Source organism: Anguilla anguilla, chromosome 1, assembly GCF_013347855.1.
Source record: "Anguilla anguilla isolate fAngAng1 chromosome 1, fAngAng1.pri, whole genome shotgun sequence".
NCBI classification, from domain to species: domain Eukaryota; kingdom Metazoa; phylum Chordata; class Actinopteri; order Anguilliformes; family Anguillidae; genus Anguilla; species Anguilla anguilla.
In genome coordinates this window covers 81,748,513-81,892,691 of record NC_049201.1, presented here as the reverse complement: position 1 = coordinate 81,892,691, position 144,179 = coordinate 81,748,513, and the positions used below count along the sequence as shown (strand labels likewise).

General features: G+C 42.6%; 3 protein-coding genes and 2 long non-coding RNA genes across 10 annotated transcripts; all 5 read left to right on the top strand.

Moving 5' to 3' along the window:
• The first annotated feature begins 32,637 nt into the window (after positions 1-32,637).
• On the top strand, positions 32,638-75,661 carry LOC118222137. Of its 3 annotated transcripts, none has more exons than XM_035407487.1 (7): positions 32,638-32,840; positions 35,820-35,879; positions 36,178-36,453; positions 36,609-36,644; positions 57,523-57,798; positions 57,954-57,989; positions 75,427-75,661. In XM_035407487.1, the coding sequence occupies exons 1-7, from the start codon at positions 32,813-32,815 to the stop codon at positions 75,582-75,584; spliced, it is 870 nt and encodes a 289-aa protein (XP_035263378.1). In that variant the 5' UTR covers positions 32,638-32,812; the 3' UTR covers positions 75,585-75,661. The 3 variants fall into 3 exon arrangements, with proteins under 3 accessions (XP_035263378.1, XP_035263386.1, XP_035263371.1); XM_035407495.1 differs by lacking the exon at positions 75,427-75,661 and adding an exon at positions 59,141-59,451 and having other exon boundaries at positions 35,820-35,864; XM_035407480.1 differs by lacking the exon at positions 75,427-75,661 and adding an exon at positions 59,141-59,451.
• LOC118222159 lies at positions 47,827-48,382 on the top strand. Its single transcript, XR_004764240.1, has 3 exons — positions 47,827-47,878; positions 48,000-48,156; positions 48,252-48,382. It is a non-coding gene; the product is annotated as an uncharacterized LOC118222159 (long non-coding RNA).
• LOC118222156 lies at positions 61,381-66,702 on the top strand. Its single transcript, XR_004764239.1, has 4 exons — positions 61,381-61,840; positions 63,657-63,716; positions 65,598-65,712; positions 66,247-66,702. It is a non-coding gene; the product is annotated as an uncharacterized LOC118222156 (long non-coding RNA).
• A 10,591-nt stretch (positions 75,662-86,252) lies between the features above and the next one.
• On the top strand, positions 86,253-90,683 carry LOC118222128. Its single transcript, XM_035407468.1, has 2 exons — positions 86,253-87,450; positions 90,253-90,683. Exons 1-2 carry the CDS (start codon positions 86,422-86,424, stop codon positions 90,649-90,651), a joined length of 1,428 nt encoding a protein of 475 aa, XP_035263359.1. The 5' UTR covers positions 86,253-86,421; the 3' UTR covers positions 90,652-90,683.
• Positions 90,684-94,729: 4,046 nt separating this feature from the next.
• lsr (lipolysis stimulated lipoprotein receptor) lies at positions 94,730-138,302 on the top strand. Of its 4 annotated transcripts, XM_035407444.1 has the most exons (14): positions 94,730-94,805; positions 100,961-101,005; positions 120,059-120,334; positions 120,460-120,495; positions 124,833-125,162; positions 127,665-127,784; positions 128,687-128,743; positions 131,519-131,665; positions 133,765-133,971; positions 134,272-134,322; positions 134,731-134,859; positions 135,392-135,695; positions 136,098-136,542; positions 137,259-138,302. In XM_035407444.1, the coding sequence occupies exons 1-14, from the start codon at positions 94,766-94,768 to the stop codon at positions 137,292-137,294; spliced, it is 2,223 nt and encodes a 740-aa protein (XP_035263335.1). In that variant the 5' UTR covers positions 94,730-94,765; the 3' UTR covers positions 137,295-138,302. The 4 variants fall into 4 exon arrangements, with proteins under 4 accessions (XP_035263335.1, XP_035263336.1, XP_035263337.1 ...); XM_035407445.1 differs by lacking the exon at positions 128,687-128,743; XM_035407446.1 differs by lacking the exons at positions 94,730-94,805; positions 100,961-101,005 and adding an exon at positions 111,743-111,958.
• The last annotated feature ends 5,877 nt before the right edge of the window (positions 138,303-144,179 follow it).

Here is a 144,179-nt window from a genome sequence, read left to right as displayed (position 1 = left end):
TCAATGATGACAGCTCTGAGGGTGCCGTACTCAACCTGTGAAATCAAACGAGAGAGATGAGGGTGGGGTAAGTCCCAGTGCTAAGCGTGAGCTGCCGGGACAAGCAGTACACGGTCAGAGTAAAGTGCTCCGGATAAGAGCGTCTACCGAATAACGTAAATGAATAAAACATCTTTAAGTTAAACTTTAAAGAGTTAATTGTACAGTGCTACATAGGGTTATTCATCTGTGGTTCATGTAATGTTCATACCTGCAAGCAAATAACTACAAAATGAGGATTTAGCATTTTTTTAATTTCAATTTATATTAAATTTAAATAAAAAAATAAAAAAACAGAAATACAGGTTTGTTTTTGTTCATCGTGAAACAAATTATTCAATTTTTATATAAGAAATTATTTTCCACCGCACTTTCGCCCCGTACTACCAAAACTTAATCTGGATTGGTTTGTAATTTCCTCCAAGTGAATCTACCCCTGAGAGTGCTGTATTTTACATTTTCTGGTAGGGAGTCAATAAGTCTGAATTCTGGGTCCCCCTCACCATGATATTGTCAGGTTTGAGGTCCTGGTGTACGATGTCCTTCTTATGCAGGTAGTGCAGTCCTTCAGACATTCCTGTGATGATGGTTGCTTTGGTTGATAAAGACCGCTAGAGAAAGACAGTTGGGAAAGATCTTTTTCAAAAATGGGCCAAACACCCATGCTACCTGACGTACATACCAAGTCTCCACTTGAAACATGTAGGTGGGATTCAATCAACATTTTCCTTAATTTTGACACGGTTGAGAGATGTTTTGGCATAAAAATATTTATCGGCTAACCGGGGTAGCTGGTTGGCTGATCAGGCGGCAGTGTAGCACAGTGGGTAAGGAACTGGGCTTGTAACGAAAGGTCATGGGTCCAGTTCCTGGGTAGGGCACTGCCGTCATACCCTTGAGCAAGGTACTTAACCTGCATTGCTTCAGTATAAATCCAGCCGTATACGTGGATTCACTGTAAAATGCTGTGTAAAAGTCGCTCTGGATAAGAGCGTCTGCTTAATGCCCGTATTGTAATGATCAGGCATGGATCAATACCACGTCACCAAACAGTTGCAGAAGATTTTCAAATTACAAAACTACGCAATACTCTTTCTATTCTATCAATGAAAGCCACCCAATGAATTTGTTTGAAAATTCTGCGCACCGTTATATTTGATTTTCCTCGCTCAAAGATGAACGTCTCCACTGTTTCTCCGTTGATGAACTCCAAAGGAAAGCACCAGTAGTAAGACTCCTCCAGCCACGGCATTCCCAAGATCTTCACCACATTTTTATGATTGAGATTTCTGTGAAATAAACAGAGGAATTCAAATGAGGGAGAAGGGGTGGCTCATAACGATGAGAAGTCAATGGAAATGAGGAAGGGGAGAACAGTGTGGAAACGGGAATTAGTAAAGGGAGTATGGATCAAACACGGGTAGATTTTTTTTTTTTTTTTTTTTTTTTTTTAGAACGGAAGATATGCAGACCAGGCTGGTACTTCCGCCTTGGTCAGAAGTTCCTACAAACTTGATTGGCACTGTTCGCGGGTGGGAAGCCAGTGAGGGTACGAGTCCTGATCAGCGACTCCTACTGGTTTGTCGGGGTGCCCGTTCAGCAGGGAGGGGATCTGGGGGAGATAGTGTGAACCTCCGCACGCGCTAAGCTCTCCCAGTGAAACTCCTCGCTCTCAGGTGAAAAGAAGCGGCTGGCGACTCCACATGTATCAGAGGAGGCATGTGGTAGTCTACACCCTCCCCAGACCGACTGAGGATAGCGCATCGACCAGGACAATGGCAAAAAAAAATTTTTTATTAAAGAATGGAAAATATTGAGTTTCTGAATAAATATTAACATTGTATTCCTTGCCGTTTAACTCACTGGCATATGCTCCACTCTCTGTCAAGATGTCTCTCGGAGATGTAATTCTTCGGTACTCTCTTGATTGCGGCCAGTTGGTCTTTGTAGTACCTCTTGCGCACACTGCCAAAGGCACCCTCACCGAGCCGCGAGGTGCATGCCATCTGAACAGCAACCGAGACAGGGTTAGTCAACTCAATAACTCATTATGACGGATTAAGATATCAGCAATTATCAGATATCAGATAGCAATTAGTCATTAGAGAGAACCCCCCCCAGCCCCCCCCCCCCCCCCCCCCCCCCCGTACATCTGGCTCCACTCGTCCTCGGGGAAGTCGAAGCTGCCGGTTATGATCTTCTTGCGCATGCCTGACATTGGGTTTTGTCCGTCTTCGACACCGTCATTCTTTATCACACCATATTCCATATCTGTTAGAACAGCGGTAGCCAACCCTGTTCCTGGAGATCTACCATCGCGCAGGTTTTCATTTCATCCCTAATTTGGCACTCAACTAATTAACGGCTGAACAAAAAAAAGATCTGAACCTGTTGAGTGAGGCGTGCTATGTTCGGTAAGAGGGGGAAACCCGCAGGACGGCAGATCTCCAGAAAGAGGGCGTGGTCACCACGTGACCGTGGTGGCGCCTTTGTTCAGGCGTTCGTATGGCATGAAGGTGGGAAGAAACGATAAGCGAACAATGAGAAATATTCCAACCATCCCAGTTCATCCTGATGAACCAATTGGATCGTGTCTGACTGGTTTTTCCTTGCGTGAAAAATAATTGTTTTGAAAATAAAAAAAACAAACTCCTTGCATATGAAGAGTAATGACTGCTGTTTTCCTTTCCCCACTTTTAGAAAACATGTTCTGTAATAATGACAAATTTAACCAGTAATTACTTTTTTTTTTTTTTTTTAATGGATGATAACTAGTTTTCCCTGAACCCTTTTCGGATAAGGCAGAGGTATCCATTCTTTTCCAAAAAGGGCCAGAGCAGCCACAGCTTTTTGTTTTAGCCCCGCACTACCACATCCGATTCAATCAGTTAACGAATCACGATCTTCATCCAAGACTTTGATTAGTTGAATCAAGTGTCAAACATTTTTCTCATTTTCCATTTCTGCTGTACTTGTCTTTTCCTAGCAGTGCGTGAGGGTTGCGCATGTACATGTATCACAGTTAATCAGATACTGAGTTAACCTTCATATTTATAATATTAAATATAAGATCACAAATATGTGATTATAATATTCTTAACTGAAAATTATAATGTTAATGTAAATTCACTACTGGTAACTGGAACCACTGGACTTTAAAAGAAAAGAAAAGAAAAGAAAAGAAAACAAACAAAAATAAATCCAAAAAACCTATTCTTCAAAGGGTTCATTTCTTCCTACTGCAGGGCTTCCCAGCCCTGCTCCTGGAGATTGACCGTCCTGTAGATTTTCAGTCCAGACCTAACAAAGTGCACCCCATTCAACAGTCAGAGGTCTCGCAGAGCCAATACTTAATAGAATATGGTGCGCCAAATTAGGATTTAAATGAACACTTCTCCAGGAACAGTGTTGGGGTAGCCCTGGTCCAATGGTTTTCTGTCCTTATAAATTACCATCTGATCTCCTTACGTCTGCATCACGTATACATGTACAGGTACATGTACATGTAGCTAGTTAGTAGAGTAGTCATATGTGGCAAGTTCACAACAGTGCAAAAAATACCAACTAACAAAGAAATGGGGGAGAAAACATCCAAGCTAACATCTTGTCTCTATTGATAAGTTTGGCAGCCTGCTATTTGTGCTGAATCTAGCCATACTTATGTACATTTTTTGACCCACTCTATTGTAAATTTATGGCGGTTCATAGCATATATTCTGTTTATATGTGGGGGGTTATTACCTTCTCCTTATCTATAAAATCAAATGGATTTCTACTCACCTTTTCTGCACAGCTGTCAGTTGTTTTCTGGATGTGACACTTCTGCCAAAGTTTCTCAGAGACTGGTCTGTGTCAGTGCCAAAGTGAGCGTTTATAATGTGGAATTCATACACCCCCCAGCCCAGCCCCTGAAACAGTCAGCTTATGAATTATTCATATTCAAAACTGAAAGTGAAGGAAAGAGAATAGCTGTCCTTCTCGCTCTTTTTACCTCTGAAACCCTCTTTAGCTCTATAACTCCAATTACCCATCACTCTGCTAACTGTTCTCCATCTCTGAGGACTTTATTCCTCTCATCTCCCTCCTTGGCAACTGTTTTATCCACTGGCATAGTCTCAGCTGCTCTTAAGATGGCTGTGCTCACCTACAGTCAAGGGCGCCTGGGGTTGGAGATTGGTGGGGAGCGAAAGCGGGGGCGGGGGCGGTGGTGGGGGCAGGGGTGAGGTTGGTGCTGAGGGCGGTGGCGGGGGTGGGGTTGGTGGCGGGGGCGGGGGCGAGGGTGGGGTTGGTGGCGGGGGAGGGGGTGGGGTTGGTGGCGGGGGCGGGGGCGGTGGCGGGGTTGGGGTTGGTGGTGGGGGTGGTGGCGGGGGAGGGGGTGAGGGTGATGACAGGAGGTTTAGATGCTATCTATTTAGAAATACAACATTTTATTTATAACACTTTATATAACAATTATCAGTGATAAACCGAGGGACTTGCTGACACTAAAAGAAAAAAAGAGGGAGTCAGAAGACCCAACTTTGTGGTGTCCCTGGCTGCCCTACAATATTCCTCAGCAGATAGGGCACAGCGAGCCAAGCTGTTACAAACACAAACATTGAAAATGAACGTTCACCAGACAGGTTAAACTAGCTCTTGGCCAATCAAAGAACACTAAACCCCGGACGCACATGAATGCAGACTACACTGCAGGTGTTTTTTTTTCATAATCCGGTATTATAAACATACTTTTTCCCGGTAGCCAGGCCCATTAATACCTTCCCTTAAATGTGAATCAACCCTCAAGCATGACAAATACTGCAACTATCCAATGAACTGTGCAACTGAAGTGTAATGTAGTAGAATTAGAATTAGAATTAGAATTTCTTTATTGTCAAAGTACTGGTGCATACAACGAAATTCAGGCACATTGCCTGAGCGGGGCTCAAATATACAAGATAAAAATACAAGGTAATAAAAATATAGAAGATAAAAAAAGGAATAATAAAAACTCTTCATGCAGCTCACATGGGTGCCCTCACGTGCACACACTCTGACACACACGCGCACAAATTCACACACGCGATCCTTTGTGCTGCGAAAAGAACCAGCGCGCCATGGACTCCTCGGTTTCCATGGAAATCTGTTGCCTGGCGCCGCTCACATACACAGTGAAGTGGGGCCTGTCGGACCACCTTGACAGCTGACACATACCGATGGGAAAACATACAAACAATATGCAAAAATGAAACAGATTATTAACGACCAATGAAATATTTAGCACTAGATCGGGGCAAAATCTGTAATTCAATAGGCTGTGATGTTGTCGGGCAGAGCTGCTACTGTATAATGACAGCCCAAGGATTTTGGTCATTTACTTAGCACATTTTACTTCACGCAGATTTGACTTGTCAGTACCATTATGTTCATAACTTATTCGAGTCTGACGCAATTTAAACAAAGGAAAAGCAGTCCAATGTTACATTCATACGACCTAGTCGGCATAATTGTAACAGAGGGGGGAATATTTGTAACAATTTATACAGACAGTGGACGTCATGTTTTTTTTGGTCGCCAGGCAAACAATTCCCGCTAAAAACAAATAAACAAACAAACCCTCAAAATCAACTGGTCAACAATATTGGGGGGGGGGGGGGGCTGTCAGCAAAACTATTTTGGAACCTCAGCCAACCTCAGGTAATCACATGGCAAAAAGGCAAAGATCCTTGAGGAACTTTTAGGGGTTCTTCAAATTGAAACCATGAAGGAACCCCCCCGAAAAAGGTTCTTAAAATGTTCTTCTATACAGGGTTACTCGAGGAACCTACAGTAGAGGTTTCTCAAGAGGTTCATTCTATAAATTTCAACAATAACAGAAATAAATACATTTTAAAACAACTGATTTGGTGGTCGCGACTTTGAGCAAAAAACATTCTATTTACAAATCATTTAAATGAACATGCGTCGGAAAATCACTACATGATTAGTACCGTACAAAACAAAACACAATATTGCACGAGTGATTCTTTTCCTTTGTGTGTGTGTGTGTGTGATAATGTGCAAAAATTAGCCATTTTCATAATTATACTGTAAGATTTTTAAAAATAATCTACGGCAGAGATACTTAAAAAAATGCCCCTCGGATCCAAATCCGGCCCTGGTTTACTTTCTTCCTGGGTAATTAACTGAACAATCTTCACACCGGACTCCCAGGCAAAGGGAGGGCATTGCACTACATTCCATTTATTTGGCAGATGCTTTTATCCAAAGCGACGTACAATAAGTGCATGCCGAAGGTCACTGGAACAACTACACAACACAGGTCCGATAAGGTACAATACTCATTTCGTAACAGTAATTCATAACCATGAACACATTAAGTCCAGTTCACACAGTAAACATTACTCAAGCTAGGAGGCATGACAAGCTATAGCATCAAGACAATGATACAAAGTACAATAAGTGCTGCATGGAGGTACACGTAACATGAGTGGCACAGGAGGTACATGTGTAGCATGAAAGAGGGGGGATTTAAGTGATAAAAATGATCCCAGATTGGGCGTGCCCCGCAGAGTGGTGATAGTTTGTTAGTCTAGCTACAGTCTGAAGAGGTGAGCCTTCAGACCACGACGGAAGATGGGCAATGACCGAGTGGTTCATAGAGGAACATGAAGTTCATCCCACCACTGAGAAGCTTGGGTGGACCGGCAGTTCTCAGCCTCTGAAGACGGATTTGAGGTACAGGGATCTATGGTACTCTGCCTTCAGTCTCATGCCTGTGACTGCATCACAGTAGTGCCAGAATCTCCCAGTATAGCATTCCCTCTCATGTATTTTTTAAATTAAAAAAAAAAACATTTTTTATGCACTTGTCTGTTGAATGTGTTTTATGTGTGTTTTTACATGTACAAGCAGGTCTCTCTTGAAAAAGATCTCGATCTCAATGAGACTACCTGTTTAAATAAAGGAAAATGAATGTATTATTATGCAGGTGTCTCACTCATACAGTGTCAATGACACAGCCCACAGGCCCTCTGGATCCTCCTTGAACAGCCAGTGGAGCAGAGGTATTGCAGCGATGACTTTGAGGCCTAAGGGAAATGCTAAGTTTAGGATAAAAAAATTTTTTTTAAAGCAATATTAAACATTAAGTACACTCAGACAAATTTTAAAATGTTGCGAATAAAATATTAAGCACCTTCGTGTACTTCCTCGTCTTCTTCGTTTAGAGATTCTTTGCGCTGGAGAGGCGCATCCTCGCCCTGGCACCCTTTCTCAGCCTCAGGATCCAACCAGCAACCTCTTGTCAATATCAACGCTGTAGACGCGCTGCGCTTCTGAGAAAATCAAAAAGATTATTCACACACATTGTGTATTCGTATCGCGTTCGATCGGACGACTGTCTTATTTAAATGCTCACTTGCATCCACGATTCAACTGACAATGCTGACACGCTGCACGGCGGGGAATTCAGTCAGTCTGTCACTGGTGGGACGGTTTTTGAACGAAGCGCTCTCTGTCTGCCGATGTCCTCTTCATTTTTTTTTCTTTCAAGATTTCCATGCTGGGCTTGCTTTAAAAAAATTTTTTTTTTTTTTTTGCACACCTCTTGCATTCTTGCAGCGTGCCACTGGGCACCGAAGCGGTCCTCATTTCCCTACGGAGTAATAGCGCATGTTTACCGAGCCAATGAAAAAAAGAGGCCGGCGTGTTTTGTTTGCTCCCTGTTCAACGGGCATGACCTGCCGGAGGCAAAGGCCTTGACTTGTCTGCGCAGTTTGAGTGCTTTAGAGACGCTGGCGAAACAGGATAGATAATGAAACTTGCTTCTCAAGCTACAGGAAATCAGCCCTGTCAAATTTTCGAGTTTGGGTCGATTGGCAGTGACGCACAAGATCCTGTGAGCTGCTAGTTGGGCTGGTAATTACCTCGGCTGTGATTGGTTCCGTGCCACGGCCGGGAACGGGCACCGTCCCACACCAGTGATCACCTGAATGGACCGTCACAGAAACTCAGTCAGCCGGTCAAAGGTTGCCCTGTGGTTGCAGATGTACAAAAGCAGAGGACCTTTCACTTGTTTGTGAACCAGGCCAAGCTCACTTTTACTATCTTGTCCACTAAAAAGTGTGCTGTATCCCCATCAGCTGAGCACTGTGACATCATCACTGTAACGTTTCGCCGCCGTGTTTTGCTCTCCAGGGCTCCACCTCAGGGTTTATAAGAGGTTGTTGCTATTTTTTTTAAATTTGTTTTTGATTGATTCCCAGCCAAGACTCCCGTAAAAGCAATATGGAGAGACAAATCAAAGAGCTAACACATTTCTCATCAATTGTGTCGTGCTGTTCATATGGCCCAAAGCTTCATTTCACTGCAATGCTGTGTTCCCTCAAACTAATCAAATCATCCCATTCATTTGCAAGTATCTGTAAGCCAGGGCAAGTGCTTGATTTAATTATGTCTTTCTGCAGCCTGGAGCTGCTTGTATTAATTTGATGTAATTGATCATCGGACTGATTCGGAAACCAGCTGGTTCTTTAATTAGCTCGATTTAGCCTATTGTTCTTAGCGTGACATCTTTCAGTGGATAAAAAGTCAAGGTTGCCAGTGGAGCCAAGCACCGGTCTGGTGGAGAGGTTATAGCGTGGTAGTTAGGTCCCACCGCTGTTTGTGTGTCCTACAGTGTTATTGGCACCGAGTCACTTATTTGACAAGATAAAAGAAAGAAAGAAAGAAAAAACTTATTTGACACGATTTCGCTGTGTTTCAGATGGGGCGCACGCGTACTGGGAAGTAAAATCCACTTGAGGACAGCAGGCCTCGCTAATATACCTCCCACAGAGTCGGTCTTCGGCTTGCTCGTTGGCTCCACCTATTGGACATTTTAATAAACGCAGTCGGGAAGTCCTTGAATTGTTTTCTTACGGAAAACGAAACGTTTGTATAATTGTATACATCCAACCATCTGTTTAAATAAAATAAAAATTATATATATTTTATTTCCCCCACCCCCATTCAAGCATTTTATCATATATATATATATACAAGGTCAATTATTCTGTTGGGTTGAGTAAAAAAAAAAAAAGTGAATATGTTTGAATGAAACACATTTCAATAAATATAAATAATTTTAGTTCAAGACGTTGCGTTGGTGTCAATTCATTTCCTAAGGCAGTATATATATATATATATATATATATATATATATATATATATAAAATATATAGAATTATATATATATAATTCCCTATTATTATATATATATTTTTCGTCCCTCCCCCTCCCATGCAAAAGCATGCGAAAGTTTAAATTTATTCGCTCAAGTGAGAAATTAAAATAATCGCAGTAAAATGCTCGTTACTCTGCTGCCGCTATTTTACTGTAAATTGAAATAAATACAAAATTCATTTAATTATAATAGTAATATACTGTACATTTATTTAACAGTATGAACAATGTGGAATTACAGTAGGCCTATATTTCTTATGGCTCTGCTGCCACTATTTTACTGTTATCTGAGAGGATTTATTTTATTTTATTACAGTGAAGCAATTCATTTTTTTAAAGTACTGCAACTGTACCAGGTCTCCCCTATTATTTTTTTGTTTAAAAACGCCAAATAAACGAAGGACCGTCCTGATATAAATGTTTGTTTCCTAGCATGTATGTTATATTTGAAAATGTATGCTGTGCCGTATTAAATTTAAAGATTTTTATTTTTCTTCACTATACGGAAAGTAATCTTCAGGTAGGCTATTGAAAGTGCATCCCGTCGCTCATAGGGAGACGTGATATTATTACCCTTCGGTCAGACAATTAAAAACGAAATCTTGAAAATATACCAACACAGCGATAGGTTAACCCACACACGTCATTTCGTGTATTTTCAATTTTTCATTGACTAAATCTTGCTACACAGACAGAAACGCGTGCGCCTACTTGCATAGCAACATAGGCTACATGCTGTATGAAAACAAATAACAAGAACACTTGGCAAATTACAAATAAAAATAAATGGTCTAAACATAAATAAAGTGGCCCGTGTGTGTGTGTGTGTCTGTGTGTGTGCATACTCATTTACCGGTGGTAAACCAATCGAATCAATCGAATCAAATATTTTACATTTAAAATGTAAAATATTTATTTCATACTTTATATAAATTATAAATTTAGTCTAGAAAAAAGAGCTTATTTAGAATATTTTCCTCTGTTCGTAAAATTGTTTTAAATTGAATAGATACGTGGTAAGCCTATACCTTTATTATGACAAAGTTACTTAGGCCTCATCACGCCAAGTGGTGCATAAGGCCTCCACAAGGTCCCTCCACCTCTAACGACGCCACCCTGGAAAATCCAAATTGTTACAGAAACCTTCATTATGACAAACGGAAGAGTGTATTTTGCATTTGAAGGGGGAGCCAAGATGGCGGCGTAACCTGCAGAACGCGACAGAATCCTCTCCTAAATCTATTTTTACTATAGCAACTTAGACCTGATTAATATCAAATAACTTGTTCGAAACAAGTAAGACATTAGTAACTGGCATTGATTTCATTCCAAAGATCAATCTTGCATTGACATTTCAGGATTAGTATTAGTACAGACACGGACTTTTCCCAACTAGCTAGCTAGCTAACTTTTTGTGATCCGGATCTCGTGGAGTGTAGCTCATGGCTAACAACGGGAACAAACGTAAGTCTCCAAACGCTGGTGCACCTCATCACATCCAGACTCTCCACTGAAAACCCCAACTACCAAAAACAGGAAAATATTCGAAGATGATGATGTTGCTCAAAGCATCATTACAAAACTAACAGTGGCGATAAATGAGAGAGCAGCTGGCTTGCAGGCAGGTATTGAAAACTTGAAAGAATCAGTCGGATTTGTCTTCGCTGGAGTAAAAGATCTAAAAAGAAAGATGGAGAATACGGTCATCAGAGTTGGTAAAACCGAACGAAAATTGGCTGAGATGGAAAACAAGGTGTTAGAACTCTCACGGTATAAAAGACGCTGGAACTTGCGCCTGTCAAGAGGAAGAGGAAGGGGGGGACGTTCGGAAAAAAGTGATCTCCATTTGTCAGAAAACTGCTCCAGACCTCAAGGACGAACTCCCTGATGTGACTGACAGCGTTCACCGGCTTGGAAAAGCTCACCAGGACAAGCAAGAGGTGTTATTCTACAGTTTTCAATGAGGCACACTGGAAAGCTGCGAAACAGTCAACAAATCTCCAAGAGAATAAACTGCGTTTCCAGGAAGACTTCTCCCCAGATGACAGGGCAAGACGTAACCTGCTGTGGCGGTTAGTGGAGAAGGCTAGAAAAGAAGGCAAGATAGCCTATTTCGTCGGAGTAAGAGCCTTCATCGAGAAGAAGGAGATTCATCCCCCAACAGACTGTGCAAACTGTTGATCACTCAATTCAGGTTTGATAACATACCCAATTTTGTAACGTGACAATATAAATTCCCATTGTTGTTGGGTTATGTAATGTTAAGTACAACAAGTTAAATTTTAAAAAAAAATTTATAAGTCACAGGTGAACCTTTTTTTCTAACCTAACCTACACAAGTTAATTTCCTTGCATTTATGTCGTTCTCGGTCTTGAACAATGGAACATGTGGGACCTAATTAATAGAAACTTTCTTACTGAAGTTGCTATGATATTATGTTTTAAAAAGGAGAGCGTTCTGTTCTAGAGAGAATACTACTCTTCAGTTCTCAGGGTATTAAGCCACTTAGCTACACTATAGCTTACTCCAGCTCGTTGTTTTTTCCATTTTCATTATTTCATCTTTAACAGTTGTTTCGTTCAACGCTCGGGGACTAAGGGACAAGGTAAAACGAAATATTTTTCTTTATGCCAAAAGTTTTAATGCAGATTTTTGTTTTATACAGGAAACTCATTCAGAGGCAAATGACTTAAAATTTTGGAAATCGCAATGGGGTAAAGAAATTCGGCTCTCCCATGGCTCAAATCATTCGGTAGGTGTCTTAACACTAAAACGTAGATTCAGTGGTAAAATCCTCTTCTCCCTCTCTGATCAACTGGGTCACTTTCTCTTCTTGGTTATTTCACTTAATGAGGATTTGTTTTTGCTTGGCAACATATATGCGTATAGTAACAAAAAAGAAAACATAGATTTAATAGAAATATTGAATATTAAAATAGAACATATATTGGGGAAATATACAAATATGAAAATAATTTTGGATGGAGACTTTAATTTAACTATAAACGATACCATCGACAGATGGCCTGCAAAATCTAGTGCCAATTCGAATGCCATCCTGACAGACTTCATGTATAAGCTAAACCTTACACATATATGAAGATTAAAGAACCCAAATATGGTCGATTTTACGTGGGGAAACAAAACTGCTTCTCTTAAGTCCCGAATAGATCTATGGATAATTTCAGATACTATGGTGGACTCTACACTTAGAGCTGTAATCTTACCGGCCCCCTTGTCTGATCATAAGGTTATCTTATTGGAAGTAGTTATGTCTGCCGGTCATCATTCAACAAAGAACACTGGTTACTGGAAGCTTAACAACTCTTTATTAACACACAAATCCTTAGAAAAGGATATCTTAGAGAAAATAAATCAGTACTGGCAATTAGGTCTTACTCAAAATGCATTTAGCATAAATTGGGAACTCCTCAAATTTGAACTCCGGAAATTGCTGATGAAAACAGGAGCGGAATTAGTGAAAAACAGAAGAAAAGTAGAAACCCAACTAATTGCAGATATTATAACACTTAATGTGGCGCCTGGTAACATGTCTGAGGAAAATAAAGTAAAATTAGCAGAATTTCAACTTAAATTAGACAACATTTACATTTATAAAGCTAAAGGAGCTTTTATACGTTCTAGGAAAAAATGGCTCGAAGAAGGGGAACGAAATTCAACATATTTTTTTAAACTAGAAAAGCACCATCAGGAGAATAATCGTCTAATAAAATAGAAAATTGATGATTCGATTATAGAAGACCCCCTGGAAATCTCTAAGCACTGTGAAAATTTCTATAAAAAAACTGTATAACTCAAGTTCCTCAATTTTTGACATACAAAATTATCTCCAAAATTTAAAAGATGTAAAAACATTAAGTAAAGAAAATACAAGCATATGTGACTTGCCTATCACTGTAAATGATATTAAAGACTCTATAAATAAACTCAAACCTAATAAGTCTCCAGGTACTGATGGGCTAACGGCCGAGTTCTATAAAAAATTATCAGTTGAATTATCACCCTTCCTGCATAAGGTATTCATGGGAAGTTTCGATCATGGACACCTTCCCCCTACCATGACTCAAGGTCTAATTAATCTGATTCCAAACCTCTTCCCATTAAAACATGTGATGATGAAAGGTTACATAACATACCAGTAAAAAAACACAGTTAAATATATTGGAATAATTATGAAGAAAGACCAGGGCTGCGTTTCCCAGAGTCTCCTTAGCGCTACGTGCGTCGTAAGTTATCCCTTAAGCTCTTCCTTTAGCTCTCGAGCTGTTTCCCAGCGTCTCCTTAACTAAGGTATACCTTTAAAAGGGGGGTCTGGGGCACTCGTAAGCTGTCCCTTAACGCTGCGCTCCGCGGTTTCAGCCTTATTACGCCAACATTTTGCTTTTCAAATCGACAGTTGTACTACAGTGCGCATCTAGTAGCACATCTGCATGCGAAAATTACATTGATAGTTTAATATTAACTTTTTACGAAAATTAATTTTCCAATCAACGTTTCTGTGCATAGCACGTCGTGAGAATGTTGTCGTTTTACCTGTCTATCCCCATCATGATGGTAATTAAGTATAGGGCCTATCCATGACACTAATCCAATTTGTGAAAAACTTTTAAATGTATACGTATTGGCGCTAACCCTGTAGAAATTAGTTAGTTTGTGTGTGAGTCAATGATCACACTGACTTGGAACAAACCGCCGGTTTATTAAGAATATAAAACCTGTGTGTGCAAAAACAACGTTGACTGACGCCGGGCACCCACCGCACGCAGCAGGGCGAAGCAACACGGCGCGACGCGTAGGGTGTCTCCACTGGTTCCGTTTGTGTCGCGCAAAGGCTTGCTTAAAGCTCTATATTCCTAGTAGCTCTCGCAGTCTGCAGTGGGCTTACATCGTGTATTTCACGTTTGTTCAATACTTTTGATTATGGGTTAAGTGAATACTTGGTGAGAGACCTTTTTCATTCTGTTAATTTGGTAATATTTTTTTAACACATGTAAATATGTGAGAAAGTAAACGCTTTCAACAATTACCATAAACTTAAATCGCAACGTAGCCTGCATAATAATCAATCTCAAACTCTATTAATTTATTTGCTTGGTTAACAAGCGTGCCAATTTCATGAAGAATATGTAATGATCATAATAATAATAAATAATCCGTAATCAACCATTGGGAATTCCCGTGTTGTCTTGTCATTCACGTGAAAACATTTATAGGATCAGATTTAGTAAAATCAGCTAATCATCAAAAAGATAACGTAACAGTTTAATCTTGAAGGGATATGAACACCACAACGCCATGAACACCGGAAGCTTTGAAGTACAAGTGCAATAAAGGCTTGCTTGCAACTTCATTTATAAAATAGGTGCATTTTCATCGGCAAGACCACTAGATAATCAGATTTTTTTTTAAAGCTCTGTGGATTATCTGATTTTTATTAACAAACCCTTTTTGAAAGCACGGCGAACGAAGACATTGGATAAGTCAAATAGGCTGAGCAATGGTTGGTTAAAAACTACCTTCCAACACTCGAGCTAACAAACCGCTGCTCGGTGCTTTCACTTCTACGTCATTCAATAGGCTACGTCTTTCTCTGGTGTATTTTCAAATTTACCCCGCCCCCTCCGCAAAATAAGATAGCGAAACTAAGTTTGCCTTTTCCCCAGGTTCCAGTTTTTTATTTATTTATTTTTATTTTTTCTGCAAGGACAATACAAAAACTAAAAGGCTTGTATTTTTTTTAGCTGCTTATAAAATATCTGGGAGGTAACTAGGGACACACCCCCAGTAATATAAGGATGAAATATAAATCAGAGCATGTATACTTAGCATTTTAGAGCATATTTCTGTGTATAAACAGGCTATCGTGACGCGCGACAAGCCGAAAAAATAGAACAGAAGCGAAAAACTACGCTTCAGTTCGCTTGTGTCGCGCGAGCTTCGCAGCCGGTACGCGACGTGTTCGCATCTGGTGGAGACGACGTCGCCCGCTGCCGTTGTAATAACAGTACTTCAACTACGCTTCAGTTACGCGCGTAGTGCGCTCGCGGTCGATACGCGTGCGGTGGGTGCCCGGCTTGAGTCTACTTGCATTACCGAACTAGAACACGTTGATTGGCCTAGCCATGAACACACATACAGGTACAGTGGCTCATAATGGACAAACATAGCCAAATGATCTACATCCCCTTCCTTTAGCTCACACCTCCTATATAAAACAAAATAGCACAGGGTAAATATCAACATTACAGAACATTTTTCTTACCATGTTGTTTTACGATTTTCGGTAAACAACCCAATAATGATATTCTTGGTTAAACTTAAGATTATCCAACAGCAAATTAACGTGGATGAACAAATCACTTTAACAGGTAGACCTATTCATAAGGCAGAATTCATCGTGGTCAATTTCCACAGACGCGCTTTTGCCTTTCATCTACGATCATTTTTGCATTGCAGAGAAAATTGCGCGGGAATCCGTGCAGTGCAGTGATATGCTGCTACAGTTGCCTATATATTGCGTGACAGAAACAAATTAACATTAGACCTTTGTTTCAATAAGAACAAAATAATTCACCCATATGTAGCCTATGTCCTTTCCCCTGGGCTTCCACGAAGTCCCAGACTATGGCTTATATGTCCCGATTGATGCTTTTTTTATTTTATCCTTTGTAGCCTATATGTACGTATTTATTGAAACTATCACAAGGTCTCGTCTTAACGGACTCTTAAAGAGATTAGCAGATGATCTCTAGTAGGCATAGCTTCCTCTTCTGCAATATTAGATTGATGTAAAATGATTATGACCACACTTGTTATATAAAACGTCACTCACAAGCCTTTACAAGTGAGACAATCGATTCGCTTGGCATCGATTGATAAACTTTTCAGCACCACAGTGAAGGCCAGCTCCAACTTACGATGTACCTTAACAGTTATACCTTAAGAGTTGCCTTAAGGTATAGTCTGGGAAACACTCGTAAAAAAACGGGTTCCCTTAAGAAGGTATACCTTAAGAACCTTCGTAAAACGCTAAGGTACATCGAAACTCGGAAACGCAGCCCAGAACTCCAGAGCACTGGAAAATTTTAGTCCTTTGATCAAAACAATTGAACAGAAATTCAACCTCTGGCTTCAAAGGGACATATCGATTTTTGGAAGATTGCTGTACTAAAATAGACAAATCTTATTTCATTTTATTTTAAAAAAGAATCCTCACCTAATTAAAAAGAATGTATTAATGAATAAGCCATGCTTGGGTGGTATTAGTGCTCTAGATTTCTCCACTTTAAACATAACCTTTAAGATAAACTGAATCAAAGCTTTTCTCAAGAATCCCTCAATCAGGGTTCGTACGGTCATGAAAAACCTGGAAAAGTCATTGAAATTTAAAATGCAATTTCCAGGCCCTGGAAAAGTTATGGAAAATAATATTTTTTGAAAAGTTTTGGAAAAGTAATGGAAATATAGCTAAAGTTGCATCAAATATAATTACTAATTAATCCAATCATAAAAATAGTATGTATAGTAATAAAATGTAAATTGGCACGTAACCTTCGCGGTATTTTGGTGGTGTGAGAAGTTAATTCGGTCCGGCTCAGTCTGTTTACAGGCACGCCTCTGCTGATGTAGCAGTTAGTAAACGTAGGCCCTACTGTGCCGACAATATGCCAGGTGTGCAGCTTCAGTAATATATCAGGGCTCGAAATTAACTTTTTTACTTGGTAGCACTGGTGCTCCCAACTTCAAAAACTTAGGAACACCCACCGAAATGTAAGGAGCACCAACAATATATGCAATAGATTTTTTATTAATAAAAACGACAATATAACAGTACGGTTTACAAGGAACAGTTAAACTGTCACGCATAAAATGTGTCGACTCTTCAAGGAATTGCGTGTTATCCATTCAAACGACAAAGCGCTTCTCGTCACATTAATTCGGCTAATTAAATCAGTAAACTGCATCGGAGAAATTAGCTGTTCCAACCGGGTCGCTACACAAAACGTCCGCTTCAACTTTTCAGCTTTCGATAACGCTAATAAATTGAACATAAACTTTTGTCTTCAGGTAACATTAGTTACGCGTCGCGTGACAGTGGAGTGCAGGGAAAGGGAGTGATTGAAGGCTAATATTAACCTATTTAAAATCAGCATTAAAGGTAAGAATGTCAAGCTCGCGATTGGTTAGAAGGGTCACCGTCAGCTCACAAGGGACATGCTGAGCGTATTAGCGAATGTACAGAGAAAGAGACGTTCGACTGGAAAAAAAAAAAAAAAAGGTCGCACCAGAACAATTATTTGCACTCGCACAAATGCTCCCAATTATATTTCGAGGTCGCACAGATTCAATTTCGGGAGCATATGCGACCAAAATGGTCGCAATTTCGAGCCCTGTTTGAGACATTGACAAAAATGTTAAACTATTCGAATTAAAATATAAGAGAATGTATCTAAGTGTGTCTGTCTGGTGTTTGTTTGTTTTAGAGAGGCACCATATGTTTCAGATGCAGACCTAATTTTACTTAGTGTTATTTATTTATTTATTGACCTTTCAGCATTATTACAGGTTCATAAAGACAGTTGTCATTAAAAACACTGAATTATTTTGCTGTTGCAATAAAACATCAATACCAAGTAGACAAAAATTTTTAAATATTGCAATTATCTAAACTGAGATCTAATCTCGTATCCCAAATTTAAATTTAAAATCCGCTGTCATTTAGGAGTCTGCACATATAGGGGATTGGTGATCTCCTGTATCTCTCAGTTCGACATCTTGGGATGGCCAGTTGGTTTGAATTCCTTGCCTGACGACCTGTGAGCTCCTCCCTGAGGGGGGGTAGCCAGTCACTGAAGTTGGACTTGAGCAGCTTTCTGGCAAAGCCAAGACACAGTTGAGTGCGTCTCTTTGATAGAGTGCATAATCCGAGAGTGCAGAGAGCCTGTGGGTACCCTAAGTACCTCTGGCCAAGTATGATTTTACAAGCCCGTTTCTGCGTGCTTTCCAGCCTTTTAGCCTGGTCTGTAGTGAGGGAACTGTGCCAGACGGGGACTGCATACTCCAGCACCGGGCGTACGTAGCCTATGTAGATGGAAACCAGTTCTGGGTCTCGGACACCAAATTTCTTCAGGCGACGCAGAGCAAAAAGCTTCCTGTTCGCTGAGGTCAGCATGTGGTCCACCTGACTGTCCCAATGCAAATTACTCTGGATGGTGACCCCCAGGACCTTGACAGTGTCACAGACTTCCACGATGTTCTGGTCAATGGAGAGAGTCGGCAGGGCGGGTGGATGCCTCATGTGGGTGACTTTACATTTCTTTGGGTTGAGTTTCATTTTGTGCTCCTCTACCCAGATATCAAGACCATTCAGGGTCTGTTGGAGGGTACAGGGTAGTTGGAGCTGTTACAATAAATAATTTTAAATCGTCCCACTGAGATAAAGTCATTTGTTTTGGTCATGGAAATTCAGTTAAAGGTTGTGGAGAAGTCATGGAAAAGTCATTGAAAATCATTGGTGAAAAAGTGTATGAACCCTGCTCAATTTGGAATGTTATACCTTCTGTTATTTTTAATTCTGTTGGTGGCTTACCTTTTTTGTTAAGGTGCAACTTCAGTATTTCCAAGATTCCACTAAAACTTTCAGCTTTTCATAAACAAATGCTCTTAAGCTGGTCACAACTGGACACAACTATTCCCCACATAAATATTTTATATGGAACAATGTTGACATACGATTTAAGAATAAGACTCTATTCAATAGGAGATGGTTTGACAGAAACATATTTTTAGTTAGTCAGCTGTTCAGCTCTGCAGGCCATATACTCATGTATGAACAATTCCTTAATTTATATAATTTTCCAGTCAATCCAAAGGATTTTGCTATTGTGTTCGATGCAATTCCCACTGGTGCCAAAATACTACTGGCATCTGCGCCCAAAGGAGAAGACAGAGTGATTCCTTCCTTAGACCCTGGTAACATTTATATTGATGCTGAATATCATTTAATGAGTGTCAAAGCTACTAACCAATGCATAAGGAATATACTCCTCAGGGATAGTGTTACTACCTCCCCTGCAGTATTTTTCTGGAACAACATATTTAACAACATCCAGTGGAAATGATCATGGTTACTGTCAAGAAAATATTTATTAACTAACAAGGTTAAGGAAGTGTCATTAAAATAATGCACCGATGCTACCCTGTTAAGACCTACCTCTCTAGATATAAGATTGATATTGAAGCTAGCTGTAGTTTTTGTAGAAACAAGGATGAAACCTTAATTCATCTTTTTTGGGAATGTGCATACAGTAGTATCTTCTGGACTGATATAAATAACTTAATACACTGGGAAATCACCAATTTCAATGTGAAAAAAGAGCACGTCTTTTTTGGAGTTACTAAAAATGACCTTAATGATGTCTATTCTTTGCAGATTATCAATCTAATGTTATTATTCGGTAAATATCATATACACACCAGCAAATTACCTGCCCAAAGACCCAACTTCTTTGTATTCAGAGCCACTTTTAACCAATATATAGAAACTCTTAAACTGAGTAAACATTGTAACGCCATTAAAACTCATGACCATATTATGCTAAGCCCCCGAGTTACTGTACTTTTATTTATTTATTTTTCTTTTTGTGTGTACTTTGCTTCGCTTGTATCCTGTTGTCTGTATAATTGTATCATTATATTGTGGCGATCTTGCCTGTGTGTAACTAAATAATTGTTAGCTTGTTAGCGGTTAACTTGTCCCGCTCCGCGATCGTGTAAATACTTGTTTATTTTGAATGTGTGTAGCCTGCTAGGAATCGCTTCCGTAGCGCTAGCAGCCCTCGGGTTTATTCTTTGCACCGTCATGTTTCTGTCATTAGTCAATTAGCCAATCCTGTTGTTGTATTCCCTGCCTGTCTCTGTTTTGCGTGTCTCGTGCTGCTGTTTCCCGCTGTATGTAAATTATCCGACCTTTGTGTGATGTGACGTTAAGGCTGTGTGATTGGTTCGTCCCGTTGCGCCGGGGCAGCCAATCACGGCGAACGGGGTTTGACAAAAGCAGGCTTCGCCCAGCTATGATGGTCAGTCTACGAATTACCGTTTGAGGAGATGTCACAAATAAAGCGAAGCTCCCCGGGAGCGATTCGAAAACAGCCAAGCCAGTCTCCGTCTCTGCTTCCTCGCGAAATCGCCACATTGGTGTCCGGAAGTGGGATTCAGCTAGCTGAAGTGGAGAAGGCGATCCGAGAGCTGGAAGACAGACTGGGGGTACCGAGGCGGCGGAAGACCGAGGCAGCAGAGACGGCGACGGGCGCCGATCTGCAGAGCTCGGTGGCGCAACGACAGAGGGCCCCCAGACAACCAGACGGAGCCAGTGCTGTTCGACCAACGCACCCGAGGGAAGCTAACGTTAGCACGCCAGCCAGCGCCAGCATGACAACCACCACGGCAGCTAGCACACAGCCGAAGCTAGCCCGGTTCAGTGGAGCAGCACAGTGGGAGACGTACCTAGCCCAGCTGCAGCTGGCTGCCCGTCACTGCGGCTGGAGCGAGAGCCAGACGGCGACGCATCTAGCACTCGCCCTGGAGGGTCCAGCGCTGCAGGTCCTGCTAGACCTCGATGCTGCCGAACAGGGCGATCTGAAGGCACTGACGACGGCCTTGGCAAGGCGTTTCGGCCAGAGGCGGTCAATGCAGAGCAGTCGGGAGAAGCTCAACAGCCGCCGCCGCGAAGGAAAAGAGAGCTGGGGGACCGTGGCTGCAGACGTGCGGCTCCACGCTCGGCAGGGCTACCCGTCCCTCGACTCGGCAGGGCAGGACGAGCTCGCGTTGCACGCCTTCCTCCAGACTCTCTCCCCGGAACGGTTGCGCCAGCACGTCATCCTGACCACGCCCTGCTCCCTAGACGACGCTCTGAAGGAAGTAGAGAGGGCGGAAGACGTTCTCTGCTTGGTTCCAGGGCAGACAACCCGGCCCCGCGTCCGCGAAATCGACTGCTACGAGGAGGAGGAGGAAGTCCGTTGGGCACGCTCACCCCCACAACAGCGGCGACAGCGCCCACCACCAGCACGACGCGGTCGCTGCTATCGCTGCGACGAGCCAGGGCACCTGGCCCGCGACTGCCCAGCACCAGCGCCCAAGCCCCGATCGCCACGGCCGGCGGGAAACGACGCGGGGGGCGGCGCTGTGAGGAAACCGCTGCCCCAAGATCCCATCCTCAACCAGGAGCAGCCTGCTGCGCCTGAAACCAGTTCGGTCCCACTCGCAGAAGCAAATGTTTCATCTGCCTTTGTGAAGGCGGGAACTGAGCAAAGTCGTTCTATTATAAGAGCTGAAAGCAAATTCCAGCCCGCCCTTTTCAGGGCAGGAGAGCAGCCTGCCCTTTTGAGGGCGGAAGAGCAATCCATCCAACAGCGAGTGGGCCGACTGGGAGAGGCGGGCGGGCTATACCTGCATTGTAGGCTGGATGGGCAAGCCTGCTGGGCACTGGTCGACACGGGGGCCACCATCTCCCTGGTGCGACCGGGAACGCTCCCCAACACTGCCTGGTCCTCAACAACCACTCAGCTGCAGTCAGTGACGGGACAGAGGCTCGCCATGCGGGGCAAGAAGATGGTGAGCGTGGAGGTCGGAAACAGAGAGGTGGTGACGCACGAGTTCTGGCTGGCCGACATCAGCGACACGTGCATAATCGGCCTGGATCTGCTGGTCCACTGGGGTGCTACGGTGGACATCGCCAACGCCAGGCTCTCCATCGGTGCCACCACCCTCGCCCTCCACGCCACCCCCAAGAGGAAACGCAGGTCCAGGAGGACCCGTCGCCGAGCAGCCTCAGCCCACCCTCACCAGCCGCCGCCAGCCTCAGCCCACCCTCACCAGCCGCCGCCCCAGCTAACCAACACAGAGCGTGGCTCGCCTGCCCCACTGTCACAACCTGCGCCCCCCTCTGTCGAGACGGTGAGTGCTGTCCGCGAGCTGTGGCGACGCAGCTGCAGCGGCCTCAACCCTCACCAATGCCAACAGCTTGAACGCTTGCTGAAGGACAATGCAGACCTCTTCGCTGCCCGCGATGAGGAATGCACGCAGACCGAGCTAGTGCAGCACGCCATTGACACTGGTGACGCTGCACCGGTTCGTCTGCGCCCTCACCGGTTGTCACTAGCAAAGCGGCTGGGGGCAGAGGAGAAGGTTAGAGAGATGGCCGCTGCAGGCGTCATTGAGCCCTCCAACAGCCCGTGGGCGGCCCCTGCTGTCCTAGTGCGGAAGAAGAACGGAGAGTGGCGTTTTTGCGTGGACTATCGGCGCCTCAACGCCGTAACGCGCAAAGATGCCTACCCTCTCCCCCGCATCGACGAGGCGCTAGACCACATCGCGGGGTCCAGTTGGTTCTGCTCGCTGGACCTCCGGAGTGGCTACTGGCAGGTCAAAATGGCGGAGGATGCGAAGCCTAAGACCGCCTTCACCATCGGGCAAGGGTTGTGGCAGTTCCGCGTGATGCCGTTTGGACTGTGCAATGCCCCTGCCACGTTCGAGCGGCTGATGGAAAGGGTGCTGTCGGCCGTCCCCCGAAGCTGCTGCGTAGTGTACCTGGACGACCTCCTAGTACATGCCAGTAGCTTCGAGCACGCCCTCGCTAACCTCCACAACGTGCTCGCGGCGATTCGCCGGGCTGGGCTACGGTTGAATCCCCGGAAGTGCCAGCTGCTCCGGAGGGAGACGGCCTTCCTGGGGCACGTTGTGAGTGAGCGAGGGGTAGCCACCGACCCAGCTAAGGTGACTGCTGTGCGGGATTGGCCGACCCCAGCAAATGTAGGCGAGCTGCGCAGCTTCCTGGGGTTGGCGAGCTACTATCGGCGGTTCGTGCGGGGTTTCGCCTCCATTGCCAGTCCCCTCCATCGCCTCACCGACAAGTACCAGCCGTTCATCTGGACCACTGCATGCGCAGAAGCCTTTGCCCGGCTCAGAACGGCTCTCACGGAGGCCCCCGTACTGGCGTATCCCGATGTGCACCGCCCATTCATTGTCGACACCGACGCCAGTAACGTGGGGGTGGGAGCCGTCCTCTCTCAGGAGGACAGCGACGGAGAGAGAGCTGTCGCCTACTACAGCGGTGCCCTGAGCCGGGCAGAGCGGAACTACTGCGTGACCCGCCGAGAGCTGCTGGCCGTAGTCAAGGCACTGAGGCACTTCCGACCCTATCTCCAAGGTAGCCACTTCCGCCTCCGCACTGACCACGCTTCGCTCACCTGGCTCCTAAACTTCAAGCACCCGGAGGGCCAAGTCGCACGGTGGTTAGAAGAGCTACAAGAGTGCGATTTCCAGATCGAGCACAGGGCGGGGCGGCACCACACCAACGCCGACGCTTTGTCCCGCCGTCCCTGTGCTGAGCTGGATTGTCAACACTGCCAGCGACAGGAAGATAAGAGCCAGGTGGAGCTAGCGGTGGCTACCGCTAACATCAGCGAGGCGGGGTGGCTGCCAGTGTCGCAGGAGCAGCTGCGGGAAGGCCAGGAGGCTGACAGCACGCTAAGAAAGGTGAGGGGCTGGCTGGAGGCAGAAACACCGCCGCAGTGGGCTGAGGTCTCGGCTGAGGGGCCCGAGCTCAAGACCTACTACGGGCAAAGGAGGAGCCTTGAGCTGCGGGACGGGCTGCTGTATCGGCGGTGGCAGGCACCCGGGCTTGGAAGCGACCTCCTCCAACTCCTCGTTCCCCGAGCGCTCCGGCCCCAAGTCCTCGGGTTGGTGCATGGCTCGGTGGGGGCGGGCCATTTCGGGAACAGCAAGACCCTGCGACGATTGAGGGGGCGCTTCTACTGGCCTGGGTGCCGCCGGGACGTGGAGCTGCACGTCCACTGCTGCGACTCCTGTACGGCATGCAAGGGGCCTACCAGGCGCTCCCGCGCCCCTCTACAACGCTACGTGGTGGGGGCCCCGATGGAGCGAGTGGGGGTGGACGTCCTCGGCCCCTTCCCTGTCACTGAGGCCGGTAACCGCTATGTGCTTGTGGCTATGGACTACTTTACGAAGTGGCCCGAGGCGTACGCGGTGCCGGACCAAAGTGCTGCAACAACAGCGGGGAAGCTAGTCGAGGAGATGTTTGCCCGTTTCGGGGTCCCCGCCCAACTCCACAGCGACCAGGGGCGAAATTTTGAATCGCGGGTGCTGGCTGAGGTCTGCAGTCGGCTCGGGGTAGCGAAGACCCGCACAACTCCACTCCATCCCCAGAGCGACGGACTGGTTGAACGGTTCAACAAGACCCTGACTGCACAACTCGCTATCCTCGCCAGCCAGCACCAACGAGACTGGGACCGCCACCTGCCCCTGGTCCTGTGGTCCTACCGAACTGCCGTACAGGAGTCCAGCCTCTGCACGCCCGCCGCCCTGATGTTCGGACGGGAGCTCCGGACGCCCGTGGATTTGGTGTTCGGGGCCCCGCCTGAAAGCAGGGAACCAGCCCGTACAGAGGCCTGCTACTTCCGCCAGCTGCTGGAACGACTGCGGGTGGCACACGACTTCTCTCGCCAGGCCCAGGACACTGCGGGACTGCGGCAGAAGCGCGCCTACGATCAGCACTGCAAGGGGCAGGCCTTCAAGCCAGGTGATAAAGTGTGGGTCCACTGCCCAGTGCGCAAGAAGGGCCTGTCTCCTAAGCTGCAGTCACATTGGCGTGGGCCTGGCGAGATCTTGGAGCGGCTGAGTGAGGTGACGTATCGCCTGCGCATGCCAAATCGAGGGCGCCTGGTGGTGCTCCACCAAGACCGACTCGCACCTTACCAACCACTCGCCACCGAAAACGCAGCTGGCGGACAAGGTAGCAGCCCTGTCCCCTCTACACCACCGGCAGCAGAGGAAATGGCACAGCCCACCGCGGGCCGACCTACTCGGAAGCGACGGCTACCGAATTATTTAATCGACTACGAGGTAAATCGCCTAGAAATTGTGGGTCGTCGGGGACTAGCGACCCTTTAGGTGGGGGCTGTGTGGCGATCTTGCCTGTGTGTAACTAAATAATTGTTAGCTTGTTAGCGGTTAACTTGTCCCGCTCCGCGATCGTGTAAATACTTGTTTATTTTGAATGTGTGTAGCCTGCTAGGAATCGCTTCCGTAGCGCTAGCAGCCCTCGGGTTTATTCTTTGCACCGTCATGTTTCTGTCATTAGTCAATTAGCCAATCCTGTTGTTGTATTCCCTGCCTGTCTCTGTTTTGCGTGTCTCGTGCTGCTGTTTCCCGCTGTATGTAAATTATCCGACCTTTGTGTGATGTGACGTTAAGGCTGTGTGATTGGTTCGTCCCGTTGCGCCGGGGCAGCCAATCACGGCGAACGGGGTTTGACAAAAGCAGGCTTCGCCCAGCTATGATGGTCAGTCTACGAATTACCGTTTGAGGAGATGTCACAAATAAAGCGAAGCTCCCCGGGAGCGATTCGAAAACAGCCAAGCCAGTCTCCGTCTCTGCTTCCTCGCGAAATCGCCACAATATAAATGTAGTTGCAATCGCAATGTTCTGATCTTTGATCAAAAAAATAAATAAAAAAATAAAATAAAATTGCGGCGACAGGATAGGCTACACTGCAATAAAGTAAGAATAAAGGCTCTGGGGGGAAAAAAATGCATTTGAAGGCCGGCTCAATAATACGCTAAAATACACATGTACGCCTACTGATTTCACTAATGACAGACATCTTTTATATAGGCTACTTTTTTTTTTTTTATTCTCAAACGACGCAATTCATTACATGATAAAAATATAATTGTTTATTTCCCAGTAGAAATATAAGAAAAAGCGTATATTTGTTAGGTGAAAATGAAACGTGATCGCATTAGCTGAACATTTGCAAATGTAAATTTTGTCCTTCGCAACTTACAAATTAGACATTTATTATGACGTCGCCAGACTGAATAAAAGCGAACGATCGCAGATAACCGAGTGAAAGAACAAATTTAGACTGAATTAAGACAAACGTATTTTGAATGAACAGTTTCGTCTATATTAAAATTAATGGGAAATTGCACAAATACATGCGGCAATTGATTCATCTCAGCAAGTTATTTACAATTAAATTGTTAATATTGCATGGACCTATTAATAATCTGTAAACACTGGATACATTGTTAATTAGACCAAATCGTATGGTATTTTGAAACAGCAAAACTTCAAAATGATGATGAAATAATGCATAATGACAGTATTGATTAAGATGATAAATGAACTGTACTACAAAGAGGAGGAAACTGAGTTTTTTTTTTTTTTTTTTTTTTAGAGAGGAATATAAAATAGAACAACTTTGTACTTGTTGAGCTGCGGTTTCTTGTTTCTTGACGGTTTCCAAATAAGAAGTCGAATACAAGTCTGTAGATTCCAATGCAGATTCCCAGCACTCAGTCGAAATTCTGAAGCCTCAAGCTGAAATTATTCTCATGAAGAGGGCAATATTTTTTTTTAGATATACATCATACATCATTTTCAAACTGCCATGGGTGGCGCTGCCATTGGTAGCACCCGTAGTTAAACAGTTAAACTTGTCCCCGCCCAATAATTGTAGGCTATTATTACATTACATTACATTACATTACATTACAGGCATTTGGCAGACGCTCTTATCCAGAGCGACGTACAACAAAGTGTATAACCATAACCAGGAACAAGTATGACGAAACCTCTAGAGAGAAGTACCGGTCCAAGTACAGGGAACAACCGCATAGTTCAACTTGGACCCTGGTGGTTAAACTGATTAACACTAACAACGAGAACGGCAACAACGCAATCTATGGAAAAATAAAAATAAATAAAAATACAAGTAGTCGTTAAGACAGGCGCATCAACTAAGTCACCTATGAAACAGCTGCCTAGTTACAACCCTAAGTTTAGTCATTTACAGGGGGGAAGGGAGGGATGGGGAGAGGTGCAGCCTGAAGAGGTAGGTCTTCAGTCGTCGTTTGAAATGGGTCACAGTCTCAGCTGTTCTGACCTCCACAGGGAGGTCATTCCACCATCGTGGGGCCAGAACAGACAGGAGACGTGTTCTGGAAGTGCAGGTGCGAAGAGGGGGAGGTGCTAGGCGTCCTGAGGTAGCAGAACGGAGGGATCTGGCTGGCATGTAGGGTTTGAATATCTTGTGAAGGTATGCTGGGGCTGATCCCTTGACTGCCTGGTATGCTAGGACCAATGTTTTGAATTTGATGCGAGCTATAACAGGCAGCCAGTGGAGGGTAGTGAGCAGAGGAGTTACGTGGGAGTGTCTGGGGAGGTTGAAGACCAGACGAGCCTCAGCATTCTGAATGAGCTGCAGGGGTCTGGTGGCAGATGCCGGTAGTCCAGCCAGAAGAGAGTTGCAGTAGTCCAGGCGGGATAGGACCATTGCTTGGACCATGAGCTGGGTTGAGTAGGTGGTGAGAAAGGGGCGGATTCTGCGGATGTTGTATAGGAAAAATCTGCATGCCCGGGTTACTGCTGCAATGTTGTTGGAGAGGGACAGCCTGTTGTCCATCATCACTCCGAGATTCTTGGCGCAGGGTGATGATGTCACTACGGTGTCCCCTAAGGAAATGGAAAAGTCGAGGAGGGGAGAGGATAGAGCAGGAATAAAGATTAGCTCCGTCTTTCCCGGGTTGAGCTTCAGGTGGTGATTGTCCATCCAGCTCTGTATGTCCCTCAGGCAAGCGGAGATGCGGGCAGGGACCTGTGTGTCCGATGGGGAGAAGGAGAGAAAGAGTTGCGTGTCGTCGGCATAGGAATGATAGGACAAGCCATGGGCAGATATTACAGGGCCAAGGGATCTGGTGTACATGGAGAAGAGAAGGGGACCAAGGACTGAGCCCTGGGGAACTCCGGTGGTGAGGGGACGGGGTGGTGATACCTTACCCGCCCAGGCAACCTGGAAGGAGCGATCAGAGAGGTAGGACTCAATCCAGTCAAGGACTGTGCCGCGGATCCCTGTTGCTGCCAGGGAGGACAGGAGGGTAGAGTGGTCCACAGTGTCAAATGCAGCGGAGAGGTCTAGAAGAATCAGGACAGAGGAGAGGGAGGCTGCTCGTGCGGCATGGAGTGACTCACTGACCGAGAGGAGTGCAGTCTCAGTCGAGTGGCCGGGCCTGAAGCCAGACTGGTGGGGATCAAGCAGGTTGTTCTCAGAGAAGAAAGCAGAGAGCTGGTTAGATGCAGCACGTTCAAGTGTTTTGGATAATTTTGCATATTATCTGCAAAGAACACTAAATTTCCTTTTTCTCCTCTCCAAACTTAGTTATCACTGTAGCAGAAGTTGGAAAGCAATGTTAATCGAAAAGGTTTTTAGTCTAAATGCAAAATAATAACAGGGCGAGCCCAATGTGGACGTCGCACGCAGACGCATTTAGACTCAAAACCTTTTCGATCTGCACTGCAGACTGTTTTTCAGGTCAGTATTTAGAGAGTCGTTGGCGTCATAATCACGTGGTGTGGCAATATCACGTGGTACAACAGCCTTGTATCATAACGGGGACTTGATCACCGGGGACTTGGTCTTTATCACTGTCCTCCGCCTACTGAAAACCCTTGCTTCATTGTTATACGTCGTTCGTTCTTATTATTATCCCTATTTTGGAGCGGTACTTTGGTGGCATAAAGGTGGAAACAGTATTTGAATGTATAATGTCTGTCTTCTGAATGTATAAAATGAAAACACAATTTCCAAGTGTACAGTGTGCACTTGCCACATTATTGGTGTTGCTGATGTTTAAGATGACTCAATTTATTATGAAAAATATATGTTAATTTCTATATTAGATTCGATTTTGTACACCATGCTTAGCTTTAGATGACAATAAATATGGGCGATCATGATGCTTAAGGCAATATTTTATAAATACAAAATATGAATAGATACATAAACAAATAATTAGGTAGGCAACGTTTCCACTGGTAGGCTAAGGTTTTGCCGTGGCGTGGCGCCACGGCAAAATCCTTGCCGCCACACCATAATTAAAAAATAATAAAATAAAAAATATATATTGTATATAGCCTATATTAAATTCATAAATTTAAAATGTTCAACTTTCTAAATATTTCTGCCTAAATGCGCTTTCAAATCCATAGTGCGCGTCCACATATTTATTTTCAAAAAGAGCCTAGGCCGCGCGCTCCGTGCTTGTTCCTTTCTGAGGTGGTCGGAAGACTTGCAGCGCGCGAATGTCGCACGGTCTGTCAAAGCGTCACTTTTTTTTTCTTCAGCCACCGAAAGACAAGGAAAAGGTAGGTAGCGACGCTTCAAATATTACAAAAATACCATAGTGTTAACCAATGTTTTAATTGGACCAAAATAAGTGCCGGTACCTACTCCTCAAAATACATACTGTTTAAAATAAATTAATGTTGGTAATCAAAAGAAGAGTCGGTACTCATATACAAGTCCCGACAGCTCCTGCCCACCTGAAGCACTGGCGTTAACTATCATTCGGTGATGGCAACTGGCGGATCCTAACTCTGTTCGAGCAAGTGGAATGCCTCATGCAGTTGTCTGATCGGACAAGTAAAAGATAAATATGATAAATATGTAACGTTATCTGAAAATAAACAGTGTTTGTTTGAGCCGAAGCTGAACCTGTTCCAGTTGAGCTACGTAGGCTACGTGCCTACCTTTTTTTTTTTTTTTTAATCTAGAGCTACTGTTATAATGGTACAATACATCTGATTAAAATGGTGACCTGGAGAAGCCCGTCCGATGTCGTGGCCGCAAATTGTTGGCAAATCGCCAAAAAAAGCGCGAATAAATATTTATATACTTTAGGGCATTTCAAATGTTTGAGTGATTCAACTACTTCCATTTCCATGAAAGGGAAACGAAAGGGAAAGTGTTTATTTTTAAGGTTTTGTGAATGTAGTGAGCTAGAAAAACAGAGTTAGGCTACAGTTGCTACAGCTGACAAAGAGGGCTGCATTCTAATGACGATTATGATTATAACGAGAGGAGCAGTCTCACAAGCTGCTGCATTGTCCAGAAATGAATACAGATAAAACTAGCGAATAAAAAATATATTAATCAAGCATCTAAGTTAGTTAGGGAATTTTTGTATCATGTGTCTCAGTAGAATTATAATGTAACAGAACAGAATCTTTAAAGCCATTTTTCTCACTTTTTCCTTTTTTTTTTGCATGGACAATGCATGTAAACTCTGTCATTGAGTGTGAGAGAGACAGAGAGAGAGGGCTTTGAATGTGGACCCAGCTCAAATTATATTGTTAAATAAAAAGATAAAACATTCCAAGTACTATTTTGTCATGGTAATTGAGTTAATTTGGCAGAAGTGTCCCTTTTAAAGTGCAATATGTAACTTTTCTTGAGTATCAATTTTGGTTATATAGTCCTCTATTCTTGAAGATAGAACTTCTAGATGGACAATGTGCTCTTAATTGTTCTCACCCCACCATAACTCAAAATACAGGCCTATTTTGCTTCAATATTTACAAACAATACAAGGGTTAACAAACCTTTTATGGTTTTAAAGTACATCTAAAACTACTTTTTAGCTCTTGCAAACTGTTATTCCTTGTATCAAGAGCTCGTCAGAGGTATAAGATAGATTTAGATATTAAAAAAAAAAAGTCTCAAGAGGCTATGTTCCCCCACCCCCCCCCCCCCCTTTCCGGACACCCACCACCACACCAAGAGATCAATTCCACAGGAAACACCTAAGGTAGGTATTGTTATTGTTTACTGGTGTTAATATGAGAAATGAGAATGCAAAGTTATTTACAGAAACTGTGTATAACTGTGAAAATGTAGAATTTGAAAATACTTTACTGTTGATGCTTAACTGCATTTTTCTCAGAGTGCAATCTAATATAGCCTATATTTTACATGAATGCGCATATATGGTGCTTTGCTGTGTACAGTACAATTATGTTTTGCCTGATCTGCAATGTGGGCATTTCTATCAGCATAAGAGTAGTAACAGATAGTAGTAGTTTATACTTTGGCAAACTTTCTTTACCAAAGCAGTTCATAATACATGCTGTTAACACATATGACTACAAACATGACTAACTGCCAACTATGGGGAAGTTAGTCAATATTATAGAATTAAAAAATATGTGATATGCGAACTCAGTTATGCTCTCAATTTACACGAAGGCCTGTGTGTATGGATAATGAATATGGACACCCGCAACATTTCTAAAATGGACTTTCGCAATGCTGGAAATATCCGACAAATATGTTCAAACATGAATTTATTACCAAACTAAATGACTATTGTCAACAAAAATATATTTTAAATGTTCATAAGTAAGATCCCCCGATTGAAAGGTGTAGTTTCTCGCACCTTTCAATCGGGGTTTTTTTTCCCACCCAGTCTCCGATAATGGCTCCAAGCAGCAGCACTGACACTGCCACCGCAAGCACGTATACGGCCGTCAGCAACAGACTATTGCCCGACATTACACATCCGGTCTCCCCGAAAAAGTACACCAAATGTCAAACCGCAAATATGAAGACGAATGACACGCCTAACCTAGGCTACTCCAACTTCTTCAGTGCGCAGGTGGCCGGCCGTTCCTATATTCAGCCTTTTGCACGCAGCATTCAAATGGTACATGTCAATACAAATAATGTAAAACAGTGAATCGAGATTTAATAACAAGAAAGCATGACACACTATTGATGATAACCTGCAAAAAGGAAATAGTTTACTTTTAGCGGCTAGACCACATCTTCCGTAGAAAAACGCCGCACATGAAGTAACCTCTTGTCAGTGAAAGTAGACATTTTTAATTACCAGCTGTCATAAAGAAGATCCGCGTAATTTTGGCAAATATCTTCTGCTGCAAATGTAATCTGAATTTCTCGGGTAGCATTGCAGTCAAGCAAATTTGTTTGTAAAAGTATTTAATAAATTCATCTGATTCTCTGGGTCCGTGCATGCACACATAGTGACGCCTGTCAACAGAAAATAGTCATAGATAAACTGTTAGATGTGTCCAGTGTAAGTGTGTACTGTTGTAATTTTGATGCATCTCTGATATGTTTCGCAATATTTATCGCTGCATAGTTTTACTTACCCACGTCAACGACAACAGCGCATGTCCAAGGTAAAATAGAAACTTCACAGATGGTAATAAATTGTTCACAGATTCTGCAAGAATTTGCATGATATCAATTACGGTGTATTGGGCATATATATTAAACACGTTCAAGTATTGTTACATGAATTCACCAACTGCAAGGAAAATTAAACGTCGGCTACTCAAAGAATGTATTATCATGATCAGACAAGCAAGCAATATGCCGAAAAACACCCCTTTTAAATCGTGCACCGCGAGATTTTGCGAGGAAGTTTGTGTCGTAGCCTATGGGAGGAAGGTGGCGTGAATACATATTGCGTAACCGAAACCAAGGACCGGTCAGCGTCTCCCGGACTACACTGTGCGTAGTAGGCTCCCGCCCCTTTTACATATAAAAATCATGCGGCAGCGCAGCGTCGCGCAGCCTGTCCAGGACGCACGGAGTGACAAATTAGATAAGGACACCCCGTTAGATATTCTCAGGACACGAACACGGCAAACAGGACACGGCAAACTATGACAGGGCCGTTCCTTGTCTATACTGGTAAGTGTTACTCCCTGTATCATTTGAAACGTAGCCTATAAAGTGTTACGTCCCTCCGCCTCAGGTGGGGTTGCTGGTCGTTTGGACACACGTTTTTGTCTCGTTACAGGTAATTGAGAGCACCTGTGGTTAGGATTTTTTTCCTATTCCGTTAGATAGGATCGGGGAAGCCCACAATGGAGTTAAATGGTAGCGCCACTGATTGGTTTAATCACTCTGGATTTGTATCACCTGTTTCGTCCAGTTGGGCCGATTGAGTTGGGGAAAGGAGGGCCATATAAATCGTTTGATTTATATGGCTTCTTTTTTGATAGCGCTGTTCAGTTTGATAACTGGGAGTAACATGGACGCCTAAACATTTATGTAAAGTTTTGGTTAGTCTCTCGTTATCGGTGCTTCATGATAATCGTCTAGCTGTCAGCTAATTCTCCTGCACAGTGTTTTGCTTACAGCGTTCGGCCACGTTAGACTGGTTTGGCCCAGACGGCCTTTCGATTTCCGAACTTCGCGTCTATTGCTTTCTCGTTCCTTATTGTGCAGTATACTATCGTGCATTTGTCAGTTTCCGAACGTCAAGTCTCTGACCTTGTCTGTTTCGTGTTAGCCTGGTAGCGCTTCAGCCCTAGACTATTTTATTGCGGAACCCTCCGATAAACTGCTTGAACCTCGAGATGTAACGTTGAGTTTGCTCGAGTGTCTGTGTAGCTACTTGCACATGGTGTAGACTAATAGTCCTTTGAGCTTTCACTGAACATCCTTTCACTACGTTCACTGCTACCTTGCACCCAGGCAGATTCTCTCACAGTACGCGCGCACACAGCCTTCACACGAGCGCGCGCTAACGTTAGCTAGTCATTGATGCCCGTAATGTTCAGGAAATTGTTAATTTACCGACAATCAAAGCTTGGCATTCAACTAAATGTTCGTATGTTGTTCGCCTTTTGCTTATAGCCTTGTTTTTGTTACAAAGTGTCTACTGACTGACAGCAGCCTCGCTGTTCGGTTAGCTAACTGTTAAGAAGCGCTAACGCTAGCTCACGTTCAGATTTTCAGATTAACGTTAGCAAAATAGTGAAAAGATCAGGAGGGAGGCTAGTTTTCATTTGATTGTTACTCTAGAGTAGACTGGTTATTTTTTTGGCTGACGATTTCTTGGTTTGATATGTTCGCCCCCCTAGACAACATGGACCTAAGGAGTTTTTTTTTATTTTTCTTCTCAAAGAAGAGGAAAGTAGGCTAAATCATCACTGGTAGTAGGCTAATCTGTTAATTTAAGATAACTAACAGCAGAGTCCCTTGTAATGGCCAGGGGCTCCCCCAGAGCTCGAGTTTAAGGACCTCCCGTCGTCACAGGGCCGATAAAGATAGGATCGGGGAGGATTAATTTTGGGAGTTGAAGGGAAAAAAAAAACCCTGCTAACGTTACAATGAACGGCGATGAAAATGAAACTGACTGCACGTTTTGTGTAGCGCGCACAGTTCTTATGAGGCTAAACCTCCTTGACAACATACACGAACGAAATTAGGAATCACCCTTCCCCAGTAAATAGTTGTCAACTCCTGAGTATTCAGTGCACCGTTAACTGGATGTTAAGTAAGGGATAATGTACAGCGAGCCGGTCATTTACGAAATAATCCCCGACGGGGTGATGCATGACCACAACGCGAAGCGCAATAATGACCGGCTCGCTATACATACTCATAAAAAAACACGTTTTCAACGTACAAAAATGCCAAGTTACTCACACATAGAAGACATACACCGTCTATAACTCATGCATTCAGACTGCCAAAATGCAGGTCTGCCATTAAAAGTATTTATAACAAAATAACGCCAAGTTACGGTACTACAAACAATAGGCTATAGGCTATCTTGCCTCACCGAAATTAAATTAGATGTATTCCAAAGCAATGCTACCCAATATTTCCTCAGTTCTCCTCAAGTCACTTGACCCTGTGTGTAGGCTATAAGCATACAGTACATGGACAGGCCAAACATATGTGTGGATGGCTTTCTCACAGTCAAGATTGATATAGGCGTCTATTTGTCCAATTTGTATTGGTGTGCATGTATTTCGGTGCCCAGCCTTTCTGTTGCGTGAACGATTGTATGTTTCTTGGTATAAATGTCTGTTCGTAAATGTGAATGTAACATGCTGCGAGGGAAATGTCCCCATGGGGATAAAGAAGTTGTCTATGTATGTATGTACAATATGTATTTTACATGCAGTATTTATTGTACGTAGATACAATCACTTGTACATGTACTCAAATTCAGTTCAGAAGCAGGTATAAACATATGTTTTCTGGAGAAATATGCTTCCTGTAGTTACTCACCAGCAGTTTTCTACATGAATTTCAATGTGTTCCATGAGGCAATTCGAAATATTTGACACTTTGATCTGACACAAAGTTTGCATGACGTTGTAAAATGGTAAGATTACAAAACACAGGGCCAAGTGACTTGAAAGAACTGAGTAAATATTGGGTAGCATTGCTTTGGAATACATCTTATTTAATTTCGGTGAGGCAAGATAGCCTATATAGTTTGTAGTACCGTAACTTGGGGTCATTTTGATGTCAGTAGTTTTAATCGGAGGCCTGGATTTTGGCAGTCTGAACGAGTGAGTTATAGACGGGGTATGTGTGAGTAACTTGGCATTTTTGTACGTTGAAAACGTGTTTTTTATGAGATTACTTTTAGTGTGAACACAGCCGAAGTCGTTTCGTAGCCTATTCATTTGTCGTACATGCTACCACAAAGAAATTCGTTGTTTTACTTAAAAACCGAATATAATAACATTACCTTATAGGCAGTTTTAAGTCAAATAATTTCTACTGTTTTTTTTTATTTTGTTTTTAATATATGCGATCTGTTTAATGGCGATCTGTTTGTATGTTTTTGTTCATTTAAGCGCTTGTATTACAAAGTTTGATAATCACTTGCATGAGAATAACATTGCTGCTGTTTTCTTGCAGTGCTCCTGTTGTTGGACTCTGTGAATGCTGCAATTTCATCGCACGGTAGGTCCTTAGGAAGTGAGTTTTCAGCTCGTTATAGCTTTTCATACTGTAAACATACAAAAATAATTGTTCTAATTAAGACACTGGCTAAGACAAAACGTTAAGTGATGGGATATTTGTTACATCATATAAATTTATTTTCTGATTTTAATATAGCCCTGGGCTGGCATTTAGAGGGAGTTTCGATCCGTGTATTCAGTTCAACAAGAACTTATAGTTTAATTATAACCACATAACAGACATAGCAACAACTGGAAAAATATTATGACCTAGCAGGCGTCTCTCAGTTCCTGTTTGTTTCTCTTTGTTTCAGCGATAAGTTGTGTGAAATGCTTGGACGACGGCTGCCTAAATGCAACCAAAGTCTGGCGTTCACAAAACGGGACGGACGACAACGTGTGGCCCCAAAACGGCTCGGGGAATTCCATTCCAGTGTGCGGATTTTACTCACCCCCGTCTGAAACATGGTACCATGTTTGCCAGAAAAACCACACCGTCTTCATGGTAACCAACGATTCAGAGGCAAGTGTATCTTTCACACTTGAAGCATCTGGAAAGGACTTGAAATCTGAGAGAAAGACTGGAAACGGTGAGCAAGAATGCCGCACGCCACATACATGACACACACACTGTACTTATCACAGGGGGGATATCAGGCGACATATTTGGACTGCAATATCTGTTATGTTTAAACATGACATGCAAGTGTATGAAATGTTCAAAGCACATGTAATTTGATTTCAGAATGCCCCACGTTGGAGCCAGAGCCACCGACAACAGGTAATGTTGTACCACACTTAAGGAACGTGTGTGTTTGTGTGTGTGTTTGTGTGTCTGTGTGTCTGTGGGAGAGAGAGAGGGATCTTCAGGGTATCTTGAGAAAGACAAGAGAATAGGATTAGGGAAGGGAAACTAAACAGGGACACAGGCAGCTTGCCCACACCAGACCAACATGGCTGGTTTGTCCATATTACCCTGCATATAACATGCAGTAAGTGGATGGACGCAGTGGATTAAACCAAACAAACTAGTTAAAAGGCACTCAAACATGAGAAAAAATGTTTCTAATTGGAAACAAACAAGACAAAAGTTCACTGAGCTACGATACAATGGCATCACACTGCAGCTCTAATATGTGCGCTGCTAGTGAATCTCTGAATTGTCCTTAGGGTGAAAAGACTGGTCTTTAAATTTCATTGGGCAAACCGATGGCGTCATGTAATGGGGTGGTTGTGAATTGAATGTCTCCAGCCCTTGTGCAGCATTTCTGTCCAGATCTCTGTGCCGTGACAGGCCAGCACACTTGAGTGACGAGTGTGTGGGTATGCCATGTGGTGTGTGATGTTCTGCCTCTCTTCCAGGCCCCGCCCTGGAGTGTTGCAGTGCTGGGCGTGACGCGACGCCCTGTGCGACAGTCCCCTGTAGCCACGCCCCCGGCCTCCCCTGGCTGTCCCCGGTCTGCCTCACCTGTTTGATCATCCTGATCTGCACATCATGTTACTGCGGATTCTCCTGACTCTGCATTTTATTCCTTATTATTCACAAGATTTTAGATCAACTTCCATGTTTTTTCCCCCATAATTGAATTCTAAGAAATCTCCTTTGAAATGAAATGGGACAATATTTTGGTAAATAAAATATTCAGGCAGGACTAGGAATGCACTGAAAAATGATCGTTCCATTTTAATTTCTTTTGTCGCACTGCGAAGATAATGCTTAATAATGCTCTGCAGGCCCATTGTACGTCGCGTTGGATACATTTATTCTGCCAAATAAATGTAATGTGATGTAATACTCTACACTAAAATTTTTAAATAAACTTTTTAATGAACCAATGAACGGCTTTTATTAGTTTTAAGCTGCGACCGGCAGCTCTATAGCTCTGTCCGTCGGTCGGTTGGTCCACAAAAGTGTCCCACCCCGTAGGGGCCACAGTTTTCGCCCCAGGAGGCTGAAATTTGCCATGGACGTAGGTCATAACCGAAGGTAGAGCTGAGTAACTTTCAGGCCGATTGACCAAGAGGTGATGTGGCGACGGGCGTGGCCTATCACAAAAAGGCGCATAACTCCCGAATGGATTCACAGATTCACAGACATGTGCGTGGATGCATGCGCGTGTGCGGTCGCAGCTACTGCGGATTCGCGCTTGTTTTTGTCTTTCTGATAAGAAGTGTAGGCACTAACGCAGTCTTACAATAAAAAGAACAGATAAATCTATTCAGTAGTGTAAATCATATTCTTTAGTACAAGTGGTAGGCTATTCATTTAACAAAACAATTGCAAGTTCTCAGCGTGGTAAAGTTAGGGAGAGCGGGGCCAAAACCAACCAAACACGGGGTAAAATGTAACACAGACTTTTTAGGTAGATGCATTGAGCTTGGACAACGTATTTCAAGTTAAAAAGGCAGAATTACCATCTCTGTCCCCGACGAACGGCGGGAGAATTCAATAAATATTAAGATTAAGGGAAGATATTGTCAAAAGTCTGTTTTGGCTGTAGTCAGCTCCTTTTTATTTTAATTTTATTTTTTTTAAGATTATCTGTCTGGACCATAAATAACTTTTCTGATTGTGTACTGTTATATATAATATCGGCATCGTATCGAAAATAACGGTAAATGAATATTGGTAGCCAAAGTGCCTTCGGGGGTTTCCAGGAGGAAGGCGCACAGAACTTGTGGCAAATATTGAATGATACGCACTGAGAAGATTGTGTCCCGGGCACAGGAATGCGACTTGGTGGACTTGGTCGTAGCTTAGCCTACACAAATTATTTTTTCCCAGAATTTTCACAACGTAGACTGTGTACACATATATATATATATGTATATAATTTTAGTTACCCCAAATAATAATAATAATAATAATTATTATTATTATTATTATAATATTATTTTAAAAAAAATAATAATGGGGGGCCCCTAATAAATGGTCTAAACCGAATAAAGTGGCCCGTGTGTGTGTGCATACTCATTTACTGACGATAAACCAATCAGTCAGTAAAATCAATTTGAAATGTAAAATATTTATTTCATACTTTAGCCTATGTAAATTCTATTCCATTTAGTCTATAAAAAAGAGCCGTTTTGGAATATTTTCCTGTTCGTAAATTGTTTTAAATTGCATAGACACGCGGTAAGCCTACCTTTATCATGGCAAATGGAAGAGTGTATTTTGCATTTGAAGGTTTTTTTTTTTTCCCGAGAGGCCGGCTCAATAATACGCTAAAATACACAGGTACGCCTACTAATTTCATTAATGACAGTCATCTTTATTATACATAAGTATAAAACGGGTAGCTCAAATAAAGCAATCTGATTGGTTCATAGCGTATGACGTCTAGTTCCTTTGCACAATTCAGTATCACTCCGCGTTTGAGAGAAAAAACACGTTTTGTGCAGTGGTTAATAGGAGTGTGTCTATGGCAAGCCGTTTTAACATTTAATAGCTAGACTGGATATGTATTGCAGATATCCGTAATTCAATTCTTCCCATTCAAAATGAACATTTCAGATATCCACAATGACATTCTTCCTATCCACAATTGTCATTTCAGATATCCACAACGTCATTCTTGACATACAGAATGAACATTCTGGGTATCTGCAATAGAATTCTTACTATGAAAAATTCCGATTTCAGATATCTTATGCATTCGAACGACAATGCGTTATCGTCACATTAATACCGCTAATTAAATCAACCGGCAATAAAATGCATCGGATAAAATAGCTGCCACTTTCGGCGGCTGCGGCTGCGGCTGCATTTTCAAACTAGCCCAACCTGGCAACTCTGGCTGGCAGCGAGCATTTTAAAAAATGCCACGGCATTGTTAAAAAACAACCGGGAAATGACACGGCTGCCAAGGCCGTCCTCCCTTGAGGCCGTCTATGCAAAAGAATACGCTCAAGGAAGCTCGCTCCGCTCCGGCTCGCTGGACTCGATTCAAACTAAAGTTTTCTGGAATATATTTTTGTTGACAGTTTAGGTGGGAAAAGAGAAAGTTAATCAACGATACGTCATATTGTGCAGTTTTGATGTGGAACCAAAACCAAAGACCGCCCAGCGTCTCTCCGCCTACGTTACTTGCATAGTAGGCTACAGCCCATTGAAGAGCCCTCTCGATGCATGTTATTCCGCGAGAACCGGCTACGGCAACCGAGCAGCGCCCAGACTGTCCGCGACAAGTGGCAAATTCGATAACAACACCCCGTTAGATATTCTCAGGACACGAAGCCCAGCTCACAGAGTCATTGTCAGAACAGATCATTCAGAAAACATACACACCAACGCTAAACGGCACACTATGACAGGGCCGTTCCTTGTCTATACTGGTGAGTGTTGCCTATACTCCCTGTATTATATTCCGAGTTCACTGAAAATGGACATGCATTAGAATCATAGACATGGAATCACCACGTGGCATACTACGCTGTATGGTTAAAACGGTGTTCTTCCGAAGCAGAAACGGACGGGGGAAATACTACTGGCCAAAAGGTGTGGCAATCTAGGTTGAGAGATGTTTTGCCATAAACGGACTACGTTAGCTCAGGTTAGCTCCAATATAGCTCAGGTTTTACCCTGATCTGTCTGCGTCTTAGTCGTTTCCCTTCTCAGATATTACTTACTAAAGACAATGAAACAAATATATTGAAACTTGGTCTCCAGCAGCTATGGGGGGAGGGGCTTTATAAACTGGTAGGCTACAGATGTGTTTGGTTTTTATATTTCCCCCACACGATTTTAATAATAAATTTAAGATGTTTTTCGTTCCTGTGGAGGATGCCCCCGGACCCCCCAAACAGGGGTTAAACATTTGATCTTAAACAATGCTACAAGTGTCCCTGATGCACATTCCTTTTAGTATGAACACGGCCGAAGTCGTTTCGTAGCCTCTTCATTTGTCGTTCATGCTACCACAAAGAAATTCGTTTTTTTTAATTAATATTTTTTTAAAACCTAATATAATAACATTATTACGGAGCCCCCCTGGCGTCATCTGAGAAAAAAAGACCCATGTGTAAATCTGTACTCTCGGTTTAGAAATCTGTGCCCTCGAATTAGGAATCCATGCCCACGGATTTGTAAAACGTGCCCTCGAATTAGGAATCCATGCACACGGATTTGTAAAACGTACCCTCGAATTAAGAATCCATACAAATGGATTTGTAAAACGTGCCCTCGAATTACGAATCAATGACCCCTAGTTTGTAAAACGTGCCCTCAAATTACAAATCCATGCACGCGGATTTGTAAAACGTGCCCTCGAATTAGGAATCCATGTACTCGGATTTGTAAAACGCGCCCTCGAATTACGAATCACTCAATGATAACAGGACATATACTCACATTACACATACAAAGTATTTACAGTAGATAGAAGGCAGGTAAGTTACACTTTAGCCCCCTTGGTTTTATTCCTTTTCTTACTCAGAATAGGTTGGTTTCGGTTTAGATTTCAAGTTAGCTTTGACAACTAAATATTGTTCCATTAATTTAAGACCGGTCTGTTTTTTTCCTAGGTTAACAGCCTTAATTTGGCAGGTTAAACCTATGTATTTTAGCTATTTTCCCTTTCGATTTAACCATTTTTTTGGTTTCAGGTGAACAGGTAAGTATCCTTTAATATTCCCTTTTGTTAGATTAATTGACCTTTTAAATTTAACCTTTGCAGGAGAAACACAATCGAAATTCACCGTTCAACTCAAACATCAATACAGTACAACACTGGCGGTTTAACTCAACACCAATACAGTATAGCATTGGCAATTTAAACGTTAAAGGAGAGGTCAAGCTCAATTAAAGGGGATTGTCAGATTTTTTTTCTATTAAAACTCGCATGAAGCCAACAGCGTTTTTTAACGCAGCAAGATTTTAACGTGTTTTAAGGAAGATTATTAGCATGAATTAATAGTTTATTTATTGTTATTTAGTTTACTTTTAAACGATTTGTTGCTCTATTTGATACTTGGGTTACAATAGCCTAGGCTATGCGATCTGTTTGATGATCTGTTTGATATAGCCTATGCGATCTGTTTGTATGTTTTTGTTCATTTATGTATTATAAAGTTTGATGATCACTTGCATGAGAATAACACTGCTTCTGTTTGCTTGCAGTGCTCCTGTTGTTAGGCTCTGTGGAAACCGGTATTTCATCGCACGGTATACCCTTAGGAGGTGAGTTTTCAGCTCGTTGCAGCTTTTCATACTGTAAACATACAAAAATCATTTTTTTATGAAGACACTGGCGAAAACAAAACGTTAAGTGATGGGATATTTGCTACATCATATTAATTTCTTTTCTGATTTTAATATAGCCCTGGGTTGGCAACTTGATCAGCAGGCTGGAATTTAAATTTAATCGTAGACCGGGGGTTAGAGGGGATTGCGATTCGTGTATTCAGTTCAACAAGAACTTTTATTAATTTAATTGACAAAAATATACATAGTTTTCCTCCTGAAAGACATTCAGCTGATAACCACATAGCCTAACAGGCATATAGGGCCTACAACTGGGAAAATATTAGGACCGAGCAGGTAAAACGTGTTTTGGCGATTTTTCTGAAAACATATTTTGACAGTTTATTTTTCATGCCTAATGTCATAAATGCCGCAGTATAACCAAATAACAACATATACATCACTAACTTGCCAGAATATAACGGTTGTTTGCTATAATACGATTTAAAACATTAGCCACTTCCCTTTGCATGCTGTCACTGTCGTTGGAAGGAAACACATCATCACCTGTGCGACAGGTTATCTTTTTTCCTTCAACAACATGAGCTAATAATTAATGGTATTCGTACAGTAAAACTAGCAAAGCTAACATAGGCTACTGTACGCATTTAGGCTACTAGTATGAATTGTTTTGGGATGCGTCATTTAATGAAAAGTGCAGACTAGGCTACTCTCAAAACGCATTACGTGCCAAAATGTCTGTTTCAAACGTAGCGGCCTGGGTGTGTCTTCAAAATTTAATTGCAGTTGAGGACTGCAATCAACCAGGCTCGTCCCCCTTTTCACCCTAAAATAAAAATAAAAAATAAAAAAACCAAAACAAAACCTATTTGTAGGCTATAACTAAATCCTTTAGGCTATACCATACTGTATACACAATCTTGGAGAAAAAAAATGATGTAAGAATCTTATTCAAACGAGTTTTCCCGGTGACATAGCCACCAGAAAGCATGTAGGCTACACTTGCAGCAGGTTATTAAAGCAATAGCCTAAGCCACAAGAGGCCGTGGTTTACAGTGATTTTAGAACAGCTAAGCGGCGTTGTTCTGCGGAGTGCCAAAACCCCCCTTAGCTGTTCTAAAATCACTGTAAACCACGGCCTCTCGTGGCTTATTGCTTCTATAAAACGGTTACTACATATATCTGGCAAGGTTTCATAAAATAAACACACAGCAGCAAAACATACAAGAATTTATTGATAACAAATAATCATTCTTCCGCCAAGCAATGTAGTTCTTCAGCGACATTTAGCAGAATGGTTGCCATGCAACACTCGGTCGTGAAAACAGGGAACGGACCACATAGTCTCGGCACGGTTCTTGACTTTTCCAGCTCCTCAATTTCTCTCTCATTTATTTCAGCGTGTCTCCTTTCTCCTTTATCTTCCTCCTCTATCCTGTCCATCTCTTTCCACCACCCATCCACGCTTAGCCCACCCAGTAGCCTAAACCAAAATTGACAATGTAAATCTGACATTATGAAACAATTTGTAGCCTATAGGCGACCAATTGGCACAGTAGGCTAATACTGAAATTGTAATGCGGTCACAGGTGTGTGTTTATAGAGTATTTTACAACGGCTTCGAACGCTGTTCAGCCAATCATAATAATAATTATTTTATTTTATTGTGCTTCCCTATAGGCTACACACCCATACCTTACTGGCCCTACCCACCCCCAGTGCTCCAATAATGACTTATTTTAACAGACGGTCTGATAAAGAGACATGAAACAATAAACGTTTCAAGATCCTACATTTCTCCTGTCATGGTTTTGGCTGATACCACCATTTCTTTTCCTCTCTGCGCCTTTTCTTTAGTTATTACGGCCATTGTTTTTTTTTTAAATGCGCCTTTTCTTCAGTGATTACGGCCATTGAGTTGATTGAATTATACACGTGGATACATTGTCTGCAGGGTCAAAGGTCATGCGTGTGAAGACACTGTAAACACTGGATACATTGTTAATTAGGCCAAATCGTATGGTATTTTGAAACAGCAAAACTTCAAAATGATGATGAAATAATGCATAATGACAATATTGATGAAGATGATAACTGAACTGTACTACAAAGAGGAGGAAACTGAGTTAAAAACATTTTTTTTTAGAAAGGAATATAAAATAGAACAACTTTGTACTTGTTGAGCTGCGGTTTCTTGTTTCTTGACGGTTTCCAAATAAGAAGTCGAATACAAGTCTGTAGATTCCAATGCAGATTCCCAGCACTCAATCGAGATTCTGAAGCCTCAAGCTGAAATTATTTTCATGAAGAGGGCAATGTTTTTTTTAGAAATACATCATACATCATTTTCAAACTGCCATGGGTGGCACTGCCATTGGTAGCACCCGACATCGTTACAGTTAAACTTGTCCCCGCCCAATAATTGTAGGCTATTATCTGCAAAGAATACTAAATTTCATTTTTCACCTCTCCAAACTTAGCTATCACTGTAGCAGAAGTTGGAAAGCAATGTTAATCGAAAAGGTTTTTAGTCTAAATGCAAAATGATAACAGGGCGAGCCCAATGTGGACGTCGCACGCAGACGGATTTGTTATTATTTTGCATTTACTCAAAACCTTTTCGATCTGCACTGCCGACTGTTTATTTCAGGTCAGTATTTAGAGAGTCTTTTGCGTCATAATCATGTGGTGTGGCAAAATCACGTGGTACAACAGCCTTGTATCATAACGGGGTCTTGATCTGCTTTATCACTGTCCTCCGCCTACTGAAAACCCTTGCTTCATTGTTCTACGTCGTTCGTTCTTATTATTATCCCTATTTTGGAGCGGTACTTTGGTGGCATAAAGGTGGAAACAGTATTTGAATGTATAAAGGTGGAAACAGTATTTGAATGTATAATGTCTGTCTTCTGAATGTATAAAATGAAAACACCATTTCCAAGTGTACAGTGTGCACTTGCCACATTATTGGTGTTGCTGATGTTTAAGATGACTCAATTTATTATGAAAAATATATGTTAATTTCTATATTAGATTCGATTTTGTACACCATGCTTAGCTTTAGGTGACAATAAACATGGGCGATCATGATGCTTAAGGCAATATTTTATCTTTTATAAATACAAAATATGAATAGATACATAAACAAATAATTAGGTAGGCAACGTTTCCACTGGTAAGGTTTTGCCGTGGCGTGGCGCCACAGCAAAATCCTTGCCGCCACACCATAATAATTAAAAAATAAAAAATAAATAAAATAATAAAAAAATATACATAGCCTATATATTAAATTCATAAATTTAAATTGTTAAACTTTCTAAATATTTCTGCCTAAATGCACTTTCAAATCCATACTGTCGCATCCACATATTAATCTCCAGTTCTATCAAGTAATTCTTATTTTAACAAGATTATTTAACAACGTGCTTGTCCTCATAAGCTTTGTCTGCCATTGGCAAAATGTACAGCCGAAAACCTGGAGTCATAGGAAACCTTGTGTCATAGCCATCTCAATTTGGATTGCTGAAGGCTTAGGCTACTTACGGTACCCTCTTCCACGTAACCGTTGCTACCTTTCACGTTTCTGTCATCTGAAGCTAGTTCGATTTTTGCCAGTAGTAACATTAGCAATGGTGTTCACTTGTAGCATGTGTGGTTTTAAAAGCATCTCGGTAATTTCATTATGTTAAACATTGTAGGCTACATAGGAATATCAATACGGCCAGTTTTCCCTGTGGTTTCCCTACGTGTGGTAAAAGATTTTCATCTTATAATGCTTTTAACTTGCATGTCACTAGGGATCACCACAAAACAAGGATACAGGCACGTTATAACCGCTATATTTCTGTGCGTTTGAAGTGTGCTTTGGATTGTTGCAGCAAACAATGTCAAAATGTTACAGAGCTTGTTTCCCACCTGAATTCTCATATGAATGAGGGTCTTGAAATACCATGTCCCTATGATGGCTGTTCAAAATATTTCAAATTAAGAACATCCTTTTCCTCCCATATTTCTAGATACCACAAAAACTGGGACCTAACCCATTTAAAATTTGTCCACTTACATGTGTGTGACCTGAACCTAATTCCAAATGGGCCTACTGGATTAGACAGTTCATCAGCACAGGAAGAGGTGAGTATTGTAGAAGGTACGAGCAGTGTACAGGAGGATGTAAATAATAACTTGAAAGACAAAATACACTGAAAACCTAGCACCTTTTTTTGGGGGACTTTCAAGTGAAGTATTTAGTTCCTGCATTGAGGACCTCAGCCTGGTATCTGCAGATGATCTGGAAGGATCTACGACCTATACAATGTAGAAGATTGATTCAGGCATTTAGTACAGGTATTTTGAAATCATCTTTGTCCATGTATAGTGAACACTCCTGCTTATAGGTTATGCTTGTCGTATTGTAATGTAATTGAAGACCAGAATGAAAATGTGAGACATGCTTATAATATAATTTGTTTTAGCCAAGTGCATAGGTCTCCAGTCCTGTGTGTTTGTGTGTAAAGACCATTTAAAAGTAAAAGTAGCGTTTCTGCGTCTCTTTAAAATAGGAAGTCACAGCTTGGAAAAGATTGTGCAAAAAGTAAGGAAGACTTCTGTGGAAATCTCTAGATGTTAAATTGTGTAACTTTTAAAATTTTTTTTATTTATTTCGTAGGACCATCAAATAGCGTACAGTTTTCCCCAACAACAGCAGCACAGAGGGCATGTGGAACCGCAGAACCGTCAGCCAGCAATGTTGGCCCTACGTCATCACAATCACCAAGAACCACTGGGAATTTTCAAATTCCATGGGACAGATTTCATCCAGAACTTACAAAAGCCATCTCGGAGAAAACGCGCCCACGTCCAGCATTAAGACAAGAAATGGTTTGTATTGTTTTTAATTAGTTGCTTTCCACAGACAAAAACAGACCAGGACGAGACATTCTCCGAAAAATTGCCCGAGAAATTGTTCCGAAATACCCAAAGACTTTTTTTTCTGATGAATGTGGTGATGACATTGTTGGCACAGGATATGACTCTTTAATGCTTTAAATGGAGAACAGAGTGGAAAACTGTAACCGGCAGATAACTGTGAAATCAAAGAGGCAAGCCAAGGGTGATGCCATTCCCAAAAAACCAAAGCTGTGTCATCGATATGGCTGTGTACAGTGGCAACCAGATCTCCCGGCCAATGAAGATGAGACAAGTCAGAATGACAAGAAGACAGAGCTGCAAAATGCATATGCAGGTAGCCTACTCCCAGAGACGTGTGTCAAGAAGCTAATGGCTGAAACCTTTCACAGCCAACGCATCTCAATTAACAGTGACAACAAAAGAGTTACTGAGTTGAAAAATGAGTGGCCCTACTTGTTCGAAGCTACTCATTTCTTTGATCACGCTGAAAGACTACTTGGTATCCCTGTTCAAAAAAGCTGGCAGAGGAACTGTCAACGAAGGGAAAAACAATAGTGAACTTTTTTTTACAAACAAAACCAATTCAGTTTTCATGAATGCAGGAAAAACTCAAAGACCCCTTGGAGCTGGTCTCCAGCATCTGCAAATATCTTGGTGACAACACACAGAGGTGAGTATTTTTATTTTTTTACCTTTAATGTGATAAATATGTTTGCAGTATGTTAGATAGTATATTAATAATGAGAATTAACTTTATTTTCAAGAGAATAATGTGTTTGTCAAAAGCAAATACATACACTTGCTGCCACTTCAGTGTCTGTTTTATTTTGTCTTATTTTATGTTTTGAAGGGCCTCAGCCTTACCACACTGACTTTGCCAAGCACTCCATGTGTCATCATCCTTGGTAAGCAAATTGTGATGTGCATTACTTAAGAATAGCACTGATTTGACAAAAAAATGTTTTTTCTCAATCTCAAAGTTGTGGGCAGCTAAACTGGAGAGCTCTCGGATTATGTGTGTTTCAGGTGATAAACGGTATCACATGGCTGTTGACCAGACGATTGTGAACAACCATGTCCACAGCCCATTGACTGCATTGAGCTATTTATTTAGTACTATCTACTATGTGCTCAATATACAATATCCAAAGGATGCAGCTTTATCACTGGAGTTTATGCAAAGGTTGGTATCCTACAAGGGCTGTTTCGACAAGAAATATATTACTGAATTTACGCTACCAAGTTTATATTTGTCTGTTGTCTGATTCTGTGCAACAGAAGTCTCCTGGGATCAATCCTGGACGAGGGTCCAAAGCAGAGCAGAAAGGGAAAAAGGCGCACAAGATTCATCCTAAATTGTTAAAGTTCCTCTCTGAACTAAGTGACTACCAAAATGCACGGAGAATCTAATTGAGGTGAGTTGGAATATATCTAAATTAAGTGAGCAAACCTCATGTCAACAAAAACTCAAAATGTGCCTTATAAGAACGAGGCAACTCCTGAGTTTGTTCATCAAAAAACATGATCCTGTCAAAAACTAGGCATGAATTTAGAACAACTTACTTAGCTTACTGTGTATGTGTGTGTTGCAGTTCATGCAGGAGTCTCCAGGTGTGTTTATCTCACTACTGCAGTGCACCACAGTGGCCAAGGAGAGATGACAAACTCCACGCTGTTCTACTGGAGCCAGTGCCACCATGTGTGTGTGAGGTTAAGCAGTGTGTTTGTGTGCGAGAGGCTCGTAAAATGTTGTTTACTATAACATTGTTAGCCTGTTTGTATCGGTTTACATGTCAGTTTATTCAGTTTTTTTATGCTACAATGTTTTCTTCACTTTGATTTTTCTCATCATGCCATGGCTGTGTGAGTGCTTGTGTGAATGTGAGTGTGTGTGAGTTTGAGTGCTTGTGTGAAGGTGAGTGTGTGTGAGTTTGAGTGCTTGTGTGAATGTGAGTGTGTGTGAGTTTGAGTGCTTGTGTGAATGTGAGTGTGTGTGAGTTTGAGTGCTTGTGTGAATGTGAGTGTGTGTGAGTTTGAGTGCTTGTGTGAAGGTGAGTGTGTGTGAGTTTGAGTGCTTGTGTGAATGTGAGTGTGTGTGAGTTTGAGTGCTTGTGTGAATGTGAGTGTGTGTGAGTTTGAGTGCTTGTGTGAATGTGAGTGTGTGTGAGTTTGAGTGCTTGTGTGAATGTGAGTGTGTGTGAGTTTGAGTGCTTGTGTGAGTGTGAGTGTGTGTGAGTTTGAGTGCTTGTATGCGTGCGTGTGTTATGTCCAGGCGATGAAACGACTGAATCACAAGGTTCCCAATTCCGATCTGTTCATAAACTGAAATAAGTGCTACACTTTTTTTTCCCCCCCCCCATATATAGTTACAACAACATATAGTTTGTGGTACCATTTATTTTTTACTTTGATTTCACTTTATTCAATTAGTTGGTGCTACTGTGTAGTACAGTTTCTTGTTGTGCAAGAGTTATGATAAGCATGTTATGCAATAAACCTTTTAAAAGTTGAATTTTGTGGTGCAGATTGTATTTTATGCATGGAGAAAAAATTTAAATTTAAACATTTTATTACAAATGCAATGTGAATGTAGATTATATCATAAAATGAAAAAGTTGTGTATTATTCGTGTTTTATGGGAGATTTGTCAAATTTACAGAATGTGCCGTTTAATGGTAAATGGACTGCATTTATATAGCGCTTTTATCTAATTCTAATGTAGAATTAAAAGAAACAAGATAATTTAATAGAAAATTTATGGTATATTTACAGAGTGTTTTGTAAATGACTTCGTTCATTAATGGTACAACACTGTTATTTAAAAAATATAATCTGTAAATTCACAGAAAAGGTAATCACTTTTGTGTGTGTAAATTAATGGGTCAATGATGTAATTTTACAGAAAAAATCAGTAAAAACTAGAAAGGAAATGTCCCCTCAAAAAACGGAAAAGTACTGGACATGATTCTGCCAGTACCTTTTCCGTTTTTTTACGGAGTTTTTTTTAACAGTGTAGGTATTGTTATTGTTTACTGGTGTTAATATGAGAAATGAGAATGCAAAGTTATTTACAGAAACTGTGTATAACTGTGAAAATGTAGAATTTGAAAATACTTTACTGTTGATGCTTAACTGCATTTTTCTCAGAGTGCAATCTAATATAGCCTATAGCATGTCCAAGGTATATAAGGAATTTCGCAGATGCTCACATAGTGACGCCTGTCAACAGAAACTAGTCATAGATAAACTGTTAGATGTGTCCAGTGTAAGTGTGTACTGTTGTAATTTTGATGCATCCTCTGATATGTTTCGCTATATTTATCGCTGCTTTGTTTTACTTACCCATGTCGACACGCATGTCCAAGGTAAACAAGGAATTTCGCAGATGCACACATAGTGACGCCTGTCAACAGAAACTAGTCATAGATAAACTGTTAGATGTGTCCAGTGTAAGTGTGTACTGTTGTAATTTTGATGCATCCTCTGATATGTTTCGCTATATTTATCGCTGCTTTGTTTTACTTACCCATATCGACAGCGCATGTCCAAGGTAAATAAGGAATTTCGCAGATGTAAAGAAATTACGGACAGATTCTGCAAGAATTTGCATGATATCAATTACGGTGTATTGGGCATATGTATTAAACACGTTCAAGTATTATGTTACATTAATTAACCAACTGCAAGGCAAATTAAACGTTGGTTACTCAAAGAATGTATTCGCATTATCAGACAAGCGAGCAATATGCCGAAAAACACCCCATTTAAATCGTGCACCGCGAGATTTTGCGAGGAAGTTTGTGTCGTATGGGAATACGGTGGCGTGAATACTATGCCATTACCATTAACGTATTAAAATACGTTGCTTGCAATTCTTGTATTATTGTATAAGGAGGCCTATTATTATAAAGTCATATGCATTCTTCAATACGTCATAAATTGAACATTAATTGACGGTGTTTTTGGGTGCCTTAGTCGCGTCAGAGAATAGAAGAGTTTTTGATTCCTTCATGAATCTTTAATCATGAATTGAATCGCGGGGTTTGACTGAAGCTGAACTTGTTGCGAAAGTTCGCTCCGCTCATGAGTCGTGAGAATGAGTCATGCAGTTCGCTAGACTCGATCCAAGCAAGGTGTTGCAGCTCCAATATGAACCAAGATTCAGCAATTGTATTGCCTATTTCTCGCCACATATGTTTTCAGGAATATATTTTTGTGGACAGTTTAGGTGGGAAAGAAAATGTTTATCAACGATACGCCATACTGAGCAGTTTTTATGTGGAACTAAAACGAAGGACCGCCCAGCCTCTACCCGCATAAACTATTTGGTACTATTTGGTACAGTCCAGTGGCTTCTAAAAAGCAGCAGTGCGCGGTCTGTCCGGGACTCACCGAGTGGCCAATTCGATAAGAACACCCCGTCGGATATTCTCAGGACACGTAGCCCAGCTCACGGAGTCACTGTCATTCAGATCATTCAGAAAACATGCTGCAAGTGATAACTATAACAACACGGCTGCTCCTTACTGGTAAGTGTTGCCAACGCTCCATGTATCATTTGAAACGTATAAGGCTATACTTTCTTAAATCAAAGTCCACTTGAAGTCCAAGTTCACACTGAAAATGGACGTGAATTAGAATCACAGACATGTAAATGTTACACAAATTTACCACTACGCTGTATGATTGGGGTTGCAGCCAGAATTTCCGAGACATCCCAGGATGGCGGTTATTGATGATGACAAAGACCAAAATTGATGCAAAGACCAAAATGCCCAGCGGCCAGGCCCTTCTAGCGGACTCAGGAAGCTTTGTAGCCTGCCGTGGATTTCGTCGTGACATTATGTATTTCATATTGTAGCTTTTGGTTTTAAATCCATGCGTTATCTATCCCGTGCAAGTCAACTGGCATCCAGTAAGGGAGATCGGGGTTGCACACGGGTTGGTTGGCACAGTTAATTTCCAGGCCACTACAGGGTCCTGCCACAAAAATCTAACATTAAAATGATTGCCTTCTTGACCTGAGCACATCCATTCTGTCAAAACATCTGAAGGTAACTAACTGTTGAGGTGAATACATTACAGAACTGTGTTATATAGAGATATAGAAAATGTATTAGTTTCAGTTGATAGAGATAGGAATCAGTCCTAATGTGGCTGGGGTTGGTTGGCACACTGATTTTGCGGTTGGTTGGCAACATGTGTCAACCAACCTTGGTATAGCCATTTGGTTACAAATGTATTAACTTACACATTTTACATATGTTAAACATAATACAATATATAATAGAGACATGGATTTTCTGGATTAACGTCTTGGGTACAATATTGTCGGGTGTCTTTCAACACTGAAGTAGATCGCTTATTATGTGGTCCATTACGTTTCTGTGGTTCTGTGGCAAGCATGGACTGGGCCTAATTCTACCGGGCAAATGCCCGGTGGGCTGACCTCCTTTTGGGCCAGTGGGCCTTTGGTTCATACTGACACTGACCTGGCCGAATTTCAGTGGCCCATTGGTTCGTTTTCTGTACTGACACTGGGCTGGCCCAATCACATGTCTAGGCCCCACCCCTCGCTGTCCGTTTCTGCCCTTGAGACTCGAGTCGACATCACCTCAGCCTCGTAGTCGGTGCGGTGTGCGATGGAGAAAGGAAAGCGTAAAAGTGGTGCTGAGAAATTGCGGAAGAAAAAAATAAGAAAGCTGGCGGAGGATGCCTCAAAATGTGTCAAAATAACTTCAATGTTTGCTGGAACGACTGTGAGGGCTCCTGCAGTAGCCTAGTTATCGCCGTTAGCCACTATCACTGTCCAGTCTGAATAAAAATAGTTTTTGCAGTAACCTAGCTCTGAAAAATGTTAATAAGCTGCCTAGCTAGGCTGTCTAATGTCTAGCTAAAGTCAAAGTCAAAGTGTTTTTATTTGTCAAGTGCACAGTATAACACAGGTCATTCTGAGCAAAGAAATTCTTGTGACATGGCAGGCAGCAACTACGTAGAAGCAAGAGCAAAATATCGAAAATATCTAAAATATATCAAAGAAATATCACACATAATAAAAATACACATAATATTAAACATAGTGTTAAATATTAACAGCAAATAAGTACCAGCCTGTACAGATGGGGGATATGGACAGTGGGAATAGGAGTATTAAATATTTAAATATTAACCATATATAAAGTGCAGGAGTGCTGATGGATATGTGCATAAGATTGTACATTGAACGTACATAGCATACACAGGAGGACATGTGATCAATGTGATCCCAGGGATTTATGTTGCTGGTGAGCTATAGTGAGTAACAACAAACATTAACAAACAGAAAAAAATCTTCCTAATGTATTAGTTGCAAGTTGTTCGTTTCTACCAGCCACCTAGCTAGCTGACCAGATGTAGCCTAACTCTGAAGGCATTATCTGGCTAATTAGCTAGACAATGTTTTTGTTGTTGGTTGTTACTCACTAGCTAGATATTAAACAGCCTAGCTAGGCAGCTGACTAAAAATTCAGATCTAGGTTACTGCAAAAATGATTTTTATTCAGACAGGACAATGAATATGAAACACGATATTAAACCCGGTCAACATTTAACGAACACAACTGTCTGTCAAAAATAGGTGACGCCCACAAACAGCCGACTGTGGGGCCGCGGCGCGGCGACAGGATCTGGGCGTCAGCACTCTCCTTCCTTCCTCTACCACGGACGACTCAATATGGTTTTTCCTGCTAAAGACAACATCCTTTACTGACTCCTACTCATTGAACCATCACCACCCACACTACTGACCTATGTCACACACCCTACACACCTCATGTATTTTTGTAAGTATTTTTTAAATCCTTCAAATGGGGGAAATACATAGTTATTTAAGGTTTATAAGTCTAATGCCGGTAGACAATGTTCTGTACACACATGCACACACACACTCTCTCTCTCTCTTCATCACTGCCATACCTGATCCTTCTCTCTCTCTCTCTCTCTCTCTCTCACACACACACACACACAGTATTTTGTAGTTGTTCATCATGTACAAATGTGAGAGTCATTAGTCAGCTAAAATATGAAAATATCCATGACCTAAAATTAACTCAATGAAATGTATTACAGAATACAATGGCACCACAGCGTCAGGAAAAGAGAGGGCAACAGAAAGAGCGAGGAAGAGCGAGAGAGGGAAATGAGAGAAGTAGGAAGAAGCTAAATCAATGGAGTGAGACTAGAATGAAGGGAGCTATAGCTGAGTACAGGGAGTTAGTGGAGGCAGGTAGCGTCCCTCAGCTTCGTTTTTTTTGGGTCTCTCACCTGCAAGGACTGTTTGTTCCCCGAGTAGCCTCAATTTTAATAGAATGGGGAATTTAAATGAATAACCAAATTAATTACTTTAATCTAATTGTTGCTTGCTGTTGCTTGAATTTTTAGTTGATTTTTAAAAATGTTATACAATTTTAATAGAATGTTTTAAATGAATTTAAATGAATTAACACGGTAGGTCCGTTAATCCCGTGTAGAGATAGAAAGTATTTTTTCTGATATTTTCTTTATTTAGCTCTTTATGAAAAAATATTTTTATATGTTTATATGAATTAATGAAATTTCTATGAATAATATACATTTTCATATTCAGATTTCTGTCCTTGTAATTTTTTCATAATGCTTTTTAAAAATTGGTGATATTGAGCTTGGCATAAATAAAGTGATTTTAGGCTTTTTAAAGCCTAATACAAGTGTCCCAGATTACAAAGTAACCTGTCCCAGATTATCAAATTCAGGCAGAATTTTTTTTTTGGCACAAAGAAAACTAATAGTTGTGGCATGTCTCCTCTGGGTTTGATATCTACATTCTTACTTCTGGTGTGGTTAGAAAACATATTAGGGATTTCAGAAAGGTCTAATGTGTCGATCTAATGTGTTAGATAGATATTGGAATAAGTCGCAGAAGTCAAAATTGCAAAAAATGTCCCAGATTACCCGAATTCACCCTACCTGCTGCTGGCAGTCAGCACCAACTGATGTTTAAAAGATGTGACGGTCCAAGATGAGGCAGACAGCGAGACAGCTCTGATAGTGAGTTCTGAGCAGGATGAACCCGAAAGGGCAGACCAGGGACAGTCACAAAATGAGCAGGATAGTGAAGCTGAAGTGGTAAGCAGCAGCATGTGGTTAGTCTGTCACTCAAGCAAAACTATAAGCTATTAATGACGTTAGCATTGTTTAGCCGCAAGCTAGCGTTATCATTATCAATGTTGGGGAGACACCATGGCTAACTATGCACTGTCGTTAGCTTAGCTCTCTTGTGTTTTCCTTGATGAGCTAAACATATTGTACTGTGGTTCTTCTGCCTCTGATAATACCATTGCCTAAAACACATTTAATTTCGCTCTGCAGATCAGTCTGGTCACTCTGGCCCGCCATATCTCAGGCCTGTCACAACCGTTTGTCTAATATGGGGCGGGTTTAATAAGATTCATACATAAACAAGTCGATCAAAAATGCTTTTGGGCTTTTTCTTTTCTCTGAATATTTTAACAGAATGAATAATAACACCTTGTATTCTCAAATTCTTATGGCAAAAACCGAAACACTCGGGACACATCACTACTACACTATCAGAGGTGTGAGCGGAGGAGCGAGAGAGAGGTGCATGTCGAGACTAGTCAGCGCGAGCTAAGTTTGCAAGGATATAATAAATAAATAAATGTATGGAATAGGGCTGCACGATTCGTTGTAAAACAATCACGATCATACATCAATGCGATCTCATTTCTAAATGACGACGATTCGGATGCATTTGCGTTAAATGGAGAAAACGAAACCGAGTGAAAGCGAAGTTGCCTTAGCATTTAGCATGTTCCATTCTACGTTGTCTACTGTAGAGAGTCTGTATTGTATTTGTTTTATTTAAGACCTTTATTCTTTGCCTTTGAATGGCAATCAATGTTAATGTGTTTTGCTTTTTTTTTTTTTAGCATAAAATTGTATTAAATCATTTGAATTATTCATACAACATCTAGCAGAGTTTTTCTTTAACAATTACTTTTTGAGTATGGGTATTGTTTACTCCACAGCCACCTCTGATCACCAGGATCAAGAGGGAGTGAGTACACTGCTCCACTTGCATTGGTATATTTGACTTGTCCGTAACACTCCGCTCTGTAGGGGGTTTGGCAAATGGTTAGATATGCATCATATACATATTGAACGTTCTGCGAGGATATTGTTCTGATGGGCGGTGTCCGACCGATTGCGGTGGGCCGAGCCAAAAATGGCAGGGCAGGTTTTTTTTCCTTTATGGAAATTTTGTTTTTAATATATGCGGTCTGTTTTTATGATCGGTTTAATTTATGCGTTCTGTTTAGTGACGATCTGTTTGTATGTTTTTGCTAATTTGTGTAAGCGCTTGTATTACAAAGTTTGATGATCACTTACACGAGAATAACATTGCTTCTGTTTGCTTGCAGCACTCTGGTTGTTGGACTCTGTGAAACCTGAAATTTCTTCGGACGGAAGGTCCTTAGGAAGTGAGTTTTCAGCTCGTTGCAGCTTTTCATACTGTAAACATACAAAAATCATTTTTCTAATGAAGACACTGACTAAGACAAAACGTTAAGTGATGGGATATTTGCTACATCATATTAATTTCTTTTCTGATTTTAATATAGCCCTGGGTTGGCAACTTGATCAGCAGGCTGGAATTTAAATTTAATCGTAGACCGGGGGTTAGAGGGGATTGCGATCCGTGTATTCAGTTCAACAAGAACTTTTATTAATTTAATTGACAAAAATATACATAGTTTTCCTGAAAGACATTCAGCTGATAACCACACAACAGGCATAGCAACAACTGGTAAAATATTAGGACCTAGCAGGTTTTGGCGATTTTTCTGAAAACATATTTTGACAGTTTATTCTTCATGCCTAATGCCATAAATGCTAGTGTATTACCAAATAACAACATATAAATCGCTAATTTGCCAGAATATAACGGTTGTTTGCTATAATACGATTTAAATAATTAGCCGCTTCCCTTAGCATGTAGGGCATGAAACATGAAATAACACGAAATTATTTTTTTTCTGCAACAACTGCAATTCAGTCAATTTCTTTATTATTATTGCAATAATTTAATGTAGGTCAAAATGCAAAACTGGGTCTGAAAGACTCAACAAAAAAAATTCCATGACTTATTACAGACGGGCTGTCCCGTTATCGGAAAATAATGTAGGACAGAGGTGGTGATGTGGCCGAGGCGAAGCTATAATGGGTAAAGCTGAGTGATTCCCAGTCTCTGCAGAATCTTGAAATGTATGCAGCACTGGGACTAATTATCATTTGGGACAGATTGTTGTTAAATGTGAGAGTGTGTCAGACTTTACTTGTCTAGAAGTCCTCTAGTATATGGGGGGCCCTGTTGTATGAGAGGTCTGACAGACTTTATCTTGATTCCTGTAATTTGGAACCCTTTGCCTGCTGACTGCGTTCATGTCCAACTTGCTCTCAAGGCTTCAGGTCAGAGCGTCTCTCAGTTCCTGTTTGTTTCTCTCTGTTGCAGCGATAAGTTGTGTGAAATGCTTGGACGACGGCTGCCTAAATGCAACCAAAGTCTGGCATTCACTAAGTGGGAAGGACAACAACGTGTGGGACAGAAACGGCTTGGGGAACGCCATTCCAGTGTGCAAGTTCTACTCACCCCCGTCTGGAACATGGTTCCACGTCTGCAAGAAAAACGGCACTGTTTTCATGGTGACCAACGACACACAGGCAGGTGTGTCTTTCACACTTGAAGCATCCGGAAAGGACCTGAAATCTGAGAGAAAGACTGGAAATGGTGAGCAAGAATGCCACACGCCACATACATGACACACAGACTGTACTTATCACAGGGGGGATATCAGGCGACATATTTGCACTGCGATATCTGTTATGTATAAACATGACATGCAAGTGTATGTAATGTTCAAAGCACATGTAATTTGATTTCAGAATGCCCCACGTTGGAGCCAGAGCCACCGACAACAGGTAATGTTGTACCACACTTAAGGGACGTGTGTGTTTGTGTGTCTGTGTGAGAGAGAGAGGGATCTTCAGGGTATCTTGAGAAAGACAAGAGAATAGGATTAGGGAAGGGAAACTAAACAGGGACACAGACAGCTTGCCCACACCAGACCAACATGGCTGGTTTGTCCATATTACCCTGCATATAACATGCAGTAAGTGGATGGACGCAGTGGATTAAACCAAACAAACTAGTTAAAAGGAACTCAAACATGAGAAAAAATGTTTCTAATTGGAAACAAACAAGACAAAAGTTCACTGAGCTACGATACGATGGCATCACACTGCAGCTCTAATATGTGCCCTGCTAGTGAGTCTCTGAATTGTCCTTAGGGTGAAAAGACCGGTCTTGTAAATTTCATTGGGCAAACAGATGGCATCACATTTAAAACATTGGTCCTAGCATACCAGGCAGTCAAGGGATCAGCCCCAGCATACCTCCACAAGATATTCAAATGCCAGCCAGATCCCTCCGTTCTGCTACCTCAGGACGCCTAGCACCTCCCCCTCTTCGCACCTGCACTTCCAGAACACGTCTCCTGTCTGTTCTGGCCCCACGATGGTGGAATGACCTCCCTGTGGAGGTCAGAACAGCTGAGACACTGACCCATTGCAAACGACGACTGAAGACTCACCTCTTCAGGCTGCACCTCTCCCCATCCCTCCCTACCCCCCTGTAAATGACTGTAAGCTTAGGGTTGTAACTAGGCAGCTGTTTCGTAGGTGACTTAGGAGCATTAACTGTCTTAACTACTGCTTGTATTTTTTCCATAGACTGCGTTGTTGCCGTTCTCGTTGTTCAGTGTTAATCAGTTTAACCTTCAGGGTCCAAGTTGAACTATTCGGTTGTTCCCTGCACTTGGACCGGTACTTTTCTCCAGGGGTTTCGTCATACTTGTTCCTGGTTATGGTTATACACTTTGTTGTACGTCGCTCTGGATAAGAGCGTCTGCCACATGCCTGTAATGTAATGTAATGGGGTGGTTGTGAATTTAATGTCTCCAGCCCCTGTGCAGCATTTCTGTCCAGATCTCTGTGCCGTGACAGGCCAGCACACTTGAGTGACGAGTGTGTGGGTGTGCCATGTGGTGTGTCATGTTCTGCCTCTCTTCCAGGCCCCGCACTGGAGTGTTGCAGTGTTGGGCGTGACGCGACGCCCTGTGCTACAGTCCCCTGTAGCCACGCCCCCGGCCCCCCCTGGCTGTCCCCAGTCTGCCTCACCTGTTTGATGATCATCCTGATCTGTTCATCCTGTTACTGTGGATTCTCTTGACTCTTGCATTTTATTCCTTATTATTTACAAGATTTTAAATCAACTTTAATGTTTTTTCCCATAATTGAATTCTAAGAAATCTCCTTTGAAATGAAATGGGACAAATAAATGTAATGCGATGTAATACTCTGCACTAAAAAATTTTAATAAACTTTTTAATGAACCAATGAACGGCTTTTATTAGTTTTTAGCTGCGACCGGCAGCTCTATAGCTCTGTCTGTCGGTCGGTTGGTCCACAAAAGTGTCCCACCCCGTAGCGGCCACAGTTTTCGCCCCAGGAGGCTGAAATTTGGCATGGACGTAGGTCATAACCGAAGGTAAAGCTGAGTAACTTTCAGGCCGATTGACCAAGAAGCGGTGTGGCGATGGGCGTGGCCTATCACAAAAAGGCGCATAACTCCCGAATGGATTCACAGATTTGCACAAGATTTTGTGGAGAGGTTGTTCATGAGCCAAAGAAGAGGTCACGTGTTTGTGTGAGGGCGTGTGCGTGAATGCATGCGCGTGTGCGGTCGCAGCTATTGCGGATTCGCGCTTGTTTTTGTCTTTCTGATAAGAAGTGTAGGCACTAACGCAGTCTTACAATAAAAAGAACAGATCGATCTATTCAGTAGTGTAAATCATATTCTTTAGTACAAGTGGTAGGCTATTCATTTAACAAAACAATAGAAAGTTCTCAGCGTGGTAAAGTTAGGGAAAGCGGGCCAAAACCAGCCAAACACGGGGTAAAATGTAACAGACTTTTTAGGTAGATGCATTGAGCTTGAACAACGTATTTCAGGTTAAAAAGGCAGAATTACCATCTCTGTCCCCGACGAACGGCGGGAGAATTCAATAAATATTAAGATTAAGGGAAGATATTGTCAAAAGTCTGTTTTGGCTGTAGTCAGCTCCTTTATATTTTAATTTTATTTTTTTTAAGATTATCTGTCTGGACCATAAATAACTTTTCTGATTGTGTACTGTTTATAAAATATCGGCATCGTATCGAAAATAACGGTAAATGAATATTGGTAGCCAAAGTGCCTTCGGGGGTTTCCAGGAGGAAGGCGCACAGAACTTGTGGCAAATATTGAATGATACGCACTGAGAAGATTGTGTCCCGGGCACAGGAATGCGACCCGGTGGACTTGGTCGTAGCTTAGCCTACACAAATAATTCTTTCCCAGAATTTTCACAACGTAGACTGTGTACACATATATATATATATGTGTATATAATTTTAGTTACCCCAAATAATAATAATAATAATAATAATTATTATTATAATATTATTTTTAAAAATAATAATAATGGGTGGCCCCTAATAAATGGCCTAAACCTAATAAAGTGGCCCGTGTGTGTGTGCATACTCATTTACTGACGAAAAACCCGAGAGGTTTTTTCCCGAGAGGCCGGCTCAATAATACGCTAAAATACACAGGTACGCCTACTAATTTAATTAATGACAGTCATCTTTATTATACATAAGTATAAAACGGGTAGCTCAAATAAAGCAATCTGATTGGTTCATAGCGTATGACGTCTAGTTCCTTTGCACAATTCAGTATCACTCCGCGTTTGAGAGAAAAAAAACGTTTTGTTCAGTGGTTAATAGGAGTGTGTCTATGGCAAGCCGTTTTAACATTTAATAGCTAGACTGGATATGTATTGCAGATATCCGTAATTCAATTCTTCCCAGTCAAAAAGAACATTTCAGATATCCACAATGACATTCTTCCTATCCACAATTGTCATTTCAGATATCCACAACGTCATTCTTGACATACAGAATGAACATTCTGGGTATCTGCAATAGAATTCTTACTATGAAAAATTCCGATTTCAGATATCTTATGCATTCGAACGACAGTGCGTTCTCGTCACATTAATACCGCTAATTAAATCAACCGGCAATAAAATGCATCGGATAAAATAGCTGCCACTTTCGGCGGCTGCGGCTGCGGCTGCATTTTCAAACTAGCCCAATTTGGCGGAAAAAACGGGAACCTGGCAACTCTGCCTGGCAACGAGCATTTTTAAAAAATGCCACGGCATTGTTAAAAAACAACCAGGAAATGACACGGCTGCCAAGGCCGTCCTCCCTTGAGGCCGTCTATGCAAAAGAATACGCTCAAGGAAGCTCGCTCCGCTCCGGCTCGCTGGACTCGATTCAAACTTCAGTTTTCTGGAATATATTTTTGTTGACAGTTTAGGTGGGAAAAGAGAAAGTTAATCAACGATACGTCATATTGTGCAGTTTTGATGCGGAACCAAAACCAAGTACCGCCCAGCGTCTCCCCGCCTACATTATTTGCATAGTAGGCTACAGCCCATTGAAGAGCCATCTCGATTCAAGTCATTCCGCGAGAACCGGCTACGGCAACCCAGCACCGCGCAGACTGTCCGCGACGAGTGGCAAATTCGATAACAACACCCCGTTAGATATTCTCAGGACACGAAGCCCAGCTCACGGAGTCATTGTCAGAACAGATCATTCAGAAAACATACACACCAACGCTAAACTGCACACTATGATAGGGCCGTTCCTTGTCTATACTGGTAAGTGTTGCCTATACTCCCTGTATTATATTCCGAGTTCACTGAAAATGGACATGCATTAGAATCATAGACATGCAATCACCACGTGGCATACTGCGCTGTATGGTTAAAACCGTGTTCTTCCGAAGCAGAAACGGACGGGGGAAATACTACTGGCCAAAAGGTGTGGCAATCTAGGTTGAGAGATGTTTTGCCATAAACGAACTACGTTAGCTCAGGCTAGCTCCAATATAGCTCAGGTTTTACCCTGATCTGTCTGCGTCTTACTCGTTTCCCTTCTCAGATATTACTTACCAAAGACAATGAAACAAATAGGCTATATTGAAACTTGTTCTCCAGCAGCTATGGGGGGAGGGGGGGGTTATAAACTGGTAGGCTACAGATGTGTTTGGTTTTTCTATTTCCCCCACACGATTTGGGATTTTAATAATAAATTTAAGATGTTTTTCGTTCCTGTGGAGGATGCCCCCGGACCCCCATACAGGGGTTAAACATTTAATCTTAAACAATGCTACAAGTGTCCCTGCTGCATATTCCTTTTAGTATGAACACGGCCGAATTCGTTTCGTAGCCTATTCATTTGTCGTTCATGCTACCACAAAGAAATTCGTTTTTTTTTATTAATTTTTTTTTAAAACTTAAAAACCTAATATAATAACATTATTACGGAGCCCCCCTGGGGTCATCTGAGAAAAAAAGACCCATGTGTAAATCTGTACTCTCGGTTTAGAAATCTGTGCCCTCGAATTAGGAATCCATGCCCACAGATTTGTAAAACGTGCCCTCGAATTAGGAATCCATGCACACGGATTTGTAAAACGTGCCCTCGAATTAAGAATCCATGCACATGGATTTGTAAAACGTGCCCTCGAATTACGAATCAATGACCCCGGGTTTGTAAAACGTGCCCTCAAATTACAAATCCATGCACACGGATTTGTAAAACGTGCCCTCGAATTAGGAATCCATGTACTCGGATTTGTAAAACGTGCCCTCGAATTACGAATCACTCAATGATAACAGGACATATACTCACATTACACATACAAAGTATTTACAGTAGATAGAAGGCAGGTAAGTTACACTTAAACCCCCTTGGTTTTATCCCTTTTCTTACTCAGAATAGGTTGGTTTCGGTTTAGATTTCAAGTTAGTTTTGACAACTAAATATTGTTCCATTAATTTAAGACCGGTCTGTTTTTTTCCTAGGTTAACAGCCTTAATTTGGCAGGTTAAACCTATGTATTTTAGCTATTTTCCCTTTCGAATTAACCATTTTCTTGGTTTCAGGTGAACAAGTACCCTTTAATATTCCCTTTTGTTAGATTAATTGACCTTTTGAATTTAACCTTTGCAGGAGAAACACAATCGAAATTCACCGTTCAACTCAAACATCAATACAGACAGTACAACACTGGCGGTTTAACTCAACACCAATACAGTATAGCATTGGCAATTTAAACGTTAAAGGAGAGGTCAAGCTCAATTAAAGGGGATTGTCAAACTCCTTTTTTCTATTAAAACTCGCATGAAGCCAACAGCGTTTTTTAACGCAGCAAGATTTTAACGTGTTTTAAGGAAGATTATTACCATGAATTAATAATTTATTTATTGTTATTTAGTTCACTTTTAAACTATTTATTGCTCTATTTGATACTTGGGTTACAATAGCCTAGGCTATGCGATCTGTTTGATGATCTGTTTGATATAGCCTATGCAATCTGTTTGTATGTTTTTGTTCATTTATGTAAGCGCTTGTATTATAAAGTTTGATGATCACTTGCATGAGAATAACACTGCTTCTGTTTGCTTGCAGTGCTCCTGTTGTTAGGCTCTGTGGAAGCCGGTATTTCATCGTACGGTATACCCTTAGGAGGTGAGTTTTCAGCTCGTTGCAGCTTTTCATACTGTAAACATACAAAAATCATTTTTCTAATGAAGACACTGGCGAAAACAAAACGTTAAGTGATGGGATATTTGCTACATCATATTAATTTCTTTTCTGATTTTAATATAGCCCTGGGTTGGCAACTTGATCAGCAGGCTGGAATTTAAATTTAATCGTAGACCGGGGGTTAGAGGGGATTGCGATCCGTGAATTCAGTTCAACAAGAACTTTTATTAATTTAATTGACAAAAATATACATAGTTTTCCTCCTGAAAGACATTTAGCTGATAACCACATAGCCTAACAGGCATATAGGGCCTACAACTGGGAAAATATTAGGACCGAGCAGGTAAAACGTGTTTTGGCGATTTTTCAGAAAACATATTTTGACAGTTTATTTTTCATGCCTAATGTCATAAATGCTGCAGTATAAGCAAATAACAACATATAAATCACTAACTTGCCAGAATATAACGGTTGTTTGCTATAATACGATTTAAAACATTAGCCACTTCCCTTTGCATGCTGTCACTGTCGTTGGAAGGAAACACATCATCACCTGTGCGACAGGTTATCTTTTTTCCTTCAACAACATGAGTTAATAATTAGTGGTATTCGTACAGTAAAACTAGCAAAGCTAATATAGGCTACTGTACGCATTTAGGCTACTGGTATGAATTGTTTTGGGATGCGTCATTTAATGAAAATGCAGACTAGGCTACTCTCAAAACGCAATAGCCTACGTGCCAAAATGTCTGTTTCAAACATAGCGGCCTGGCTGTGGCTTCAAAATTCCATTGCAGTTGAGGACTGCAATCAACCAGGCTCATGTCCCCCTTTTCACCGTAAAATAAAAAACAAAAAAACAAAACAAAACCTATTCGTAGGCTATAACTAAATCCTTTAGGCTATACCATACTGTATAGGCTACACGATCTTGGAGAAAAAAAATGATGTAAGAATCTTGTTCAAACGAGTTTTCCCGGTGACCTAGCCACCAGAAAACATGTAGGCTACACTTGCAGCAGGTTATTAAAGCAGGTTATTAAAGCAATAGCCTAAGCCACGCGAGGCCGTGGTTTCCACTGATTTTAGAACAGCTAAGCGGCGTTGTTCTGCGGAGTGCCTAAAACCCCCTTAGCTGTTCTAAAATCACTGTAAACCACGGCCTCGCGTGGCTTATTGCTTCTATAAAACGGTTACTACATATACCTGGCAAGGTTTCATAAAATAAACACACAGCAGCAAAAAATACAATCATTTATTGATAACAAATAATCATTCTTCCGCCAAGCAATGTAGTTCTTCAGCGACATTTAGCAGAATGGTTGCCATGCAACACTCAGTCGTGAAAACAGGGAACGGACCACATAGTCTCGGCTTCGTTTCTTGACTTTTCCAGCTCTTCAAAATAACCGTTGCTACCTCTCACGTTTCTGTCATCTGAAGCTAGTTCGATTTTTGCCAGTAGTAACATTAGCAATGGTGTTCACTTGTAGCATGTGTGGTTTTAAAAGCATCTCGGTAATTTCATTATGTTAAACATTGTAGGCTACATAGGAATATCAATACGGCCAGTTTTCCCTGTGGTTTCCCTACGTGTGGTAAAAGATTTTCATCTTATAATGCTTTTAACTTGCATGTCACTAGGGATCACCACAAAACAAGGATACAGGCATGTTATAACCGCTATATTTCTGTGCGTTTGAAGTGTGCTTTGGATTGTTGCAGCAAACAATGTCAAAATGTTACAGAGCTTGTTTCCCACCTGAATTCTCATATGAATGAGGGTCTTGAAATACCATGTCCCTATGATGGCTGTTCAAAATATTTCAAATTAAGAACATCCTTTTCCTCCCATATTTCTAGATACCACAAAAACTGGGACCTAACCCATTTAAAATCTGTCCACTTACATGTGTGTGACCTGAACCTAATTCCAAATGGGCCTACTGGATTAGACAGTTCATCAGCACAGGAAGAGGTGAGTATTGTAGAAGGTACGAGCAGTGTACAGGAGGATGTAAATAATAACTTGAAAGACAAATACACTGAAAACCTAGCACCTTTTTTTGGGGGACTTTCAAGTGAAGTATTTAGTTCCTGCATTGAGGACCTCAGCCTGGTATCTGCAGATGATCTGGAAGGATCTACAACCTATACAATGTAGAAGATTGATTCAGGCATTTAGTACAGGTATTTTGAAATCATCTTTGTCCATGTATAGTGAACACTCCTGCTTATAGGTTATGCTTGTCGTATTGTAATGTAATTGAAGACCAGAATGAAAATGTGAGACATGCTTATAATATAATTTGTTTTAGCCAAGTGCATAGGTCTCCAGTCCTGTGTGTTTGTGTGTAAAGACCATTTAAAAGTAAAAGTAGCGTTTCTGCGTCTCTTTAAAATAGGAAGTCACAGCTTGGAAAAGATTGTGCAAAAAGTAAGGAAGACTTCTGTGGAAATCTCTAGATGTTAAATTGTGTAACTTTTAAATTTTTTTTTATTTATTTCGTAGGACCATCAAATAGCGTACAGTTTTCCCCAACAACAGCAACACAGAGGGCATGTGGAACCGCAGAACCGTCAGCCAGCAATGTTGGCCCTACGTCATCACAATCACCAAGAACCACTGGGAATTTTCAAATTCCATGGGACAGATTTCCTCCAGAACTTACAAAAGCCATCTCGGAGAAAACGCGCCCACGTCCAGCATTAACCCTTTAACTGTCACTCATTGAAATAGGTGATGAAAAAATTATTTAACCATAAATACCTATTACTTGAGCACCAAATAACAATGTCTAACCGTTTTTTTCATAACTTGACCCCTGTTTTTAGAAATTATAGGCCTCTACCGTACGGTTGAGATGTCAGTTTATTGTAAAAGATGCTATTCACAAATTGCTATATTTCTGAACATTTTTCCTGAAACACAATCACTTTAATCTCTCTTTAAAACCTTAAAACAGTTTATTGGTCTTTTTTACACTTCATCAACATGTTTTTGGCCTGTAAATGTCCCATCAATTACAATGGCTAGGTACACAAATCTGTATATATTCACATATACTGCGTCATATGGCATTTCTGCTTTAAAATCAGGCACTTTTTGCTTGCCATTTTATAAGTGTAAACTATTTTGTTTCTATGAACAAAACTGTAAAAAAACTATTCATTCCAGGTATCATTGAGTTCATTTTGATTACATATTTCATATTGAACATATAATTAACTACGATTTGGAACAAACATCTGTATACATATACTCCTTTGTATGTCATTTCTGCTTTACAATCAGGCACCGTATGGTACATCGCCATTTTATTTTAAGTATAAACTCATGAACAAAACTTTTTAAAAAACACCCATTGCAGGTATCTGAGTTCATGCTCAGTCCTGAACATATTTTTTCAACTGATCAGTTTTGGAATCTCCTATTCGCCTCATTTTCAGCTTTCATTTGAGATGATACGTGACAAAGCACTGCTGTGTGCTGTTTAGACACAGGAAGACTCCGCACTTTGCACACTTCCATCGTGACACCCCCTTTGGGCAGAGTTTGCATCGCCCTCGCTGTGGGCCACAGGCTGGCCAGTGGCCAAAACTGTCATAGCGGACATCATCAACGGGTGCAGCATCTCTTTTGCGCTTCTGTGGTGGTCTCTTTGGTGGAAGTGAGGAGGAGAGTGGTCTACCAACTCGGGCCGGGGTTTTGTGGATGCCTTCCAGGGTGCGGGCCACAGTTGTTCTAAATCTCTTGAGTGGCATGGGCTTCTCTTGCAGCATGCGGCAGTCTCGCTTGTACAGCAGCCAGGCATTGGAGACTGACACATCCAATATGTAGCCAAATAGGTGTAGGTACCAGCGCCGTGATTTCATGGGAGTCTTATAGAGATGCACAAGCATGTCAGATAAATCTATACCTCCCATATGTTCATTGTAGGCCTTGATTATTGCAGGGCAGGAGACTGGTATCTTCCTCCTTGCCTCCTTGCTGTACCTTGTGACCTCACCAACTGGCTCCACCCCACATGCGTTGCTGAGGAGAGTGACGCATTTGTTGTCACGCCATTTTACAACAACAATTCCCCCTGAACAGCAGTAATCAAATGCTCCCCTTCCTTCTTTTGACAACTGCTTGTCACTCTTTAGGTGGTTCTCTGCTCCTGACATCCGGTTGTTCCTCACAGTGCCCAAACACTTTATCCCAGTGGTGGCCTCCAGAAGTTGCACAAGGTTGAAGCTTGTGAAAAAGTTGTCACAAAAGACAACTGTTGACTCTGGTTCCTCCACTGTTCTGCAGAGTGTGGTCACAACTTTTTCCCCCATGAGCATGGACTGCTCAGCTTCTGACTGTGGGACATTGAAAAAGGATGTCTTTCCCTGGTACAAAATGAAATCATGTACAATCCCAGTGGAACTAGCTTGGCAAAATAGTTTAAATCCCCACTTATCTGGCTTGCTGGAAATGTATTGTCGGAGATTTCCTGCTCTTGTGCCTTTGTAGGCAACCATGACCTCATGCTGACCTCATCCCACTTACACCCTGAAAAACATTTTTCATTACAAGTTGATCTTCCACCTGCATTTTAAAAGGCTCCTCTTACTGTTTGTCTGTATTGAAGGTTGTCATATAATCTCACATGCAAATGTAAATTACAGTTTTCCCTCATTGCCTACCTCTTCCCAGTGGGTTGAGGACATGGTTTGCACGAGTGTGCAATGTGTAACGCTGTTCCCAAAAAAATCTTCCAAGTATATCATTTTTCCATACCTCTACACCTTGCATTGGCTGTGCTTTCTGCAGAACTCGGATTTTAACAATTCCTTTTATCTTCTTTCATGCTGACAAGAACAAGGACTTTTTTTTATTTCCCCTGTCAATTCAAATTTGTTATTCTGGTAAATAAGCAGAAAGATGAATAGCTATCCTTTTTGAAAAATTCATCATTTGAAATGTTACCAAATAGGCATGAATTCAGCTGTGTGCATAAATTGAGATGTGGAGTGTTTATTACATCCCCACTGTAAGGTAATGCATTTTGAAACACATAGTTTTCATTAAAACAAAACTAAAATGAAGCGTCTGAAAGCCAGATGGCAACGCAGTGATTTGGTTGGACATGCAACTCTCTGAGTTGAAAGCTCATTAATGCATCGATAGAGGCCCGTTCTACTGAATCAAACCGTTTAAACGCCCAATGGATCACTGATATTTAATAATTCATTTTCCCACAAGCTAAATGCCCACTCATTGTGAAAGCTTATGGTCGCAGAAGTGATGCAAATTGTGGGACGGTCCAAGTCACTGCCATATTCATTTATTAGCGAATATATCTAATCAGTGATTAGAAGACAAGAAATGGTTTGTATTGTTTTTAATTAGTTGCTTACCACCCCCATGTGGGGATGACATTGTTGGCACAGGATATGACTCTTTAATGCTTCAAATGGAGAACAGAGTGGAAAACTGTAACAGGCAGATAACTGTGAAATCAAAGAGGCAAGCCGACGGTGATGCCATTCCCAAAAAACCCAAGCTGTATGATCGATATGGCTGTGTACAGTGGCAACCAGATCTCCCGGCCAATGAAGATGAGACGAGTCAGAATGACAAGAAGACAGAGCTGCAAAATGCATATGCAGGTAGCCTACTCCCAGAGACGTGTGTCGAGAAGCTAATGGCTGAAACCTTTCACAGCCAACGCATCTCAATTAACAGTGACAACAAAAACGAAGGGAAAAACAATAGTGAACTTTTTTTTTTACAAACAAAACCAATTCAGTTTTCAGGAATGCAGGAAAACCCCCTGGTTTTCAGCAGAAAGGAAATGTCCCCTCAAAAAACGGAGAAAGTACTGGACATGATTCTGCCAGTACTTGTTCCGTTTTTTTACGGAGTTCGCTCCGGTCATGAGTCGTCAGCTTGACATTACAGTACATTCAGTTGGCAGACGATTTTATCCCACGTGACGTACAAAAAAAATGAGTCCTGCAGTTCGCTAGACTCGATCCAAGCAAGGTGTTGCAGCTCCAATATGAACCAAGATTCAGCAATTGTATTGCCTATTTCTCGCCACATATGTTTTCAGGAATATATTTTTGTGGACAGTTTAGGTGAGAAAGAAAATGTTTATCAACGATACGCCATACTGTTCAGTTTTTATGTGGAACTAAAACGAAGGACAGCCCAGCGTCTACCCGCATAAACTATTTACATGGTACAGTCCACCGGCTACTTAAAAGCAGCACCCCGCAGCCAACTCGATAAGAACATCCCGTCAGATATGAAGACTACAACAACAGGGCTGCTTCTTACTGGTAAGTGTTGCCAACGCTCCATGTATCATTTGAAACGTATAAGGCTATACTTTCTTAAATCAAAGTCCACTTGAAGTCTGAGTTCACACTGAAAGTGGACGTGAATTAGAATCACAGACATGTAAATGTTACACAAATGTACCACTACGCTGTATGATTGGGGTTGCATCCAGAATTTCCGAGACATGTTTCCCGGGATGGCTGTTATTGGTGATGACGCATTTAGCCTGATGCAAAGAGCAAAATGCCCAGCGGGCAGGCCCTTCTAGCGGACTCAGGAAGCTTTGTAGCCTGCCGTGGATTTTGTCTTGACATTATGTATTTCATATTGTAGCTTTTGGTTTTAAATCCATGCGTTATTTATTCCGTGCAAGTCAACTGGCATCCAGTAAGGGAGATCGGGGTTGCACACGGGTTGGTTGGCACACAGTTAATTTCCAGGCCACTACAGGGTTCTGCCACAAAAATCTAACATTAAAATGATTGCCTTCTTGACCTGAACACATCCATTCTGTCAAAACACCTGAAGACCACTAACTGTTGAGGTGAGGACAACTTTTCCATTTTGCAGTGTCAAAACAAAAAAATGGTCCCCCCACTAAATACATTATAGAACTGTGGTCTGTGGTGAGTCATGCCAGCTGGCTAACATCATTTTAGTACAAAGGTGTGTCCTAATGTGGGTGGGGTTGGTAGAATTTTCTTTAAAGAACAGACAGAGGAAAGACACCAGCACACATTATGCTGGAGGCAGTCAGAAAAGTGAAGACTCAAAACGAAATATTGCAAAAATTAGTCATGCAGTCCAGGTTTACCAACCTACATCTGCCAGAACTGTGATCATGTGACTCTGATTGAGACACAGACACGGCAGACACTCTAGTTAGTCTACTCTAACATGAGTGACAGAATTAATGCAGTATGCTAACACCACACACACAGACACACACTCACACATACACACACTCATACACATACACTCACACATACACACACTCATACACATGCACTCACACATACACATACACTCACACATGCGCACACACACACACACACACACACACACACACACTCACACACTCACACACTTACACACTTACACATACACACACTCATACACATGCACTCACACATACACACACTCATACACATGCACTCACACATACGCACACACACACACACACACACACACACAAACTCACACACTCACACACTCACACACTCACACACTCACACACTTACACACTTACACACTTACACACTTACACATACACACACACACCCACATACGCCCACACTCACACACTGACATGCACAAGCAGGGCCGGCCCGTGGCAGAAATGCTCCATGCGGTTGTTTAGGGCCACAAGATAAACAGAAGTAGAACTGATGTATGGCCAGACCCAGCAGCGCATGGCCTGTGGTTGGCCTGGCTTTGTGTGGCTGCCAATTGCCGTTTTGCTGTTTGCTGCTCTTCCACCTGCAAGACTTGCGGGTTGCTATGGTGAGAAGACCCAGTCAGGGAAACTGAGGTTTGGTTTCGTGTTTACATCCTGGTAATAAGGTAAATAACGTTATTTTCGGAATTACGTTATTCATCCCCTATCGCGGAACTAGCGGTTTAACAATGTAATGTAAGTAGGATTTTACCAAGAGACCCCCCTCCCCGCTCGACAGAATCCAACAGCGCACACCGCCCCCCCCCCCCCCCCCCACCCACCCCACCCCACCCCACCCCCCTTCGTCGAACGCATCCCACAGAATTGTTTAGGGCCACCAAAATCCTAGGGCCGGCCCCCGTGTTGGGGCAGGTTGGCACAAGTGCACAGCTTGACTTTAATCATGAATAAAATCATTTTAAGAATCATTTGTGAACATTAAATGTACCTGTTTTTTTTAGTTCAGATCTTAATCTTTCAGTTGGTACTGGTAAGACAATTTTAACATAAGGCAGGCCTGAGAAATATGACAGAAAAGTGTGCCAACCAACCCCGATCTCCCCTATTTCCGAGACATGCATTTTCTGGATTAACGTCTTGGGTACAATATTGTCGGGTGTCTTTCAACACTGAAGTAGATCGCTTATTATGTGGTCCATTACGTTTCTGTGGTTACCGGTGTAGTAATAGTTAATCCCATTTACCAGATCAAAACTTTATAAACTGGTACAAATGTGTTTGGTTTTTCTATTTCCCCCACACGATTTAGGCATGATTTTAATAATACATTTCAGATGTTTTTCGTTCCTGTGGAGGATGCCCCCGGACCCCCATACAGGGGTTAAACCTCTAATCTTATACAATGCTACAAATGTCCCTGGTGCATATTACTTCTAGTGTGGACACGGCCGAAGTCGTTTTGTAACCTATTCATTTGTCGTACATGCTACCACAAAGAAATTAGTTGTTTTATTTAAAAACCGAATATAATAACATTATTACCTTATAGGCAATTTTAAGTAAAATAATTTCTACTGTTTTTTTCCTTTATGGAAATTTTGTTTTTAATATATGCGGTCTGTATTTATGATCGGTTTAATTTATGCGTTCTGTTTAGTGACGATCTGTTTGTATGTTTTTGCTAATTTGTGTAACAAAGTTTGATGATCACTTACACGAGAATAACATTGCTTCTGTTTGCTTGCAGCACTCTGGTTGTTGGACTCTGTGAAACCTGAAATTTCTTCGGACGGAAGGTCCTTAGGAAGTGAGTTTTCAGCTCGTTACAGCATTTGATGCTGTAAACATACAAAAATCATTTTTCTAATGAAGACACTGACTAAGACAAAACGTTAAGTGATGGGATATTTGCTACATCATATTAATTTCTTTTCTGATTTTAATATAGCCCTGGGTTGGCAACTTGATCAGCAGGCTGGAATTTAAATTTAATCGTAGACCGGGGGTTGGAGGGGATTGCGATCCGTGTATTCAGTTCAACAAGAACTTTTATTAATTTAATTGACAAAAATATACATAGTTTTCCTGAAAGACATTCAGCTGATAACCACACAACAGGCATAGCAACAACTGGTAAAATATTAGGACCTAGCAGGTTTTGGCGATTTTTCTGAAAACATATTTTGACAGTTTATTCTTCATGCCTAATGCCATAAATGCTAGTGTATTACCAAATAACAACATATAAATCGCTAATTTGCCAGAATATAACGGTTGTTTGCTATAATGCGATTTAAATAACTAGCCGCTTCCCTTAGCATGTAGGGCATGAAACATGAAATAACACGAAATTATTTTTTTTCTGCAACAACTGCAATTCAATCAATTTCTTTATTATTATTGCAATAATTTAATGTAGGTCAAAATGCAAAACTGGGTCTGAAAGACTCAACAAAAAAAATTCCATGACTTATTACAGACGGGCTGTCCCGTTATCGGAAAATAATGTAGGACAGAGGTGGTGATGTGGCCAAGGCGAAGCTATAATGGGTAAAGCTGAGTGATTCCCAGTCTCTGCAGAATCTTGAAATGTATGCAGCACTGGGACTAATTATCATTTGGGACAGATTGTTGTTAAATGTGAGAGTGTGTCAGACTTTACTTGTCTAGAAGTCCTCTAGTATATTGGGGGCCCTGTTGTATGGGAGGTCTGACAGACTTTATCTTGATTCCTGTAATTTGGAACCCTTTGCCTGCTGACTGCGTTCATGTCCAACTTGCTCTCAAGGCTTCAGGTCAGAGCGTCTCTCAGTTCCTGTTTGTTTCTCTCTGTTGCAGCGATAAGTTGTGTGAAATGCTTGGACGACGGCTGCCTAAATGCAACCAAAGTCTGGCATTCACTAAGTGGGAAGGACTACAACGTGTGGGACAGAAACGGCTTGGGGAACGCCATTCCAGTGTGCGAGTTCTTCTCACCCCCGTCTGGAACATGGTACTATGTCTGCAAGAAAAACGGCACTGTTTTCATGGTGACCAACGACACACAGGCAGGTGTGTCTTTCACACTTGAAGCATCCGGAAAGGACCTGAAATCTGAGAGAAAGACTGGAAATGGTGAGCAAGAATGCCGCACGCCACATGCATGACACACAGACTGTACTTATCACAGGGGGGATATCAGGCGACATATTTGCACTGCAATATCTGTTATGTTTAAACATGACATGCAAGTGTATAAAATGTTTAAAGCACGTGTAATTTGATTTCAGAATGCCCCACGTTGGAGCCAGAGCCACTGACAACAGGTAATGTTGTACCACACTTAAGGGACGTGTGTGTTTGTGTGTGTGTTTGTGTGTCTGTGTGTCTGTGTGAGAGAGAGAGGGATATTCAGGGTATCTTGAGAAAGACAAGAGAATAGGATTAGGGAAGGGAAACTAAACAGGGACACAGACAGCTTGCCCACCCCAGACCAACATGGCTGGTTTGTCCATATTACCCGGCATTTTACATGCAGTAAGTGGATGGAGGCAGTGGATTAAACCAAACATACTAGTTAAAAGGAACTCAAACATGAGAAAAAATGTTTCTAATTGGAAACAAACAATACAAAAGTTCACTGAGCTACGATACGATGGCATCACACTGCAGCTCTAATATGTGCGCTGCTACTGAGTCTCTGAATTGTCCTTAGGGTGAAAAGACTGGTCTTTAAATTTCATTGGGCAAACAAATGGCATCACATTTAAAACATTGGTCCTAGCATACCAGGCAGTCAAGGGATCAGCCCCAGCATACCTCCACAAGATATTCAAATGCCAGCCAGATCCCTCCGTTCTGCTACCTCAGGACTCCTAGCACCTCCCCCTCTTCGCACCTGCACTTCCAGAACACGTCTCCTGTCTGTTCTGGCCCCACGATGGTGGAATGACCTCCCTGTGGAGGTCAGAACAGCTGAGACACTGACCCATTGCAAACGACGACTGAAGACTCACCTCTTCAGGCTGCACCTCTCCCCATCCCTCCCTACCCCCCTGTAAATGACTGTAAGCTTAGGGTTGTAACTAGGCAGCTGTTTCGTAGGTGACTTAGGAGCATTAACTGTCTTAACTACTGCTTGTATTTTTTCCATAGACTGCGTTGTTGCCGTTCTCGTTGTTTAGTGTTAATCAGTTTAACCTTCAGGGTCCAAGTTGAACTATGCGGTTGTTCCCTGCACTTGGACCGGTACTTCTCTCCAGGGGTTTCGTCATACTTGTTCCTGGTTATGGTTATACACTTTGTTGTACGTCGCTCTGGATAAGAGCGTCTGCCACATGCCTGTAATGTAATGTAATGGGGTGGTTGTGAATTGAATGTCTCCAGCCCCTGTGCAGCATTTCTGTCCACATCTCTGTGCCGTGACAGGCCAGCACACTTGAGTGAAGAGTGTGTGGGTGTGCCATGTGGTGTGTGATGTTCTGCCTCTCTTCCAGGCCCCGCCCTGGAGTGTTGCAGTGCTGGGCGTGACGCGATGCCCTGTGCGACAGTCCCCTGTAGCCACGCCCCCGGCCTCCCCTGGCTGTCCCCAGTCTGCCTCACCTGTTTGATGATCATCCTGATCTGTTCATCCTGTTACTGCGGATTCTCCTGACTCTGCATTTTATTCCTTATTATTCACAAGATTTTAGATCAACTTTCATGTTTTTTTCCCCCATAATTGAATTCTAAGAAATCTCCTTTGAAATGAAATGGGACAATATTTTGGTAAATAAAATATTCAGGCAGGACTAGGAATGCACTGAAAAATGATCGTTCCATTTTAATTTCTTTTGTCGCACTGCGAAGATAATGCTTATTAATGCTCTGCAGGCCCATTGTACGTCGCGTTGGATACATTTATTCTACCAAATAAATGTAATGTGATGTAATACTCTACACTAAAATTTTTAAATAAACTTTTTAATGAACCAATGAACGGCTTTTATTAGTTTTAAGCTGCGACCGGCAGCTCTATAGCTCTGTCCGTCGGTCGGTTGGTCCACAAAAGTGTCCCACCCCGTAGGGGCCACAGTTTTCGCCCCAGGAGGCTGAAATTTGCCATGGACGTAGGTCATAACCGAAGGTAGAGCTGAGTAACTTTCAGGCCGATTGACCAAGAGGGGGTGTGGCGACGGGCGTGGCCTATCACAAAAAGGCGCATAACTCCCGAATGGATTCACAGATTCACAGACATGTGCGTGGATGCATGCGCGTGTGCGGTCGCAGCTATTGCGGATTCGCGCTTGTTTTTGTCTTTCTGATAAGAAGTGTAGGCACTAACGCAGTCTTACAATAAAAAGAACAGATCGATCTATTCAGTAGTGTAAATCATATTCTTTAGTACAAGTGGTAGGCTATTCATTTAACAAAACAATAGAAAGTTCTCAGCGTGGTAAAGTTAGGGAAAGCGGGCCAAAACCAGCCAAACACGGGGTAAAATGTAACAGACTTTTTAGGTAGATGCATTGAGCTTGAACAACGTATTTCAGGTTAAAAAGGCAGAATTACCATCTCTGTCCCCGACGAACGGCGGGAGAATTCAATAAATATTAAGATTAAGGGAAGATATTGTCAAAAGTCTGTTTTGGCTGTAGTCAGCTCCTTTTTATTTTTATTTTATTTTTTTTAAGATTATCTGTCTGGACCATAAATAACTTTTCTGATTGTGTACTGTTTATAAAATATCGGCATCGTATCGAAAATAACGGTAAATGAATATTGGTAGACAAAGTGCCTTCGGGGGTTTCCAGGAGGAAGGCGCACAGAACTTGTGGCAAATATTGAATGATACGCACTGAGAAGATTGTGTCCCGGGCACAGGAATGCGACCCGGTGGACTTGGTCGTAGCTTAGCCTACACAAATAATTCTTTCCCAGAATTTTCACAACGTAGACTGTGTACACACACACACATATATATATATATATATATATATATATAATTTTAGTTACCCCAAATAATAATAATAATAATAATAATAATTATTATTATTATTATATTATTTTTAAAAATAATAATAATGGGGGGCCCCTAATAAATGGCCTAAACCTAATAAAGTGGCCCGTGTGTGTGTGCATACTCATTTACTGACGATAAACCAGTCAGTCAGTCAAATCAATTTGAAATGTAAAATATTTATTTCATACTTTAGCCTATGTAAATTCTATTCCATTTAATCTATAAAAAAGAGCCGTTTTGGAATATTTTCCTGTTCGTAAATTGTTTTAAATTGCATAGACACGCGGTAAGCCTACCTTTATCATGGCAAATGGAAGAGTGTATTTTGCATTTGAAGGTTTTTTTTTTTTTCCCGAGAGGCCGGCTCAATAATACGCTAAAATACACAGGTACGCCTACTAATTTCATTAATGACAGTCATCTTTATTATACATAAGTATAAAACGGGTAGCTCAAATAAAGCAATCTGATTGGTTCATAGCGTATGACGTCTAGTTCCTTTGCACAATTCAGTATCACTCCGCGTTTGAGAGAAAAAAAACGTTTTGTTCAGTGGTTAATAGGAGTGTGTCTATGGCAAGCCGTTTTAACATTTAATAGCTAGACTGGATATGTATTGCAGATATCCGTAATTCAATTCTTCCCAGTCAAAAAGAACATTTCAGATATCCACAATGACATTCTTCCTATCCACAATTGTCATTTCAGATATCCACAACGTCATTCTTGACATATAGAATGAACATTCTGGATATCTGCAATAGAATTCTTACTATGAAAAATTCCGATTTCAGATATCTTATGCATTCGAACGACAATGCGTTCTCGTCACATTAATACCGCTAATTAAATCAACCGGCAATAAAATGCATCGGATAAAATAGCTGCCACTTTCGGCGGCTGCGGCTGCGGCTTCATTTTCAAACTAGCCCAATTTGGCAGAAAAAACGGGAACCTGGCAACTCTGGCTGGCAGCGAGCATTTAAAAAAATGCCACGGCATTGCTAAAAAACAACCGGGAAATGACACGGCTGCCAAGGCCGTCCTCCCTTGAGGCCGTCTATGCAAAAGAATACGCTCAAGGAAGCTCGCTCCGCTCCGGCTCGCTGGACTCGATTCAAACTAAAGTTTTCTGGAATATATTTTTGTTGACAGTTTAGGTGGGAAAAGAGAAAGTTAATCAACGATACGTCATATTGTGCAGTTTTGATGCGGAACCAAAACCAAAGACCGCCCAGCGTCTCTCCGCCTACGTTACTTGCATAGTAGGCTACAGCCCATTGAAGAGCCATCTCGATGCAAGTTACTCCGCGAGAACCGGCTACGGCAACCGAGCAGCGCCCAGACTGTCCGCGACAAGTGGCAAATTCGATAACAACACCCCGTTATATATTCTCAGGACACGAAGCCCAGCTCACAGAGTCATTGTCAGAACAGATCATTCAGAAAACATACACACCAACGCTAAACGGCACACTATGACAGGGCCGTTCCTTGTCTATACTGGTGAGTGTTGCCTATACTCCCTGTATTATATTCCGAGTTCACTGAAAATGGACATGCGTTAGGATCATAGACATGCAATCACCACGTGGCATACTACGCTGTATGGTTAAAACGGTGTTCTTCCGAAGCAGAAACGGACGGGGGAAATACTACTGGCCAAAAGGTGTGGCAATCTAGGTTGAGAGATGTTTTGCCATAAACGGACTACGTTAGCTCAGGTTAGCTCCAATATAGCTCAGGTTTTACCCTGATCTGTCTGCGTCTTACTCGTTTCCCTTCTCAGATATTACTAACTAAAGACAATGAAACAAATATATTGAAACTTGTTCTCCAGCAGCTATGGGGGGAGGGGCTTTATAAACTGGTAGGCTACAGATGTGTTTGGTTTTTATATTTCCCCCACACGATTTAGGATTTTAATAATAAATTTAAGATGTTTTTCGTTCCTGTGGAGGATGCCCCCGGACCCCCCAAACAGGGGTTAAACATTTGATCTTAAACAATGCTACAAGTGTCCCTGATGCACATTCCTTTTAGTATGAACACGGCCGAAGTCGTTTCGTAGCCTATTCATTTGTCGTTCATGCTACCACAAAGAAATTCGTTTTTTTTAATTAATATTTTTTAAAAACCTAATATAATAACATTATTACGGAGCCCCCCTGGCGTCATCTGAGAAAAAAAGACCCATGTGTAAATCTGTACTCTCGGTTTAGAAATCTGTGCCCTCGAATTAGGAATCCATGCCCACGGATTTGTAAAACGTGCCCTCGAATTAGGAATCCATGCACACGGATTTGTAAAACGTGCCCTCGAATTAAGAATCCATGCACATGGATTTGTAAAACGTGCCCTCGAATTACGAATCAATGACCCCTAGTTTGTAAAACGTGCCCTCAAATTACAAATCCATGCACGCGGATTTGTAAAACGTGCCCTCGAATTAGGAATCCATGTACTCGGATTTGTAAAACGCGCCCTCGAATTACGAATCACTCAATGATAACAGGACATATACTCACATTACACATACAAAGTATTTACAGTAGATAGAAGGCAGGTAAGTTACACTTAAACCCCCTTGGTTTTATTCCTTTTCTTACTCAGAATAGGTTGGTTTCGGTTTAGATTTCAAGTTAGCTTTGACAACTAAATATTGTTCCATTCATTTAAGACCGGTCTGTTTTTTTTCCTAGGTTAACAACCTTAATTTGGCAGGTTAAACCTATGTATTTTAGCTATTTTCCCTTTCGATTTAACCATTTTTTTGGTTTCAGGTGAACAGGTAAGTATCCTTTAATATTCCCTTTTGTTAGATTAATTGACCTTTTAAATTTAACCTTTGCAGGAGAAACACAATCGAAATTCACCGTTCAACTCAAACATCAATACAGTACAACACTGGCGGTTTAACTCAACACCAATACAGTATAGCATTGGCAATTTAAACGTTAAAGGAGAGGTCAAGCTCAATTAAAGGGGATTGTCAGATTTTTTTTCTATTAAAACTCGCATGAAGCCAACAGCGTTTTTTAACGCAGCAAGATTTTAACGTGTTTTAAGGAAGATTATTAGCATGAATTAATCGTTTATTTATTGTTATTTAGTTTACTTTTAAACTATTTGTTGCTCTATTTGATACTTGGGTTACAATAGCCTAGGCTATGCGATCTGTTTGATGATCTGTTTGATATAGCCTATGCGATCTGTTTGTATGTTTTTGTTCATTTATGTATTATAAAGTTTGATGATCACTTGCATGAGAATAACACTGCTTCTGTTTGCTTGCAGTGCTCCTGTTGTTAGGCTCTGTGAAAGCCGGTATTTCATCGTACGGTATACCCTTAGGAGGTGAGTTTTCAGCTCGTTGCAGCTTTTCATACTGTAAACATACAAAAATCATTTTTCTAATGAAGACACTGACTAAGACAAAACGTTAAGCGATGGGATATTTGCTACATCATATTAATTTCTTTTCTGATTTTAATATAGCCCTGGGTTGGCAACTTGATCAGCAGGCTGGAATTTAAATTTAATCGTAGACCGGGGGTTAGAGGGGATTGCGATTCGTGTATTCAGTTCAACAATAACTTTTATTAATTTAATTGACAAAAATATACATAGTTTTCCTCCTGAAAGACATTCAGCTGATAACCACATAGCCTAACAGGCATATAGGGCCTACAACTGGGAAAATATTAGGACCGAGCAGGTAAAACGTGTTTTGGCGATTTTTCTGAAAACATATTTTGACAGTTTATTTTTCATGCCTAATGTCATAAATGCCGCAGTATAATCAAATAACAACATATACATCACTAACTTGCCAGAATATAACGGTTGTTTGCTATAATACGATTTAAAACATTAGCCACTTCCCTTTGCATGCTGTCACTGTCGTTGGAAGGAAACACATCATCACCTGTGCGACAGGTTATCTTTTTTCCTTCAACAACATGAGCTAATAATTAATGGTATTCGTACAGTAAAAATAGCAAAGCTAACATAGGCTACTGTACGCATTTAGGCTACTGGTATGAATTGTTTTGGGATGCGTCATTTAATGAAAAGTGCAGACTAGGCTACTCTCAAAACGCATTACGTGCCAAAATGTCTGTTTCAAACGTAGCGGCCTGGGTGTGTCTTCAAAATTTAATTGCAGTTGAGGACTGCAATCAACCAGGCTCGTCCCCCTTTTCACCCTAAAATAAAAATAAAAAATAAAAAAAACCAAAACAAAACCTATTTGTAGGCTATAACTAAATCCTTTAGGCTATACCATACTGTATACACAATCTTGGAGAAAAAAAATGATGTAAGAATCTTATTCAAACGAGTTTTCCCGGTGACATAGCCACCAGAAAGCATGTAGGCTACACTTGCAGCAGGTTATTAAAGCAATAGCCTAAGCCACAAGAGGCCGTGGTTTACAGTGATTTTAGAACAGCTAAGCGGCGTTGTTCTGCGGAGTGCCAAAACCCCCCTTAGCTGTTCTAAAATCACTGTAAACCACGGCCTCTCGTGGCTTATTGCTTCTATAAAACGGTTACTACATATATCTGGCAAGGTTTCATAAAATAAACACACAGCAGCAAAACATACAAGAATTTATTGATAACAAATAATCATTCTTCCGCCAAGCAATGTAGTTCTTCAGCGACATTTAGCAGAATGGTTGCCATGCAACACTCGGTCGTGAAAACAGGGAACGGACCACATAGTCTCGGCACGGTTCTTGACTTTTCCAGCTCCTCAATTTCTCTCTCATTTATTTCAGCGTGTCTCCTTTCTCCTTTATCTTCCTCCTCTATCATGTCCATCTCTTTCCACCACCCATCCACGCTTAGCCCACCCAGTAGCCTAAACCAAAATTGACAATGTAAATCTGACATTATGAAACAATTTGTAGCCTATAGGCGACCAATTGGCACAGTAGGCTAATACTGAAATTGTAATGCGGTCACAGGTGTGTGTTTATAGAGTATTTTACAACGGCTTCGAACGCTGTTCAGCCAATCATAATAATTATTATTTTATTTTATTGTGCTTCCCTATAGGCTACACACCCATACCTTACTGGCCCTACCCACCCCCAGTGCTCCAATAATGACTTATTTTAACAGACGGTCTGATAAAGAGACATGAAACAATAAACGTTTCAAGATCCTACATTTCTCCTGTCATGGTTTTGGCTGATACCACCATTTCTTTTCCTTTCTGCGCCTTTTCTTTAGTTATTACGGCCATTGGTTTTTTTTTAAATGCGCCTTTTCTTCAGTGATTACGGCCATTGAGTTGATTAAATTATACACGTGGATACATTGTCTGCAGGGTCAAAGGTCATGCGTGTGAAGACACTGTAAACACTGGATACATTGTTAATTAGGCCAAATCGTATGGTATTTTGAAACAGCAAAACTTCAAAATGATGATGAAATAATGCATAATGACAATATTGATGAAGATGATAACTGAACTGTACTACAAAGAGGAGGAAACTGAGTTAAAAAAAAATTTTTTTAGAAAGGAATATAAAATAGAACAACTTTGTACTTGTTGAGCTGCGGTTTCTTGTTTCTTGACGGTTTCCAAATAAGAAGTCGAATACAAGTCTGTAGATTCCAATGCAGATTCCCAGCACTCAATCGAGATTCTGAAGCCTCAAGCTGAAATTATTTTCATGAAGAGGGCAATGTTTTTTTTAGAAATACATCATACATCATTTTCAAACTGCCATGGGTGGCACTGCCATTGGTAGCACCCGACATCGTTACAGTTAAACTTGTCCCCGCCCAATAATTGTAGGCTATTATCTGCAAAGAATACTAAATTTCATTTTTCACCTCTCCAAACTTAGCTATCACTGTAGCAGAAGTTGGAAAGCAATGTTAATCGAAAAGGTTTTTAGTCTAAATGCAAAATGATAACAGGGCGAGCCCAATGTGGACGTCGCACGCAGACGGATTTGTTATTATTTTGCATTTACTCAAAACCTTTTCGATCTGCACTGCCGACTGTTTATTTCAGGTCAGTATTTAGAGAGTCTTTTGCGTCATAATCATGTGGTGTGGCAAAATCACGTGGTACAACAGCCTTGTATCATAACGGGGTCTTGATCTGCTTTATCACTGTCCTCCGCCTACTGAAAACCCTTGCTTCATTGTTCTACGTCGTTCGATCTTATTATTATCCCTATTTTGGAGCGGTACTTTGGTGGCATAAAGGTGGAAACAGTATTTGAATGTATAAAGGTGGAAACAGTATTTGAATGTATAATGTCTGTCTTCTGAATGTATAAAATGAAAACACCATTTCCAAGTGTACAGTGTGCACTTGCCACATTATTGGTGTTGCTGATGTTTAAGATGACTCAATTTATTATGAAAAATATATGTTAATTTCTATATTAGATTCGATTTTGTACACCATGCTTAGCTTTAGGTGACAATAAACATGGGCGATCATGATGCTTAAGGCAATATTTTATCTTTTATAAATACAAAATATGAATAGATACATAAACAAATAATTAGGTAGGCAACGTTTCCACTGGTAAGGTTTTGCCGTGGCGTGGCGCCACAGCAAAATCCTTCCCGCCACACCATAATAATTAAAAAATAAAAAATAAATAAAATAATAAAAAAATATACATAGCCTATATATTAAATTCATAAATTTAAAATGTTAAACTTTCTAAATATTTCTGCCTAAATGCACTTTCAAATCCATACTGTCGCATCCACATATTAATCTCCAGTTCTATCAAGTAATTCTTATTTTAACAAGATTATTTAACAACGTGCTTGTCCTCATAAGCTTTGTCTGCCATTGGCAAAATGTACAGCCGAAAACCTGGAGTCATAGGAAACCTTGTGTCATAGCCATCTCAATTTGGATTGCTGAAGGCTTAGGCTACTTACGGTACCCTCTTCCACGTAACCGTTGCTACCTCTCACGTTTCTGTCATCTGAAGCTAGTTCGATTTTTGCCAGTAGTAACATTAGCAATGGTGTTCACTTGTAGCATGTGTGGTTTTAAAAGCATCTCGGTAATTTCATTATGTTAAACATTGTAGGCTACATAGGAATATCAATACGGCCAGTTTTCCCTGTGGTTTCCCTACGTGTGGTAAAAGATTTTCATCTTATAATGCTTTTAACTTGCATGTCACTAGGGATCACCACAAAACAAGGATACAGGCACGTTATAACCGCTATATTTCTGTGCGTTTGAAGTGTGCTTTGGATTGTTGCAGCAAACAATGTCAAAATGTTACAGAGCTTGTTTCCCACCTGAATTCTCATATGAATGAGGGTCTTGAAATACCATGTCCCTATGATGGCTGTTCAAAATATTTCAAATTAAGAACATCCTTTTCCTCCCATATTTCTAGATACCACAAAAACTGGGACCTAACCCATTTAAAATCTGTCCACTTACATGTGTGTGACCTGAACCTAATTCCAAATGGGCCTACTGGATTAGACAGTTCATCAGCACAGGAAGAGGTGAGTATTGTAGAAGGTACGAGCAGTGTACAGGAGGATGTAAATAATAACTTGAAAGACAAATACACTGAAAACCTAGCACCTTTTTTTGGGGGACTTTCAAGTGAAGTATTTAGTTCCTGCATTGAGGACCTCAGCCTGGTATCTGCAGATGATCTGGAAGGATCTACGACCTATACAATGTAGAAGATTGATTCAGGCATTTAGTACAGGTATTTTGAAATCATCTTTGTCCATGTATAGTGAACACTCCTGCTTATAGGTTATGCTTGTCGTATTGTAATGTAATTGAAAACCAGAATGAAAATGTGAGACATGCTTATAATATAATTTGTTTTAGCCAAGTGCATAGGTCTCCAGTCCTGTGTGTTTGTGTGTAAAGACCATTTAAAAGTAAAAGTAGCGTTTCTGCGTCTCTTTAAAATAGGAAGTCACAGCTTGGAAAAGATTGTGCAAAAAGTAAGGAAGACTTCTGTGGAAATCTCTAGATGTTAAATTGTGTAACTTTTAAAATTTTTTTTATTTATTTCGTAGGACCATCAAATAGCGTACAGTTTTCCCCAACAACAGCAGCACAGAGGGCATGTGGAACCGCAGAACCGTCAGCCAGCAATGTTGGCCCTACGTCATCACAATCACCAAGAACCACTGGGAATTTTCAAATTCCATGGGACAGATTTCATCCAGAACTTACAAAAGCCATCTCGGAGAAAACGCGCCCACGTCCAGCATTAAGACAAGAAATGGTTTGTATTGTTTTTAATTAGTTGCTTTCCACGGACAAAAACAGACCAGGACGAGACATTCTCCGAAAAATTGCCCGAGAAATTGTTCCGAAATACCCAAAGACTTTTTTTTCTGATGAATGTGGGGATGACATTGTTGGCACAGGATATGACTCTTTAATGCTTTAAATGGAGAACAGAGTGGAAAACTGTAACCGGCAGATAACTGTGAAATCAAAGAGGCAAGCCAAGGGTGATGCCATTCCAAAAAAACCCAAGCTGTGTCATCGATATGGCTGTGTACAGTGGCAACCAGATCTCCCGGCCAATGAAGATGAGACAAGTCAGAATGACAAGAAGACAGAGCTGCAAAATGCATATGCAGGTAGCCTACTCCCAGAGACGTGTGTCAAGAAGCTAATGGCTGAAACCTTTCACAGCCAACGCATCTCAATTAACAGTGACAACAAAAGAGTTACTGAGTTGAAAAATGAGTGGCCCTACTTGTTCGAAGCTACTCATTTCTTTGATCACACTGAAAGACTACTTGGTATCCCTGTTCAAAAAAGCTGGCAGAGGAACTGTCAACGAAGGGAAAAACAATAGTGAACTTTTTTTTACAAACAAAACCAATTCAGTTTTCATGAATGCAGGAAAAACTCAAAGACCCCTTGGAGCTGGTCTCCAGCATCTGCAAATATCTTGGTGACAACACAGATGAACTACTAATCCACACAGAGGTGAGTATTTTTATTTTTTTACCTTTAATGTGATAAATATGTTTGCAGTATGTTAGATAGTTGTGGTAAGGTGGGCGTGGTTTTTGCGTTGGCTGCAGAGAGAGAGAGTGGGCGGGGCGGCTCTCGGAACTCTGCGCCACGGCTGTTGGGGTTTATTAATCAGCACGGATAGTTAATTGTTTGATTGATTGACAATGTGCTGATTACCTCGACAGTGAGCCTGGACGTTTAAAAGCGCCTCGACAGAGAGAGAAGCGAGAGAACTGGAGGAGGAAGAAGAGCTGACGGGCAGTCAGCCGTGAATTGTAACATACCTTGTGTATTGTGTATTGTGTTTTGCGTATTGCGAACAGAAAGCCGCGTGGCGGCCGGAAAATAAAAAGACGCAGTCGCGTCCTGAAAAAGAACTTGTCTCTCTCTCATCTCTCAAACGAGCGGTAGCACTCAGTTTGCTACAGTGGTGGCCCGTGCGGGGGAGACGGCAGGAAGAGAGAGAGAGAGAAGGTCAGAGATGGACCCAAACCGGAGCGAGACGGCGCAGCCTCTCGTAGCGCTGGCGAGGATGCTGGAGGGGATGGCCCAGATGCAGGAGCGGCAGGCGGCCGTACACGCAGAGCAGATGGAGGCTCTGCGTGCACAAGCCTCCCTCCAGACCCAGGCGCTGCGACAGCTGGCTGCCGCCGGGGAAACCAGCTCCCGGGACCCGCCGTCCCGATCCCCTCTCCGGATCCACATACCAAAAATGACCGCCGAAGATGACATCCAGGCCTTCGTGGAAAGTTTTGAGGTGGCAGCGGAGGCGTGTCAGTGGCCCCACGAGGAGTGGGTTGTACACCTCCTGCCCCTTTTAACCGGGGAAGCCCAGCAGGCGGCGCATGGACTGCCGCCCGGAGCCCGGGCGGATTACAAGATTGTGAAGAGGGCGATCCTGGACCGACTGGGCTGCAGCACGGAGGATTACCGGCGCCGGTTCCGGACGGCGAAACTGGTGGCGGAGGACCGTCCCTTCGCATACGCCCAAAGGCTAACCCACATGGCCCGGCGTTGGCTGCAACCAGAGACCCGGTCCGCCGGGGGCGTGGTGGAGCAGGTTATACTGGAACAGTTCCTGGAAGGGTTGCCGGAGGGAACGGCCAATTGGGTGCGCTGCCATCGCCCGACCAACCTAGAGGGGGCGGTTACCCTGGCGGAAGACCACCTAGTGCTATACCCCAGCGCCCAGCAGCAAGCACGGCCGGAACCGGCGCCTAGGAGGAGACCCCCTCCTCGTGCTGGCCCCTTCCCTGTCCCCCGGGCTCTGCCCCCTCCCTTGCCTCAAACTAATCCCCCCTTTTTTCCGATTCCCTCTCCAGGTCCAGGCTCAGTGGCGGGGGGCTCCGGCTCGCAGAGGGCGCCTCAGACGCTCGGACCGGGGTGTTGGCGGTGCGGACAGCTGGGTCACCTGCGCCGCGATTGTCCACTTATGGAAGTGGGGCAGGTGGTCCGGGTGGTCGGGCCGCCCACTTCCGCTCCCGATCAGGAGGGAGCGTACTGCATCCCGGTAAGGGTGCAAGGGAGTGAACACCGGGCGCTGTTGGATTCAGGGGCTATGCAGTCCCTGATCCAGCAAAACCTGGTTCGAACCGAGGCATTGGTAAAGGCACCCTGGGTTTCCATTCGGTGTGTGCATGGAGATGTGCACAAGTATCCGGTAGTACCCGTGGAAATTTGTTACCAGGGAAAAACGCATATGGTGAAGGCTGCGGTTAGCTCCCGGCTTGCGCATCCCCTAATCTTGGGTACTGATTGGGCGGGGTTTAGGGAGATCTCTAGAAACATACTGGGGTTGCGATCACGACCGATAGGGAAGTGTGACGTGTGTGCTGTTGACGGTGGTGACGCAGGGCCGTCCGACACGGCCGGGGCGGGGAGGGACCCAGGCGAGCCTCCGGTTGAGACTCCCCGGGGTCCTGTATTCCAACCCGCGGAGGATTTCCCACTCGAGCAGTCTCGGGACGACACCTTACGCTTTGCCTATGACCAAGTGATGCGGATTGATGGTCAGCAGGTGCGCCCCGATGCAGTACTCTCTCACCCTTATTTTTCTATTATTAGGGACAGGTTGTATCGAGTGTGTCGTGACGCTCAGACCGGTGAAGAAGCGACCCAGTTGTTGGTACCCAGAAACCGCCGGGAAATGGTTTTCCAGGCGGCTCATTACAACCCCATGGCGGGGCACTTAGGGTATGATAAGTCACTACACCGAATAATGGCTCGGTTTTACTGGCCGGGCATTTGGGCGGACGTACGTCGGTGGTGTGCGTCCTGTCCCGAATGTCAATTAGTGAACCCCCCGGCCACCCCAAAAGCGCCGTTGCGCCCACTACCCTTAATAGAGGTTCCCTTTGATCGAATTGCTATGGACCTCATCGGGCCATTTGAACGGAGCACCCAGGGATACCGTTTCGTGTTGGTCTTGGTGGATTATGCGACCCGGTATCCCGAAGCAGTGCCGTTGCGCAATATTTCAGCTAAGAGTGTTGCGCAAGCTCTGTTTCAAATTATCTCCCGGGTCGGAATCCCGAAAGAGATTCTGACTGATCAGGGCACTTCGTTTATGTCACGTACACTAAATGAGCTATACGGATTACTGGGCGTCCGCTCTATTAGAACCAGTGTATACCATCCCCAAACAGATGGGCTTGTGGAGCGGTTTAATAGAACTCTGAAGTCCATGATTCGAAAGTTCATTCACGACGATAGCCGAAATTGGGATAAGTGGTTAGTCCCTCTATTATTTGCAGTGCGGGAGGTTCCCCAGGCCTCCACGGGATTTTCTCCCTTTGAACTGTTATTCGGTAGAAAACCTCGGGGAATATTGGACCTAGTTAAAGAAAGCTGGGAGGACGGTCCAAGCCCCAGCAAAAATGAGTTGCAATACGTTATGGACCTGCGAGCAAAACTCCATACACTGGGTCGGTTGTCACGGGAGAATTTGCTCGAGGCTCAGGAACGTCAGCAGAGGCACTACAATAGAGGGACGAAACTACGTCAATTCTCGCCGGGAGATAAAGTCCTGGTATTACTTCCAACCTCCAGTACAAAATTACTCGCCAAGTGGCAAGGGCCCTTCGTGGTCACACGACGAGTTGGGGAGGTTGACTATGAGGTGGAGCGTGCTGATAGAGAGGGAGCGAAACAGATTTATCACCTCAATTTATTAAAAGCCTGGAAAGAGGTGGTGGCTGTTTCTCTGGTAACGGTGGATCAGGAGAGGGACGAGCTGGGGCCGGAGGTAGTAAATTCAATCAATCAGACCCCACCCCTTTCAGATAGCCACCTCTCGCCAAGTCAGAGAGCAGACCTTGCCATGTTGCAAAAACGGTTTGCGGATGTGTTTTCTCCCCTACCAGGACGCACGAACCTCATACACCACCATATCGACACCCCCCCGGGAGTAACGGTACGTTCCCGCCCCTATAGACTGCCGGAGCACAAAAAGAAATTGGTGCAGGCAGAAATAAAGGCCATGCTGGAGTTGGGTGTAATAGAGGAGTCCCACAGTGCCTGGAATAGCCCCATCGTGCTGGTAAGTAAGCCGGATGGCTCTATTCGGTTCTGTGTGGATTATAGGAAAGTGAATGCTGTGTCACATTTTGATGCCTATCCTATGCCTAGGGTCGACGAACTCCTGGATCGGCTGGGCACGGCTCGTTTTTTCTCGACACTGGATCTGACTAAGGGCTATTGGCAGATTCCCTTGTCTGCAAAGTCCAAAGAGAAATCGGCTTTCTCCGCTCCGGACGGTTTGTACCAATTCCGAACACTTCCGTTTGGGTTATTCGGGGCCCCAGCCACCTTCCAGCGCCTGATGGATCGGCTGCTGCGTCCGCATGCTGCGTATGCTGCTGCCTATCTGGATGATGTTATCATCCACAGTAGCAGCTGGGCACAGCATATGCGGCATGTGGGGGCGGTGCTCGAGTCCTTGAGGCAGGCGGGGCTCACGGCTAACCCAAAGAAGTGTGCGATTGGCCGAGCGGAGGTACGGTATTTGGGGTACCACTTGGGAAGTGGACAGGTGCGACCTCTGGTGGATAAAACCGCGGCGATTGCGACCTGTCCACGACCCAAGACGAAAAAAGAGGTAAGGAGGTTCTTGGGGTTGGCCGGCTACTATAGACGGTTTATTCCGGCGTTTTCACAGCTGACCAGCCCCTTGACTGATTTAACTCGCAAAGGTGCCTCAGATCCGGTCCAGTGGACGGAGCCGTGCCAGCGAGCGTTTGAGAGGGTAAAGGAAGCCCTCTGCGGGGAGCCGCTCTTGTTCACCCCTAATTTCTCTCTTCCTTTTATCCTGCAGACCGACGCATCGGACAGAGGGCTGGGGGCTGTTTTGACCCAGCAGGTGGAGGGAGTCGACCGCCCGGTGCTGTACCTCAGCCGCAAACTATCCCAGCGGGAGGCGAGGTACAGCACGGTAGAAAAGGAGTGCCTCGCCATCCGGTGGGCGGTCGGGTCCCTGCGCTACTACCTGCTGGGTCGCCCATTCACCCTCTGTTCGGACCACGCTCCCCTCCAATGGCTCCACCGCATGAAGGATACCAACCCGCGAATCACCCGGTGGTATCTGGCTCTACAACCCTTTAATTTTAAGGTGGTTCATAGGCCGGGGGCGCAGATGGTGGTGGCGGACTTCCTCTCTCGCCCCGAAGGGGGTGGGGGGGGGGTCGGTCATCGGCCGGATGGCTCCCCGGCCTAAGTCGGGCGGTGGGGGTATGTGGTAAGGTGGGCGTGGTTTTTGCGTTGGCTGCAGAGAGAGAGAGTGGGCGGGGCGGCTCTCGGAACTCTGCGCCACGGCTGTTGGGGTTTATTAATCAGCACGGATAGTTAATTGTTTGATTGATTGACAATGTGCTGATTACCTCGACAGTGAGCCTGGACGTTTAAAAGCGCCTCGACAGAGAGAGAAGCGAGAGAACTGGAGGAGGAAGAAGAGCTGACGGGCAGTCAGCCGTGAATTGTAACATACCTTGTGTATTGTGTATTGTGTTTTGCGTATTGCGAACAGAAAGCCGCGTGGCGGCCGGAAAATAAAAAGACGCAGTCGCGTCCTGAAAAAGAACTTGTCTCTCTCTCATCTCTCAAACGAGCGGTAGCACTCAGTTTGCTACAATAGTATATTAATAATTAGAATTAACTTCATTTTCAAGAGAATAATGTGTTTGTCAAAAGCAAATACATACACTTGCTGCCACTTCAGTGTCTGTTTTATTTTGTCTTATTTTATGTTTTGAAGGGCCTCAGCCTTACCACACTGACTTTGCCAAGCACTCCATGTGTCATCATCCTTGGTAAGCAAATTGTGATGTGCATTACTTAAGAATAGCACTGATTTGACAAAAAAATGTTTTTTCTCAATCTCAAAGTTGTGGGCAGCTAAACTGGAGAGCTCTCGGATTATGTGTGTTTCAGGTGATAAACGGTATCACATGGCTGTTGACCAGACGATTGTGAACAACCATGTCCACAGCCCATTGACTGCATTGAGCTATTTATTTAGTACTATCTACTATGTGCTCAATATACAATATCCAAAGGATGCAGCTTTATCACAGGAGTTTATGCAAATGTTGGTATCCTACAAGGGCTGTTTCGACAAGAAATATATTACTGAATTTACGCTACCAAGTTTATATTTGTCTGTTGTCTGATTCTGTGCAACAGAAGTCTCCTGGGGATCAATCCTGGACGAGGGTCCAAAGCAGAGCAGAAAGGGAAAAAGGCGCACAAGATTCATCCTAAATTGTTAAAGTTCCTCTCTGAACTAAGTGACTACCAAAATCCACGGAGAATCTAATTGAGGTGAGTTGGAATATATCTAAATTAAGTGAGCAAACCTCATGTCAGCAAAAACTCAAAATGTGCCTTATAAGAACGAGGCAACTCCTGAGTTTGTTCATCAAAAAACATGATCCTGTCAAAAACTAGGCATGAAATTAGAACAACTTACTTAGCTTACTGTGTATGTGTGTGTTGCAGTTCATGCAGGAGTCTCCAGGTGTGTTTATCTCACTACTGCAGTGCACCACAGTGGCCAAGGAGAGATGACAAACTCCACGCTGTTCTACTGGAGCCAGTGCCACCATGTGTGTGTGTGAGGTTAAGCAGTGTGTTTGTGTGCGAGAGGCTCGTAAAATGTTGTTTACTATAACATTGTTAGCCTGTTTGTATCGGTTTACATGTCAGTTTATTCAGTTTTTTTATGCTACAATGTTTTCTTCACTTTGATTTTTCTCATCATGTCATGGCTGTGTGAGTGCTTGTGTGAATGTGAGTGTGTGTGAGTTTGAGTGCTTGTGTGAGTGTGAGTGTGTGTGAGTTTGAGTGCTTGTATGCGTGCGTGTGTTATGTCCAGGCGATGAAACGACTGAATCACAAGGTTCCCAATTCCTATCTGTTCATAAACTGAAATAAGTGCTACACTTTTTTTTTTTCCCCCCCATATATAGTTACAACAACATATAGTTTGTGGTACAATTTATTTTTTACTTTGATTTCACTTTATTCAATTAGTTGGTGCTACTGTGTAGTACAGTTTCTTGTTGTGCAAGAGTTATCACAATGATAAGCATGTTATGCAATAAACTTTTTAAAAGTTGAATTTTGTTGTGCAGATTGTATTTTATGCATGGAGAAAAAATTTAAATTTAAACATTTTATTACAAATGCAATGTGAATGTAGATTATATCATATAAAATGAAAAAGTTGTGTATTATTCGTGTTTTATGGGAGATTTGTCAAATTTACAGAATGTGCCGTTTAATGGTAAATGGACTGCATTTATATAGCGCTTTTATCTAATTCTAATGTAGAATTAAAAGAAACAAGATAATTTAATAGAAAATTTATGGTATATTTACAGAGGTTTTTGTAAATGACTTCGTTCAGTAATGGTACAACACTGTTATTTAAAAAATATAATCTGTAAATGCACAGAAAAGGTAATCACTTTTGTGTGTGTAAATTAATGGGTCAATGATGTAATTTTACAGAAAAAATCAGTAAAAACTATAAAGGAAATGTCCCCTCAAAAAACGGAAAAAGTACTGGACATGATTCTGCCAGTACTTTTTCCGTTTTTTTACGGAGTTTTTTTTTAACAGTGTAGGTATTGTTATTGTTTACTGGTGTTAATATGAGACATGAGAATGCAAAGTTATTTACAGAAACTGTGTATAACTGTGAAAATGTAGAATTTGAAAATACTGTTGATGCTTAACTGCATTTTTCTCAGAGTGCAATCTAATATAGCCTAATATAGCCTATAGTCCAAGGTAAATAAGGAATTTCGCAGATGCACACATAGTGACGCCTGTCAACAGAAACTAGTCATAGATAAACTGTTAGATGTGTCCAGTGTAAGTGTGTACTGTTGTAATTTTGATGCATTGTTAGTGTATCTGGCAGGATTGTTTTTGTCTGATTAGGTGTGATTAGATGTGATTCCAGTGCTAGTTTGTACTTGGTAGGATTCTTGCTTGCTGAACAAGCTTACTCTACAGGGTTGGAGTCCTGATCGATGTGGTCACTTCTGGCACTACGATCCTTACTTCACTCTAGTGTTTCTTTTGCACCTCTACATCATGAACCAATGCACTTGTTGTACGTCGCTCTGGATAAGAGCGTCTGCTAAATGCCTGTAATGTAATGTAATGTAATGTAATGCATCCTCTGATATGTTTCGCTATATTTATCGCTGCTTTGTTTTACTTACCCATGTCGACAGCGCATGTCCAAGGTAAACAATGAATTTCGCAGATGCACACAGTGACGCCTGTCAACAGAAACTAGTCATAGATAAACTGTTAGATGTGTCCAGTGTAAGTGTGTACTGTTATAATTTTGATGCATCCTCTGATATGTTTCGCTATATTTATCGCTGCTTTGTTTTACTTACCCATATCGACAGCGCATGTCCAAGGTAAATAAGGAATTTCGCAGATGTAAAGAAATTACGGACAGATTCTGCAAGAATTTGCATGATATCAATTACGGTGTATTGGGCATATATATTAAACACGTTCAAGTATTATGTCACATTAATTAACCAACTGCAAGGCAAATTAAACGTTGGCTACTCAAAGAATGTATTAGCATTATCAGACAAGCGAGCAATATGCCGAAAAACACCCCATTTAAATCGTGCACCGCGAGATTTTGCGAGGAAGTTTGTGTCGTATGGGAATAAGGTGGCGTGAATACTATGCCATTACTATTAACGTTAAAATACGTTGCTTGCAATTCTTGTATTATTGTATAAGGAGGCCTGTTATTATAAAGTCATATGCATTCTTCAATACGTCATAAATCGAACATTAATTGACGGTGTTTTTGGGTGCCTTAGGCGCGTCAGAGAATAGAAGAGTTTTTGATTACTTCGGGGGTTTTCACTGAAGCTGAACTTGTTGCAAAGCTCACTCCGCTCATGAGTCGTGAGAATGAGTCATGCAGTTCGCTGGACTCGATCCAAGCAAGGTGTTGCAGCTCCAATATGAACCAAGATTCAGCAATTGTATTGCCTATTTCTCGCCACATGTTTTCAGTTTTCATATTTTTGTGGACAGTTTAGGTGGGAAAGAAAATGTTTATCAACGATACGCCATACTGTGCAGTTTTTATGTGGAACTAAAACGAAGGACCGCCCAGCGTCTACCCGCATAAACTATTTACATGGTACAGTCCACCGGCTGCTTAAAACCAGCACCGCCAGCCTGTCCGGGACTCACCAAGTGGCCGGAAATATACTGTCATATATTCTCAGAACACGAAGCCCAGCTCACGGAGTCACTGTCATTCAGATCATTCAGAAAACATGCTGCAAGTGAAAACAACAACAGGGCTGCTTCTTACTGGTAAGTGTTGCCAACGCTCCATGTATCATTTGAAACGTATAAGGCTATACTTTCTTAAATCAAAGTCCACTTGAAGCCCGAGTTCACACTGAAAATGGACGTGAATTATCTTTAATTATTGACGCACAATTAGCTGCAGAAGGGACGTAGTTGTAAAAACGCGCCAGAACTTGGACAGCTTTTGTGCTGGTAAGACGTGTTGTGGTACTCTCTCTCCTTTGAATAATCTAGCGTGTTTAAAAGTAATATAACCTGGTTTAAAGTGCATGGAAATGTAAAGATACATCATTGCTAATGTTTCCTTGAGTTTGTCATTGAGTTTCGTCAGAAAAACGGACATTATTACTGTTAGATCTGTCGGAGATTTTCTCCTCAATTGCATATTTCCTAACTCGCTGCAGGTGAATGAGAGAGAGCCTGTTAACACTGTGTGTACTGATCGTGCACGGTGCTGCTCTTTATAGGTATGTTACCGTGTTAAAATTGTTATCTGTGATATATTTTGTGTACTTTTATGGAAGAACTGCACTGAATGAGTAGCTTGAACTTGGAGGAAAAGATCGGTTTTATTTATTGTGCACTTGTTATTTTTTTCATTTTGCAAAGATGTTTATGTTTAATTCTATATGTAAAGCGAAGGATAAGACCTCTAGTAAAACAAGTTACATTTTGTTTTAATGGGTATTAATGTTACTCACTGGATATTTGCAATTTCTTTTGTTTTTAATGTAACTATTAATTTCAAATACACATGCAAATGCATGCATTCTTGTCACTGTGCACTTATTTTATTTGTATTATTTTGTGTATTGCAACAACAACAACAACAACAACAAAAAAAAAGCAGAATTTGGACAGCTTTTGTGCTGGTGAAGGAGAGAGAGCCTGTTAACACTGTGTACTGATCGTGCCCCGTGCTGCTCTTTATAGACAATTAAAGTGCAGATCCTTCCTGAAGCCTGGTGTGACTGGTCTCCTTGAGCAACCATTCTGCAGCCGCTACACAAAGGCCAAAATGCCCAGCGGCCAGGCCCTTCTAGCGGACTCAGGAAGCTTTGTAGCCTGCCGTGGATTTTGTCGTGACGTTATGCATTTCATATTGTAGCTTTTGGTTTTAAATCCATGCGTTATCTATTCCGTGCAAGTCAACTGGCATCCAGTAACATAGCTCAGGAGGTAAGAGCGATTTTCTGGCAGTCGGAGGGTTGCCGGTTCAAACCCCTTCCTGGGCGTGTCGAAGTGTCCTTGAGCAAGACACCTAACCCCTAACTGCTCTGGCGAATGAGAGGCATCAATTGTAAAGTGCTTTGGATAAAAGCGCTATATAAATGCAGTCCATTTACCAGTAAGGGAGATCGGGGTTGCACACGGGTTGGTTGGCACACAGTTAATTTCCAGGCCACTACAGGGTTCTGCCACAAAAATCTAACATTAAAACGATTGCCTTCTTGACCTGATCACATCCATTCTGTCAAAACATCTGAAGGTCACTAACTGTTGAGGTGAGGACAACTTTTCCATTTTGCAGCGTCAAAACAAAAAAAATGGTCCCCCCACTAAATACATTACAGAACTGTGTTATATAGAGATATAGAAAATGTATTAATTTCAGTTGATAGAGATAGGAATCAGCTATATTTTGATATGAAATGTGACAGTCTGTGGTGAGTCATGCCAGCTGGCTAACATAATTTTAGTACAAAGGTGTGTCCTAATGTGGCTGGGGTTGGTTGGCACACTGATTTTGGGGTTGGTTGGCAACATGTGTCAACCGACCTTGGTATAGCCATTTGGTTAGAAATGTATTAACTTATACATTTTACATGTGTTAAACATAATTAATGTTATATAATACTATTATGTTGTATGTTATATTATTATAAATTATGCATTATATTTTTTATCAGGATTGTAGGTTCATTTCTCATGAAAATGAACTTATTATGTATTAAATATCAATTTTGTATTTGGAAACATTTTTAAACATTTAAAAATTTCTTGTAGGGGTCAAAATGGTCAGAATTTTTTTTAAAAACCGATAGAGGAAAGACACCAGCACACATTATGCTGGAGGCAGTCAGAAAAGTGAAGACTCAAAACAAAATATTGCAAAAATGAGTCATGCAGTCCAGGTCTACCAACCTACATCTGCCGGAACTGTGATTCATCTGACTCTGAGACACAGACATATTAGACACTCTAGTTAGTCTACTCTAACAGCGTACTGCATTAATTCTGTCACTCCTAACACCACACACACAAACACACACTCACACATACACACACTCATACACATACACTCACACGTACACATACACATACTAAGGAGATAATTCAACACAGAGTAAGTGCTGAAAACACACACAACACACACAAAACCGTTTATGAATTTATGCGTCTGAGTGAAAGTGCTAGGAGTTGAAGACAAGTGCAAAAAGGTCATCTATAAATGCATGCCCATTTGGAAAAAAAAAACAGCATACTTCAGCGTACCTGAAGTATTATTATATGAACTTCATACAGCAGGTAAGCTGAAATATGCTGTAGTATACTTCAAGGGCATTTTTTCACGTGGGTGGGTAAATAACAGGGCACACATTGGAGAGAGGAACATTTCAAAATGGTGACTTCAGAACACCTTTGATCAGCGTTACTATTGTTTGCTTTACAATGCAAACAATACTGACAACAGATTATTCAGAAACTGTCATTCATAGTTTCTCTAAAGCAGTGGTTCTCAACCTTTTTGCCCCCAAGGCCCCCCGTGTCCATGGAAATATTCCAGTACCCCCCCCCCCACCCCCCCCACAGGAGATGTGATAACCTCTCTGCCTGTTATCATCGCAACTCCATCTGTACACACTCCAGTGCAGTTAGTCAAGCTTATTCCAATTCACCCCATAAAAATTTGGCATTTTTGTAATCCTCAAATATTTACAAAGCAAAAATCTTCTTTTTCCTTTCCCCCATTCATAGCAAACAAATGAGTCCGACATCTACGGAAAGTAAAAAGGTCATATTTTATATACTATTAATTTCTTGCTTTGTATTATTTGTTTAGCTGAATAATTACTCATGTCTTGATGTTTTGTGATTGAAGCTTTCAATAATGTTCTATCATCTCAGGGCCCACCTGGCAGCTCCCTAGGGGCCCCTTTTGGGCCCCCGGCCCCCCTGTTGAGAACCACTGCTCTAAAGGTTCAGCCTGAAACCACGCCACCTATAAATTAAAAAAAGATAGACACAGATTTTATTCAGCTGTTAAATATAAAGTTTTCTGTGATTCTCTGTCAGCTGAACAGAGATATCAGTACCCTTATGCAAAACAGTAAACACCCCAAGTCATATTAAAAAATATAGTGTCATAAAATCATCAATCAAGCAACGGCAAACCAAAAAGTGAAATTAAGAAAACAACAAGGAAGGAAAACAACAGTTGGTACAAGAGTATTGTCAAAAACTACTTATAACACAAAAAGGGCAGCTATTTTATTAACTAGCAGTAGTTTACCTTACATTTTTATTTAGGGAATTAAAATTATTTTCAATATTATCTAGAAGTCAATGAGGACTTGTTGAAATCCAGAGAAAGTGTTTCATACTTAGAGGTATGTTATTCAGAGAATAAGTTATCCGTTACTGAGAACAGGTTTGAATATAGTGAGGTTTATTTAAGGATACTAACATGCATGCGGTCACCAGTGCTCTTGGAGACATGCATTCATCAGGTGTGAAATTAGTCACATCTTCAGTGTTCAATACCACATCCTCTCTTAGTTCATCTCTGAGCTCTCGAGGCGACGATCGCTGAAGAGCACAGGCATGCTCCCTAATTAAATTACAATAATATATATTATATATATATATTATTTTGCGTAGTTTTAGCTGGCATTTCATACCTGCGTATTTTGACCAAGAATTCCGTGGTTGGTACACAAAATGCGTGCAGGTTGGCAGGTCTGTATACACTTTGTTGTACGTCGCTCTGGATAAGAGCGTCTGCCAAATGCCTGTAATGTAATGTAATGTAATGTAATGTCTGCCTTTCCACCATCCAGCGAGCATGCCTGTGCTCTTTAGCGAGCGTCGTCGAGAGCAGGATGGTGGAAAAGGCAGACCTGCCAACCTGCACGAATTTTGTGTACCAACCACGCAATTCTTGGTCAAAATACGCAGGTATGAAATGCCAGCTGAAACTACGCAAAAAAAAAAAAAAATATATATATTATTGTAATTTAATTAGGAAAACAACCAATTAATACAAAACAATACCGTACATTTATTCGGTATTTAAACTACATCCCTCGGATTGAACCAGATGCTACGACCTTGTGCTTGTGGTTCTGTAACCTACTCCCCGACCCACTCAACATCCACTGATACGCAGCGGTACTTTATTATCCACCGTGGCGTAACGCTGCATTGCTGAGGTAAAATGGGAAGTGGGGGGTAATAATCAAGCACAAAAATGTGACCGTAATGTTAACATATAAATCGGTAAAACACGTTCGGTAACTTTACGAGATGATGCATTTCAAGGGGTATATCCTAATGAGATAAATTTGTGTATATAGTTAGCCGTAGTAGTAGCTCGCATGCGAGTAATTTAGCTGCAGTAACTCAAACGCTACGTAGACTCCCTGTTCAAACTTTGAATCACGCACGCTCTTTTGGAGCAAAGGGAACATTGCAAAGGTGTTTGACTATAGACTGCTAACGTAGCAAATAATTCCTATTATTGCAGACAGTCACCCGACCAGCCTTGCAGTTAGAAAATAATCATGACGTCAGATGACGAGGATACTAACAAGGAGAGAGAGAGAGAGCAGCAGACCTACTAAAAAGAAACGAGCCCATGCCTCCCAGAAGTTCCTCGCAAAATATCAGGAGCAATGGCCATGCCTCCGCCCCTCAAAACTTCCGCACCATGCATTTTGCACATTGTGCAATTATGATTTTGACATTAGCACCAAGGAGCTTCAGGTAATAATTTAGCTAAACCTCTAGTTACAAAGGCCTACATTCCTAGATAATTTTTCAATTAAATACTATTTTTTTCATTAGACCTATATGATGTGTGCCTATATAAGCTGATTCAATTATTTAATTGTTAAATAAAAATGGGAATCATGAACAGAAACTTGGTTTTATTCATAATTGATAGTGTTTTACATCACAACATAAGCTTTTTTTTTTTACATTACAACATAAGTTTCGATAAATACTTGAAAATGAAAACATATGTTACAATATACAAAATAAATTATTTACTTTTTTATTAAATAAGTGAATGCAATTCACTTGTGGTTATCAGTTTGTATAAGCACACATATCATATAATGAAATATTAATCATGAAAAAATTGTTTTAAGCAGGTGTACTCAAACTTTTGACTTGAAAGTATATCATAATATAGCCCAGTGCAGTGCAAGCAATATTTTAGAATCAGGTCAAATTATACAATTTTGCCTGATCACTTTAACAGTCAAAACTAGAATTATGAAGAAAGGCTTGTGTGTGCGTGCAAAGTGAAGTGGTGCAAAAGCATGTGAACTAAGCATTACACTGACTATTGTGGTACTCAAAATATTTTCCTAAGGTTGGCAGGTCTGCATACACACACACACACACACTCTCACACTCACACACATACAAACACACATCCACACCCATACACATACACACCACACACACGCAAACACACACCCACACTCATACACATACACACACTCACACATACACACCACACACGTACACACAAATCCACACACACACACTGACATGCACAAGCAGGGCCGTCCCGTGGCATAAACGCTCCATGCGGTTGTTTAGGGCCACAAGATGAACGGAAGTGGAACTGATGCGTAGCCAGTGCCACAGGCCTGTGGCTTTGTGTGGCTTCCGTTTTATTGTTTGCTGCTCTTCCACCTGCAAGACTGGTGTTGAGAAGACCCAGTCAGGGAAACTGAGGTTTGGTTTCGTGTTCACATCCTGGTAATAAGGTAAATAACGTTATTTTCGGAATTACGTTATTCATCCCCTATCGCGGAACTAGACGATCTGTTTGTATGTTTTTGCTAATTTATGTAAGCGCTTGTATTATAAACTTTGATGATCACTTGCATGAGAATAACATTGCTTCTGTTCGCTTGCAGTGCTCCTGTTTGGCTCTGTGAAAGCCGGTATTTCATCGCACGGAGGTGAGTTTTCAGCTCGTTGCAGCTGTTCATACTGTAAACATACAAAAATCATTTTTCTAAGACACTGACGACTGGCTAAGACAAAACGTTAAGTGATGGGATATTTGCTACATCATATTAATTTCTTTTCTGATTTTAATATAGCCCTGGGTTGGCAACTTGATCAGCAGGCTGGAATTTAAATTTAATCGTAGACCGGGGGTTAGAGGGGATTGCGATCCGTGTATTCAGTTCAACAAGAACTTTTATTAATTTAATTGACAAAAATATACATAGTTTTCCTGAAAGACATCCAGCTGATAACCACATAGCCTAACAGGCATAGCAACAACTGGTGAAATATTAGGACCGATTTTTCAGAAAACACATTTTGACAGTTTATTATTCATGCCTAATGCCATAACTGCTAGAGTATAACCACATAACAAAATATAAATCGCTAACTTGCCAGAATATAACGGTTGTTTGCTAGAATACGATTTACATAATTAGCCGCTTCCCTTAGCATGTAGGGCATGAAACATGAAATAACATGAAATTCTTTTTTTTCTGCAACAACTGGAATTCAGTCAATTTCTTTATTATTATTGCAATAATTTAATGTAGGTCAAAATGCAAAACTGGGTCTGAAAGAGTCAACAAAAAAAATTCTATTATTACAGTTGTTGTAGTCTGTATTTCCCGGTCACTTGTCTCCCCAGTACTGTCTCTGTGTCTGTGTTCCCTGAGCTGCTTCACTCCCCTGTACTTGTGTGATTTCACTATTCGGGTGGTTCCGGGTTTTCGTGGTTTCCCCCCTTCTTTCCAGTCTCGCTTTACTTTCTTCCTGCTGATTTCTAGTTTTACTAATTTCTACTAATCCCTACTAACTTATAGATTGTAAAGTACTAACCTCACTAATATACTAACATGTGAATATTACTAATGGACTAACACACACTAGTTTTGGGTTTTTGATAGTGTAACCCGAATATTTGGAAGAGGCTGTTCTCCAAGTCTCGGTCGAGACGAAGGTGTAATGAACTGGGCTACAATGAGTATCGTCAGGTATAACATTTAATGGAAGTAGCCAACATGGCAGGAGCAGTAGCACAGCAGCATGTTGCCAGCACAATCCTCCTTCCCAAAACTAACCATACAAGATGTGTTCCCTAATTAAGGTCCCAGGGGGAACACAAGAGGGGGAACTTAAATATTTAATGAAGACTGAATACAATATGCGTATAAATGGAAATGTATAGACTTAAGAGTTCAATGTAAATAGTTCAGTATTACCAGTTACAAAAATGACAATTGTTAAGATTTAAATAATACACATGGCTGATACAAATAAAGGTTACAATAGTTTAGATCACTATACTAATACATTAACCAGTCTCCCCTTTTCCATGCTGCGCTGTAGCTCCGCCCCTTTTATTTCTAGCCTGCTCTAACGCTGAGTTCTGCAATTGCCTGCACCTGTCTCTTGCTCTGACTGCACCTCTCTCTCTCTGCACGTGTTTTACCTGCTTCACCCAGGCCGTCTATTATCATTGTTGTCTATGTGATTCCAGTCCGCGTTTTGTCAGTCCCCTGTCATTGAATTAGTTTTCCTAATGTTCTTCACCTGGATGTTGTTTGTTACTCCTCCCTCACTCACTTAACCCCTCCTTGATTGTTATCTTCCCCAGTGTATAAATGTCAGTCTTTTCCACCTGTTCAGTGTCAGAACTTTGATCATATTCATTGTGCCGATTATTTGTAAGCCTTTGTCTATTGAGATTCCTGCGACACCCCTTTGCCCGACTTCGAGTTTGCCTGCCCCTTTTGGTTTTGTTTGCTTCTGGTTTGACCTTCGCTTTGCCTTGACTTCTCTTTTGCCTGTCCCTTTGTACCTTCGCCATTCTGATCTCCTGGTTTTTGATTTTTTGCCTGTCTTTTCACTATTCTTTTGGAAACTCGATTCGGCACCGTCCTCTCTCTGACTACCTGGCTTCGAACCTCGGACTGATTAAAGACAACGTTTTTTTGGATTTCCCTGGTCTGCGTGTGGGTCCTTACACAGAACATCACAGTACGTTCTGACCAGGATGGACCCAGCGGACCCTGCCCAGGTACAATTTGTACTTGGGCAGCAGGGAGCCATGTTGGGACGCCACCAGTCCCACTTGGAGTCGGTCTCTCACCAGCTGCAGACCCTAACCTCCTGCGTGGCGGAGCTGACATCTGCACTCCGGGCTTCCTCACCTGGCTTTGCTCCCCAGCAACCTGCGGCTCCCGCTACGCCTGACATCCCACCTGTACGTGCTCGTGAGCCCGACCTTCCTCCTCCGGAGAAGTACGACGGAGAACCTGGTGGCTGCCGCCCATTCCTTACCCAGTGCCGGCTGATCTTCCAGCTACAGCCAGCTACCTTCCCCACTGAGCAGGCCCGAGTTGCCTACATCATCACGCAGCTCACCGGGCGAGCTAGGAAGTGGGGAACGGCTGCCTGGAAGGAGGGGCTTCCCTGCATGCAGACCTCCACGCTGCTCGCAGAAGAGATGAAACGGGTCTTCGACCGCTCCAAGCACGGCCATGATGCGGCGCAAGAACTCCTGCGCATGCGCCAAGGGGGAATGACGGTGTCGGACTTCGCCATCGACTTTCGTACTCTGGCTACCGCCAGTGGCTGGGAGAAGAAATCTCAGTACGACACCTTCCTCAATGGCCTGTCTGAGAGCGTGAAGGACGAGCTGCTGACCCGGGACCTGCCCGAGGACCTAAACGATCTCATTGCCCTGGCTATCCGCGTGGATTCACGCATCCGAGAGCGCCAACGGGCTCGCAGTCAAGGGGTCTACAACCGAGCAGTCACTGAGAGGTCCAGAACCACTGCTGCACCTTCTACCAATCTCAAACCTCCTCCAGTCATGATGTCGGACCCGGAACCGATGCAAGTCAACCGTGCTCGCCTGACCAAGGAGGAGAGGGATAGAAGGATGCACACCAGGTCATGCCTCTACTGTGGGAAACCAGGCCACTATGTCGCAGCCTGCCCGCTAAAAAGATAACGCCCGCTAGTGTGTCGAGGAGCACTAGTGGGTATGATTCCTACCGAATCCTCCAAACACCGGACTTGCCTGCCTGTCACCATTGAGTGGGATGGACGAACCAAAGGGACCACCGCCCTCATCGACTCCGGGGTCGAGGAGAACTTCCTGGACGCTGGGGTCGCCGAGAGATGGGGGATCCCCTTGGAGAAGATGTCATGCCCCCTAGTGGCCAACTCGCTCAATGGTCAGAGGTTGGCGAATATCACTCACACCAGCGTTCCTCTCAAGGTTCGGCTCTCCGGCAACCATCAAGAAGAGCTTCAGCTCCACATCATTGAATCTCCCCACTCACCCATCATTCTCGGGCATCCCTGGCTTGAGAAGCACAACCCCACCTTGGAGTGGAACTCGCACAAGATTTTGGGCTGGAGCCCATTCTGTTTAGCATCTTGTCTGCGAGAGGCCCATTCTTCTGTTCCTGAGTCACCTCCTCCCGAGAAGCCGACGGACCTGTCGGCGGTTCCTCCCGAGTACCTGGACCTAGAAGAGGTCTTCAGCAAGTCCCGAGCCACCTCTCTGCCTCCTCACCGCCCTTACGACTGCGCCATTGACCTGAAGCCCGGCACCACTCCCACCAGAGGTCGGTTGTTCTCTCTGTCTCGGCCGGAGACGGAAGCTATGAATAAATACCTCCAGGAGTCCTTGACTGCCGGCATCATCCGTCCTTCATCCTCACCAGCAGGGGCCGGATTCTTCTTCGTGGGGAAGAAGGATGGCTCACTCCGGCCTTGCGTCGACTACCGAGCCCTCAATGACATTACGGTCAAGAACCGTTACCCACTCCCCCTCATGGCTTCCGCCTTTGAACTCCTGCAAGGAGCCACCATATTCACCAAGCTGGACCTGCGCAACGCCTATCACCTGGTGCGCATTCGAGAGGGCGATGAATGGAAGACAGCCTTCAACACTCCTACCGGACACTGGGAGTATTTGGTGATGCCCTTCGGGCTCACGAACGCACCAGCTATTTTCCAGACACTGGTGAATGATGTTCTGAGGGACTGGATAAATAAGTTTGTTTTTGTATACCTGGATGACATCCTGATCTTTTCCAAAACTAAGGAGGAACATATCATCCAGGTCCGCAAGGTGCTCCAGAGACTGTTGGAGAACCGTTTATTCGTCAAGGCGGAGAAATGTGAATTTAGTTGTAACACCACTTCTTTCCTGGGATACATCATCTCCGCCGGCAGCATTCAGATGGACCCCCAGAAGATCCGGGCGGTTGTGGAATGGCCTCAGCCAGACTGTCGTCGGGAACTGCAACGTTTCCTGGGCTTCGCCAATTTTTACCGCCGTTTCATCCGAAATTACAGTTCTCTGGCAGCCCCACTCACCGCCCTCACATCCATTAAGACCCGATTTCAGTGGAACGCCCAGGCTGAAACAGCCTTCCGAGCCCTCAAGAACCACTTCACCTCTGCACCCATCCTTGTCCATCCTGACCCTGCCGTTCAGTTCATCGTAGAGGTTGATGCCTCCAACATTGGGGTGGGAGCCGTTCTCTCTCAGCGCTCATCCAGGGACAATAAGATTCATCCCTGTGCCTACTTTTCTCACCGCCTGACACCCACGGAACAGAACTATGACATTGGGAACCGTGAGCTGTTGGCGGTGAGGATGGCTTTGGGAGAATGGCGCCATTGGCTTGAGGGCTCTCAAACACCTTTTCTGGTGTGGACCGATCATAAGAACCTGGAGTACCTTCACACAGCCAAACGCCTCAACTCTCGCCAGGCCCGATGGGCACTATTCTTCTCCAGATTTGACTTCACCCTTGCTTACCGCCCCGGGTCGAAGAATACCAAGCCTGACGCCCTCTCCCGCCGGTTTGAACCACCCACCAAGGATCCTTCACCTGACACCATCCTCCCGCGGAGCTGTTTCATCAATGCCATTCACTTGGACATCGAGGAGATGGTTCGTAAGGCCCAGGAGGATGAGGCTGGTCCAAGTAATTGCCCAGCGGATCGTCTCTACGTTCCTGCCCAAGTCCGCTCTCAAGTTCTCCTTTGGGGTCACGCGTCGCAACTCTCATGCCACCCGGGGGCCACCAGAACCAGGACATTTATTCAGAGACGTTTTTGGTGGCCTTCCATGAAACAAGAGATCTTGGACTTTGTGGCTGCCTGCTTGGTCTGTGCCCAGAACAAACCCTCTCACCACCCACCCTCAGGTCTGTTACAACCCCTCCCCATCCCACACCGCCCCTGGTCTCACATAGCGTTAGATTTCATCACAGGCTTACCCCCATCCAACACTTTCACCACTATCCTCACCATAGTTGATAGGTTCTCTAAAGCTGTTCACTTCGTTCCCCTCACCAAGCTTCCCTCTGCTAAAGAAACCGCCAACCTACTCATTCATCACGTTATTAGACTACACGGCATCCCCACTAACATAGTTTCCGATAGAGGCCCCCAGTTCACTGCACGTTTCTGGAAAGCCTTCTGCTCACTGTTGGGTTCCTCCATTAGTCTATCCTCAGGATTTCACCCCCAGACCAATGGCCAGAGCGGGCCAATCAAGTTATCGAAACTGTCCTTAGATGCCTCTGCTCCAAGAATCCCTCCTCATGGTCTTATCAGCTACCCTGGGCAGAGTATGCCATAAACTCACACACCTCCTCTTCCAAACTTTCTCCATTCGAGTGCTGCCTAGGGTACCAGCCGCCTCTGTTCCCTAGTCAGGAGGAGGAGGTGGGGGTCCCCTCAGCTGAAGCCTTCATCCGGCGCTGCAGAAGGACATGGAAGACCGCTCGCCTCAACTTGCTTCGCGCCAGCGCCAGGATGAAGGTGACGGCCGATCGCCGCCGCTCTAAAGCCCCCTCCTACAGAGTTGGACAGCGTGTTTGGCTCACCACCAGAGACATTCCCCTACGTGTTGAGTCCCAGAAGTTAGCTCCTCGTTTTATTGGCCCCTTTCCTATTGTTAAAATCCTCAGCCCCACTGCTGTTATATTAAAGTTACCCTCCACCATGCGCAGAATTCACCCCACTTTTCATGTTTCCCGCTTAAAACCCGTTGTTACCCATCCCCTCTGCCCTGCCCCTGAGCCCCCCCCTCCCCCCCAACTCATTGATGGTGGTGATGCCTACACCGTGAACAAACTGCTGGATGTTCGTCGTCGGGGTCGCGGCCTTCAGTACCTGGTGGACTGGGAAGGCTACGGCCCCGAGGAAAGAAGCTGGATCCCCTCTCGCTTCATTTTGGATAAGCAGATTGTTAAGGACTTTCATGTCAAACACCCTGTGCCACCGGTGAAAACGCCAAGAGGCGTTTTCTAGGGGGGGGGGGTACTGTAGTAGTCTGTATTTCCCGGTCACTTGTCTCCCCAGTACTGTCTCTGTGTCTGTGTTCCCTGAGCTGCTTCACTCCCCTGTACTTGTGTGATTTCACTATTCTGGTGGTTCCGGGTTTTCGTGGTTTCCCCCCTTCTTTCCAGTCTCGCTTTACTTTCTTCCTGCTGATTTCTAGTTTTACTAATTTCTACTAATCCCTACTAACTTATAGATTGTAAAGTACTAACCTCACTAATATACTAACATGTGAATATTACTAATGGACTAACACACACTAGTTTTGGGTTTTTGATAGTTTAGATCACTATACTAATACATTAACCAGTCTCCCCTTTTCCATGCTGCGCTGTAGCTCCGCCCCTTTTATTTCTAGCCTGCTCTAACGCTGAGTTCTGCAATTGCCTGCACCTGTCTCTTGCTCTGACTGCACCTCTCTCTCTCTGCACGTGTTTTACCTGCTTCACCCAGGCCGTCTATTATCATTGTTGTCTATGTGATTCCAGTCCGTGTTTTGTCAGTCCCCTGTCATTGAATTAGTTTTCCTAACGTTCTTCACCTGGATGTTGTTTGTTACTCCTCCCTCACTCACTTAACCCCTCCTTGATTGTTATCTTCCCCAGTGTATAAATGTCAGTCTTTTCCACCTGTTCAGTGTCAGAACGTTGATCATATTCATTGTGCCGATTATTTGTAAGCCTTTGTCTATTGAGATTCCTGCGACACCCCTTTGCCCGACTTCGAGTTTGCCTGCCCCTTTTGGTTTTGTTTGCTTCTGGTTTGACCTTCGCTTTGCCTTGACTTCTCTTTTGCCTGTCCCTTTGTACCTTCACCATTCTGATCTCCTGGTTTTTGATTTTTTGCCTGTCTTTTCACTATTCTTTTGGAAACTCGATTCGGCACCGTCCTCTCTCTGACTACCTGGCTTCGAACCTCGGACTGATTAAAGACAATGTTTTTTTGGATTTCCCTGGTCTGCGTGTGGGTCCTTACACAGAACATCACAACAGTCCCGTTATCGGAAAATAATGTAGGACGGAGGTGGTGATGTGGGCGAGGCGAAGCTATAATGGGTGAAGCTGAATGATTCCCAGTCTCTGCAGGATCTTGAAATGTACACAGCACTGGGACTAAACGCCCATCATTTGGGACAGATTGTTGTTAAATGTGAGAGTGTGTCAGACTTTACTTGTCTAGAAGTCCTCTAGTATATGGGGGGCCCTGTTGTATGGGAGGTCTGACAGACTTTAACTTGATTCCTGTAATAATTTGGAACTCTTTGCCTGCTGACTGCGTTCATGGCCAACTTGCTCTCAAGGATTCAGGTCAGAGCATCTCTCAGTTCCTGTTTGTTTCTCTCTGTTGCAGCGATAATTTGTGTGAAATGCTTGGATGACGGCTGCCTAAATGCAACCAAAGTCTGGCATTCACTAAGTGGGAAGGACAACAACGTGTGGGACAGAAACGGCTTGGGGAATGCCATTCCAGTGTGCGAGTTCTTCTCACCCCCGTCTGGAACATGGTTCCACGTCTGCAAGAAAAACGGCACTGTTTTCATGGTGACCAACGACACACAGGCAGGTGTATCTTTCACACTTGAAGCATCTGGAAAGGACCTGAAATCTGAGAGAAAGATTGGAAATGGTGAGCAAGAATGCCGCATACATGACACACACACTGTACTTATCACAGGGGGGATATCAGGCGACATATTTACACTGCGATGTCTGTTATGTATAAACATGACATGCAAGTGTATGTAATGTTCAAAGCACGTGTAATTTGATTTCAGAATGCCCCACGTTGGAGCCAGAGCCACCGACAACAGGTAATGTTGTACCACACTTAAGGAACATGTGTGTTTGTGTATCTGTGTGTCTGTGTGAGAGAGAGAGGGATCTTCAGGGTATCTTGAGAAAGACAAGAGAATAGGATTAGGGAAGGGAAACTAAACAGGGACACAGACCGCTTGCCCACACCAGACCAACATGGCTGGTTTGTCCATATTACCCTGCATATAACATGCAGTAAGTGGATGGACGCAGTGGATTAAACCAAACAAACTAGTTAAAAGGCACTCAAACATGAGAAAAAATGTTTCTAATTGGAAACAAACAAGATAAAAGTTCACTGAGCTACGATACGATGGCATCACACTGCAGCTCTAATATGTGCGCTGCTACTGAGTCTCTGAATTGTCCTTAGGGTGAAAAGACTGGTCTTTCATCGGGCAAACCGATGGCGTCATGTAATGGGGTGGTTGTGAATTGAATGTCTCCAGCCCTTGTGCAGCATTTCTGTCCAGATCTCTGTGCCGTGACAGGCCAGCACACTTGAGTGACGAGTGTGTGGGTGTGCCATGCGGTGTGTGATGTTCTGCCTCTCTTCCAGGCCCCGCCCTGGAGTGTTGCAGTGCTGGGCGTGACGCGACGCCCTGTGCGACAGTCCCCTGTAGCCACGCCCTCGGCCTCCCCTGGCTGCCCCCAGTCTGCCTCACCTGTTTGATGATCATCCTGATCTGTTCATCATGTTACTGCGGATTCTCCTGACTCTGCATTTTATTCCTTGTTATTCACAAGATTTTAGATCAACTGCACTGAAAAATGATCGTTCCATTTTAATTTCTTTTGTCGCACTGCGAAGTTAATGCTTATTAATGCTCCGCAGACCCATTGTACGTCGCGTTGGATACATTTAGTCTGCCAAATAAATGTAATGTGATATAATACTCTACACTAAAATTTTTTAATAAACTTTTTAATGAACTAATGAACGGCTTTTATTAGTGTTTATCTGCGACCGGCAGCTCTATAGCTCTGTCTGTCGGTCGGTTGGTCCACAAAAGTGTCCCACCCCGTAGGGGCCACAGTTTTCGCCCCAGGAGGCTGAAATTTGCCATGGACGTAGGTCATAACCGAAGGTAGAGCTGAGTAACTTTCAGGCCGATTGACCAAGAGGGGGTGTGGCGACGGGCGTGGCCTATCACAAAAAGGCGCATAACTCCTGAATGGATTCACATATTCACAGACATGTGCGTGGATGCATGCGCGTGTGCGGTCGCAGCTATTGCGGATTCGCGCTTGTTTTTGTCTTTCTGATAAGAAGTGCAGTCACTAACGCAGTTAGACAATAAAAAGAACAGATCGATCTATTCAGTAGTGTAAATCATATTCTTTAGTACAAGTGGTAGGCTATTCATTTAACAAAACAATTGCAAGTTCTCAGCGTGGTAAAGTTAGGGAGAGCGGGCCAAAATCAACCAAACACGGGGTAAAATGTAACAGACTTTTTAGGTAGATGCATTGAGCTTGGACAACGTATTTCAGGTTAAAAAGGCAGAATTACCATCTCTGTCCCCGACGAACGGCGGGAGAAATCAATAAATATTAAGATTAAGGGAAGACATTGTCAAAAGTCTGTTTTGGCTGTGGTCAGCTCCTTTTAATTAAAAAAAAAAATTTTTTTATTACGATTATCTGTCTGGACCATAAATAACTTTTCTGATTGTGTACTGTTTATAAAATATCGGCATCGTATCGAAAATAACGGTAAATGAATATTGGTAGCCAAAGTGCCTTTGGGAGTTTCCACGAGGAAGGCGCAAAGAACTTGTGGCAAATATTGAATGATACGTACTGAGAAGATTTTTTTCCCCGGGCACAGGAATGCGGCCTGGTGGACGTGGTTGTATCTTAACCTACACAAATGATTTTTTCCCGGAATTTTCACAAGGTAGACTGTGTGCACTATATATATATATATATATATATATACATATATATATATATATATAATATATATTATTTTAGTTATCCCTAATAATAATAATAATGATAATAATACCAACGAAAACAATAGGACCCCTAATAAATGGTCTAAACCTAATAAAGTGGCCTGTGTGTGTGTGTGCGCATACTCATTTACTGACGATAAACCAATCAGTCAGTCAAATCAATTTAAAATGTAAAATATTTATTTCATACTTTAGCCTATGTAAATTCTATTCCATTTAGTCTAGAAAAAAGAGCATTTTTTGTAATATTTTCCTCTGTTCGTAAAATTGTTTTAAATTGCATAGACACGTGGTAAGCGTACCTTTATTATGGCAAATGGAAGAGTGTATTTTGCATTTGAAGGTTCTTTTTTCTCTTTTTTTTATTTTGAGAGACTGTCGCCTACTGATTTCATTGACGACAGTCATCTTTTCTGGAATATATTTTTGTTGACAGTTTAGGTGGGAAAAGAGAAAGTTAATCAACGATACGTCATATTGTGCAGTTCTGATGTGGAACCAAAACCAAAGACCGCCCAGCGTCTCCCCGCCTACGTTATTTGCATAGTAGGCTACAGCCCATTGAAGAGCCATCTCGATGCAAGTTATTCCGCGAGAACCGGCTACGGCAACCGAGCAGCGCCCAGACTGTCCGCGACAAGTGGCAAATTCGATAACGACACCCCGTTAGATATTCTCAGGACACGAAGCCCAGCTCACGGAGTCATTGTCAGAACAGATCATTCAGAAAACATACACACCAACGCTAAACGGCACACTATGACAGGGCCGTTCCTTGTCTATACTGGTGAGTGTTGCCTATACTCTCTGTATTATATTCCGAGTTCACTGAAAATGGACATGCATTAGAATCATAGACATGGAATCACCACGTGGCATACTACGCTGTATGGTTAAAACGGTGTCCTTCCGAAGCAGAAACGGACGGGGGAAATACTACTGGCCAAAAGGTGTGGCAATCTAGGTTGAGAGATGTTTTGCCATAAACGGACTACGTTAGCTCAGGTTAGCTCCAATATAGCTCAGGTTTTACCCTGATCTCTCTGCGTCTTAGTCGTTTCCCTTCTCAGATATTACTTACCAAAGACAATGAAACAAATATATTGAAACTTGTTCTCCCGCAGCTACGGGGGGAGGGGCGTTATAAACTGGTACGCTACAGATGCGTTTGGTTTTTCTATTTCCCCCACACGATTTAGGATTTTACTAATAAATTTAAGATGTTTTTCGTTCCTGTGGAGGATCCCCAAGGACCCCCTATACAGGGCTTTAACATTTGATCTTAAACAATGCTGCAAGTGTCCCTGATGCATATTCCTTTTTGTATGAACACGGGCGAAGTCGTTTCGTAGCCTATTCATTTGTCGTTCATACTACCACAAAGAAATTCGTTTTTTTTTAAATTAATATATTTTTTTAACTTAATACCCTAATATAATAACATTATTACGGAGACCCCCTGGGGTCATCTGAGAAAAAAGACCCATGTGTAAATCTGTACTCCTGTGGAAATCCTGTAGAAATCTGTGCCCTCGAATTATGAATCCATGCCCACGGATTTGTAAAACGTGCCCTCGAATTAGGAATCCATACACACGGATTTGTAAAACGTGCCCTCGAATTACGAATCAATTACCCCGGATTTGTAAAACGTGCCCTCAAATTACGAATCAATGACCCCAGATTTGTAAAACGGGCCCTCGAATTACGAATCAATGACCCCGGATTTGTAAAACGTGCCCTCGAATTAGGAATCCATGCACACGGATTTGTAAAACGTGCCCTCGAATTAGGAATCCATGCACTCGGATTTGTAAAACGTGCCCTCGAATTACAAATCACTCAATGATAACAGGACATATACCCACATTACACATACAACGTATTTACAGTAGATAGAAGGCAGGTAAGTTACACTTAAACCCCCTTGGTTTTATCCCTTTTCTTACTCAGAATAGGTTGGTTTAGGTTTAGATTTCAAGTTAGTTTTGACAACTAAATATTGTTCCATTAATTTAAGACCGGTCTGTTTTTTCCTAGGTTAACAGCCTTAATTTGGCAGGTTAAACCTATGTAGTTTAGCTATTTTCCCTTTCGAATTAACCCATTTCTTGGTTTCAGGTGAACAGGTAAGTACCCTTTAATATTCCCTTTTGTTAGATTAATTGACCTTTTAAATTTAACCTTTGCAGGAGAAACACAATCGAAATTCACCGTTCAACTCAAACATCAATACAGTACAACACTGGCGGTTTAACTCAACACCAATACAGTATAACATTGGCATTTTAAACGTTAAAGGAGAGGTCAAGCTCAATTAAAGGGGATTGTCAAACTCCTTTTTTTCTCGCATGAAGCCAACAGCGTTTTTTAACGCAGCAAGATTTTAGCGTGTTTTAAGGAAGATTATTACCATGAATTAATAATGTATTTATTGTTATTTAGTTCACTATTTTAAACTGTTTATTGCTCTATTTGAGACCTGGGTTACAATAGCCTAGGCTATGCGATCTGTTTGATGATCTGTTTGATGTATGCGATCTGTTTGTATGTTTTTGTTCATTTATGTAAGCGCTTGATTGATGATCACCTGCGTGAGAATAACACTGCTTCTGTTTGCTTGCAGTGCTCCTGTTGTTAGGCTCTGTGAAAGCCGGTATTTCATCGTACGGTATACCCTGCAGCTTTTCATACTGTAAACATACAAAAATCATTTTTCTAATGAAGACACTGGCGAAAACAAAACGTTAAGTGATGGGATATTTGCTACATCATATTAATTTCTTTTCTGATTTTAATATAGCCCTGGGTTGGCAACTTGATCAGCAGGCTGGAATTTAAATTTAATCGTAGACCGGGGGTTAGAGGGGATTGCGATCCGTGTATTCAGTTCAACAAGAACGTTTATTAATTTAATTGACAAAAATATACATAATTTTACTCCTAAAAGACATTCAGCTGATAACCACATAGCCTAACAGGCATATAGGGCCTACAACTGAAAATATTAGGACCGAGCAGGTAAAACGTGTTTTGGCGATTTTTCTGAAAACATATTTTGACAGTTTATTTTTCATGCCTAATGTCATAAATGCCGCAGTATAACCAAATAACAACATATACATCACTAACTTGCCAGAATATAACGGTTGTTTGCTATAATACGATTTAAAACATTAGCCACTTCCCTTTGCATGCTGTCACTGTCGTTGGAAGGAAACACATCATCACCTGTGCGACAGGTTATCTTTTTTCCTTCAACAACATGAGCTAATAATTAATGGTATTCGTACAGTAAAACTAGCAAAGCTAACATAGGCTACTGTACGCATTTAGGCTACTGGTATGAATTGTTTTGGGATGCGTCATTTAATGAAAAGTGCAGACTAGACTACTCTCAAAACGCATTACGTGCCAAAATGTCTGTTTCAAACGTAGCGGCCTGGGTGTGGCTTCAAAATTTCATTGCAGTTGAGGACTGCAATCAACCAGGCTCGTCCCCCTTTTCACCCTAAAATAAAAATAAAAAATAAAAAAAACCAAAACAAAACCTATTCGTAGGCTATAACTAAATCCTTTAGGCTATACCATACTGTATACACAATCTTGGAGAAAAAAAATGATGTAAGAATCTTATTCAAACGAGTTTTCCCGGTGACATAGCCACCAGAAAGCATGTAGGCTACACTTGCAGCAGGTTATTAAAGCAATAGCCTAAGCCACAAGAGGCCGTGGTTTACAGTGATTTTAGAACAGCTAAGCGGCGTTGTTCTGCGGAGTGCCAAAACCCCCCTTAGCTGTTCTAAAATCACTGTAAACCACGGCCTCTCGTGGCTTATTGCTTCTATAATATCTGGCAAGGTTTCATAAAATAAACACACAGCAGCAAAACATACAATAATTTATTGATAACAAATAATCATTCTTCCGCCAAGCAATGTAGTTCTTCAGCGACATTTAGCAGAATGGTTGCCATGCAACACTCGGTCGTGAAAACAGGGAACGGACCACATAGTCTCGGCACGGTTCTTGACTTTTCCAGCTCCTCAATTTCTCTCTCATTTATTTCAGCGTGTCTCCTTTCTTCTTTATCTTCCTCCTCTATCCTGTCCATCTCTTTCCACCACCCATCCACGCTTAGCCCACCCAGTAGCCTAAACCAAAATTGACAATTTAAATCTGACATTTTGAAACAATTTGTAGCCTATAGGCGACCAATTGGCACAGTAGGCTAATACTGAAATTGTAATGCGGTCACAGGTGTGTGTTTATAGAGTATTTTACAACGGCTTCGAACGCTGTTCAGCCATTCATAATAATTATTATTTTATTTTATTGTGCTACACACCCATACTTTGCTGGCCCTATCCACCCCCAGTGCTCCAATAATGACTTATTTTAACAGACGGTCTGATAAGGAGACATGAAACAATAAACGTTTCAAGATCCTACATTTCTCCATGTTAACATTTTTTTTACTCAATATAAAAATCGACATCGTATCGAAAATAACGGTAAATGAATATTGGTAGCCAAAGTGCCTTTGGGGGTTTCCAGGAGGAAGGCGCAAAGAACGTGTGGCACATATTGAATGATACGCACTGAGAAGATTTTTTTTCCGGGCACAGGAATGCCACCTGGTGGACGTGGTTGTAGCCTACACAAATTATTTTTTTTCCCAGAATTTAAAAACAAAATTTCCATAAAGGAAAAGAAACAGTAGAAATTATTTTACTTAACATTATTACCTTATAGGCAATTTTATTGTATTCGGTTTTTGAGTAAAACAGCTAATTTCTTTGTGGTAGCATGTACGACAAATGAATAGGCTACAAAACGACTTCGGCCGTGTCCACACTAGAAGTAATATTCACCAGGGACATTTGTAGCATTGTATAAGATTAGAGGTTTAACCCCTGTATGGGGGTACGGGGGCATCCTCCACAGGAACGAAAAACATCTGAAATATATTATTAAAATAAATAATCGTGTGGGGGAAATAGAAAAACCAAACAGATTTGTACCAGTTTATAAAGTTTTGATCTGGTAAATGGGATTAACTATTACTACACCGGTAACCACAGAAACGCAATAGACCACATAGTAAGTTGTAGTTTTTTCCTACAACAACATGGGCTAATGTTTTGTGGTATTCGTACACTAAAACTAATATACTGTACGCATTTACTGGTATGTATTGTCATGGGATGCGTCATTTAATGAAACATGTACTCTCAAAACGCAACTCAAACATGCGAAAATGTCTGTTCCAAACAAAGCGACGCTGTGGCTTCAAAATTTCATTGTAATTGAGTACTGCAATCAACCAGGCTCATGTTCCCCATTTCACCCTAATAAAAAAACACCTAGGCCTATCCGTATAACTAAATCATTTATACCATACTGTAGACACGATCTTGGAGAAAAAAAATTATGTAAGAATCTTGTTCAAACGAGTTTTCCCGGGGACCTAGCGACCAGAAAACATGTAGGCTACACATGCGGCAGGTTATAGCTGGCTATGGAAAACTATTCTATCTGCTGGGGATTCGGATTATGGAGGGTTGCGCATGTCTCGTTTTCACAGTAATTACAAAAAAAAAAACACCCATTCGTAAAACTCAAATGCTTATTATACCACACGGTAGATAGGACCCTGACAAAGATATACATACAAAATTATCGTTGTTAAATCGAGGTTTAACTGTCTAGGCATGCCAGAAAACATTTACAGGGCCTCTTCCCCGGCATAACTTGGACGAATTGGAATTGAACAATCAGGATGATGTCAAGACAGAGATTGACTACAATTTAAATAACATTTCATTTCAGCAAAACAAAATCCCTTGTGGCGTTATTCTGAATAAGATAGCGAGCGCGTTTTTTTTTGTTTGTTTGTTTTGTGCCGTTTCAGTTCTGAAATGACTGTAGAACTCAGGACCCCTCAGGACGCTGGCAGCTGTAACGTTTTTCGGACACCTAAACATACGAATGTATCAATAACTAATAACAAATTAACATCTGAAACATTTCATAGTGAGTTTTTCTTGTGGTTAGATTTTTTATAATGACACTACTCATTTTGGTGAAGCATTAAGTGCCGGCTTTATGCTCGTAAACATTTCTGATTTCTAAAGTAAATAGCCTAAGTAACATCACTGAACTATCAGTGCACTTTTGAAACGATTTAATTGCTCTATCTACGCCGATTTAGTGTCTTTCTTCGTTAAACAACCCTTTAAAGTGACCCCAGATGCCAATTTTGTTTATGTTTGTGTGGAACTCCCATCGTGATTACATTGCAGGCAGGACGTTCGACCTTCATCCTTTCTCATTCATCTCCAGGTCACTTGCTGTAATGTTCAATGAGGTTTAATGTGGTTTAATTTGTTCATTTTAGAATCCCAAGGCAGACACGAGCAGTAGGGAATTTCGTTTTATACGTTTTCTAAACAAGAATGTCAACATCTCAGCCGTGATCCGAAATTAAAGAAAATATTTAGTGTTTATTTATTTTATTGTGCTTCCCTATACATACCCATGCCTTACCGGCCCTACCCACCCCCAGTGCTATGACTTATTTTAACAGACGGTCTGATAAGGAGACATGAAACAATAAACGTTTCAAGATCCTACATTTCTCCATGTTAACATTTCTATTTTTTACTCAATATACATATTTTGTTGATATTATCGACATCGTGTACATAATTTGGTGTTTTCTACATCCATTGATAATTAAGTCTTAGTCAGCATCAACGGGTTTCCCCTAAAGACGCACTTATATTAACCGTCTACGAGTGGTCAGAGGCACTCGTTAGCCTACGATAATTTCAAAGTCCGTCTTTAGTTCAGAAGCTGTTGGGAAAGAGCTCGCAAACGGAAGATGTTTCGCCAGACCACTTTTACCATGACTGTAGCCTTATGGCGGTTCTGGTAAGAGGCCCTAGTCACAACTGTTTCCCAAAACCATAGCGATTACAGGGCAAGGTCGCGAATGCAGTTCGCACTACAATCTAAAAATGTCCTTATCGGCACTATGCGAAATGTAGTGTTTAGATTTATTTAGATACTAACCTTGTGCTGACGGAAGGTTCTTAAACTCATGAACGAAGACGAAAATTATAACGGAATGTGCTAGGAGTTTTATATCCTACCAAAATTCTGTAGGCCTATGTTAATTTAGGATGAAACATTTTTAACTTGACGTATGATCACTCGACAATCATTTTTTCCATCTTACTGCCACCTGCTTGTAGAATTGTGAATTTTTCACTAGGTCTGGAGAGTGTTATTACAGTCTGTGTAAAATCCGTGTCTACACCAACAGCAAAGTAATTCAGCAGGGCAACGAGCACTGCGAGTCAAAAAAAAAACAAAAAACCCACGAGTCTTCTCAAAATAAAAATATCGCTGTATCTACACATAATACACGTTTTTGTGCGGAAATTAGACCTTGCTGATCACTATACAAATCAAAAATGGCTGAATAGGCAACTTGACTGATTTTGACAATGAGAGATCTATCCAGTGGTGTGGAAATGGACGTTTTGGGGTGTTCCTGTGTCAAATATGTGCCTTGTTTTATTAGGATATGTTAGTCTTTGTGTGAAATTATCTTTTTTTTTTTTCCCTCCAACAACTGCAATTCAATCAATTTCTTTATTATTATTGCAAGAATTAAATGTAGGTTTAAATAGCAAAACTGGGTCTGAAAGTTTGCTATAATCAATCTGTGCAATGGCAAAAACTTTAGAGAACAACATCTATCTTTTAACATAACCCACATTTTAAAGGCAGCAATGTTAGCATAGCCTTTTGTGGCTGGAAAGCTTTGACAGTCAAATAGGCCAGTTACTGTATTTAGATTTACAGGAAAATATTTTTACTGTAAATTACACCCATCAGCAAATTCTGACCAGCATGCTTTGCAGATCTACAGCCATAAACTGTATACAGGTTCTACAGTAAGGATTTGTTCACTACACAGTAATACTGCTGTGAAAACTACAGACATCATTTTCAGTGTTGTCATAATATAGGCTACAATTACCTCATGTTTTATGATAGGCCAATGGGCATTTTGCCTAAATCCTTCATTGAGTGTTGGGAACTAAGACTGGCCTTACACTAGATGGCATTTTTTGTGATTTCACAGTCTGAAGTCACAGAAAAATCACATTAGTCTTACCTCCGTTGGTCCCGCCATGAGACACAATTAGTGTGAGACGGCCCCAAACTCAGTCGGAGCCTATCAGTCTTTTCCTTGCCTCGACCATTCAGACGATATCAACATGTTTCACATTGTCATAAATCTTTAGTCTCGGCTCAAAAGGTTTGTGGTGGTCAACGACACAACACGACACTAATCCTACTACACTGTCAACAGCCAAACAGTCGTCCTCATTTTCTGTTTTGTGTGAGTACGACAGGAAGAGGAGAGCTGAAATTAAAATAAATAAATAAATAAAAATACTCCAAAGGAATCCTGTTGACTCAAAAAGAATCCATGACTTATTACAGACGGGCTGTCCCGTTACTGGAAAATAATGTAGGACGGAGGTGGTGATGTGGGCGAGGTGAAGCTATAATGGGTGAAGATGAATGATTCCCAGTCTCTGCACGATCTTGAAATGAATGCAGCACTGGGACTAAACGCCCATCATTTGGGACAGATTGTTGTTAAATGTGAGAGTGTGTCAGACTTTACTTGTCTAGAAGTCCTCTAGTATATGGGGGGCCCTGTTGTATGGGAGGTCTGACAGACTTTATCTTGATTCCTGTAATTTGGAACCCTTTGCCTGCTGACTGCGTTCATGGCCAACTTGCTCTCAAGGCTTCAGGTCAGAGCGTCTCTCAGTTCCTGTTTTGTTTCTCTCTGTTGCAGCGATAAGTTGTGTGAAATGTCTGGACGACGGCTGCCTAAATGCAACCAAAGGCTGGCGTTCACAAAACGGGAAGGACGACAATGTGTGGGACCGAAACGGCTCGGGGAATTCCATTCCAGTGTGCGGATTTTACTCACCCCCGTCTGAAACATGGTACCATGTTTGCCGGGAAAACCACACCGTCTTCATGGTAACCAACGATTCAGAGGCAGGTGTATCTTTCGCACTTGAAGCATCTGGAAAGGACTTGAAATTTGAGAGAAAGACTGGAAATGGTGAGCAATGGTGTACTTATCACAGGGGAGATATCAGGCAACATATTTGCACTGCGATATCTGTTATGTTTAAATATGACATGCAAGTGTATAAAAAGTTTAAAGCACGTGTAATTTGATTTCAGAATGCCCCACGTTGGAGCCAGAGCCACCGACAACAGGTAATGTTGTACCACACTTAAGGGACGTGTGTGTTTGTGTGTCTGTGTGAGAGAGAGAGGGATCTTCAGGGTATTTTGAGAAAGACAAGAGAATAGGATTAGGGAAGGGAAACTAAACAGGGACACAGACAGCTTGCCCACACCAGACCAACATGGCTGGTTTGTCCATATTACCCTGCATATAACATGCAGTAAGTGGATGGACGCAGTGGATTAAACCAAACAAACTAGTTAAAAGGAACTCAAACATGAGAAAAAATGTTTCTTAACAAAAAAAAATGTTTGTTACCTTATACAGCACTGCACCCCATTTTCTCTACTGGAAAGGGCACCCTTTGGGACACTGTCATGTAGGGGCGGCATAGAGGGCACTTCACAACAGCACCCTTTTCCATTGGAAGGGCACCCATAGGGCCTGTCGCCCCCCCGAGTCCGCCAGTGATCTGCTGGATTTGGATTATTCAGCAATTGCCGTTTTTTCAAAGGTCTCATTTTCTTACTGTTGCTTTGGTCTGTATGTTAAAAACTGTATTTGTTGATGTATATTTTAGTTTCAAAACTTTGAATTTTATCTGGAAATTGAAATGTTGATTGAAAATGATTAAACTTTGGGTTTTTATTATAAATGGCATGTTTTTGTTTTTTGATAGCTAATTTAAAATAGAATTTAAAATGGCGTGGATCTGAAATCCTTAGAGGTCTAAGTTGAAGTTGGACAGCATACACATATAGCCTACTACTGCGAGTGCCTCCTAAAATAACAACCTTGTCTCCAAAAAACACTTGTCTCAACATTTATTTCGATAAATGTTGAGACAAGTTTTTGATGCTTTCAACCCTAAATTACCCACAATTAAAATTTGCCTAAATCCGCCAGGACTCGTCAGTTTTTATGTGTGACGTCATTTATCTTGCCCAATAAAAAAGTGGCTGAAACGCCGGATCGAAACAAACGCATATGACCAGAGCGTTTCATAGATAACGTTACTTTTTAGGTATCTGCCCAAGGAGTTTCCTATAGATAACGGAATACTAGGTATGTAGTGAATCAAAATACTCAGACAAAGCTTTGACTGGCTCAGTTTTCCTTATTAGATGCAACTGGTTTGCGCTTGAGCAACCGATACGAAAACAATGCGTCACAGTATTGCGTAGAATCCCACAGACTTTCGAGCTCCGTTTTCCTCGTTTAAAAATTAACCTGTAGGACCATACCATTCTCTCGTCCATCGAAGGAGGGGGAGACTGGGTGTATCCGTGTCAAATAAAATACCTAAAAATTGTTACACATCCTAAATTAAAACACGAATCGAACCAAAAACGATACAGGTTAGAGTGGTGCATGTAACATGTAGATGTGATTTCCTGTGTGGTGAAAGGAACACACTTTATATCATATATATATTTCTGTACTTCCCTATAATCTGGTGTTTATCTGATTCTGTTACGACAACTCACCTGTCCTCTTTCATTCGCATACCAGCGCAGGGGAAAACAAAATGGAGGAATTACCTGTTTGAGCGAAAACACGGAACTGTATAATAACTGCTAAACAAGATAAATTCCTGTATGATTATTTAGGTTATACAGATTGATTGTTTGCTATTGTGAACCGTTCATTTGTATTTAGAAAGCTGCGATGAAATTATATCCTGCTTTCGAAATGTTCAAAATTTCCAAAATGTCTCTGGCTCTTTTGATATACGCCCTCATGTTCTTCGGTAAGTGATTTCATTTTTTTGTTTTGTTTGTTTAGTGGAGATTTTTGCCATTTTAAAAATGCAGGTAATTAGCTTACAAACCATGATATGGAGCCCATTTACAAAAAAATAATATTAACTTTTGTGAAATTCTGTAGGCCTATAATTATTTTTGGATAGTTTGTTGACGTGTGGACAGATGTTTTTGGGCCCAAACACTATTTTTCATCGTGATATTTTTGTTGGCCTAGTAACATCCGCTTATGTCTCTCATTAAGCCTTTATTGCTGAAAAACGATTTCCCCTTTTCTTGCGTATTCACGGCGTTAAATAGTTTTTCTGGCAGACCTTTTTTTCTTTAAATCAGTTGTTTACCTCGTAGTTGCTTGTTGAAACGGGTGTGGTATTCGTGTGTGGCGTGTGAGTAGTTTGCTGCTTATTATTGCTCTTCAATATTATGGTGTATGGGATACGCCTAATTTTAACCTCTTCTGTTAAATTGTCGTCCAGGGCAATTGGCGGTGTAGACTAGGCCTACCTCACAGCTCGCAAATCGTTCATTTTTGTAGCCTATTTTTATTTTAAGTAGCGTAGACGACTTGTAAGTATGTTAATGAAAACAATTACCCTACTTGCTACTTCCAAATGCCAATACATAGGCTAACGTTATTGAGTCCTGTTTATTAGCCTACTAGCTAACCATACCTGAAACCTGAGACCTCGAGCCTCAATTTAACCTGGTCTGCTGTGTCTTCCGTAACACATTGTGCTTCCCGCCGCTCCTTGTTACTATGACAGTGACCGTGGAATCGAGTTTTCAATGAAAACGGGCGGCGTTGCCACTCGATCGTAGGCTACAACATACCGATTATATGTCCAAATTATTTCTGTATTTAAATACAATGTGTTTTTAAATAACATAAAAGTACTTATTTCCCGGACTATTTTCATGACATTAATATAGGCTACTTGTGTGATTAAAAGTACATTAATGTCATTAAAATACATCCAATATGGATTTTACACAGGTTTGCTGTACGTCCATACTTTTAAAATTCATTGAATTCCATATCTCTGTTTTGGGGTTAGTGAGAGTTCCCCTTTTGCACTCGTCTGTCAATCACTAGATTTTTCCATAATAGCTACAGGTTGTATTTTATTGTCCCCTTCTCGCTCGTCTCTTTTATTGGCACACTGAAAACGCCCGCTCTTATGCCAGGACAACACTGTTGTAGGCTAGCTGTTTGTACTCATAAATCTGTTTAAGCATACCCGCGACCATTAGCTCTGATTCAGCATGTATGTCACAACTGACACACGCACGATACGAATAATGTTTCCTGTGTCTCAGTCTCCCAAGCTATTTAAAAAATGGTTTTCTTGGCTGCTGTTAGACCCACCAATAGAACCCTCCTTAGTTGCAGTTTCAAATTTACTTTGGAATCATCCCCAAAGATATAGTAGCAATAACATGAGGCATAATGGTAATGGAATATCAAGCAGTTGAGATAATACTCCTACTGCCATTACCCAAAATTTATATATGGGACTCGAAGGGCAAAACCGGAATGGGCGTAATGAAACGTGCCTTCTGAATCTGAGGTACAAATAGAACAAAACGTGTCCGTGGTAAGCTTCATTTGAAAAGCTTGATAAGGAGTGATTCAATACCCGTGTCCCCATTTGACCTGAAATATTTGCTGGGCTACGTTTTTTTGAGGGTGAGAGAACATTTTCCCAGATTACATCCCAGTCTGTATCCACTCCGGGTTTACGGAATTCCCCATTCCATTATAGCCATGACAACCAAGTGACTTTAATATTAAAAGTTGATGAATCTATTAGAAATATTAGATATAATATAGTGCATTTTGTTCAGTTTGTCAGGCCACAAATGTGGGGCCTCTTTAATTCAAGATCCCCCTAGTGTTATTTTCGGTTGTTTGCTTAATGTACTAATGTGCTCATTAAGGTATTTTTTAAATTCTTGTTTGTATGAACAAATTTAATATTAATTCAACAGTTGGCAATTTATCAGTCCCGTCTTCACTTCCTGCCTTGGGATTTTGCCTTCCCCCAGTAGGGCTACACTTCAATCCCCAATCTTTGTAAGGAGTTAAATAAAGATTATGTACCGGGTAGTAAAAGGTTAGGTTAAAATGAACCGTACCCTCTAATCTGCCGATGTACAGTTTGAAGGGCCTTTCTGAAACTTGACAGGGACTGAAATTTGCATCAGTGGATATAGAATTTAGTCATGATTATGATCATGACTGTTTTCAAAGCGTCTCAAATTGGGGGAACTGGATTACGGTTCGCTATAACTCAATGTTCATCTTTCAGAAGGAATGAGCATGCAGAAGTATTTAGTGGCCTGACGATGTACCTTTTCTTTCTTCTGAATTCCAACAAAAGTCACCCATCCAGTTCATTCTCCATATTTCGGTATCCCCTTAGGCACATTAGTACCTTTTATAAATACCAGAACACTCAACAAAAGCCTAATTTATCTCTCTCTCTTACTCCCTCCCTCTGCCTCCCTTTGTTTTTTCTCTCTCCTTTCCTCCATCCCTCTTCCTTCCTATCTTCCTGTCTCTCTCTCTCTCTCCTTCTCTCACCCTCTCCCCTTTCTCTTAGGCTACACCAAGGCCATCTCGGTTAACTGTCCCACAAAGAGGTATGTGGTCATCCTTTTCCAGCCGGTCACCCTCACCTGCAACTACCAGACCTCCTCCACCCAGCCGCCCGTGGTCACCTGGAGGTACAAGTCGTACTGCCGGGACCCCATCCAGGCGGCCCTGAACCCCAGCAGCGCTGAGAATGCCCTGGCCCAGGCCAACCCCAACTACAACCCCAACATCGAGTGTGCGGACAGCCAGAGGACGGTGCGCATCGTGGCCTCCAAGCAGGGGAACGCAGTCACCCTGGGAGAGGTGTACCAGGGTCGAAAAATCAGCATCCTGAACAGTGAGTGCACAGACCCACGAACCTGACCCCCCAATTTTGGTCAGCGTCTGTGATGGGTTTCCCCTTCGGGCTGCCAAAACACCCTGCACCAGGAGTGTCCAGCCTTATCCTAAAAGGGTCAGTGTGTGGGTGCAGGTTCTTGTTTTAGCCCAGTGCTGTGACACCAGAGTCAACTAAGTAACTAATCATGGTCTTCAATCATCTCCTTGATAAGCAGTAGAATCGAGTGTCTTGGCGGTAGGCTAAAACAAACACCTGCACCTGCATTGGCCCTTTCTGGATAAGTTTGTGCACTCCTACTCTACACAATGCAATGCAACAGGGGATTCCCAGCCTTGATCCCTGTCCTGTACATTTATTCCAAAGGAAAGGAAACACAAGTTGAAAAAGCAGTCTCCACTGTAGATGAATAAAGCTCTATGGGGGAAGTTTAAGAAAAAAAGAACAAAAAAAAACTCTAAGATCTATAAAAACACCAGTGCTGAGAGCTGTTACGGCTGGCTCGACTGGCCGCAACAAACAAAGTCCAGATGGGTCAAAAACAAGACAGAAAGTGATCTAAAAACAAACCCAGACATTTATTAATCTAAATAACAAACAAAAACACACAAAGTTCACAAAAGAAAAGCTCTCCACACAAATCACAAACCCCAAAATAAAACCTCTCTCCCCTGCCTCATACTACTGGGCTTTATATTGGGCCACAGGCAGGTGGAAGCAATCAGGCAATTAAGTAATTACGCAACTACCTCCACCTGCACTACCCAGGCAAGCAGAGGCAGGGGACGTAACAAGAGCAATGAGGCTGAATATTGTAATATGCATGCTTAGGTGAATAAAAATAACTAAGGATACAAGCTCTTTGGAAGGAAAAATGCCCAAGATGCAAAAAGTAATCCTAAAACATTTCTTTCAGTTCTGTGGTCGAAAAAAGGAAAGTCATGGAGGAGGTTCAGGGCATTGAGCACAAAGGAGGATTATTATTGAATAATAAGGATATAGCTGATGTCTTAAGTAGGTACTTTGTTGAGAGTTATACCATGGCGAAGTTTATTAATTGGCCAGAAGGCATATTCAGTTCTCACAATGTTTTGGCAGATTTTAAGATAGGGGACATAAAAGTACTAGATGAATGCATAGATAAAAGATGCAAAACTGGAAGTTTTAGCTAACAGTTTGGGCTCTATTAAAGTAATCCAAGAAGATCTAATCCAAATTCTGAAGTGGGGGGAAACCTAGCAAATGAAATTCAATATAGCTGAATCTAAAACTTAAATCAGGGTTACTTTATGGGAGGACCACAGTTGGGAGTAATAGTCGATCAAATCCTCTCAGGTTCTAGACGTTAATGTATCCCTAAAAAGAGGCTAACAGGATGCTGGGATATAAAGCCAAAAGTAGTGAGTATAAATCCAATGAAGTTATGCTTATACAATACCTTTTTCAGACCATACTTTGAGTATTGTGAGCTGTTCTGGGGATTGTACTACCAGAAAGATATAGAATCTCTGGAAAAGGTTCAATGAAGGGCAACTAAATTGGTTCCTGGTATGAAAGATAAAAGTTATGAGGAAACACTTAGGACGCCTAAACTCTTAAAGCTTAGTAAAAGGACACCTGGGGGCTATTTGATTGAGGCTTTTAAATTCATGAACGGGATTAACAAAGTGGCTGAGTTCTCTTGGTAGAAAGAGGGGGCATACATGGAAATGAGCAAATGGTAAATTCTGTACAGACATTAGGAAATTTTCCCCCCACACAGACAGTTGTCATTGTATGGAATAACATGTCTGGTCATGTAAGAGAGGCAGAAACTTAATATTGTGCTAGATACTATCTAGTTTTTACGGACAGTGAGACCAACTTGGTGGTTGGAAAATGGCAATCATTGTTGGGCTGAATAACCTTTTGTCGTCATGTTATCTTATGAGTCATTTGCCACAGCGCATTACAGAGAACGAAATTATTTGTCATCTGTGGAATGTCCATCGTTTGTTGCATGAATCCCTGCTCTCGATTCTCGATTCTTAGTCTCATTAGACATTCAATGTGTCTATACCTTTTAAGGCCTGAGATTACAAATATCTGATTAGAATGTTCTTTACTGAACGTTCTAATGCTGATGTCACAATCACTACTGGTAATTTAAAGCACTGGAGTTCTAGAACACTGACTTAGAATAAAAAAAAAAAAAACACATTAAGAAAAAAAACCCACTCTCAAAAGCATTAAAAACAATGGACAACTGGTTACATTTTCACGAAACTGAAATTATGGTTGAAGCAAAAACCAACACACAAGGAGATCCTCTGGACCAAGGTTGGAACCCCTGCAGTACAATAAAATTCATTATTACTTTACATCCATCTAGGGGCAATTTCGCTGTGGACTGGAGAGAGAGAATAGAGAGAACTACAGTCATAAGAGAGCTCAGTTCACGCGTTCAGATTGTAGCGCACAGTCCGCCATCTTGATTGACCCATTGAGCGACGTGCTCCACAGACGCAGACCTGAACATCGCCCAGACGGCCTGGGGAGACAGCGGCGTGTACGTCTGCTCCGTGGTTTCCTCGCAGGACCTGACGGGGAACAGTGAGGACTACACCGAGCTCATCGTGCTAGGTGAGTCTCTCCGAAACCTGGGGAACACCCCCCCAACCGACGAAACGGGGAGAAAGCACTTTCTGTTCCAGAAACTGGGCGGGGGGTCGGCCTCGATCGCTTACCTGCCACCGACCTACACAGCGCATTGTGACACATTCATTTCTCAGACACTCGCAACCAGAGTGGCTTGCAGTGCAAGACAACACACGTGCATCCACTGGTCTTATTTGAAAAGTGGTGCCAGGTGGGGCTGAAAATGTTTCCAGATCAGCAAACGTTTCCAGATCAGCAAGTGTGTGTGCAACATCATGCCAAGTGCCAGTTAACAGTGTTATCCTTGGACCGTAATACAAATCCTATTAAAAAAAAAAGAAACAGGCCTTTTTGCCCTTGGCAGAGGACTGCTGTGATTGGCTGCATGCAGTGTGTCATTGACGGCACCTTACGGGCATCCACCTGTCGTAGGTGTGTTAATGGAAATCTTGCCCTCCCCATTGGTGTCGGAGGTGAATCACCTGGTCTAAAAGGTATGCCATGGGCCCCGGTGAGCCTGGAGAGACGCACTGAGTTCCCATCTGATATCAGAGGGTATTGAGCTGACTCTTAGAACTCCATAAAGCTCCATGTTTGTGTGGCTTTTCCTTGCATTGGAGAGGGCCTTGCATTGCCTCTGTTAGAGCAAGACTAGAGTGGTGACTTCAGTGGCATTTTACATTTAAAAAAATTGTTTTTTGCTAACCCACCAGGGAAAGTACCTACTGCAAAAAAACCGTTAAAAATATACGAGCAGCAGTTGGTACTGAGTTGGTGGAGAGCATTCTTTTGCAACGGCACGCTTCAGTCACGGGTTTAGAGTGTTTCGAGCTGGAGTGGGAGGAGGGGGCTGATCCAGTAATTTTGGCTTTGTCTTTCTTTCGCAGAGAGAAAGTCAAATACTACAGACCTCCTGCCTGGCATTGACTTACTGGTCATGGAAGGTACTTTGGCATGGAAGCCCTCTCCTCTCAAAACTCCTTACAGAGTAGTGCAGTACTTGTGTGTGTGCGTGTGTGTGTGCGCGCGTGCGTGCGTGTGTGTGCGTACGTATGCGTGTGTCTGTGTGTGTGCGAGTGTGTGTGTGTGTGTGTGCGCGTATTTGTGTGCGTGTGTGTGTGTGTGCGTACGTACGCACGCGTGTCTGTGTGTGTGCGAGTGTGTGCGTGTTTGTGTGCGCGTATTTGTGTGCGTGCGTGTGTGTGCGCGCGTGCGTGCGTGTGTGTGCGTACGTACGCGTGTGTCTGTGTGTGTTCTGTGTGTGTGCGAGCGTGTGCGTATTTGTGTGCGCGAATTTGTGTGCGTGCATGTGCACGTCATTTTCATATCAGTCCTTTCGATGGCAGGCCTAGATTTAGCCAGTTTGAATGAATGAGTCATAGACAGTGCTTTGTAAGCGCGAGTAACTTGGTATTTTTGTACCTTGGAAACGTGTTTTTCATGAGATCGCAGCGTAACCAGGACAAGGGTTGTTTGTGTTGGACAGCTAGAAGACAAACAGTGGCAGGCCTGCTGTGCTGCTCGGGGAGTGAGCGAGCTGTATGATTGGGGCTCGGACCGCACGGAGAGAATGCTACTAGCACACTTAGTTTTCTGTTAATGAAAAAGAAATAACTTGCACTTAATGGCTGTATTCACTGGAAAGTAAATAAAAGAAAGGGTGTTCTCTGATCTGACTTTTGCACAGTTCTGTACAGCCATTAAGTGCAAGGTATTTCTTTTTCACTGTCTGCAAATGCAGTCGACATACAGTATATTTGTCACAAAATTACACACAAGCCTCCACACCAAAGTACAATATCAAATTGTTCAGTAGTTAGTGTGTCCCGCCCTTTGCCTTTATTACAGCTTGCATTCTTTTTGGGAGACTTGCTTTGAGTTTTAGGAAGACATCTGCAGGGATTCTGTGAACACAAGCAGGTTGGCCCTCTTAGCAGTGTGCTTGGGGTCATTTTTCTACCTGTGGAATTAATTTTTCTCCCAATCAGATGTTCTTCAGTGGGTGTTGCGTGACATGTTAAGATTTGTTTGTGTTTATCAGCATTCAGTCAAAACCAAAACGCCGACTCTGTTTTCCGAGCCTGTACAGCCTTCTCTTATTTAAAAAAAAAAACCAAAAAAAAACCTCAAGTTCACACTAGTCGATCCGTAAGACCTTGCTGCGCATGTCAGGTGTCCAGTTTTTTTGTGTTCGAGTGGAAATTTTCTTCTCTCTTGTTTATTTCCTTTTCTCGGCCGTGGCTTTTTGGCTGCTGCACTTTGTCTCAGGCTCCGAGCTGTTCACGGTAGAAGAATGAACGCCCCTGGGGGGTTTCTTCAGGTCTGCAGGAAGTGGTGTGGGCGTGGTTTTTTTGTTTTTGTTTCCTCCCCTCCCCCCGGACTCAGTGATCAAATCTTTTACGTACTGTCTTCTATAAAAAATGTAAAAAAAAAAAAATAAAAAAAGTAAAAAAAAAAAAAAAAAAAAAAGTATTTTCCTCCCCCCCCCCCCCCCCCCCCCCCCTTTGACTTTCACCTTCCTTATGCAGTTTAATTATTGTGCATCTAATCTCATCAGAGATATCTCCCTTGGATGCACATGACAAATAAATCTGCAAGCCAGCTGAGGTGGGTTTGGGTAGTTGTTTGTTTGAATGTTAGAATCATGTTTGAAGACAAAGACTTCTAACCGCTTTCGTTGACACCTTTTGTCGGAAGGACACGGCTGTAACTTGTCTGTTGATTGGAAGGAGGGAGGGCGGTGGCAGGCGGGTGGACAGAAGAAAGAGTGAGCTAATACTGATACATCTGGTGTGTATGGTGGTGTGGGCTTTTCTGTAAATTTATGGTTAATATGTTTCCTGCATTATTGTCTGACTTGGGGGGGGCGGGGAGGGAGGGCATTTTCGCAGAATGGCTGATCTTCCTGGAAATTGAATGGAGAACAGGGTAGATTCTGGCTTCTGCGCAGTGCTATATATATATATATATACACACACAATCTGAAGGGGTGAAGGTGCTTCCCCGTGAATGCAGCGCTAGCCGTAAGCACCTCTGGCTCTGTGGCTCTGTTGTGCAACCGCACTGTTGATTCTCGTCTTGAATCATGTCCACCGCAGGCTCTGCTTGCTGTGTCCCCCCCCCCCCCCCCCTTTCTCTTTTTCTTTTTTTCCTCTTTCTATTTGCTTACCAGTTCATCGTTTCCTCAGATCTTTTGCTATTAAACTGTGGGAAGCTATGCCCTAGGACATCTGTGCAGCATCTGTACCATTAATTGTAAAATGTAAAAAGGAACTCTCAAGCCTTTCAGTGATTGCTTGCAAATTACTTTTGTGTTCAACACGTACATGGTTACAGACTTAATGTCCCTCTGTCACTTAATGGGTTGTTATTTTAATGTTTTATTTCTCCCTCACCCTCATCCCCTCTCCCCCACTGTTTCCCTCTTTCTTTCTTTGTCTCCTACCTCACTATCTCATTTCTTCCTCTCTCCCTCCCCTCCTCCCTCTCTCTCCCTCCCCCTCTCTGTCTCCCTCCCTCTCTCCCTCTCCCTCTCTCCCTCCCTTCCTCCCTCCCTCTCCCCCTCCCTCCCTCCCTCCCTCTCCACACTCCCCCCTCTCTCCCTCCCTTTCTTCCTCCATCTCCCTCCCCCTCTCTCTCTCCCTCCCTTTCCTCCTCTATTTCCCTCCCTTTCCTCCTCCCTCCCCCTCTCCTCCTCCCTCCCCCTCCCCTTCTCTCAGACTGGTTGCTGGTGCTGTTGTTGGTGCTGGGCTTCCTCCTGTTGCTCCTCCTGATTGGTATCTGCTGGTGTCAGTGCTGCCCCCACACCTGCTGCTGCTACATCAGATGCCCCTGCTGTCCGGAGCGCTGCTGCTGCCCTCGAGCACGTGAGTACTGCTGACCATGTGAACCCGTAATCTAATAATTACTGACCACGTGTAACCGTAATCTCATAATTACTGACCACGTGTAACCGTAATCTCATAATTATTGACCACGTGTAACCGTAATCTCATCATTACTCACCACATGTAACCGTAATCTCATAATTATTGACTGTGTTAAGATGTAATGTCATAATTACTGACTGTGTGAAACCGTAATCTCACAATTACTGACTGTGTGAACCCGTAATCTTACAATTACTGACTGTGTGAAACCGTAATCCCATAATTACTGACCGTGTGAAACCGTAATCTCACAATTACTGACTGTGTGGACCCGTAATCTTACAATTACTGACTGTGTGAAACCATAATCCCATAATTACTGACCGTGTGCAACTAACCTCATAACTACTGACCATCTGAAACCGAAATATCATGATTACTGTCTGTGTTAAACCGTAACCTCATAACTACTGACCGTGTGAGACCATAATCTCATAACTGCTGACTGTGCGAAACCATAACCTCATGATTACTGACTGTGTTAAACCATAACCTCATGATTACTGACTGTGTAACCATAACCTCATGATTACTGACTGTGTAACCATAACCTCATGATTACTGACCGTGTGTAACCGTAATCTCATGATTACTGACCATGTGAAACCCTAACCTCATGATTACTGACTGTGTGTAACCATAACCTCAATTACTGACTGTAACCATAACGTCATGATTACTGACCGCGTGAAACCCTAACCTCATGATTACTGACTGTGTAACCATAACCTCATGATTACTGACTGTGTGTAACCATAACCTCATGATTACTGACCGTGTGAAACCCTAACCTCATGATTACTGACTGTGTGTAACCATAACCTCAATTACTGACTGTAACCATAACGTCATGATTACTGACCGCGTGAAACCCTAACCTCATGATTACTGACTGTGTAACCATAACCTCATGATTACTGACTGTGTGTAACCATAACCTCATGATTACTGACCGTGTGAAACCCTAACCTCATGATTACTGACTGTGTGTAACCATAACCTCATGATTACTGACTGTGTAACCATAACCTCATAATTACTGACCGTGTGAAATCCTAACCTCATGATTACTGACTGTGTGTAACCATAACCTCATAATTACTGACTGTGTGTAACCATAACCTCATGATTACTGACTGTGTGTAACCATAACCTCATGATTACTGACCGTGTGTAACCGTAACCTCATGATTACTGACCATGTGAAACCCTAACCTCATGATTACTGACTGTGTAACCATAACCTCATGATTACTGACCGTGTGAAACCCTAACCTCATGATTACTGACCGTGTGAAACCCTAACCTCATGATTACTGACTGTGTGTAACCATAACCTCATGATTACTGACTGTGTAACCATAACCTCATGATTACTGACAGTGTGAAACCCTAACCTCATTATTACTGACTGTGTAACCATAACCTCATGATTACTGACTGTGTGTAACCATAACCTCATAATTACTGACTGTGTGAAACCCTAACCTCATGATTACTGACTGTGTGTAACCATAACCTCATGATTACTGACCGTGTGAAACCCTAACCTCACGATTACTGACTGTGTAACCATAACCTCATAATTACTGACTGTATGAAACCCTAACCTCATGATTACTGACCGTGTGTAACCATAACCTCATGATTACTGACTGTGTGTAACCATAACCTCATGATTATTGACCGCGTGAAACCCTAACCTCATGATTACTGACTGTGTGTAACCATAACCTCATGATTACTGACCGTGTGAAACCCTAACCTCATGATTACTGACTGTGTGTAACCATAACCTCATGATTACTGACCGTGTGAAACCCTAACCTCATGATTACTGACTGTGTGTAACCATAACCTCATGATTACTGACTGTGTGTAACCATAACCTCATGATTACTGACTGTGTAACCATAACCTCATGATTACTGACCGTGTGAAACCGTAACCTCCTGACTGAAGGAGTACAAAGTCTTGTTCTGCTTGGACTTGTGCTGAGCCGTTTTTTGAACGCAGTGTTGCTTCTCACCCGACAGTGTACGAGGCAGGGAAGGCGGTGAAATCGGGCGGAGCGTACAGTCAGTACGCCCCCACCATGTACGCCCCCCCCAGCCTGTACGCCCAGCCGGTGTACGCGGGGGGGATGAACCCCCCCCCCATCCCCATGCTGCCCATGCCCAACTCCGCCGCCGGCCCGCCCCCGTCCAACGGCTACAACCGCGACTACGACGTAGCCAGCTCAGGTGGGTCCGCTGGAGGCTTTCCACTTTCCTGCTTTTCCGTTTCCAGGTTGTTTGAAATTAAATTAGATTAATTTTGTTGTGTTGAAGTTGAAGTGTTCTCCGTTCCCTCTGTTCCGTTACGTTGTAGTGAAAGAGCTGATCTACTGTTGGCCCTAAATAGGCTGATGAATCAAGATGGAAACTGGGCCGTTGATATCTTGCCAGAGCATGCTCCTCACAGGAATGACTCTCTCTCTCTCCCTCTCTCTCCCTCCCTCCTCTCGCTGTCTTGCTCTCTCCCCCCCCCCCTCCCCCCCCCAGTTGGTCAGGGTTCGCAGGTTCCCTTGCTGCAGGAAAGTGGGGGAAATCCAAGTGAGTCGCTTGCTTTTCCTCTTGTGGTTGTGAACTGCGCCTCTCACGCGCAACATTAGTCTTCTGCTGTTTGGAGTTAAACTTCTGTTTTCTTTTCTGCATTTAGCAGACACTCCTATCCAGAGAGACTTGCACAGCATTTACATTTATACAGCTGGATACACACTGAAACAGTGCAGGCTAAGTACCTTGCTCAAGGGTACAACGGCAGTGTCCTTACCCGGGAATCGAACCTGCGACCTGCGTACTTGGCCTGCACTGTTTCAGTGTATATCCAGCTGTATAAATGGATGCAATGTAAAAATGCTATGTAAAAGTTGTGTAAGTCGCTCTGGATAAGAGCGTCTGCTAAATGCCTGTAATGTAATGTAATGTCTCTGCGCCCCCCACCCCCACCCCCCCGCACAGCTCGCAGTGGCTACCGCATCCAGGCCACCCCGGACGGCAACCCCACCCGCGTGCTGTACTACATGGAGCAGGAGCTGGCCAACCTGGATCCCTCACGGCCCGGGGTCTCCTCCGGGACCCACAACCGCAGTGAGTCTCCTGGGCTGGGGGCCCCTGCAGGCTTTAAAAAAAAAAAAAAAAATTAAACATTTTTTTTGTCAACTCAGTCGTTCAGTAGAATATAAATCGAGACTCGGTGGAAAAAAATGTCATGTACATTTCAGTTTTCATATTTCCTGCCTGACTTGCTTGTTCCTCCTCTTCTCCCTCCCTCTCTGTTCCTCTATCTCTCACTCTATTCTCTCACATCCTCTCTGTCTCTTTCCTCTCTCTGTCTCTCCCCTCCCTTCTCTCCTCACCCCTCTCTCTCCCCCCCCTTTCTCCCCCCCTCCCACTCTGTCCCCCCCCTCTCTCTCCCCCCTACCCCCCTCTCCCCACCCTTCTCTCCCCCCCCCACTCTGTCCCCCCTCTCTCTCTCTCCCCCTTTTCTCTCCCCTCCCTCTCTCCCCCCTCTCTCTCTCTCCCCCTTTTCTCTCCCCTCCCCCTCTCTCCCCCTCTCTCTCTCTCTCCCCCTTTTCTCTCCCCTCTCCCCTCTCTCCCCCCCCCTCTCTCTCTCTCTCAGTGGATGTAATGAGTGAGGTGAGCTCTCTCCATGATGGTCTGGACCCCAGGAGCAGGGGTCGAGCCCAGCCCCCCGCTCTGCCCACCGTCTACGACCACGACGACAACATGAGCACCATCAGCAGCGTGTCCCAGCAGGGTCGCCGCGACAACTACGACAGGCGGGGCGGGGCCGCCGCGTACGCGCCCGCCCGCGGCCGCGCCCGCTCCATGGACAACCTCGACGACATCGGCCGCGGTCACCGCGACCGCGACGACTACCCTCCGCAGCGGCGGGAGGGCGGGGCCAGAGTCGGCCGCAGAGGGTGCGTGCTTCTTCCGCCCCCGTGTGTGGTGTGTGTGTGTGTGTGTGTATGTGCTGCGTGTGTGTCGTGTGCTGCCTCTCTCACTGCGCCCGCGGGTTTTGGAGGGACATTTTATCTGCGCTTATCTGGGCTGGGGTCCTGTCTTTTTTTTAAAGCAGTCAGGGTGTCGTGGCGTAAACTGCTTTTGGCGATTATTCCAGAACCCAGGCGTTTGGAGGGAGGGAAGCCAGAATTACTTCTGCGTGCAGCGCGGGCTGGTTTCTACGGTAACGCGGCTGAGTGGCAGGTTGTCTAGGGTGACCTGTGTAACTCTGCACTGCCCCCCAGTGGTGGTCGGGGGAGGACAGGGCGACGTTTCCGCGAGCGCTCGGTAATGTTTTCTCTTTCGCGGCCCTCTTGCAGATCGGACGACGGGTGGAGCGGCAGCGGCGGCGGGGGACGGGGCGGCCAGGACCGCGACCGGGACACCCCCAGGAGGCGCGACTACTCCCCCGACGACCGGCGCGGCTACCAGGGCAAGCGCAGCCGTAGCCGTGACGACCTGATGGACCTGGAGCGGGGGCGGGGCGGGCGCGACGCGTACGATGACAGCTTCCTGCGGGAGGCCATGGAGAAGAAGAAGCTGGGCGAGCAGCAGCGGGCCCGGAGCCGAGACCGCCTGGACAGCGACGCTGACCGCTTGGACCGCGGGCGCGGCCCCCGGGGGCCCCCGCCCCTCCCCCAGGCCGCGCCCTCCTCCATCCCCGACCGCCGCCAGTACGGCGGCGACGGCTTCCCGCCGCCCCCTCCCCCGCCCTACAGCGACGACGAGAGCGTCTCGTCTTCCAAAAGGAGCAACCTGCGCAAGGTGAGGAGCTGTGTGTGTGCGCATATGTGTGTGCATGTATGTGTGTGTGCGTGTGTGTGCTCGTGCATGTGTCTCTGTGTGTGCGCGTGCATGTGTGTGTGCGCGTGTGTGTGTGCATGCATGTGTCTCTGTGTGTGCGCGTGCATGTGTGTGCGCGTGTGTGCGTGCACCTCTGTGCGTGTGTGTGTGCGCGCGCATCTCTGTATGCATGTGTGTGTGTGTGTGCACGTGTGTGTGAGAGCACGTGTGCGCGCGCCTGTGTGTGTGCGTGCGTGTGTGCGCATGTGCGTGCACACACGCACCTCTGTGTGTGTGTGCGTGTGCACGCACCTCTGTGTGTGTGCGTGTGTGCGTGTGTGCGTGTGTGCGTGCGTGCGTGCGTGCGTGCGTGCGTGCGTGCGTGCGTGCGTGCGTGCGTGCGTGCGCGCGCCTCTGTGTGTTTGCATAATATGACCGTGACTATGTATGTATTTTGTGTTGATGCGGGTAAAAGTGCATGTGTGACATGCCTGCACTTTAGTGTCAGTTTGGGCCTAAATGTGTGCCTCTCGTCATTGTGGTGAAGCTTAAAGTTAGCAGGCACTCATTGGGAGTGTGTCATTGGAAATAACCTTCTGTGGAGACCCCGGCTGCTTTGGCTCTGCTGCTTGGCACGAATGTACGCTTTCATGGATGGATTTTTAGAAAGCCGAGTCATCTCGAACGCTGTCTTTCAGAACGGGGCGGTGAGCCGCGAGAGTTTGGTCGTGTGAGGTCTGCACTGGAGAACGATTCCACCACGCGTCTGCCAAAATCTGTGACACACGTCAGCGAAAATCTGAGGTGCAGTCTGCAAAACATCTACGACGTTCGTCTGCAGATCTTTTCTGACACAAACTCTCGGATGCTAACGTCTGTGTCATGGGGCCTTCTTCAAGCCTGTGTAAATAGCCATTTGCAACTTCGCGATTTTTTTTGATTTCAAGAGAATTTTCTATGTCCATCCCAATTTAATGTGCTTAAGCTCAGTCTATTTCAATTTCAGCGTTGGATTACGGATCTGTGTACATAAGTGTTTTGTTACGGAACGGGGGAAATTAGGTTTTAAGTTGAAATTAATTTTATTGTATTTCTAAAATTTATTTCTTTTAAAACATTTTTATGTAGTACTTGTTTTTAGAGTTTTTTTATCTCCTGAAATGAAATACAGTTTGTTCACTTTTAAATAAAATGGATTGTATTCTTATTTCAGTCCTGAAATAATCATTCTGACTTTCTGGGTTCATCAGTGACTCTAGCTTTGGTCAAGTTTTAAAGGCTGGTTCAAGAATTCTAGAGAATAGAAATCACTATATAATACCATTCCACTAATAAATGCAGTTTACTGAAATATTTGAATCTTGAAGCCTCATTTTAAATGAAAATATTAAGTATGGATCAAACCTTTGTCAAACTACTGATGCAATATATTTTTAAACCTTTCTGAAACACATGCACATTAAATATAAATTCTTGCAGTGTCATTTTAAACTAGTTTTATTTCTTGTGTACTAATAGGTGCTGTTCTTTTATAGTAATATCCCTTATCGTTACTAACAAACTTTAGTAATAATAAAAACACGCTTATTTTTCAGTCAGAAGGGAAAGTGCATATTTTTTCATTAGTTTGAGTGTTAATGTGTATTTGTACAGTTTTATAATTGAACAAACATACAATAAATAAAAATGTGTCCACTACTGTACATGTCACTTTTCAATAAAGCGTTTTGTTATAAGGCCTACTTCATTTCCCTCCCTCTATTATTAGTGCTTCATGTACAGGGAGGTGTTTGCCGATCACTTCTGCTTTGTGGTTACGTAGCCTACAGGGCACTTTTTCTGTTCGCCTTTTCCTGTTTGCTTTTTCTTGTTCGGGGGACGATGCTTGCTCAATAGCCCAGACCTGAAGGTTGCAGAAACAAAAACGACAAAAAATTGTGTCGCTGTCCAAATGAGTTGCAGTTGAGCACAACTATTTTTTTTTTCTAAATTATGGCACCGCCCCCCCAGCCCGGTCGACTGATTCAAACGTCTTTTTTGACGGGGGCCCGGCGTGGGCCAGCGACAGACTGATGGCAGCATTAAGGTAGGGCCCTATAGTTTCTGTGATAACAGAATCACTGACGGAATCGCTGAATTGAGAATTTGAAAAAGCTATAACAGATTCCATAGGGCCCTACATTAAGTCAGTGCTAAAAGCTGACTGGAGATTTGAAAATATGACTACGCAATGTGAATGTTGTTATAAATAAGTCATTTATTCAACACACATTTTAAAAAATCAACAACTATTTACAGCATAGCAGAGTCTTATAAAGAATCTGACAACAATGTAATATCAAAGTTTTTGCACTTTACAAAAACTTGTATTCAAGTCCTGATTGGCTGCTGAATCATACAACAAGCCTTGGAATGCTGGGCACATTTAAACATCAAAAATAACTGTCTAAGGTTTTTTGGCTTTTACAGTAGGCTACCTTTTCTCCTTGACATTATCCCTAAATGGCACAAAGGAAGTATCTGTGTTACTGACTGTTTGGCTAGCTAGCTAAGTTAGATACATGACCACGTTGTCATAAAATTTTTCCCGACCATGAAAACAGCCTGACTTGTAAACCTACCGTTGTTTCCGTTGCAGCACTTGAGACACAAGCAATATCGAAAAAATCCAGATATTTGGGATGGCAGGTATGCCATCCCGCCATGCCCCATACCTATACAGCACTGAGAGTTTGGCACTTTTCAGGGTTCCCCACAGAAATGACCACACAACAGCCACAGACACTCAGCCCTTAAAAACATGAAATTCTGTATATTCTGACCCCATTTCAACAGACCGATTTCATAAACAACTTCACATGTCCACACAATAAAGCCCCAAACTAAGGGGGATTTTGTTACTGTCTTGGGAACATGGGGTCTTTTGTTCAAGCCCAGCTAGGAACACGTTTCTTTAACCTGCTTTTACCCTCACTAATAATTGTCTACTGCTTCTCAATTATTGCTTTTGCAGCATATCTACCCGCCGTTCACCGAACGTATACACTGCATTATGACGTACCGTCTGCACGTTCAGTTATTAACCGGCTACAATATTGCTAAGCCATATGGATTCAACGGGAGCTCTTCTGTGCTTACTGGTCTGTGTTCTTTAAAACCACGGACAGGTTTGCTAATGATATTTCACGCATTGCATCGCTATGTCATGGTGCTGCGCTAACAAAGTCACAGACTGGTAAACCTCCGGTTGCAGGATTGAATCCCGCCTCTTACGTTTTCTTACTCTTATATTTGCTTTACCAAAACTCACTCACGACCAACCATATGCATTTCATGACGGCAAATGTACACCTGTTCACCACTCTGCCATTTCTACTAACTATATTTCTTCACTTGGCTACCGTACAAAACCTTATCAGCAAACACCATGTTTCTACATTCATGTTACCTCGCCCTGTTCTCTATCTAGCCACATACAAACAATTACTACATATGTATGTTCTGCAACTCCCCATTAAAACATTACATTTAAAATCACGACTCACTCATAATTATAACTACTAGTACTGAACTTGAGAAAAAGCACATCAGTGCAATAGATTTCATGTTACTTAAACCTCCACTTTAATGGTTAATATTTTATACAGACTGTTATATATACCGTTCGATAAGGATACTAAGCTCGCTCATGGTCACTTCATTTACTTTGCACTGTAGTCTGTGATCATGTCAACCTTCACCTACATGCCCATTCTGCTAAAAACATATTGTTTCAACTACGCAATTTCATCATTTCATCCTAATTTCTCTCACACTGTTGTTTTTTTCCTCATATGCAAAGCCTTCTAGGACATAGGCCTATGCGTCTGCTCCTATTCCTCCACTATCAAGTTTTCCGGTTCTAGCTTAGCAAAACAGCGAAGAGGATTCCAACCTGCAGATAAGCCTATCAAAATGCCTTATAAACCTTAGAAACACTAAGGCCTGCGATTAAAAGTATTGATATCAAAATGACGCGAAGTTACGGTACTTCAAACAATATAGGCTGTCTTGCCTCACCGAAATGACATAAGATGTATTCTTGTATGTGTGAGTAACTTGGCATTTTTGTACGTTGAAAACGTGTTTTTTTATGAGATGTCACTTCAATAAAGCATTTTGTTATAAGGCCTACTTCATTTCCCACCCTCTATTATTAGTGCTTCATGTACAGGGAGGTGTTTGCCGATCACTTCTGCTTTGTGGTTACGTAGCCTACAGGGCACTTTTTCTGTTCGCCTTTTCCTGTTTGCTTTTTCTTGTTCGGGGGACGGTGCTTGCTCAATAGCCCAGACCTGAAGGTTGCAGAGACAAAAACGACAAGAAATTGTGTCGCTGTCCGAAAAGTTGTGCTCAACTGCAACTTGGAAAAAACGATGTTTTTTTTTCTAAATTATGGCACCGCCCCCCAGCCCGGTCGACTGATTCAAACGTCTTTTTTGACGGGGGCCCGGCGTGGGCCAGCGACAGACTGATGGCAGCATTAAGGTAGGGCCCTATAGTTTCTGTGATAACAGAATCACTGACGGAATCGCTGAATTGAGAATTTGAAAAAGCTATAACAGATTCCATAGGGCCCTACATTAAGTCAGTGCTAAAAGCTGACTGGAGATTTGAAAATATGACTACGCAATGTGAATGTTGTTATAAATAAGTAATTTATTCAACACACATTTTAAAAAAATCAACAACTATTTACAGCATAGCAGAGTCTTATAAAGAATCTGACAACAATGTAATATCAAAGTTTTTGCACTTTACAAAAAAACTTGAAAAAAGTCCTGATTGGCTACTGATTCTTACAGCCTTGGAATGCTGGGCACATTTCAACAACAACAAAAAAAATTTAAATGAAATAATATCAAGGTTTTTGCACTCTACAAAAACTTGTATTCAAGTCCTGATTGGCTGCTGAATCATACAACAAGCCTTGGAATGCTGGGCACATTTAAACATCAAAAATAACTGTCTAAGGTTTTTTGGCTTTTACAGTAGGCTACCTTTTCTCCTTGACATTATCCCTAAATGGCACAAAGGAAGTATCTGTGTTACTGACTGTTTGGCTAGCTAGCTAAGTTAGATACATGACCACGTTGTCATAAAATTTTTCCCGACCGTGAAAACAGCCTGACTTGTTTACATTTTGAACAGACGTGGCTCCTGGGTAAACCTACCGTTGTTTCCATCGCAGCACTTTAGACACAAGCAATATCGAAAAAATCCAGAAATTTCGGATGGCAGGTATGCCATCCCGCCATGCCCCATACCTATACAGCACCGAGAGTTTGGCACTTTTCCGGGTTCCCCACAGAAATAACCACAACAGCCACAGACACTCAGCCCTTAAAAACATGAAATTCTGTATATTCTGACCCCATTTCAACAGACAGATTTCATAAACAACTTCACATGTCCACACAATAAAGCCCCAAACTAAGGGGATTTTGCGTTTTCTCATTTTTCTTATTCTTATTTTTCCTGCCGCCTATCCCACTAACAACATGTCTCCCCATTGGTCAATTTACCGACACCAGCCAAATCTTCACCTACACGACCCAATCAAAAACTCGCATACACAGGCAAAATACCCATGCCTTTTTACTCTGAGACATTTCCAGTCTAAACAGCTAGTTTGCCTGTGGCCTAGTGGGCAAGGTTACAGTCTTGGGAACATGGGGTCTTTTGTTCAAGCCCAGCTAGGAACACGTTTCTTTAACCTGCTTTTACCCTCACTAATAATTGTCTACTACTTCTCAATTATTGCTTTTGCACCATATCTACCCGCCGTTCACCGAATGTATACACTGCATTATGACGTACCGTCTGCACGTTCAGTTATTAACCGGCTACAATGTTGCAAATCCATATGGATTCAATGGGAGCTCTTCTGTGCTTACTGGTCTGTGTTCTTTAAAACCACGGACAGGTTTGCTAATGATATTTCACGCATTGCATCGCTATGTCATGGTGCTGCGCTAACAAAGTCACAGACTGGTAAACCTCCGGTTGAAGGATTGAATCCCGCCTCGCCCTCAGGCAGATAATTTCCTCTTACTAACGTTTTCTTACGCTTATATTTGCTTTACCAAAACTCACTCACGACCAACCATATGCATTTCATGACGGCAAATGTACACCTGTTCACCACTCTGCCATTTCTACTAACTATATTTCTTCACTTGGCTACCGTACAAAACCTTATCAGCAAACACCATGTTTCTACATTCATGTTACCTCGCCCTGTTCTCTATCTAGCCACATACAAACAATTACTACATATGTATGTTCTGCAACTCCCCATTAAAACATTACATTTAAAATCATGACTCACTCATAATTATAACTACTAGTACTGAACTTGAGAAAAAGCACATCAGTGCAATAGATTTCATGTTACTTAAACCTCCACTTTAATGGTTAATATTTTATACAGACTGTTATATATACCGTTCGATAAGGATACTAAGCTCGCTCATGGTCACTTCATTTACTTCGCACTGTAGTCTGTGATCATGTCAACCTTCACCTACATGCCCATTCTGCTAAAAACATATTGTTTCAACTACGCAATTTCATCATTTCATCCTAATTTCTCTCACACTGTTGTTTTTTTCCTCATATGCAAAGCCTTCTAGGACATAGGCCTATGCGTCTGCTCCTATTCCTCCACTATCAAGTTTTCCGGTTCTAGCTTAGCAAAACAGCGAAGAGGATTCCAACCTGCAGATAAGCCTATCAAAATGCCTTATAAACCTTACAAACACTAAGGCCTGCGATTAAAAGTATTGATATCAAAATGACGCGAAGTTACGGTACTTCAAACAATATAGGCTATCTTGCCTCACCGAAATGACATAAGATGTATTCTTGTATGTGTGAGTAACTTGGCATTTTTGTACGTTGAAAACGTGTTTTTTTATGAGATGTCACTTCAATAAAGCATTTTGTTATAAGGCCTACTTCATTTCCCACCCTTTATTATTAGTGCTTCATGTACAGGGACGTGTTTGCCGATCACTTCTGCTTTGTGGTTACGTAGCCTACAGGGCACTTTTTCTGTTCGCCTTTTCCTGTTTGCTTTTTCTTGTTCGGGGGACGGTGCTTGCTCAATAGCCCAGACCTGAAGGTTGCAGAGACAAAAACGACAAGAAATTGTGTCGCTGTCGAAAAGTTGTGCTCAACTGCAACTTGGAAAAAACTATGTTTTTTTTCTAAATTATGGCACCGCCCCCCAGCCCGGTCGACTGATTCAAACGTCTTTTTTGACGGGGGCCCGGCGCGGGCCAGCGACAGACTGATGGCAGCATTAAGGTAGGGCCCTATAGTTTCTGTGATAACAGAATCACTGACCGAATCACTGAATTGAGAATTTGAAAAAGCTGTAACACAGATTCCATAGGGCCCTACATTAAGTCAGTGCTAAAAGCTGACTGGAGATTTGAAAATATGACTACGCAATGTGAATGCTGTTATAAATAAGTCATTTATTCAACGCACATTTAAAAAAATCAACAACTATTTACAGCATAGCAGAGTCTTACAGAGAGTCTGACAACAATGTAATATCAAAGTTTTTACAA

Excerpts from the sequence above, each read along its gene's own strand:
- LOC118222137 (XM_035407487.1), top strand. The coding sequence starts at position 32,813 with ATGACAGGGCCGTTCCTTGTCTATACTG. Across the intron at positions 35,880-36,177 it reads GCACGGTAGGTCCTTAGGAA|CGATAAGTTGTGTGAAATGC; the intron begins GTGAGTTTTCAG and ends TCTTTGTTTCAG. Across the intron at positions 57,799-57,953 it reads TGAGAGAAAGACTGGAAATG|AATGCCCCACGTTGGAGCCA; the intron begins GTGAGCAAGAAT and ends ATTTGATTTCAG.
- LOC118222128 (XM_035407468.1), top strand. The coding sequence starts at position 86,422 with ATGGACCCAAACCGGAGCGAGACGGCGCAGCCTCTCGTAGCGCTGGCG. Across the intron at positions 87,451-90,252 it reads AGGGAGCGTACTGCATCCCG|ACCGACGCATCGGACAGAGG; the intron begins GTAAGGGTGCAA and ends TTTATCCTGCAG.
- lsr (XM_035407444.1), top strand. The coding sequence starts at position 94,766 with ATGCTGCAAGTGAAAACAACAACAGGGCTGCTTCTTACTG. Across the intron at positions 94,806-100,960 it reads AACAGGGCTGCTTCTTACTG|TGCTCCTGTTTGGCTCTGTG; the intron begins GTAAGTGTTGCC and ends GTTCGCTTGCAG. Across the intron at positions 135,696-136,097 it reads GCCAGAGTCGGCCGCAGAGG|ATCGGACGACGGGTGGAGCG; the intron begins GTGCGTGCTTCT and ends GCCCTCTTGCAG.